Here is a 144,179-nt window from a genome sequence, read left to right as displayed (position 1 = left end):
ATTAAATCCCATAGCCTCATAGTTATGTGTGACTCATGTAATGCGTGAGTGAGCATGTGTACGTGAGTCCCTCTTCTTAGCTATAGTTACAAGACTTTTCTCATGAAATATAGTGGAATTTTACTTCATTCCCAGTAAATACAGTACCTGAGTGATAATGTGCATAAATAGTGCATTAAGTCACTATTAAGGTTTTTGTGTTGTTTCCATTAAAGGAGTAATGGTGAACTTCTAATGACCGTGTCCAACTGCGGGATGAGTAGGTTTATGGTGCACTGGGTGAAGAACTGGCTGAATTCTGGTCAGTATTTCTACCAATGGTGTGGATGCAGAAGCTGAATGCACCATTAGCAAGTTTGCTGACAATACTAAACTGGGAGGTGCTGTTGACTCTCTGAGGGGAGAAGATGCCTTGCAGAGGGATCTAGATAGATTAGAGCAGTGGGCTATGATTAATGGATGAAATTCTACAAGTTGGAATGCTGGATTCTGCACCTAGAATGGAATAATGCCAGGCACAAGTATAAACTGGGAGAGGAGAGGCTGGAGAGCAGCCCTGCGGAAAGGGACCTGGAGGTGCTGGTTGGCAGCAGGGTCAACAGGAGTCAGCAGCGGGCCCTGGCAGCCAAGAGGGCAAACTACATCAGGAGTGCAGAAAGTATAGTGTAACCAGTCCGAAGAGGTGATTATCCCACTGTATTTATTGTTGGTGCGGCCTCACCTTGAGTACAGTGTGCAGTTCTGGGACCACAATAAATCGGGGATGTGAAGGTCCTTGAATACATCTAGAGGGCAGCAACAAAGCTCACGAAAGGACTGGAGGGAATGTCCTATGAGGAGCAGTTAAGGACTGCTTGGGCTTGTATACTTGGAAGAAAAGGAGGCTGAAGGGTGACCTCATTATGCTCCGCAGCTTCCTGAGGAGGGGAAGTGGAGAAGGAGGTCCTGATCTCTTCTCCCTGGGATCCAGTGACAGGATGTATGGGAATGGTTCAAAGCTGTGCCGGGGAGGTTTAGACTGGACATTAGGAAGCATTTCTTTACTGAGAGGGTAAAACACTGGAAGAGGCTTCCTAAAGAGGTGGTTAATGCCCCAGGCCTCTCAGCGTTTAAGAGGCATTTGGGCAAAGCCCTTAATAATATTCTTTAACTTTTGGTCAGCCCTCAAGTGGTTAGGCAGTTGGACTAGATGATCCTTGTAGGTTCCTTCCAGCTGAAATAGTTCTGTTCTGTTCTAGTCTCACAAGAAATACCACAGAAAGGCTGTTGAAGACACTAAACACTGTATTTATGCATAATTTATTCTGTTTTATTCTTAAGCAACTGTAAAAACAACTGCATGATTAGAGCGTTAAATAAGAGATTTTTACAACCACTAGTAACAAATGTGTACTATACCTTCTGTTGTCGGAACTGCTGCTCACTGCAACCAGGTGCTGTGTTTTGGGTGTCCTTTGCCCAGCCAATAAAGACACACTCTGCTCAGCAGCCCCGGTGTGTACCCAGCAGGGAGTCTAGGAGCTGATCCGCTCGAAAAGGACCAATAGCCCCAGAGTGCCCTGGCCACAGCCAGTACCTGCTGCTTGCATCCCTGCAAGTGTTACAGGGCTTTCTGGCATGGAAGGAGAGCCCATATCCTGCTGAGCCCTGTGGCAAGGCTGTCTGATGGCTGAGCCAAGTCTCCAGTGCAACTGTTAGCTTACAGGGAGCCCATCTCCTGTCTTTTCCTGAAGGGCAGGGGGTGGCTGGGCACCATTTGGGCTTCTTTTCTTGCCTTCTGTTTTAGAAAAAGGGCAGGAGACCCTGCAGCAAGCTCCTGGGCTGCCCAAGTTGTCCTGACATACAGTGCGTGGGGTCTCAGCATCAACTCAGGACCACCTTCCTCAGGCCACCACCTTGTGAGAGGCCTTGATGCAGCCTGACGCCACGAGTTCGCACCAGCTCTGCCTGCAATACCAGCTTCCTGCAAGTGAGCCCTAAAAATACCAGTTGGGCACCTGACACCTGCCAGTTTCTTTGTAGTCAGAGGCCCCGCGACACTTGGTTTTATCTGTCCTTTCCCGCCCTGCAACAACCCCTCATTTCACTGACTCACCTGAGCATAAATAATGCCCAGGTAACGCAGCGTTCAGCAGGAAATCCTCACCTCTGCTGTGGCTGCCAAAAGGTGATGAGATACAGCTGTAGCCTTCAAGCGTGCACCAGGAAAAACACCTGGCTCACTTTTCAGCAAAGTGTTTAATAACATTTATTAATCCAAAACCACCACCGGGCTGGGATTATCATATTACTTCAGGGTGTCTACTTTTGTTTTCAGTAAGATAATCGATGGCTCAGGCTCGTTAATCTACAAAGAGAATTAGGACACTGTAATTGCACGGGCATGCTTGCAGAGGCCCAGATAGCTGCTTCTTCCTAATAAGCACAGTTTTGCTTGTCCCTTCCTCTTTTTTTCTTTTCTTTTTTTTTTTTTTTTAAGGACAAATTAAATAGATCAAATGAATAAATCAATGGCTAAATCTCCATCCCAGGAGAAGCAAGCATCTTTTCTGTATGCCTTGTTACAAGTAAGTTACTTTCTATGATTTTTTTTAAAAGCCCCATATCAATTTCCTTTTCCTGAAGTCAAAATGTTTAAACGTCAAAATGTTTAAAGAATATATTACCTTGGGCAAGCAAAAGAAAACTCATGATGAAATATGCATTTCAGCATTGCCTTTCAATCTAATCTAATGATCTGATCTAGTTCTCACATTTGTTATGAAACATACTGTTGAAAATAACAAATCCTACCTAAGGAGAGGAGAAAACTGTACTAGGAGATTTATTAGTAGCAGGGTTTCTCCTCTGCACACAAATTAGCACTCAGCCTTGGCTATTCCCCAACACAAAATAAATAATGTGAAGACCCTTTGCAACTAGAAGTGTACATCAGGAAAAAGTGATTATAACAAGACTTACTGTAACACACTGAGTGAAATAAGGCTGAAGGGCTATGTTGTTGGGTGCCTGCCTTATGCACTCGGGAGAAACAGGTTTTCCTCTTACAGGGCTAGAAGTCACCCACAGCAATATCCCCTAAGCTTTAGCCGGGGGAAGAGTGTGGCCCCCCTCCAACACTACTGCTGAGCTGGTAACACAAAAGGGGAGAAAGGAGAGATAGGAAAACAGTCCTTACTAGTGGGGAGGGAAATTCAGTAACAGAAAGCAAGCACTAAAAAATCTGATGTAGGTTTTCACTGCATCCCTTCAGATCACAGAGCACACTTTTCCCACCTCTTGCTCTGAGGTTTCTTTTTTCTCTGGTTTGTCATTGCCTTCATCACCACATTCGGCACAGAGGGAAGGTCAGATCCGAGGAGCTCACCTGCCCCTCAAGGGTACCACCACATCTGCCAGTCAGGACAGCTTTCCCTACCATTGCCTTCACATGAGCAAGAAAGTGAGCATTAGAAAAACAAATGCAATGCCAATCTCTTCACAAATAAACACTCATATCCCTCAAACATGTCTCTTTTATGCAAGACATGCTGTAACACCTTTGCAGAGGGTTTTGGCTGCAGGGTGCCAGAAGTGCTGCAGAGCTGCCATGGCCAGGCTTTCAGGGACAGCCCGCATCTGCAGCCTCTCCCCTAAGGGAGGAGAAACTGGTGCTGTGCCAGCGTGGGGAGACAACCTGCACGCACCCACATTAGCACTGCCTGATGTGCCATGGTCCCATGCACCACATGTTTAGGAACAACAGCTCTGGGAGCACAAGGAGTCCTCCAGACATGCTGGCACAGAGCTGAGGCCCCCCTCTACTGGGTCAGAAGAGGCCATGGAGCCAGCACAGCCATCACTGCTAAAAATTAACCTGGCTCAAACCCTTGATGTTTAAAATAAACTGTATTTATTAAAGAGAGTGAGCTTCATGTTCTCCAGCTCCCAAAAGAGTAACTGACCAGGTTTTAAGGAAACACTGTCCCAAAATCAGTGATAAAAGCTGCTAGTGGTAACCATACATGAGAAGGAGCTTGAGGAATCTATAAATGAGAATCCTTGAAAACAGGGGTGATGAGGTGTCAGAATTCCTAAAGAAAATTACCAAGGTGAGGGAAAAATGTTGGGAAGGCCTCAGCAGGAACCTCAGTCAGGGAAGTGCTCCAGACAAAACCAGGAAAGTCTGCCAGAGAGAGGGGTCACAAACATGGTGAGAGGAGAAAGGTGAGAGGAAACAGGTTGGTGCAGAGAATTAAGTCAATGATCAAGCATGGAAACATTACAAGATCTTCTGCCTAGGGACCCCAGCTTTGAGCTCCTGTAGATGTGGGTAGAAAGGATCCCTCTTTTCCAGTTGGGAGGGATGGTGTTGAGCTCTTCCATTCTCCAGGAGCATCCCTCCAGGGCTGGCAGATGAGCTGGGTGCTTCACACGATGCTTTTCAGCGTTCCTTTAGGCAGAGCAGTTTGTCAGCTGCAGGAGAAGAGGAGAGAACTCACATGCAGGGAAAGCTGCTCCCCTCATGGCTCCCACTCAGTAAGGAAAAGACAAACATATGGGAAGTCGCACAGGGTCACTAACTGAAATTACCAATTCGCACCTCCTGAGTGGTTGTGATTTCATCTATGGCAGTTTACTTGTGATTGATGGCTGTAAGTTTATTCATGGTAGTTAACCTACAGCCTTCCAGAACAAAAATCAGGCTCTGAGCACAGCACATTCCTAGCTCAGAGACTTGTGGCCTGAGGTATGTGACAAGTTCAGCACATCTGTGTTACACCTTAGCTTACCCACCAGGAACCTAAAAATCACTTCGGTTTTTTGCTCCCATGGGTCTGTTACTTTTGGGTGTGAGCCACGAGCTAGCTCAGAGCTGAGGGTTTTTTTACACCAGTGCTCCTCCAACATTCCTCAAACAAGAGAGTCTCCTTAGCAGGCTAACCTCATCTACAAATACGAGAATAATGTAAAACCAATAATGCTGAAAAGCAACCTGTAAACATCTGCATTTTTAAAGAGTTTGAGAAGGGTCATGGTAGTACAGAGGGTGTGCTCACATTCATGTTGAGTTCCCTCTTTTTTCCACAAGCTAAGACTTCTTCCCCTTTACTGTTTTCCTCTTGGTCAAAACACAGTTGCTGATTTTAGCATCTGTATATTTTGCTCTCTTGTACCAGGATAGATTGCACTGATCTTATTCCACCAAGGCAAAAGTACAGCCAAAGGTTGTTTGGCCCCAGGGACACATCCTTGTACAGTTGGATGCTGTGCAAAAGCTGCAAATGGCAGAGGACTCCGGCAGTATGCATGAATTGGCTCGCTCTCTTTTGGCAGAGATGCGGGAGCGCTGAGCAGATGCACATTTCCTTCCTCCATCAGCCAGTAACAGCTCATCTCTTTTATTGTCAGATGAACCTGGCGGTGAGCACAGGAGGGATAAACACAACAGCCTCTGCCTCACTGATCTCCCACCTAACCATGGGCAGGAAAGTCAGTCCTTTGCTGCTGGTAGCAGCTGAGTTTGCTCCAGCATCTCCATTCAGCTCAGTGTAGGAAGGGCTGCACGGAGCCCTGAGCCTGCCTGGGCTTGCCAGCGAGGCTGCTGCATAAGCACGGTGCGTGGCACCGCGCCGGGGCTGACTCGCTCGCAACTCCTGATGCCATTCCTCATCTCTGGCAGGATATGAAAAATGTGTCAAGCCTGGCGCACAATAGCCAGCATATTCCTTCAGGCTGGCTTTGGTGCCTTTGCCAGCCTGTTTCAGCTCGGGCAGTTACGATGTGTTTGAGACAGAAGAGTAAAACCCCACTGGTGAGGCTCCTCAGTAAACGATGACTTCAGTGGCTGTGTTGAATAACAAAACTCTTTTTTTCCTGTACAGCACCGAGCAGTGCCTTGAACGGAGGTTACCTTTATGATTCACAGCATGAATGAGCACTTAGTGGGTGCATACAAGAGCACTGTACGAATCAGGAAATGGCTCTTTCAGGCCTGCTTACAAAAGGAAGTGAGTCTGAAGCTTGCTAAGTTTACAGAAAGGACATTTGTGAACTTAATCTAGGGCAGGGGATGGGGGGAAGGGAAGAATCCCTTTTCTTTCACTGAGGTTTGATATGGGAACTGTGCATGTTTCTCTACGCAATTTTTAACAACAAAAAAAATAAAGGGGCTAAAACTGTGGTGGTGAGAGTTGTCTCCAGAGCTGCCTGCATACAGCCATGAAGACTCTTCTGCCTTTATGCCTCAGTGTCCAACCCATTGCTGGAAAAAGTAGAGCTTTTCTATGCCCCCGAGGTAAAGCTGCAAATTGGCACAGAGGGAACATCACCACACCCCTCTGCTCAGGGCATCTGTCCTTCCCACGGTCACAGCAGGCTCACAGGGAGCCGCAGCACTCCCAGCCAAGTGCTGGATGTGGCTCATTTTCAGTTCAAAGAAAGAGATTACTTCTTCAAAGGCACGGGTGCTGTGCCCTGGAGTTGAGCAAAGGTACTGCAGGTTTAGACTTGGAAGATTCAGATGCAGATGTAGGACACAGAACACAGCAGGATTTGAAAGATTTCCGTTGTGGGAGCTGGTATGGTCCTGTGGCCTTCACATCCTAACAGCCAAACAAGGAAGAAATTAGGTTCTCCTCCTGAGGTTATTCTTTCACCCAGGCACACAGTTGCTGAGCAAGTCCCTGCAGCGAGATGAGGTGCTTGCACGCAGCCCTCCAGCATCCAACTTGCCTGCCAGAACTGGATGTGGCCTACCTGACTGACTGGCTTTGCCTGTTAGTTGGTAGATTTAGACCTTTAAATAAAAAGTAAAAGGCCAGGAGTCAAGAGAGCCCAACAGCTCAGTCTGGGGCAGGCACTGTAGCTCCCTTTCCCATGCAGAAAGACATCTTTAGAGGAAGATGACTGGTAATGAGCTGAGAGAGATATCCTGAGCCCACCTTTGATTTCTCCAGCTTTCAACACCAGTGCAATGGCTACCAACACCACCAGCTTGAAAATGTGACCGTGACAGCATTCTCGTGGAATCCATGAACTTCAACACAAGATGAAAGTCCAGACCAGACTCCGGTCTTTAACCAGAGATAGCCAGTAATGAACTGCATTGACCAGAAACGAGAGAAAACACCACCACTGCATCAGTGTATCAACGTTGCTTAGGGAGAGACCTTGAGAAAGCTGTCAGCCCCACCCAATTTAAGAGCCGACCACAGTCAAAAAAACACCAGACTCAGCTAATGGTCCAGAGTTAAGAGGACAGGGGGTTGTTACGCAATTAGAAACATCTTCTGTTCTGTAAAACAACTTATCCTTTATAGTTAAGATATTATCATCAAAGGTTTTCCTTGTAAACAAGCAGCTTTTGTACCTGTGATAAACACCCAGCAGTGGGATGACCTAGCCAGCTGCCAGGCCATCCAGGTGCAATAGCTGACACTGCAGTAAGATGCTGCAACCAGTAGGGTCCAGCAGGAAGCGATGCAGGCTTCCCCAGCACGCCTGAGGAGCCAAAATGCTCTTTGTCAATAGCAGTTTATTATCATGAAACTGGCTTTCCAAGGAACTTGGGATCCATGGGAAGGTACAGAAATAACTTTTACAAAACTAAAAAAAAGGGGAAAGGAAACACATGCAGCAGGAGTTCGTATCTGTTCTGAGGCAAATGTGCTCACACTGAGATTTTTCCACCAGGGCTAATAAACAGAGCAGTAGCGAGCCCTTTCAACTCCCAGGGCATTCTGTTCTCTAGGTCTAAAATACGATTCCCTCGATATCAATCTTTCTCTTTACTGTACTGCAGCTATAGCTCTCTTTGAAGGTGACAGAGGCAATGAACAATGATCCAAACCATTCCATTTAGTAAGTCTGTGTCCAGGGCCTTCTGCAGTTAGAACAGAAATCTAAAGGTTTTTGCAATGAACATTTGTGCCAAAATACTGTGTTTTTACTCAAGGCTGCAAGATTGTGCATATTTACCTGTGCCAACAGGATTACTCCAGGTTGGTGATGCTCTTTCTAGCACAAGGGGAGGCTATGCTGTCCACTTAAGACAACTAACACAGGAACTGTCACTGCAGCACTGAGGGCTGCATAGGCCAACCTGATGATCTCAAGTTCTACAACTTTCACGTGCTACAGAGATTAAAGATCGTGTTTTCAAGAAAGAGCACTACAGCCTGGCCCCAACAGATCTGCTGACAGCTGCTATGGCCAAGGATGTTCAATGAGAACATGATTTCCTCAGCTGCAGACTCAAGTTACTAAGACAAAAGGCTTCGAGGGGAAGGATGACCAAACTGTTGACATGAACCTTGGGTGTGGAATACACTGGTTTTAGCTTATGTTGTAATACCCACAGGCGAAGTCTGGCAAAGAAGAACATGTGCACGCACAGATTAGTTCCATGCATCTGTGCCTCAGTGTACATACATACATGCACATTGGTCAACTGCTCTCCTGTTCCTCGTCAGAAAGCCTGTGCCAAGCGAGTTGAATGTTTATGATCTCTTTGCACTCTCACCAGCACGAAACTTTTGTTTCCCGTGCTCGTAAAAAACAGAAGACAAGGAAAGGACTTCAGTTAAGGCTATCTTGCTCACAGTTTGGAACCATCTCCTCACCATGTGTGCATGCAGGTGCTCGAAGGCAGTCATTTCCTGCTAGATAAAAGCATTCTGTTCTGATGTCAATCATTTGGGACATTTTCAAGCAGCACTGCAAACATGCAGTATGAAGATGTGATCAAGCAAAAAGCATTTAAGTCAAGTGATACTTATTTAACCCAGGATTTTTTTAAATAGATGTAAACAAAAACTAAAAGCCATGTTTTTTCAATGAGGATTAGCTAATGAAACAGACTGGACATGATAATTTTCACTTTGCTCTCCCAGGCAGCAAAAGGACACAGACCAGCTGACAACTGTATTAAAAACAAGAATGAGGAAAGCACACCTTGGTGGAGTTTAGGGGTGAAAATACCTGAATTACCAAGTAACCATGTTCTTAAATGCCAATGTGGCATATGCCAAATATTACTGAAAAGAAAAATACAAGCATCTAAAGCCTATTTTTAAGGGAAGAAACAAATCTATGCTTATATTGCAGGAGTGGTGTAACAGGAAAGTTAGAGCTATGACCACTATTTCCCAAGTTTCCTTTCCACTACTGACAAAAACACTACTTTGATCCTCCCAAGCCTGTTTGAACTATGTTGGTGAATTTAAAGTGAAAAACAAAAACACACACACCCCAAACCCCACATGAGAACTCTGCTCCCTTTGCTAAATCGACATCCACCTTTACCAGCCTAAAACAATCACAAAAACACACACTGAACGTGTTGGGAGATACTGTTCTTCTGCCTGAGGCAACCACACGCCTTATGCCTGTACTAAAAAAGAGTTGGCCTGCTTTATAATGGCCACACAGACTGGTATTTGCATTGCCAAGGTCTGGGGTTTTTCCTCTAAGACTGTGGCATATGCTCAGCTGGAATATCTAACCAACTAATTACAGAGATGTTTAAAAGCATTTTGAATCCAATCTATGTTGCATTTTCTTCCCTGTTCTTTTTAGAAAGCTAATGTCTTGAACAAGTACACATTTAATTCCATCCTTCCCCCATTCTTCATATTCTGATTAACTTAGGAACATTAAGACTCACCAACACAGCTTTAAATGCTCTGAGCTACTTGGATTACAGTAACTTGTGAAGCACCATGCCCCAGAAGAGACACACATGGAAATGGCAACAAATGATGAAAGGCTTTTATTGTGCAATGATTTCAAAATGCTGGAAATCCCTTTGTATTTCCCTTCGCTTCACTTTTTCCTCCCCTCCCTGGCTGAGAATAAGGAAACAGCCAAGTTATTCTATAGCTGGTTCCCACCACCATAACATTCTGGTTCCCACTGAGCTGTGCTTTCAAGCAGAAACAAGAACAAACATTTACAGCTCCATTCCCATCCATCTACTAGACAGGAAATCACAGATGCTTCATTATATACCTCCCGCTGGCACTGATGAGGTAGAAGATTTGTATAGAAAGGAGGGGGAGACTTGGACAAAACACAAGAGTCATTGTAATTGTCCTCATTCATATTAGCTAATGTCAGCCAAAACATCATGCTACTTTAAGCTTTTCCTCACTGTTAAAAAATACAGGCATTGTCAACAGCATCTCAAGAACCTTTCACAGACAGCCCAAAGGTCAACTATACGAACTGAAAATAGGAGGAGGGAAAAACACAGGATCATTTTGTGTAACTGAATTTTATTTTATATATAAATAACAACAAGAGGCTGGGGAATTTTGAGACTTGCTACTTGCAATGCTGACCCTGCAATGGGACAAGCATGGGCAGACGTAAGTCCCACTGCAGAACTGAGGACGAGGTCTCAAGACCGCCCCAAAATACATAGTGTCCTTTCAGTTTCCATACCAGAAGCCCAAGCAGCACACCGTCAGTCTTTCCTGAGGCAGAAGGCAGATTAGTCACATTCAAAATCAAAATGGATTCAGATGGTTTTCCTTTTTCTTGGGAAATGTTTGCTCAGATCTATATTTTTTACGTTCACCTATAGCCAAAGACAGAAGGGAAAGAGGGGAGGACGGAGAAAGCAGAGTTAAATATCATAGGCCTTTTCTTTCCATTGTTGAAGTGCAGTTAAAACTTTCTTCCTTTGATGTGGGAATTTGATCAAAATGTATTTGAGGAACATTCTCAATACCAATTTACTACTAGTAAAGATATTTAACTCCTCATATTACTGACATTAGAGCGCTAATGATTATGCCTGCTCTTGAGAATTTGATTCTGTAGTTGAACTGTACAGAAATACACAAGAGAGAACATTTTGCAGCAACAAAATACCAACTGGAATCTCACGTAACAAACCAACTTTCTCAAAAAGAATTCTTTTTAATTCCCATCAAATGCATTTTTTCCTAATCCGACTTTACTCTGGTGTAAACCTAGGGTATTTCAACTCAAAGAAATGGAATTACATAAACATGGAACCTGAGCAGGGTGAGAATGAGATATGCTATCTTCATGGAAAAACACAAAGCCGTACCACTCTTCAGCACAACAGCTGGATAAAATTAAAGCTTGCTTCTCTCCCACGATGGGATGTGGTTTGAGCTGTACTTTGCATATAATTACTGATGACAAACATGCTACAATAAAGGAGGTGCAATGCTGCTGGTTTTTGGAATGGAGAGATATGTTACTGTCTAACACACAGGGATTTTGTCCTTGGCTAACCATTTACAATTCAGAAACCCATGCTGTGGCAAATCATTGAGGAAAATGAGACTGTCTTCATTTTAGAAACCACATTCAGCCAGGAGTATTGCCAACAGTTGGAAATACAGTGAGACTTTCAGGACTGATCTCATTCAGAATAAACAAATGTGTCTTTTCCAAGATCACAGCAGCATTCTCCAACTTTTGGGATCATCCAAATCCAACAGAACATCTGGGTATGGAGTCAAATAACTGGATTTGATTTCAAGCAGAAGTAACAAACTGCCACCCCCGCAGAACAGCTGAAAACTGGTACTGAGCTGAACTCTGACTAGGTCAGAAATCCAGCAGTTCCAGTATGTACCACCTCCAGAAACAGCACGTGGGGGAGCAAGCACATTTCAAAACCAGCAGCAGACAGGTACTGTAAGCACCTGAGCAACAATCTTCACTCTTAAAAAAGCCCCAACAGACACGTGAACATCTGTGACAGCAGCTGTTAGTGAGGTTTTCCTCAAAACTTAACTTATGGTTACGGTTATATATATATATATGTGTGTGTGTGTGTGTGTGTGTGCGCGCGCGTGCGTGTGTATACATACAGAGAGAGAAAGCGCGAGCATATCTATGATTAAAATCCTGAAGACAAAGGATCTGGATAGCAACTTTAGTGTAAGTCTTTCTGACAGCTTTTGTTCCTGTTCTTCCACCACCCCACTTTTGCTTTAAGCAAAAAGTACTAACATCTCAAAAAGTGAATAAAGACCTAACTGAAATTATATTTACATAGTAAGAAATGCTAAAAGAAAATAAAAGCTATTTGCAGATTTGTTTATAATGAACCTTGATATTTCTAGTGTCCCACTTCAACAAAAGTTCAACTTTCCTGGCTTTTTATCATTTAGCAGCCATGTCCTAGTTCACAAGGAGCACAATATTTTAGTGAATTTAGAACAGCTTTTTCTTCTTCTTGGTTCTCCTGGGTACCTTTACTCAAAAAACCAAAAAAAACAACCAACCCCACTGTTACTCCTTTTTTAAATTCTTTTTTATTTTGTAAAATACTTGGAAAATGGGTGTTTTTAAAGACTTTACATTGGTATGTCTGAAGGAAAAACTAACAGGCTCAGTAAATCGGCCAGTCAGCATACCTTTGCCCTTGTGAGAATTAGCTATAGCAATTAACAATATATTAAGGGAAACACAACATTAGAAGCTACTTTTGCTTTTAACACTGACCGTGCAAGAGAGGAAGGCTGTTGCTCAGTAGATGTGTGCGTTCCATCACATCTGCAAACATTTGTGACTGGTGATGATGCATGGAAGAAAAAATTGGTGCAGTTTCCTAAATCAGGACTCTATTTACACAGTCAGCAGTTAGGAAAAACCAGGATTTTTCTGGTAAATGGAACACTGCATACAAAAATCATGAGGAGTCCCTGCAATGCTAGGAACTTTCTGGTGAAAAGTCAGTCTTTAATACAATGTAAAACAATACAGGGCAATGACGAGCGACTGGAAAACCTGTTCAGAAATGACATCCTTTACCAACTGATTTCAGAGCAGACATTATCTGCTTTTTTGTACTAAATGATGTCCAATTACATTATCATTAGTAATAATAAGCCTCAAGTATAAAGCAATTTTTGTCCTATCAAATTGAACCATCTTAAAGCTGAGAGGATGTTTTTGGGTTTGGTTTTCTTGCTTTTCCAAAACCAGTAACCACCACAGGACTTGCTTGAGTTTGAAAGCAGCCCAGTGGCTAAGTCAGGAGACTGTGCCTCAACTCGAGTTTCTGGCTTGGAGAACTGGGAAATGCTGCCTCCATTTCCTCCGTCGTTCATTCCCAACTGATGCAGCACATCTCATTGGGGAGGTGCATCAACATGAAAGGTCAAAGGCATGTTGCGGACTGACTGTTACAATCTGTAAGAGAAATGCTGTACACTGGCACTGATGAATCATTAGAGAAAATGTATCAGCAGGGAAGAGGTTTCTTTCCCCTCCTTCATACCTGCACAGGTGTGATGAAGGCAAAGAGGTTTCGGTATGGGAGGCAGAAATCAGAAAGAAATAAAAAACCTCAACAGACCAGAAAACAACCAACATTATGAACAAGGCCTTCCTAAATTAACTCGGAACCCTGGGAGGAGAGATATTTACTTGCTATGCTTTAAAATTGAAGAATTTACGTGGGTCAGATTTGCAAATCTTCAGTTTTTCCAGGTTATTTTGCCACGTACTATTACCGGTCTTTATCCTTTACCTGCTTGACACCAAGTGATCTGGTGTTCTACTTCTTGGCTCGCTCTTCATTTGAAGCAGCACGGATTTCCAGGGGCTTGTCACCATCTGCATCAGCCTTGAGGAGGGAAAAGTACACATAAAATTTAAATTGACGCAACCCACAATTAGTGTTTTTGCCAGAACAGAAACCCTCTTCAAAAGCTGAAACAAAAACTCCTTGCAAAGTCAAGTGGTTGATGAGACTAATTCAGTATAATATACTCAAATACAATCTTCTCCCAAACGGTTTCTAGATTTTAGTCTTCCTGTAGTTAGCTGAGCAATTAAAGCATCTGAAAGAACAAGTAGTTCAACAGAAATGTTTTAATTGACTCATTTTGCCTGCACGAATAACAGAGGATGAATTCCCACAGAGTAGCTGCTGTTTTGCATTCTCTGAATTCTGTTTGGATTTATACAATAGGTCTCTTTTAGTACGTATCCTTTGAGAGAGTGTTCTCACACTTTCCCCGAAATAAACGATAAAGTTGAAGAATGAAGAGAGGCTTGTTAGGGCATCTGGTCTATCTATTTGCCAAGTATGCTGTAATAAACAGGCATTGAATTATAGTTTAAGTAGATATCAATAAAAACATAATACTTAAAGGGCCACACATGGCTCGGAGACTGAAGCACATGATGCACAAGGCCAGGCTGAGAGATGGGGTCTGTTTAGCCTGGTGAAGACCAGACAAAGGGGGAGCCTAATTGCTATCCACAGTTCCTTAATGGGCATTTACATATGCAGAAGAGCTAGCCTGTTCTCAGAGGTTCACACCAAAATGACACAGAGCAAAACACACAGGAGCATGGCAAAGTTCTGTGAGATCTAAGGATCAAAAACATATAAATGTCTCACACTGCAGCAGGAGGACTGGAGGAGACTTTCCAGAGAACTTTTTGAATCTCCATCCTTGCAAATATTCAACACTTGACTGCACAAGGCCTAAGCCACCAAATCTAGCTTCTAAGCTGCCTCTGCTTTGAACAGGGGGGTTGGAGGGAGCGATCGGAGGTCGCACCCAGCCCCAATTATTCTTAAGTTTTACACATGAAAATTACATGGCATTTTCTTTTTATTCTAAAAGATATTTTTACCAATATGACTTAAATGTGATGTAAAATGTAACAAAAGAAGCCAGAAGAGACTGGAAAACAAACATTTCACAGGATGGGCGAGATGTATGTCCCAGCACGAAGTAAACACTATGAATAAAGCACCAAGTCTGTGAGACCTTACATATGCTGTGCTGGGGATATGGACTCAATACATCAAAATTCAGTTATGAAGACAATTCTTAGATCTCTATTTTAATATATGCCTGGCAAGACCTTCAAAAGATAATCCTTTTTAAAACCCCATTTTGTTCTGATCACTACCCTGGATATTTCATAGTATAGGAAATCACACCCACAAACTACACCCACTGCACAATAATGATCTACTCCGTAATTTTTCTGTACAGGAACATGTAAGTTATGACATTTTACTACAATTTATAGTGAATAATCTGACTCATGATGCCTCATTTTAAGGATTACTCAATCCTGAACAAATGAGCTAAAAATAAGTTGTTCACAGAGTTTTCTCTGTTTCTGCACTTGCTTGTCGTAACTTGTAAAAAGCAAACACCATCTAAGTAAGCTTCCTCCTCCCCCCTCCCATTTGACCTGAAAGAGGAAAAAGAACACCTAAACAACACACACAAACCTACAGGAAAACAGGGGTCTTGCTCAGTTCCTTTGTTTCTGTGAGCTCAGTAGATCTCATCACAGGGCTTGTCTCACTACAGCTACTAACCCCAAGTTATTTAACTGAAGCCACTGCTAAACTGCCATTCCTCATACAAACTCATTTACTGATTTAGCAATTAAGATGTTCTTTTGACGCCATCCACTGTATGTGCCCACTGTGTAAAGAGTGAGCATGAGTGAGACTGATGAAGCAGCAATATGGGTAGCCAGAAAAGGATGTCCTTTGAGCTGGCGTAGGAAATAAACACACCTAATTTTACAACAAAGTGTCAAAGTCCTCTAGCCGCACTCAGAACCAGATTGGAAGCAAAAAATGTGTTTAGATCAATGACCCAGAAGACAGACCTGCTCTGTGCCATGATGCCCTCTCTCTCATAATTAGAAGTAGGCACATATTCAAGACAGTTTTTTACGTTCTGGCTCCACACAACTGCTCCATAATGTGTCTGGGTGCCCAGAAGAGTCCACGCATCAGAGCTCCACCCCACAGCAGAAGGGGAAACATTTTGCATCATTATGCTTCTGACAGTTTGACAGGTGACTGGCAAGAAATTTCCATAACACATTCATTAGTAAAGTGCTCAACACATTGGGATTCCATAGGATTAAAAATTATGAAAATAAAATCATTAATTGAAACTTAATACGATATTTCAACTAAGGGGACTGTACGCAATGCTCTTTGTAAGGTTTCAGTACACTCCAACTTAGGTCACAGTATCTAACTGATACATTAAGACCTAAACTTTAAACAACAAACTTAAAAAGATCGCAATGATTTCTCTGAAAATTTTCCTTCCATACAGAGAAAAATGACCAAAACCAAGCCAGCCTAATGTCAGAAACCCCAAAGGCATGGCAGCTTTTTTCTCATATTACAGCCTAGCCAAGTACAGAAATTAGCTTGTGATGCTGCCTTTGAAAAAGTCTTGCAGATGGCCAGGCCCTTTTACACTAGCACCTAACCTTAGCAATTGTAACTCCAAAGGTAGGTATATGTCTCTCTCATGCTTACGGAAAACTCTTGCAAGGTAAAGTGGGCACCAGGAAATAACAACAGCTGCAAAAGAAAAACAAAGGCTCATCTAGGCTCACAGATTAATAGTTTACTTTTTCTTCTGTCCTCTTTTGTTTGCAATGTGTGCTTTGAATAAAGAGAACATCACTGGTTTTACCTTCTTCGTCCTCCCCCAGTGAATCAATAACAACTTATTTTTAGTTGAGCTTGAACTTGACTCTCTCAGAAATATGAAGTACTTTCAAAAACATTACTCAGAGTTGCCCTTAAAAAGTCCAACTCGTCTTTCCCACCTTTAACGTTTCAATTCACCACTGCCCAGAGCAAGGATCCAATCCAGGAGGAACAGTAATTTTTATGAGGTTTACTCTGTTGTTGTTTTTACTACCAAACAATAAAAGGAGAGCATATGACAGGGAACAGTACGCCAGAGGAGGTTTAGACTAGGTATTAGGAAAAATTTCATCATGGAAAGAGTGATCAGGTATTGGAGCAGGCTGTGCAGGGAAGTGGTGGAATCACTGTTCCTGGAAGTGTTCAAAAACTGTGTAGACGAGGCCCTCAGTGACATGGTTTAGTGGTGGTCTTGGCAGTCCTGCGGTAATGGTTGGATTTGATAGTCTTAAAGTATCTTTTCCAACCTAGTTGATTCTATCATTCTGTGATGACCAAACTTTTGCTTGCTTGTTCAGAAGCTACCAAAGACAAGTCCTACAAGCACTTGCTGTGGAAAGAAGCTTTCTCAGCTGCTTATGTTGTTTTTTAAAGGATGCTCAAAACACAAGTGACTTAAACGCAATTTAAGTTTGCTACAGTCACAGCCTATGACGCTGACAGTAAAGCTCCACTGACACCATAACTTTCACCAGAGCTTTCAAGTGGGAAAGTTCAGGTCCACAATTCCCCTGATGCTTGTTTTGAGCAAGTGCAGGAAACCAGCACCCAAAGCTGAGCAGTCTTTGTGCCTGGAAGCACTCTGTCACCAGCTAGCACTTAAGAAAATATCCAGACGTAGCCATATAGATAGATTGTTAATATTTATATCTTATGTGTGTGATAACTACATATATAGGTTATATATATAAAAAATATATTATTATTGGTAAGTCACAGATGGTTTCTATCGACAGACCAGGCAGGAATGAAAGCAAAGCAGTAAGCCACAAGAGTGTCTCTCAATCTCTGGAGCTGTTTAAACAATCAAATGACAGACAGCAGCGGGGGGAACCAAACCATAACCAAAACACAAACCCAACAGTTTCTGTAAGATCCTATTATTGCTTGGACTGAAGTGGGAAAGAGCACACACATGAAGAAAGGAAGAGGACCTGAAAAGGAGGGTGATTTTAGAGCTCTAGAGCTGTTCTGCTTTTCCACGTTTTGGTCACTTCAGTAAAAACAACGGGTACCCAGTTCAGTGTCAGGGGAACTGACAGAACACAGCATGGCTGAAAATACAGCACAAGTCTTTGAGTGGTATAAAGACAAAACAAAGTGAGAACTAACTGAAGAAAATCGTTTTTCCATGTGTTTCAGTACATATCAGCTTGTTGTCTGGAACAAAAACTGGGTTTACATGACTTGGTGACGTAACACATGGTCTTGTCACTTGAAGACGAAGTCATATTATAATGAGAGCTCACAACCCTCTAGAACAATGCAACAGCACGAATTACAGAAGCATCGAAACCAGAGGCAGAAGAGGAAGGGCAAAAAAGCTGCAAAAATATCAAGTGAGCTGACAAACAGGACCAGATCTGTCAGATATTTATATGTGGTATGTATGGCTCTGAAATACTGATCTTTAAGCAGTTCTCTGTAAATAAGTTGTTATCCTTTGTATAGAAAACTATAGCCCTTCAGTTTATACTGTTGCACAAAATCCTCAAGCTGCTATGGTTTGTCCATCCCTCCAATCTAAGGGCAGGTATTAAAGCTGACAAACTCAGCCAGTATTAAAGACAGATTGTGGAGGGGGGGGCAGAGGAGAAACTGCAATTTACTGGCCTAACAGTTCAGCTAGTTCAGCACTTTTGTAGGCACTAGAAGGCAAGTGTAGAAGAAATGTAGAAAAAGATCTCGCATGAATGATGATATTGGGCAGAGCAAAGGGACCAGTTACTCACACAGACTAGCTGAAGGCAGTGCAGGGCATTAGCCTTTGTAACTGCAAACCCCATTAATCAAAGTTTGATGTCACGTAAGGCTCCTCGGAAGGGTTTCAAACACATCATTCTAAAAGCTGCATAAAAGCATCAGCTGGTACGATTCTCTAAAAATTCTGCACATTAAGTTTAAGATAAACAAGGTTTGAGGGACACATCTTCCATTTCACTGTCACCTCCCCTGAAGATTTACAACCTGATAATATAAACATTAATACTAATTGCACTGATTTTTGTGTAATTACTTCTTGTGAGCAAAGATCACTCAAGCAAGCAAAACATTTTCAGAAGATAAAACCTTTCAAATATACCTGGCCTCCCAACAAGATCGTTACATTTCTACTTCTTCTCCCAAGTAGAGGAGAGGGTAGGAAAAAAGTTTTCCACTTTATATTGAGATAAAGTATACAGAAGCTGAATAACTACTCCTGTTGTCCCTTATTAGGAAAAGGTTTTATCCTTCTGGAAATAAAAGATGTGAACACTGATTTTTACTAATGGTACTTATGTAGTTTTAGCAGAGGGCTTTCATCCCAACATCCTGAAGAGCTGGCTCCTTCAACAAGCCAGCTGCAGGATACCAGAATGCTATATACTGTAAACAGCATATTCGAAACCTTATCAGACTGACTTGCTGCGTGGAGGGGCTCCAGCCACAGTGTTTCGAAATGCAGCAGCAGAAGGTCCTGGAATTCATCTTTCTTGGCAGAACTTCGATGTCAGTTGATGTGACCTCAACTTGGCACGGGTTTGTGTTTCATAAAACCTTCAGAATATTAATATACCACATCTATTTCAATGACAAATTGCTGCACAAACATGAAGTTATGCACAGCTGTGGTACCTATGACTATCAAATTATGAGCAATGTAACAAATTAACACAAGCCAAGAAGAGCCACCCATATCTTGCTTGACTATTTGCAAGAATCCTTTGTGTAGCAACAGGAAGATGATAATATGAATGTCACAAAAACAAAAAATAACAACTTTTGTTCTGGCATGGTTTCACCAAATGGGTTACATATGCTGTAACAACAACTCAAGAATAACATTTATATTTGCCTTCACTAGTTAGGGAATCTAGCTGCCTAGTACCACAATAAGAAATACACATACAAAACCAACTCAATTCTTCCACCAATTGGCTACCAAATTAAGACAGAAGTCCCAGAATCTATCTTAGAATGCTTTGCCGATTTTAGTACACAGTAGTTAGAAGTATTTCTTCTTCTTGACACTTCTGCTTCAGTAAAAGCTCCAATAAAATGCAACTTAAACAGAAATCCTTTTGCTGGAAAAGGCAATACTGATTTGGTAGCTCTAGCCATCTGTGTGAAAGAGAGAGTACTTTTTTGCACTAGTACAACCACACAGCATTAGAGACAGGCTCAAAGTTTTTCTAGGGTAGACTTCACCTCTCACATCTCATGTTAGGGACATACCAGTGCCTACATGTATAAAAAGAGGCAGAGGTTTTCATTATTAACTGTGACTGACTGCATCCTTACCGAACATCACATCTTTAAAAACCCCAAAACAATTAAACCAAAAGGAAAAAAAAAATACAAACTCACTCCTACACCCCCCCCCCAAAAAAAAAAAAGAATTCTCTACTACATATTTTATACTGCTTCACCAATGCAGACTGAAGGAAGTTTCAGAGCAGACTTCTTCTATTAGAGATATTTGTCAGTGCACATTCTAGTGATTTCTAAAGCACGTGACTTTTGACAACTGCTGTTCAGCTTCTCCAGACACTGGGGAGACAAAACCCTCTCTTTAATAACTTCAGAGGACAAACACAATGAGGCTGTAGGTTGTATGCTCCAGTGGTAAGGGATCACTGAACATCTGAAATTCAGGCAATTTCACCAAGTGCATAGAGCTTCTTCATCTGAGTCACTGGATATCCGTACTTTGCCTAATCCATCGAGTTAAACGGCACCAGTTAACAGTAACGATACCTGAACTTTAGGAGGAAACCATTCAATGGCATTTTGCTCCTTTGTGCAAGTATCATATTTTGGCAACTAAGGGGTGTGATTTAAAGATTCTGCAAGGAGGAAGAGAAAGAAGTCTGTTTACTTAGTGGTCTCTGCAATTTTGCCTGTCGTTTGTTTTTCTGCTGAGGTAGCAAGTGCTTGCATAAGCCTTACAATAAGATGAAAGCTTCAAAAGTTTTTGCCTTCCAATAACAACCATGTGTTTCCTTTTGAAAGCCTGGGACACAATAAAATAAAAAGCTCAGCTAATTTTTACTCATGCTGTCAGTTTGTCTTTCTGAAATATTTTAACGTTGCCTATTTTTTGTGATACTTTTTGGCAGCCTAGGTTTTAGGAAAGGTACAGTGCAATTAATTAACCTTTGTTTATTCAAACAGCTATACAAGTACAGTTACTGAAGCACCTAGGGCCAATATGGGATGAGTATTCACTGATGAAAGTGTCCACTCTCATAAAACTCAGCAACTGAGCTGAGCTTGTTTGGAACTAGTCCCACACCTAGACCTACCTAGGAAACTTGGTTCCATACCTTCAGTCTGTTCAAGTGCAACTGCCTCTCCAAAACAGATGTTTTGGATCTAGCTGCCTAAAGGCTAGATCCCCTTTATGTTTTAGGCCTGTGGGTTGAATACACCATGTTCTGGTCAGATATGACTTCTGGCTTACAAAAACACAGTGTGAACTACTATCAGTCATGAGTTATGGCTCCATCAGGAAGTCCACAGCAAAAGACTAAGACTTTCTGCTGGTTCAAAGTTGTTTTCAAATCTCCTGTTAGTTTTGCCATATTTAAAAAGCTGTCTGTACACAGTTCTGCACAACTGGCTCTAGGTGGCCCTGCATGAGGAGGGGGTTGGACCAGACGACCTCCACAAACCCCTTCCAATCTCAACCATTCTGTGGTTTTATGTAGGAATATATATATTATATCTTAAAAATCTAATATAAATTCTTAATATACACTGCTTTAACACACAAACATATAAGCAAGTAGCTTGATACCAATACAAACACTAACTCTAAACCACTTCATGTACACTGAATAATATTACTTAAATATAGTACAACTACTTTGTTGACTACAAATGAACTACGGAAAAGCACACTTGCTCTGAACCTAAATTCAGATTTAAAGTAACCAAAGGCACAGATGCCTTAAAATGGTAGTATTGTATAAGCATGGACCACAGGAGTGCTTGGAAAAAGTCTTCCCTTCTCTGGTAAAGTATGCAGGGAAATCCTACTGTACCACCGATGCTTTGTAGGGGGAATAATGAAAGCTGCTCTGTTCTAAAACTGAAAATAAGCATGCAGACATTCACTTAGTTGTGTTAACAATGTTCATTCAAAAATGCTGTTTTAAAGAAACCTCAGTGCTTGCCAAACTCTAGAAAACAAAGTCACAATGTTAGCATTTGCTCTGGCATCAGATGCAGGCATCTCTAAGGCAAGACATCAGTCTGCTTAGTATAACACAGAACAGTAATGCCAGACCAAAATAAAACAAAATCATGTATGTGAATGTTAACCCTACCCCTCACACAGTGTTTAACAACTGAAAATCTAGAAAGCAGAAACTTTCAGCAATGACTGTGCTTGGTACCTCTCACCAGGATGACTGGTTCAAGGCAGATTCAAAAGAAACTCGATTTTTATTGGCAGTCTTCTGGATAAGACCCAATTAAACCAAAGATTCCTAAAATACAGCTGTAAGTATTAGACCACACAGCTAGTTATCTATGACTAAATCCCTAATAACTGCATATCCCTATAAACTGCTAGGTTTATGACTAGATAGTAACGTTTAACAGAGCAGCACACAATCATATCATCATGCCAGAGCAAATATTCATGAACATTCAAAGGAAAAAACAAAAAGGGAATAAACTGGAAACAAGAGTCTATTTTCTCTTTTTCAAAGAACAGATACTCAATGAAAAACGAGAAAGTTATTTCAGATTTTATGATGGAGCTTGTTGTCAAATAACTTTTCTTTAAAAAGTTTGTGGGTTTTTTAATTCATCAAGACCCTCGGAGCCTGATCCCTCGCATTACAATTGCAATACTCCCAACTTTCGTATTAAACACTTAGTAGATCATACTAAAGAAAACTTCTGAACAGTGTATCTGAAAGTTAAACTTGAAATAAGCTTAATATTTTTCCACAGCTTAGGGAGAGAGAATGAAATCTGTGTTCAGAAATAAAAGCTGAATCAGGGTGGGAAAAACCCCACTATTGCTCAATATTCTGTTTGAAAATGCAACAAAATTCAGAAATTAAGTTCCTCAGACTTCTTACCTTAGCACTTTTTTCCCCAGATTTCTTCTTCTTAGGATTATCCTTCCAAAGAGATTCTACAGCAATATATCCCTGTAGACTCCAGTCATACAGCTGTGTACCAGCAACCTTTGAAATGAAAGATATCAGAAAGCATGAACTTAATAATCTGGGAAATACTACCTTGCTTCTTATTTAAGTGGACGAAGTCTCAAAACATAAGATTTTTAACACCCTCCTGTTCAAGCTCAAGGTGTACAGCATTAAAAAACATCTTGAAAACAAATGACACATGAGAAATAAGACAACCCAATTTGCTAAAAAACCTGTCTGAAGACTACATGAAAATATATGTGTATAAAAAAGGGCTGGAAAGATGCTATACAGAAAAAATTCTGGTCTTCTTAGTACTCGACATTCTACAGATTTAACATACACAAACTATTTCTTAATTTGACGATACTCATTTTAAAGACAAAAATGCCAAACCTGCTTATTTTGTTGCTATTTTGCAATTTCACATTTTCACCGCTTTGAGAGCACAGTGAGAGTACTCCTTTGTTTCTTTTCATTTACTATTTAGAACAAATTTGCTGATAGATGGCTGTAACGAGTAACAAGCTATCACCTTGCAAATCAGACGACAGCTAGGAAAAACGGTGTTTGCTACATTACACCAACAGGTAATTTTATGACAGGAAGAATCCCCAAGTCTAATAAAAGAGTATCTCCTATCTCTTACATGATAGGAGACTGTAATATTCACAGCATCCTTTAAAACTCAAGAGTGTCAGGTTCTTACAACTTCAGACTCAGGTCAGTACTCACTTTCATATCACTGCCAGTTTTATTTATAATAACAGCAAAAATGGAGAATTTGCCCAACTAGACAGCTATTAAACTAAAAACTTATAAAATCGAGAAACAAGAAGGTATCACCCTATCTTCCACAGCAGGCAAAGCTGGAAATCCAAGACTATGAGAACAGAGCAAGCATAAATGGTGTTTCTGAAACAGTTCCTGAATGAGGTTTTTAAATTTCTTCCAGTCTCCAACAATTCGCTGCTCAGAGATTTCCTGAGCCAGAGGTGATTTCTATGTGTATAACAATGCTGAGGAATCTCCCTCCTATGAACTTGTTGCACTTCCTCTTGAACCGCATGAAAAGTTTTAGATCCACAACATCCCGTGCCAAGTAGTTCACTGCTGGGCACACACGGACTGAAAAATAACCACAGTAAAGGGGGGGTTTGTCTGCAATATGACTGAGGACACAGCTAGCAACATAAAATGAGAAACACTTTTCAGTCCTGGTAGGTTTGTACTGCTTACACCACTGGTCACACTATCTTCCCAGATGAGTCACAGGCTCCTCTGACTCTCAGAACTAGTTTGAAGTATTGAAAAATACAGTTCAAGATAGACTATATGCAGCAAATTCAAGTCAACAGGAACATAGGCAGGAAATTTTTATAACCATCCAATGCGTTCTATGGAGCAGAATTACAGTTACCAATTCTTTATCTACATCGCATGCTGGGAAACCAAGAATCTGCTGGCTTTTCTACATTTATGTTGTTAACAGAGTAGTCATAGTGCAATTTCACTAGCACTCCATTCTGCAGTAAACATGGATCAAGTGAGCCCAACTCCTTCTTTCCAATGCTCAGTTCCCGTAATTATGTCATGCTTTCAGTTGTGCCAGTACAACCAACGTATGCCTCATGGACTGAAATGGGCAAGGGATGAGGTGTAGGTTCAAGAGACACAGAAGTAACTTTGTCTGTCAACACAGAAATAAACTTACGTATTAGGAAGCTTTTCTTTCTTTGAAGAAAAGGGTAAGCATAACACACATTACTTCAGGAAATTTGAGAAGTTCTAATAACAAGGAACAAAAATTAATTCTAATGATTAAAAGGCTGATGTAAGTAACATTACAATGGAAAGTTTTTTCCAGATGGAAGATAAGCCACAGTAGATACAAAAATATTTAAATGTATTATGATGAGCTGGAGAGCAATATAGCTCCAGAACGCTACTTAAAGTTCCACTGGAACACAATAAATTTCAGCATTAAATTCAGTTCCCTTACCACAAATACCATCTGACCACTTGTTCAACGTCAAACAACCGGAAGTAGTACCAGCAGCGAGGAAATAAATCCCTTACAAATTTGAGATTTATTAGAATGATTATTAAAGCAGAAAAAATGAAATAATTAGTCTGTACATTTCTTCCATCTCTAGTTAGACGAGCAGTGTCTTAAAACTACTACCAATTACGATCTCTGTTGCTGTAATTTCACTTACAACTCATTTTAATTGAAAGAAAAAGGTTTTCTTCCAGAGAGGCTCATCAAGTGTTGTACCTTAACTGCAAATATGTTTTACTGTGTTTATTTCCAGCTCTGCAATGGACAGTCTTTAATAAAAGGTCAGAAAGAAAACAACAAAACCAAAAACCACAAAAAAAGGAAAACAACAAAACCAAAACACATGAAAACTTTTAGTTTTCTAAAGTATGTTCAAAATTGAAAGTTTACAAAATGAAGCAGTGACGAAACACTCAGGTGTGGAAGGAAAAAGTACATAATATAGAGAATAAATTTAAAAAATTAAAGCTTAGTTCCAGAATATTTCCTATACTGTTCTATTAATTTGGCAAGTGAGCTTTGCACTGCAGGCATCCCTTTCTAGGCTTTCATTTTATGAAAGGCCTATGAAACATTACAAAATAATTACTAGAGAAGAAAGTGCTTCCAATTTCAGATTAAAGCATAAAAATTCTGGATAGTAAGATATGACATGCTGAAAACTTTGCTTTTTTAAAGAACAGTGTGAGAGCAATTAGAGGAACCCAAACAGGATCTAAGATACCACTCTCTCCACAGAAGCTTCCAAACTCTTACATCCAGTGTCCTAACCAAGTCAACAAAGCTAAACGTATTCCAATCAAGTTTCAGGCTCATGGTCTCATATGTTTTGTTACAGCCAGAGTAAGAACTGTGAATTAATCAAAGGGCAATCACGCACTTCAAAGTTTTCATAAAATAAACAAAGAATTGTGAAGCTGTTAGTAACAAATCCACAGTTAAGATTGAACTGAGCTTCTATAAAAACGGTAACATCAGTTTGAACAATCTTCAATCACTTCCCACTTCATTGTTCAGAAGGCAGCTAGAATTTTAATACACAGTTTCCAACAGAAATGTCTAAGCTTCTTCACTTTTGATGGTTCAGTTGGTTTTTTCCCCCTGCTACTTGCATAATTTTCACTCCCTGAGAACAAGGCAACAGAACTGTCTGTATTTAGAGCATCTGAATCCTGGAAGCACTAAAAAAAGATTTGATCGAAGATGAGGGTATCGCAGTGCTGGCAGAGTTCAAACACAGTGCTTTTGACTTTCCCTAAATCAATGACCTTTCAGTTTTCAAAGAACATCGTATGTTCTTGAGAATGTTGTATTCACATCCTGACACCTCAGTGTCATTCACAAGTCACCAATAACCGGATAGGCAATTTACCAAAGCCTGGAATATAAAGAATTTCTGACACGCTAAATTATGTGCACTGTGAGTGGTTAAAAACTGGATTTGAAAAAGAATGTGGTGGAGAACTGAGGAATTGCCAGCACAACTGAGTGTAGACAGCAAGGCACATGAACTGAGATCAGCAGGGGTTGTAAGCAAATTGCCTGGTCTTTTCGGTTCTTTCTTTCACAGGAAACCCACTTGAGCAACTGTAAGTCAATATGTTTCTCATGTGTGTGAAACAACAAATGCATAAACAGGAAAGGCATCCAATAAGCAGCAGAATCCTTACCCCATTCCAGAACATGCATGCTATCTTAAAACTCTATCCAATAAAAAAGCAGAAAACATCAACAACGTTTATCTCAAAATGTTGTTCCTATGATTTCTCTGTAGAGTGTCCCTCCCCTTTTTTTATTTCTTCCTTTCTTTCAGACCCTGCTGTCATTTGCTTTCAAGATATTTCAAGCTTCCTTACCACTGTAAGTAAACATGCAAACTGTACTTACTAAGCATATTTATGTTGATTTATAATTACTTGAGGTTAGAGATTCAGAAAGGAATCATGTTCCTCAAACTGAAGAAACTACTGCAGATGTTAGAAAAGTCACTGAAAGAAACAGAGCACCTGATCATCCTTCAGTCTAGACTGCATGTTCTTTGACAAAGTAACTATTGTCTTAAGTGCCAAGCACACTGATGTGGCTTTCAAAAATGGATTACCAGTTAATTGGAAGGTAGGAGGCAATAATCAAAGCAAAAAACACTTCTCCAAAAAAAGGTATCATCACTGACCTTTGCGATCGCAACCGCTTGCTGAGGGTAATACATGGAGGTACCAATACCCATGAGACCTGCGGGATACACTAGCTTCTTTATTTTTGAGCCTGTTTCATAACAAAAAAACCCAAAACATTGTTAGAGTATATGTTAACTAAGACAGCCAAATGGTCCTAACCTTTTATTTATAATCAAAACAATTTTATTAAATACAGTTTAGCATATTTTCTGCTCAGTGATACTGGTTTCTTAAGAAACATGATTACTCTGACAAGTAATTATTCTTTTAACCTGTATAAAAGAATAATTTTATTAACATCTTTCCATAGTGAAAAGTACCTTACAACTCTACTTAGTGAAAACATAATTTATTTCATACTGAATATCGAAGTAGAATACTAATTAATGTAGTAGAAGCCACACTGAAGAGATATTTAAGAGAATGATACCAACTGATACTCCTTTCTAAACTAAAAGGAAAAACTCAGGCAAAAAAAAGGTTAGGATACCATTCTTTGATATGTCAAGGAGAACAAGAGACATTCCAATACAAACTTGCTAAGTTATCTTGACTCACAAATACTGATTTTTCCACAACTGCTCTCATGAGTAATTTTTCTTGATTCACTACAGCAATTTGCAAAGCATTTGAAAGTACTTTTAAAGTACTTCCAATTACGCTATATGCCTATTGGTCAGTCCCCAACTACATTTGAACATAATTTGGAACATTTTAATCAATTTGAATTCTCTGTTCAATCATACAAGTGTAAAATAATTTAACTGCCTGGAAAGTTCATCCTCTTATTACAGCTGGGAACAGGTTGAATATCCTGGCTGGCCAGTAACAACATGCATCACTGAATCAGCTACAGGGCATGCTGCAGTTTATCCAGTCAGAAAGGAACATAGAAGGGAGCAGGAGAAGGAGAAAAGCAAATAGTACAGGAGAAAAGAGGTCATAGATCAGGAGTCAGGATGCAATGGTTCTGTTCCTCACAGAACAATCTGTTCTATATGTGAAGCCATATGCACATCTAATAAAGGAATAATGAATTCTGAAGAGGAGATGCATGTTAGAAATGTTTCCACTAATACATGCTCATGATGAGATGAGAAATTTAGCAATAAACAAGAGAGATTCACAAAGTGATGTTGCTAGTGTTGTGAAGAACGGGTTTGGTATCAATCAGCTATAAGAAAGCACATAAAAGGCAAGCTTCATTGCATCTTTACAACTAGGAAAATTACACTTTTGTTGTAGTTTCTGGGAATGAGTAAATCTTCCTTAGTGATAGCTTATCAGTGTGCCTACAGTATCACTTTCAGAATAAATATAACAGTTGAAGATATTAATGCCTACCAGCAGGCTGCTACCTGCTGGAGATGCCCATCAGAGGAAGTTTAATACTTGAAGTTTAGGAATACTCTCATATCTATTCCAGTACTACTCAACAAGGTGCTTCCTTCCTCCCCCAGTGTGACCTTTGATTTCCCATAACCTGCTCAAGTGACAACCAGTGGCGGTTGTAATGGATGCTCAAAGTGGACTTGAGGAAGACATAACAACACAACAGCCAAGCGCTAATTCAAGCAATGCACTCACTTAACTGCAGTGCTGGTCAATATCTGACTCACAACAAACCTGGAATAAACTAACTTCTGTAGTCAGTATGCAAATATGACTGAGTCAATCACAAGCAGAGAGCAGCCCAAGAGCCCTCTGAGCTCTGGGCACCAGCAGGTTGCATGACAGGATCTCCCCTCAAGGAGGGACACTTCTCAAGATTACGCCTGCTGCAGAGATCTTTAGTCCTCAATACTGAGGGATTCCTTGCCATAACAGGTCCTCGGTAAGTGACTAATAGCTCACTAAACTTTGTAAGCTTCACTAAGGTTACATTTTAGACTGATTTTACACATATAAACCTTTAGGCATACACCGTTGACCAAGTCAGGGACTAGGACTGGATCTACCTGCACTTCCTGACTCCTCTGAGTAGCAGGTTAGAAAGCAAAGGGGTCCTCTCTGAACCTTGTGACTCCATGCGGGGTCTCCCTGACACATCTGACTTACCCTGTCCTCTATGCAGTATACCTTGTAATCCAGCATACCTTATCATTCAATCTTGTTGAACCACTGTTGCATTTACTACCAAACTTTGTTAAATTGCTGTTTTATATCAATAAACACATTGCTGCCTCTGTCTAACAAGTGTGCATCACAAGGTTAGAACAAGTTATGTTCAATGTCATTTCAAACCAAGCTGGATGGCTGCACAACATCCATGTGACTGAACTCTGAATATCATACCTTCTACTTAGTGGGCAGCTGTATCTTCAAGCGTTATGGTTAGAGCTGGAAGATTTTATCTATACAATTTTTTCAGTGAGACCAAGGAGGGAAGATGATACTTGGTTCTAGTTTTCTATAGCGTCAAAATTTAGGGGCACTTTCTTCTATCATTTGGATACTCTCTGGAAATAGCAGTCAGTATTGTAAACCAGACAAAATATAGATATTTTATACTATATATATAAAATATATAACTAATATAATAATATATATAATTTTATATATATAATACCAGACAAAAAGTTTTAAAATTATTCTAAAAGATTCACAAATCAGACATTTGTACTATGAGAGATTTTTATTTTTATTAAACTTGGAACCCTCTAACCTTTCAGATCCAGACTCAAGACTGCACTCCACTTCCCCTCCTGTTTTGTTACAATTGGACAGGCTGTAAGCTGCTTTCATTCATGATCACGTAACTTAAGAAGCAGGTATTTGAAGAGAAAGAAGTTCAAATGTGTGAAGTTGGAGGCCTTGATTTTAATTTTTAAGAGAGTACTGCTTTCATCATCTTCACTGCAAGATTGAATATTTTGAGGGCATATATTTACAGAATGCTTTCTGTTTCTACATAGCCCAGCAGACACTTCAAGTTTGTTCAACATGTACAGGCCCCCAAAAAGCGTATTTTTATCCAAAGCAAGTCCCACTGGGATTCAAATTCTAGAATATGATAGTTCATTTTCTAAAAGTTTTCTTCTTGTGTTATTTCATTACACTGTATTAAGAATATCTCAATACAAATACAAAATGCTTTTCCACAATTAACATTTCTTAAAATAATATTCATTTCTATGAAACCATAAATGTATTCATTTCTTCAACCAGCCTAAAGAAGTTAACTGTATCACTTTTCTATAGCACAAAACGTGCACGTACTTACAGTACACTCAGTTCACAAGCATTTTTGCTGAATATCAACATCTGCAGCAGTTCTGTGCCTGGATAAACAATACTTTGAAGGAACTTGAATACACAACTAATTGTAAATGTATCATAGTTCAGAAACCTCTGTATTTTACCATAATTTATTCCTCTGTGGTCTGATGGTTATGACACACCTTTTACTTGAAGTTTCTTTATAATTGGAAGAACATTGTAGAAACATGCTTGTACAGTTAAGTCAGATCTCACAATTAAAAACTAGTATCCAAAACCCTGCAAATGAATTATTTATCCCAAATCAAAACATAAGCAGTTCAAAAGGTTCCCACTTACCTCTAGCAAGAAACAATCCAATAATTCCAGCAAAACCTATCACACCAAGCCTTGGATAAAATCCAGCAGGGGGGTTTTGGAGAAATTCATAGCCCTCTGAAAAGAAGACAGAATAAAGTGCTTTAATGTAATGTGAAAGTGGTTTTGTGATAAGGAATCATCAATACATGCTGGCAATTGTTACAAAACAAAGAGTTATCAAAACACGTTTAACTATGATGCACATTTTAGATTTACTGGCATAAAATTCAAAGCCTTTGAGATCTTTTCTAGTGACACATGAATGAAACTGAACATCGTATTGAATTTACCAATTGTCATAGAAGCCTTTGCTCCCGGGCCATCTCTTTTGTTTCGCTCTTTTGCAATTCAACTGTATCTTTTTCAAATTAGTGATTAAAAAAAACAACCTTCGCAAAATGGATTGGAATTAGTTTCAATAAAACACTGTACAAAAAACAAATCACAGAACAGAGAAAAGACATAGATAAACAAAGCTCACTCCAAGATGGGAGTCTGATGGGTGAATGGAAGGGTATGTAAAATCTTCTGTACAAAGGAGTTCAAAGGACTGAGACTCTTAAGTTTAAGGAAAAGAGGTGCAGTATCTGAAATGAGCTCTAGATAGCATGCAGGCTCAGTCCTGATAAGCCTAAGGATGACAATATGCTTCCAAAACAAGAAAAAAAAAAGATACAAATTATTTTGGATTAATTCAAAATTCTTCAGAGATCCAAGGAAGTAAACCAAACCAAAAAGGCTGAACGTTACAAATGAAAGACCTAATGCTTGTGACAAATAATAAACACCGAGGAAGTTTCGGTTCCTAGGCTGGGCCAAGCAAATATTACTGGCTGGGGATAAATGGTGAGGCTTTTTTCCCTCCTTTTCCTGCATATTAATCAACAGAGATGGAGGTCTCAGATTTTAATTTGTTAGAAATATAGTATTATGACCTACAAAAGAAATTTAAATGGATATACAGTGCAAATAGTCCTAAATGCATTAGAAATTGTATCTAGAATGATGTTTAGTGGAACTCCCTTTTAACAGAAGATACAGTACAGTCCTGCATTTTAAATTACTAATTAAGAAAACTAAACTGATTTACCTCTACCATGCTCAACAGCTTTTTCTAATTTGGGCATAGCTTGGGCATAAAGATCCTAAAAAAAGAGAAAACAACAGTAAATAGATACCAAATGAGTAAAATATTTACTACAGATTGTAACTGACCTGATGAATAGAGGGGGGAAAAAAAAAAAAAAAAAAAGAAAAAAAGAAAGTGTTGGGTCCCTAAAACAACTTCTTTTTATTCCCACTTCCACCCTTCACTTAGGGGGCTATGCCTGCTCAATGTTATGTATGGCATAACTTACAGCTTTTTCTCAAAGTAGTCTTTGGACACAGATGAAATATAATGTCTCAAAACACAGAAGTCAAACTCAATATTTCACCAAGCTCCTGATCAGGTAGCAGAAACTGAGGATTATCTCAGGTTTCTCAGTGGCGTAGAGAAAAACATCACAAAAATACTTGAGCTGATGCAAAGAAAGGCAGTACAACTCCTTCGGAGCGCTTCACAGGAGCACACAACTCATCCTGCAAGGTGAGAAATTCCACTTCCCAAGAGACTGGGCCAACAAAATCTTAGATCTAAAATCAAGATCTTAGGCCAACAAACCTGCATTTTTGAAGTGACTTGGTAAATAAGATGTCCGTACAATGTACAAAGTAAATCAAAGAGCACTGCATCAACCTGACAAACTAGTTCTAGATTTATTTCAGACTGAAAATATGCAGGAAGCGATAGAATTCACGTTGCCTTTTATCAAAGCAGGAAAAAAATAGTTCTCAAGAGCAGCAATGCTGCTAATTCTCATTATGCTGATAATCCTTCAGAGACAGTGTAAGACTGTGTCAATGGGGGAACAAATTCATAAACCTGTATGCCCAAAGCTAAAGCAGAGGATGATCTCACAACACCGTTTGAGCTGTATCTGTGCAGAAGTGAAAGCATTTGTTCAGGATACTGTGTGGGGACATCATCTGCAGAACTTTCATTTCCTCACTGGCCAGAGTGACTTGAAAAACCCAACTTGTTATGAGAAGAAAAAAGTTAGCATATGGCACAACACAACTCTAAATAGATGTTGGGCAATGAAAAAGGAACATGGTCTAAAGACCCCAGAAACTGAGTCTGGTGATCTGTCACAGCTCACACATAACTGGCTCATTTCTACATCTGCGTTTTGAACTGACTTTCCACTACAGTTAAGAGAGCAATTTTGAAAAAGTAAAATGGATGTACAAACGTAACCAATTTTATCCTCATTATCCTGGGTTATGTTTTTAATTTTAAAGACAACCAAGACACACCCGAAGTATTATTTTCTTTAACATAGCAGGGGGTGGGGCTGGTGTTAAACCAAAACTACCTCTGACTAGAGCTAAGCAAGAAAGATGACCCCAAACCCATAAAGTTTACATGCCTGCTTCATAAAATGAGTCAGTAAACCACTGCCAGGAAATGGTTTGTTGTGTGCGAGGCAGAAGAGCACATCTTATGTAAATGATCACCACACAGACAAAAAAATAAAGTGAATAAGAAGACAACAGGACAGCAAGAGACAAAGCACTGTTCAAGGCTTACCTGCAGCCAGTCCAACTGGGCAACTAACACCGACTCAGATTTCCTTCCCAGTTACAGCTAACGCAGGCAACCAAAGAGAGTCCATGCATTTAGGAGGTGAGAGCTCTAACTATTCTATGGAAAATCCCCCTTCCCTTTTCAAACTGAAGTTAGTGCTCCTGCTGGTGACACTTCAGAGACACATGGCTAGACTGAGTAACCCTGGGTATTTCTGGAAAAACGTTTCAGTACTGTTAGAAGTTAGTACAACACAGAGCCTTTCTGCTTTTCTAGGCAGAAAGGACACACTGATCTGAACAGCTTGGCTTTTTATGGAGAACTGGAAAACCAGCTTGCGGCTTAAGAAGACGACTCACAACAGCCAAAGTCCGAAGTAGAGAATCATATGAAGCCAAGAGGCAACCAGCAGTCAAGGATGCCCTTGTTTCAAAAGTAGGCCTCAATATTTGCTGGGTCAGCAAAGAAACAAGAAAGCCATCATGAGAGTCTGCAACGTAATAGCAGTAATTTAGACCTTAATTACAAAGATCTTGATTTTCCTCTATGCTCCAGAGACTATTTTAGTATTTGATGACTTTTAAGAATAAACATGGTACCTAATAAAATAGGTAAGAAAAGGATAAGGTCTAGGGGCTAGGTTTGCCACTACTAGTGACAGGGGATTTTCTCTCTTCCAGAGAGCCATATTGCTTCCTTGAACATTCCAGTTCAGCAAATACTGATTTATTTTCTGCAAAGTTGTCCTCACTGCAACTGTAACAAAACACAACTCAGTACTGCTGCTCCAAAACACACTGCTTGATAATTTAAGGCCTTCTCTTTGACCATGGAAAATGCAAATTTAATCACTCTCTTGTCTTCCTGAGTGACAGGCTAATACCTAATCCAGATATCCCTAGATATCTTTAAGCTTAAAGTTTATTTCAGACAACAATTCTAAGCTTTAGTTAATTTTCTTTTAATTCTTTTGGATACAAGATGCAAAAAGCACAGGTTTATTTCAGCAAATTAGTAGAAAAAACCAACTGGGTTAGCATGAGAGGGGCTAAATATTATGACCCAAACTCTGGAAATTTTTAAGTCATGCAGCATTTTGGAAAATTAATTCTGTCGCTAAGAGAAAAATAAATCTCAGCTCAACTCTTATCCTGAACTCAACCACTACCAGAAGTGATATAAACCCATTATACCTGACACCAGGCTGTATATGGCTCCATAACATGCCGTAAATGCGAAACCCCCTCTTCCAACTGGGTTTGTGGATTCTCCACATACTTAGTCTCACAAGCTGGAGAGGAGTAGAGTGACAGCTGTGAATATTAGCAAACAAGAGGTTAAAACCAAAGGTGTAATTGTATAAGTAGGTCTTCAGGGCACAAACAGTCTAACCAGAAAACACCTAACACAGTGCCTACTACATAAACAATGCACAATAAAAATTCGGGCACAGCTGTGAGACAACCATTATGAGCAAAGTTTAATTATACACTATGATGAAGATGACTTCTAACTGCTATGCAATTCATCCATAGCTGCTGTATGATCCAAGTCACAGGTTATAAATTAATATTAAACGAGTTTAATAAGAACACAAAACATAATTGTGAGAAATGCTTCTGGTCTTCATCAGCACTTCTGGGTTTCCAGTTAACGTGTGAAGTGTACTAGAAATCACAATCGATCATTTTCTATATTTGCACAAGCCATCATTAAAGAGTCTAAGTAGCTTCTAACACAGGTAACATCCGATACAAATTTGTCTGTTTGTTCCTGAGCAGAAAAATGGTATGACATCCTAATGTTGCAGTCACTAACCACATCAGCAACTGACAGCATTAATAGCACCACGGGGCTAAGCGAATAGGAGCTGTGACATCCACCCAAAGACCAATGGGCATCTTCACACAATAAATACTAAACCACCATATTTAGGGTTTAGCGTAACAACATATTTATTACAATTACCTAAATATATTTAAAACTGTATTGCATTTAAAAATAGACCGAAGTCTATACTGTTGAAGATGAGCAGCAAAGTTTAGATCAAATCAAAATCTGTTAAAATTCCTAGCAGTTTATCATAGAATGGTTTATGTTGGAAGGGACCTTAAAGCTCATGGGCAGGGGGACATCTTCCACTAGACCAAGCTGCTCGAAGCCCCATCCACAGCTTCTCTGGGCAGCCTGGTCCACCCTCATAGTAAAGAATTTTTTCCCAACATCTAATCTAAATCTCCTCTGTCAGCTTAAAGCCATTCCACCTTCTCCTGCCACTACATGCCCTTATTAAAAGGCCCTCTCCAGTTTTCTTGTAGGCCCTCTTTAGGTACTGGAAGGCTGCTATACTGATGTTTAGTATAAAAAGCTTGTATTTTATACCACATTTAGTAGTTTATTATAAACTGATGCTTACCCATATAGTTGCATCAAAGCGTAGCTAGCCCTCTTTTCAGGGTAAGTTGGAAAACAGCTGTATCTCTGTTGTAATTAAAATAGCTGCTAATCATAACAAAATATATGACAGAGAATTTGTCAAATAATTCCATAGCTCGTGCAGCTGGATTTCCCATACTTTGAACGACAGGCATTTTAATTCTCATTTCCCTAGGAAATCCGGTCATCCCTGGCAATTATAGTCACAATCAGTTTAACTCTGATCCTGTTACACAACATAATAGCCATGTCTGGCACGAGGACAGAAGCATCAGAGATAAGGAAATTCCCACACATTTTATGAAACTAGACAGCTGAGATCCAGACTAACATACTCTGTGAATGGTAAGAAAGGCAGCCAAAACTCCAGGGCTCGCACATTCTGCTTTGCTGAAGCTGACGGGCAAGCCAATTATTCAGTACATATGTAACTTGAAACTGTTGCCTCATTACTGACTCACGCCAGCGGTGGTGTAGGGCACGCGACAGCCCAAGCTGAGCTTACTTCACTGGGGTGAAGCCAGGAGACCGCTGCAGCTACTGATCCTGTCACATTATGCCACTGAACTGCCCATTCAGACACATCCAAAAGACCTGAGTGTACACTCAGTTTCACCTAGTTTCACTGCTCATGTAACAACACTTTAGCTTGGGTTGAAGTACTTACAGTTTTTAAACAACTGCTGACTCTCATAGATACAAAGCTGTATTTAGTCATGAACTACAATATTAATTGTATTTTTTACTGTTGGAGACTGTTCAAAGCCTATGCAACAATGCTGGTGAGTCTATAGTTTGACAGGGTGTTTTAAGAATATTTTTAGAAACAAAACCTTGTGATTTTCAGTTTTACAGGAGAATATATATGAAATTTTATTAGAATGTGCCAACAGTACTCGTAATAAAAAAATACATGGTGTTACCTGGATTTAAAAAAACAAAACAAAACAAACACACAACCAAAACCAAAAAAACCCCTGCGGATGTGAAATATGACCACAAGTAAATCTACAAACATCAAAAGGCAATTTCTGCATGAAGAACAGAGGTCTTTAGTGTAGAAAAATACCCTGCTCACAAACAAGCCTGATGCTATCAGAGAGGGCATCAAATGCAACCCTCAGGTAAAAGAAGCAAAACTATATTGACATCTCTGATACCAAAAACTGAGAAGCCGTTTTAAAGGCAAGAATACAAAAGGTGAAGAGATGCAGCCAAATGCTTTCACGCATCAAAATACAACGTCTTTCAGAACTCCACAGATATTTCCATAGAGACAGAAGAGCACTAGGGCTCTAACCACACTTACCTCCTCAATTTTCAGCAACTCCTTTTTGGAAGTCTCTTTCTCTGAAGAAGCAGCATAAATCTGGATAGAGAACAAGCTCAGGCTAACAGGGGTAGCCCCGAGCCGAATTACCTGGAAACATTACAGAAAGACATGTAAATAATTAAATTCAGACAAAATGGCAACATGTTTGAACACATCCATTTAGACAATGTTTATGTCCCCACATATGGTAATAAGTGATATATTAAGATGCTTAGGAGTTCAGAGAAAGGGGAGTTTGTGGTACACAATCTTAATGCCCTCAGGACACCCAAGTGATAACACCTAAATTGTTCGGATGGTATGTGGAAAAGCCTAAGGCTAAAGGAGACAGCAGATATAAAAGCTAATCTCATCAGTTTTCATCTCACAAAAACATCTTCTGTTTTGTCTCACTTGAAACAGGATTTTCATTAGCTTTCTCAGTACAGATACTAACAACATCATATTCATATTTTAAACAACTTTGTGAATGTCCATAGTTAGAACCCAGAAATTCAGCATCTAGATTTAGGGGGAAAAAAAAAAAATAAAAAATTACACCTACACTTGAAAGTATCAGAACATAATCACTGTTCTCTAGGAATTTTATGAATGTCTTCTACTTTTCTGTGAAAAAGATGAATTACAGTTCACCGTGACAGATGCTTCATTGGTTTTTAATACAACAGATTCAATGCAGTTACACAACACAGCCAGCACGAGTGGATATCATTCTTCCGACACTCAGGGCTTACACTAAAATGTATTTCTTAACAGGGTAGACTGCTTTAACTGAAAAAACAAAAGATAAAAATCTTAGTTGTGTAGCGAATCAAGAATGCACAGAAAGCATCTTCCAACACACACACATCCTTATTAACAGCAGCATTTAACTCAAGAAACAGCAGTTCAAATGGGAAACCTTTCAATGTCCCATTTCTGTTACTGCTCAGACAAAAGCGTGTGGAGTCACAACAGCCTGTGTTCTGTTGTATCAGGTTACAGCATGAGTATCCGACATCAGATCTACAGGATACAGCACGAGATCTAACAGCCCGTGGCCACCAAAGCAGAGCAGCGTGGCTGTGCTGGCGGCATCGGTTCCCAGAAGTCCTGCTGCTCACCTTGCCCTAGCTCTGGTGGCCGGACGCTTCCACCGCGAGGCAGTTCACCTCGCCACTTTGGCAAAAGATTAATCCTGAAAGAGAAGCAGAGAACTTTCTGCGGGCTTAGTAATTGAACCCACCCATGAAAGAGGCTGACAAGCACCAGAGGAACCGTGCGGCCAGGGAAGAGGGGATGAAAAAGGAGAAGGCAGCAAGCCCTCTTCCTTTTCAGAAATAGTAAGGGTACATTACATTGACCTAGCTGCTTGTGAAACTGAAGCCTTGGTCAAACCAATACATTTTTCATGCTGTTATGACGGTAACTGACCTATCCACAGGACAATTACTCATAAACTTAGTTTCTGTCCACTGCAGAACTGTTACAAAATAGCTTTGAAGTTATCCAGACTACATGCTTATTCTGTACAGGTCAGCACTTGCAGCTTAAATTTCTTCCACTGCTTTGCAGATGGAATATTTATTAAACACAACCAAGAGACTCCTCAAACTCAAAATTAGACTATACAGTTGTCAGACTTCTTGAAAATGTTCATTTATGTGTAGAGAAACAGCACACAAGAACTAGGTCATAGGGTTGCTTTTCAGAAAGACATAAGGAATCTGATGGATCAGAAGGTACAGAAAAACTTGCTTAAAATTGAAGTTTTTCCTTATTTGAATTTATGGACTCATTATTACAGCACTATAATGAAACACCACAATGACAGGATCAGCTGTTCCACAGCCAAGGAAAGACACAAATGATCTTTAATAGTGTTTGCTTAAACAAAGACTTTTCACATACTTTCATTACCAAGATAAAAACATGAACACCACTAACCATTAAGAGCTGTAGAATCTATTTCCTCAATCTTTCCTTTTTTTCCAGTGCAAAACTGAAAAGGCAGAAATCTAAATGCATTTTCATTCTGAAAAATATTTTCAAACACTGTAAATGGTGCTAAATGTCACCAGCAGAAATAGTAAATCCAAATGCTTTAAATATTTGAGATATTTACATAAAGATGCAAACAGCAGAGCTTAAGAACAGAAGCACCTTGATTTCACAAACATATCAGTGATCACAGAACAACTTGGACTGAAAACATCAACTGTTCATATTACCAAAACACTGAAGCACAGACATTTTCCCAAGGTTCCACATTTACACTTTAAACAAAAGGAAATTAACCACCAAAAGTGCAAGATGAATCTCTCCTTAATGTGCTGTTTAAGCTATGCTGCACTGGTCCACTGCACCAGCTAAGTTAAGGACAGATACAACCAGTACAAAGGCACTGTATAAACACACATACTGAAAGGTTTATTTGGTATGAAAGATTAACCATTTTACTTTTCGTTTCCAAAAGTCACTTTAGGATCTCATTTCTTAATTCCATCTTAACCATGCATTACTAAACCCACTGGTTCAGTAAAACAGCTTGATTGAGTCTGCCTGTCTTACAGCTGTTCAGCTGTGCCAAAAAAGCAGAGCCGACTTTCCTTTCTCTAGGCAATACTCTGCATTTACTTTAAGTAAAATAAAGATACTGAATTCCTTTCTCTAGTTGAAGAATTCACCTTTATCTGTAGACACCAGATCACTTGTAAGCAAAATCTGCCTGAAAGTTGGGGAGAAGACTATCATATTTCATCTTCTATTGTCTTGCTTCACTGTCTTTCTCAAAGTTCTTGTTTCTTAACTAAAAAATGCCTCTAGGAAGAATAAATCCTGTATTAGTTCTTAATACGGACAGGGGAATGGAGAGCTAAAGATTAACCAGAACTTGTCTTTTTCCCTCTTGCCTGTGGCTTCTCAGTTCACTTGTTACCGTTACTGTAACCCTGTCAAAACCAGGGAAAGGAGGAACAAAAGGAAAAAAATCCCTAATCATACTTTTGTGAAGGCTGATATTTGCCCTAATGGATGAAGCTGCTTCATTTTTCTCTTTTTCTATTCTTCCTCCCATCTCTCAACCCCAACTAAAACAACAAAAACCCAGACTCCTGATCCCTCCTGTTCCCTTAAGGACAGATATCAAGGACAACAATCCTCCTTCCCCTTTTGCTCTAGAAGCAAAAAATTAGGTTGGTCTGAAGCACTGAAATCTGCTTAACCTCAATGGCTGTATAAAAGCAGTAATATTATACACAGTACCCAAACCTACAGGTCCACACATAACCCCTTTAATGACAATTCAGTATTGCCTATGGAATTATCAACGAGACTGAGATAAAATCCTTACATAAAGATTTCAGCATTGTCCCAACATTAATATATACATTAAAAAAGTTGTGACAAAAGACTGCTCAATATCAGTATATTGATATATTACCAATGTTTGACCAAAAAAACCCAAAAAACAAAAAAGAGAAGAAATTTCGAGAATCAAGTGTCACCAGTTCCAGTTTGACTGAAACACACACCTTGCTTTTACACTGAAGGGAGATCTGGGGCTGTTCTTATCAGAGACAAAGACTTTTGAGACAATTATCTGACTTAAACCCAGGGCGGCCACCTCGCTCCTTTCCACAGATGTAGCTGACAACCCGCGCACGCTAAAGAGAGACTGAAGCCCGTCACAACTGTACAAATCCAGCACCATTAACTCACAGCTCCGTGCCGCCGCACCCGAGCAGTAACTTTGAGTAACCACATGTGGTCCCCACGTGTGCCTTTCTGTGCAACACGGACAGGGCACGCAGTTTTAAAACGTTAGAACGAGGGGCTGTGTAGCTGCTACATGAGTAAATCCGACCGCTTGTGGGAGATACACACAGGACTCCCGGGGCACGGCCGCCGCCTGACAGCAAGGATTTTAGGACGGCTTTAGCTGGAACGCGAAACCACTCGCTGGTAACACCACCAAGGCTCTTCGTTACCGCGCGTCGCCAACCGAGCGACAACAACCCGCCTCAAAGCGGGCGGCGGGAGGAACTGGGGTCCCTCCGGGCCGGAGCCCCCCCACCCCGGATGCCGCCTCAGCGCGGGAGCTCCGGCCGCGCCCCCGGCCCGCCCCCTGCCGGCCTCGCCTCGCCTCGCCTCGCCTCGCCCCGCCAGGCAAGGCCGCCTCCAGAGCCGCGGCCTGTCGGCACTGCCGCTACCCCGCCGCTGCGCGGCAACCGGCGCGTCCCGCCGCAAGGCCCCGGCCCGGGGCGGCGGCGAGGCCTGAACGGAGAGGCCGCCGCTTGCCTCGGCCGGGGCGGGAGGGCCAGCAACGGAGGGGGGCGGCGGAGGAACAGGCGGGAACGCCAAGGGCCGAGAGGGCGGGCAACGGCTTCCTCACCTTGAACATGGCGGCGCCAAGCGGGCGGTGAGCACCAGCCGCGTCGCGGGGCTATGACGCCAGAAAAAGCAGCCCGCTGGGGAGGCGGGGCCGCTTGAATGAGACCGCACGGCCCGCGCGGCCCCGCCCACCGGCGGCACGGTAACCTGGCAACACTGCGGGGGCGGGGCCACACGGCGCGGGAAAGCCGCGCCCCTCCGCGCGGGCAGCGGCGGCGGCCGGGGAGCGGGGAGCGGGGAGCGGGGCGGCGAGGGCCGTGCGGGGCCGGTACAAGGGTGATCGTTATAAGGGGCTTCGGGAGAAGAGAAGGCCCCGGGGAGACCTTGGAGCAGCTTCCAGTGCCTAAAGGGGGCTGTGTTAGGCGGGTCTAACAAGGAGGAATTGGTCCGTGGTGGCCCATCCCGATAGTCTACAATGTGTGCGCGCGGCAAAGAGCCAGCGAGGCCACCCCTCCTGGTGCAGGCTGGCCCCTGCGCCAGGCTGAGTCTGCGCCTTCGAACAGACACAAGCGCAGGGTTTGGGAGAGATCGGGGAGGTGGATCCAACCACCACTGAGGGCGACGTTACCTCCGCGGGGACGACCGCTAAAGTAGCGCCTGCCACCCCATCTCTTCACGATGCACCCTGGAGCTGGCCTCTTGGTCACTGGACAAGTGCGTGGGTCAGTAAGAATCTGTGCCTAACCTAGTTTTTGGTAGCCTTTAGTTATCTTTAGCTTGTTTTATCTCTGGATTTTATATCTATTTTAGATCTTGTAATAAACTTTTTAGCAGTTTGGGGGGTGTGTGTGTGTGGCTTACGTTCCTTCTCCACCTGGAATCCTTCGATCCCTGGACCATGATTTTGGCGACGAGGATGGGATTCCGCTTCTGAGGAGGCAGGCGCAGCCGGGTTTGGTGAATAGCGGGGCCGCGTAGCAGGGTGCGCAGAGACCGGGTTACGCTACTGTCGTACGAGCGTTTGTCTGTCCGAGGTTGCGTAACCCTGTCTAAGAAAATGAGTCCGGCAGCGCCCCCTGCCGCCCCGCCGGCGGAGCGGCCGGGTGGGAACCGGAACCCTGGAGTGCTTTGTGGGAGAGGTGGGAAACCTGTACCCGAGTGGGTCTAGAGCCCGGGAATGAGCAGAGTCCCACGGATTTATTGAAATATTGGGGACAATTCGTAGAGCTGCCCCAGACGAAAACTAAGGAGAGATTACAGCATGCTGGACGCTTGGGGGGCAGACTCCTTAAGGCCTTTAAGATCATTTGGTTTACACAATCAAGCGTTAGAAGAAAAGATAGGACAATTAGAAAGAGAACTGCAGGCAGAAAGGGCCAAAAGCATTATGCAGTAACAAGCTTTAGTGGCTGCCAGCCAGGTGGGGGCACGGTGGCAGGAAAAATTGGAAAAATTAGCTGCCTCCTATACGGTACAGGCAGCGCGACACCAAAGAAGGTGTCCCAAGAAACTTGATGACCCTGGACCACGAGTACGCAGTGTCATCACCCAGCCAGACTGGGATCCAGAAACGTGGGATGGAAATATCTGGAGCTCCTCAGAGAATGAGGAGGAGGAGAAGGACTCAGAGCAGGGTATTGAATCGGCTCCGGCTGCTCCGGTGGTTAAGAGCAAAGGAGCCCTGAACCCCCTCTCGGGGCGGTGGGCAAGGGCAGCTGTTATGGAGGATTTTTCACCAGAAAATGTTAAAAACCTACTGGCCAAGTATAGTCAGCGGCCGGGTGAACAACTACAATAGTGGCTAGTACGCCTGATGGAGGAGGGTGCGGAGAGTGTCTTGCTGGGCAGTGTGGATGCCCCCCATTTTAATGGATTGTCCAAGGATCCATATGTGCAGCAGGCATTATGAGCATTACCAGAGGGGACGAATGTCCCTCTCATTACTGTGATAGCCTATGGGCTGAATCAACACTATAAGTCTCATGGTGCTTGGCCCCCCATTTCCAGTCAATGGGTAACATTAGCACAAGCAAAGACCTTGTTAAAATGAGAAGGGATGAAGATGGCAACGCAACGAGGGGACCCAGGCAGGTATTTGGCTGAGACATTTACGGTTTCAGTTCGCAACCTTTTACTGGAAGGGTGCCCAGCAGCCTGGAAAGCGTATTTGATCCCAGTATTCATGACGGCAGAGGGGTTAACTATCAGTGATATGATAGAGAAGCTAGGGCAACGGGGTGAATTGCCTGGACTAGAAAAGCCAGGTGGGCTTCCAAGATCAGACTTCTCTCGACCAAGGGGGCAGGGAGGGGACAGGGGGAATCGGGTGAGCGTGCTCGTTTGTTCCACCAACTCCTCCAAGATGGCGTTCCAAAAAAGGACATCGACAGGCAACCGATTAGCGTGTTGTGTCGTATGGCGAAAGAAAAGGGGCATAACATTTTTGTGTTTTATTCCCTGCAGACTTTTAGCCTGGACTGTGATACAGCCTCGAACCAATGTATGGATCCCCCTCGCCAATCTCACCCACCATGACACTCTCTGTTTAAGTACCGCAACACCGTCGAATCCGTTTTCAACATGTCTAGTGGGTGTTCCCTTGCCGACAGAACAACTCCAGAACGTTGTTAATACTTCCCTCTAAGGAGCACGCTCCCCACACACCCCCCACACCCCACCACTCCCCACACACACACTCCCCCGCCACGCGGTGCCACGGCACCCGGAACCCGTGGCGGCGCAGCGCGGCGGGCTGGCATCAGGCCGGGCTGGCGCTGCCCGCATACGCTGAAGTTGGCAACCGGGTAAAAATTGGAAATTGAATACTCCCAAGAAAGTGTAACTGACTCGACGCAAATCGATGGCACCATCATGACTGTCACTGCCCCTCATGGCCACAAGTGGGTCATGCCAGTAAAATGCCTCCATGAGAGCAAAACACTTAATAGATCTGAATTAGGGGGGTGTGGGGGGTGTGGGTTATGTTCTTTCTCCACCCGGAATCCTTCGATCCCTGGAACAGGGGCATACAAGAAATCTGAAGAGGGGCTTTTGACAAGGGCATGTAGGGACAGGACAAGGGGAGATGGCTTTAAACTGAAAGAGGGGAGATTAAATTAGACATAGGAAGTTCTTCCCTGTGAGGGTGCTGAGGCCCTGCCACAGGTTGCCCAGCGAAGCTGTGGCTGCCCCATCCCTGGCAGTGCTCAAGGCCAGGCTGGACACAGGGGCTTTGAGCAACCTGATCTAGTGGAAGGTGTCCCTGCCCATGGCAGGGGGTTGGAACTGGATGAGCTTTAAGTTCCCTTCCAACAGAAACCATTCTATGATGTTCAGATACTCAGAGATGTCTCAGTGCCAGTAGAATTTGTATGGGGCTAGAGCACGGAGACCAAGGTGGGGTTCCCCGCCTTTCTAATCTCAAAATATTCAATTAAAAAAACCCACAATACTCTTTTTTTCCTGTGTCTCAACACTACCTGGTCTCTGCAGCTGAGGATGTGGCATCTCCCAGCTCACTGCTGGGAGTGAGGGTGCTGTGCCTGTGCCTGTGCTGTCTGGCTTGTTACGTGGTGGTAGAAGAGCATCAGAAATAACAAGTACTAAATTCCCATCAGATAAAACAAACCAAAGCAATACTCCATTTTGATTTAAACCCTGGGAAATCTGTTCTCATGCTGCCAGTTAATAAACTGCTGCTTTGTTTCTCCAGATTTGCTGGTCAGGAGTTTCCACCTTTCACTGTGTTTAAGATCTTCCTCAGCACCCAGGGCCAAGGCAGCAAATGCGGAAAAAGAATAGTAAGCCCATCAAATAAAGTGAATTAATTCATCTTCATGTGTCATCACTTTCTGATCAGTTACTGAGATCTTTCTTTTTAACATTGTTAAAGATATCCTCATACTTAATTCTTGGTCATGTTACACTGCATTTCAAATGCAAACAAGTGCCTTGCTTTTGCTGAATAATGTTAATTTTTCAGTAGCAGTGAAAAAAATTACCTTGAAGCTTAATACACAGATACTTGAAAGCATGAGTCTGTATTCTCTATTCAGATGAACTGCTGCATGTGGAAAATGCAGGTTCCATTGGCTGTGCCATACACTTGACACCCCAGTTCTGCTGGGGGGCCACTCCATTAGGAGTTGGGCTGAACAGGCGATTCAGGCTGCCCAACTTCTGAAATCTCACAACCTTTAGAAACCAAACCTCTGCTGCCTCAGGATGAACTGGACGTTGGCTCCACCAGTGGGTTCATGGCACCTGAATTCTGCTTTGAAGCACACTCTCACCTCCTCGCTAGCACCAAGAGAGAAGCCTACACTCCTGATTTAGACACATAAGAACACCAAGAGAATAATATGGATCCTCTATTTATGATTTTTTTCAGGTCCCAAAAATATTACAGTAATTTAAAACAGTTTATACTGATTTTAGACTACGAAGCACAGCATACTATTAGCCCTGGAAAATGATATAAAAAAGAATTTTTACATAAAAGGTAAAGCACCTGAAGAAAATGGTAGCAAATAGTTCATCGGAAAGGGTATTGTAGAAAGACAGACGAGGTATGCACCCTCTTACCATCTTAAATTTTCCTTGTGATGATAATTTCTGTTGTTTCCTCTTAAAGAAAATTCCTACATTTCTTTATTGCAGTCTCTTTATAGACCTGATAGAACCAGTATTAACAGGAACAAGTATTTTCCAGACTAATGGGGATGTTCAACCATCGCATTGCAGAATTGGGCAATGCTTCTCAACAAGCTGTCTGTAAAATCAGCAAACAAATAATCCACTTGTTTGCTGGCACAGTGGATTATTGTCAGGAGCAATCTGAGATGAAATAAGACAACTTGAGGTTTGTGCCTTTGCTTTTTAAAGGTTTATTGCATTTTCCTGCTGTATTTCACAGGCAGCAGCTGATGCTTGCAAGTTAATGGAATATCAGAAATACCATGAACAAATGGCACCAGCCAAGCTTCAGTACCCAAACTACAGGATAACAGATGATAACGATATTTTATGACGAATTTGGTTATGAAGATTCCCTCTTCAGGAAGGAATATTTATATCTAAAATGCACATAAGTGACCGATGGGTGAAGAATGCTAATGGGCCTCTTTCTCCACTGCATTATGCTTTGCACAGTCAGCTATATCCATGGAAAATAAGCAGCCACTGTGCAGCAAATGTTTGTAGAAAGCCGATTTTGCAGTATTTTATGGCAGTTTTGAGAGAGTGGGGAGAGTGACCACATAGTTTGCAAAGCAGTCACATTTTGTGATACATGTTATTCATCCTCAAGGAGTTAGAGAAAGAACATTTTCAAAGCTCAAAATGACAGGAGAAGCAACAAGAGGAGTGACGGCACTGAGGTGAATAATGCTGCCTGCTCTGGTTAGTTCTCAACCCACAGTGAAGTCCCAGGCTGTGGTTGGAACCGGCTGTTTCCCAGTTTTACAGAGGAGAGATCTAAGAATATTTCAAATGCATTCTCTTTTTAAGTTTGGTATATCAACAGTAAAGAAAATTCCAATTGTTTATGGACATACAATGGTGCATATATTATGAATACGTATTTTTGTGATCAGTTTATATTTGGTGACTGCACAATTATTGATACAATTATGTAACACAGATGTAAATATCTGAAGAACAGATGGTTGTTTTTGTTGGTTTTTTTTTTTTTTTAACCAATTTTATCTGCTCCAGCATCTTCAGTGCAAGTTTTTTTCTTCAATGTGGAAGTTAATCTTCAAAGTGATTGATCTGACTGATTAAAAGAATGGGAAAACCTTTATAGAGAAGAACAATACAAATATATTTGCTTTCTTGTAGATGTATTGTTCTCTTACAGCCTACGAGTAATCTGGTTGAAAGCCCTGCGTACTTTGGTGGCAGGAATAACTGCTGGAGAAGGTTGCCTCTGCAAAATTTCCCTGGGACCACAATAATACATGCCATAGTGGATTACGCACACTCCAAAACATCGTCAGACAGGCTTAAAAAGGAGCTGAAGTTTCTGCTGCTGAGGCCACAGCATCAAGAGCTTTGGCATTATCCACTCCCTGCTGTTTCTAATGTAAGAACCTATACCAAGTTTCAGCTTTAGTTTGCACGCCAGTGTTTTTCCCTTTCCTTGGTAATTGGCTTTTCTACATACTCGTGAAATAAATATTTCCATTAGAAAGAGGCAGCTCAGAGAAGCTTGAAAATGTTGCCACAGTTCATAAACTATGTCAGCCCAGGCAGAAATACAATTTAAGAACCTTGATCTCTAATCCTTTGGCTTAGCCATTACAGTCTGAGCTTTCACAGTGTTGTATTAGATTGCTTATTTACAGTTTAGGGTATTTTGTGAGGAAAATAAGAACAGTCCTTTATGAGTAATACAATGACAGTTACTTGCCACACATTTGTAGGTACAGTAGGAAAAAAAGGTATTTGTTGCACATTCCTGTTAACACATGAGTTTGTAACATCTGCCCATTAAATATCCATGCTCTTACCCACTCACACTGATCATTGGAAAACGCTACAATTCTGAAAGGCTGCATTATTTTCATGTTCTCCTTCATGATAAACTTGCTGTATATTAAAAAAAAAAAACAAAAAACAAACAACAAAACCCAACATGTTTTGTCCATGCACCTTTTATTCACTTATATGAATTTTTAAATACCAGGACTTGCCACTACAGTTTTGTCAGCCTGTTTGGAATTTATTTTTGAGGTCTTTATAAAATAAACTGCTTTTCTGCCTCTTGGAGGGTTTTGTGATGTGTTTTAAGTTAAAAGAATGCTGTTTGGCAGACCTCTCCAAGTTCTTTTGAAAATACGTAGCTAATAGAAAATACACAACCACAAGGGCTTGGGTAAACTCAACTTTCAGTTGTTAAGCAGCTTCATCTACCACTGTGAGCCTGGCTTGCTAAATGCTCTGCACAAAGCACAGCTGGAAGTGACAGGCAGGTATACAGCTTTCCTAGGTTGGTGTCCAAAGCACACAATCCGTATCTCATGTTCCTGTCACTTTTTGCATGTATTTGTTAAACAGCTAATTCAACTGGCTTCTAAAGGGTTTGTGATGATGGAACTTTCCCAGTGCCTTTATGAAGGGAGTGTAGTTCACATTCATAACAATACTCTCTCATTCTTTCTACTTTATTCACTTTGTAACTTCAAAAAACAAAGAGGAGGAGAGGAGTTTGAACAGATTTTTGTATTTGTCAATACTGTTTTATTTGGAGTGAAACTTACCTTCTGCTTTTGCTTTTCATACTTAAGATGGGTCATTCTTCAGCATTTGTCAGAGGTGCTATTTTGGCAGCTATGAGGTCTGAAGTCATACAGTCAGAAAACAAACTGAATGTTAAGGACAGATGCCATTGCAGAGCTCTTTGTGCTTTCCCACTGACCTACCTTTAACTGCAGCAAAGGTGTTACTGCATTCACATCTGGGATAAACCAGTACTTGAATTTCAGTGCATGCTGTCTCATCAGCTTTGTCATGTTCTGACAGCATTCAAAATATACTCAGTGCTTTCCACATAAGGATCCTCTATTCTAAGACAAGGGACAAGTAGAAAAGAGAAACATATCATGCAAAAACCCACTGTAATCCAGCTACATATAGTTTCACTTTTGATATCGCCATGGTTAAACACACAAACGTTCGTTCCTTGACTTCTCACTGCAGCCATCAGTAGCTCTAGGTCCACATTTGTCAATCACTCTCTTCCAGCGCTGACAAGTATTTTTTCTGTTAACAAGTTGTCGATACTACCAACAGAGGTGTCAGCGAATGTGCCGTGTAGCATCTAACGCACAGATGTATGCTACCAGTAGAAGTGAGAACACTAAACACCTTTTTGGTGCTCTTAAGAACCCATCACAACAAAGCGCGACTCCTTTCAAAATTCAGATGCATCTCGGATTTCAGTTGAGCTGGATACATTTTGGAAATTAACTGAGGCTAAAAGGGGAAAAGTCTTGCATCAGTTGCCGGAACGTCAAATCTTTTTACCTTAAAAATTACTTTCACAGTAATCCTTGATTTCTTAGCAAGATGATGTGAATATCTTTACCTCATTTGCCTATAAGTGTACTGACACCAGTATCTTCACAAATACCTATGTTAGATGTAGTACCTTATTTACCTGAAGGACAGTTTCTAGGTCTACCAAATAATTTCTAATTAAAGGCATTCATTCCTTCTTTTACTGTGCTGTCTCTTTAGTAATTAACAGTGACATGCTGAGCTTACTTTGTTACTTATAACTCACTTTTAGGATGATCATTTTTGAAGGGTTTTGATTTCTATTTTACTTTTTACCAGAGCACATGATGTAGTTCTCCAGTGAATAAGTAAAATGTATTATATGCTTACTATATATACATATACCATTACATGCTTATTAGTCTATTACTGGGAGTCATTAATTTTTGCTGTTAGGAAATTGCATTTTAATGTTTCTAACAGTATCCACACACACTTGAAAGAGAGGAGTTACAGTGAGGTCCATGAGACTTAACACACACACAGATCAGTTGGAGAATGCAGCATGTACTGCTACTTGCTGTGTGACATCTTGCATGATACAAGCTATTGAGAAATAGGCAGAGATTTGGGTACTTGAGCAGTGAAGCCTACGCTTACGTTGTTAGTTAATTCTTGCCTTAAGCCCTGACTTACTTCCTCGTTAAGCCCCTAGGCTGGGTCTTGAAGCCTTACAGGGTCTGAGAGACCAGAAGAGCTTAAGATGGTTCTGCAGGGGTTTGTTGCGCAGCTTGAACAAGAAGGGACACAGGACAGAGCAGCACATGAAGAACCATTGTGATTTCTTCTTCACTGATGCTGCCACCATCATTTGATGTAATAGGAGAAGAGTATAAGGGAAAAACCTTTATTATTCTATTTCTAGAAGGCACAATTTGGTTTCATGGCTTTATTTGTTCAGTCTAGAGTAACACCCTTTTGGAGAGGAAAAGTCTGTATTTGGCTTCTAAAAAAGAAAAATTCTGAAATCTTCATTTTACTCTTACTGGCCCACTACAGCATCCATGCATCCAGCATGTTGTTCTTCTCAAGATCAATAGAAGCTAGCAAAAACTAAGAAGGCATATTAGATTGAGAGAGAATGAGAGGTATGAAGCAAAACTGGAAGCAAGATGCCCTTTTCAGGATATAATCCTGTGTTTCTGTGGAGAATACTCATTAGCCAGGAAGTCTACTACACTTGCTCTTTGGTGCTGTGGCGTATGTTCACGCTGGTTTTGCACCTTTCCATTCCTTTGCCTCACATTCATCAAAAACCATCACATCTGGTACCTTCATCTACTGCTTCCATTCTGGGAGCATGTTCCACAAAGGAATAACACCCGACCTTACACATGCTTAATCCTGAGTGGAAACTCTAGGACATGTTCCAGGAGCCTTTCAAAATCACTAATGAAAACTGTCGCTTCCCCCAGTGATCCCTTCCATGTTTAACATGTGTTATCACCTCTGACTTCTCATAATATGAAGGCATTTATGCTTTTGCCCCCACGCCCTATAGAGGAGGGCAATGGCTGTCACAGTTGCAGTTCATGGAGTAGGAGCTGAAGGGGCACAGTGTAGTAGCACACCGACTGACACCCTCTTTACTTTTAGCTGTTTCTCACTGGCACAGCATTTGAAACTATCTCTTCAGTCTCATAAATTAGGACAATACGGTGCCGGCACAGGTGAAAACCAATACTTCAGCTTGCTTTGGCAGTTTTATAGGTGTCACGTTTCTCAAGTGTGTCTGAATAGGTTCTTAGCCCTGTGTGTGTGTAACAATGCATGGTATTATACACGTACAGAAACTGGATGTTACAAATGGGAGCCACTTCACTGAACATCAAGGGATGGCAATTTTCATGAATTTAAAAGCCTGAGGGACCAATGTATTGCTACAGAAGAATGGGAATGTGAAGCAGGTAAATTGTATGCCTGGTCCCAGGCATTGTCTCTGGAGGATATTGGACCATTTCTATCCACAGCAGACACACAGATCTTCAAAAGTTACTGGAAAACCACTAATCCTTCTAGTCACTTGAATGCATTCTGTCTTGCTTTGAACGAGGCTGCAAATCTGAAAGCAGGGCTTCCTACACCGGTTTGTCAAGTTTAGCAAAACATACATTTGTGTAATTAGTTTTTACCATGGGAAAAAATAAAATCTCCACCCTGCAAAGCTAGGACAAAACTAAAACTGAGCAACTGCCATCATTTTGTAAGGTTCGTAACTTCTGCAGGGTACAGCTGGTTGATTATTTGGGTGTTAGCAATTTTGTACTGAGACTTCTTTGGCTGGAGTATTCAGTTTGTTTAACTCACGCAGAGGTCAGCCTCACTCTTCCTGTTCTCAGAGAACATTACTGAGCCAAAATCCAGCTCTTTCAGAAACCACTAAAACATTTCCAATAAGGTTGCTAATTGGATCAGCTCCCAACTTCAAGACCATGAAAAGTCATTAAATTAAAAGCTGTATTTCAGCTAATCATCATAACTTTTTTTTTTTTCCTGATTACATAATTCTTTTCAGTGTTTTGGATAATCTGTCAGGAGAAACAGTGCAGGAAAAAAACTATCACTTGACAGTAACTCTTCCTAATTGCAACAAAAGAATTGAGAATCAGGAGAATAAATACACATAAAAAGGTGGTTTTGCACTCTGAAATGTCTTCTTCTGAAACTTTAATTTCTAACACTTTAGGTTTCATTAAACAGTACTCAAGGCCAGGCTGGACAGGGCCCTGGGAAACATGGTCTAGTGTGAGGCATACCTGCCCCATGCAGGCGTTCCAGCCCCTGCAAGGGGGGCTGGAGCTAGATAATATTAAGATGATATTAAGGTCCTTTCCAACTCAACCATTCTATGATTCATTATAAGAAGTTAAAATAAGTTCTTGGTATCAAGTTGCCACCTATGTTAGATTTAAAAAAAAAAAAAAGTCCTTGCAGAACTACGTCCCGGATGCAAGTAATTACCATACTATCAGCAGGAGGAAATAGAGAAAGCCTGTGTGACACGAGGCAAATCCCACGGAACATTCTCAGCCGACCAAGGACACCCAAGTGACTAGGTCTCCATCCTGGGAATAAATTAGCCAAGAGGACTTTCAGAGAGGTGCAAGATGACAGCAGAGTAATTTTTTGCTTTCCAGGAGTGAAAATGAAGGCCATCACTACACCAAGATAGGGGAAAATGCTTAGGCCATGCCTTACATTGACACCAGTGTCATCACCACAAGCACAATCCCATGCATTTTGTATGTCTTTGGTAACCTGGGGAGGTAATCACAGGAGGAATACACCTTGGACTTGAGACTGTGGAAGTCTTTTGACAGAGAAGGGCCGGTAAAGTCAGAAAGTCTCAACAGTAGAACTCAAATACACATAAACAGACCCATAATATGCACAATCCACCACAGGAGGTAAAGATTCCCACACAGAAATAAAATGGTTGGTGTTAATTCAAACTTGTGAGATGAGCCACATGACAAAAAAAAGCAAACAAACCAATGCTTAGGACACACTGAAATGGGTGTGGGAAAGGACGCTGCCAGCTTGGGCCAAAGTCAGATGTCTGGTAAAATCAGTGTGATAAAAGTGTTAACCATTAAAGCCATCCATCTCATTAGAAAACAAGTATTTTTTTTCAGCACCACTTACTGAGCAACATTTATCCGTAACACAGAGTGACAATACAGCTACCGAGAGCAACATCGCCAGGAGACACATTTGACAGACATCAGTTGCATGGCAAAAGGAGTATTTTAGTTCTTCAAGTAGTACAATCTAGAAGGCTTGGCACTCAGCATGTGATGCTTCATGCTGGCATTCACTCCAATGGACAGATGAGTGAAAAAGAGTCACTGGGTACTTAAACAGAGATCATGATGCAGTTTATTTTCACCTGTAAACATCACCTAAAGTACCAGTCAGTGCAACTAAAGCATCAAATGTAAGAGTAGAAACTGTTAATGGAAACAAAAATTAAAGCTGTCTTTACACACATTCCCAACCCTTTCTCTTGAAAGAACAATTTTGCACATGCCAAGAAAGTTGCCTTGGACAAGGCAGCACTCTGATTAAACAGTAACATTGAAACACCAGAAAGAGTTGGCAGGGCTGAAAGCTGGGTGGGGATCACATGTCCGCAAGCATGGCATGAACCCTAAAGGTACACAACTAAGACAAAACCTGTGCAATACCGAAAGCAACAGTTTTCCTTTATGTATTATGAAGCTGATGGAATCAGAGGAAAAACAAAACAAAAACCCCTAAACCCAATCTATCTAATGTGTAACAAAGGGGGAACATCTACTAAAATGAAGAATTTCAAGTCAACAAGGGTGGATAACTTATAGGAAAGAATCTGGAAAGAATTAACTGAAAAAAAAAAATCCTTTTCCAAACTAACATTAATTTCACATCACACAAAACAAGTGAACACAGATGACTGAACTACTGCCAAAAAATAAGGCCACATACTCCCAAAAAAGTGAAAAATTTGGTATGAGCAACAGTGAACTATAATGTGAGAGCTCTCCTTAGTGAAATAATGGAACTATTACTGGAGATTCATAATCAACTACAGAGGTTGGCCAGTGTAGGGCTGTGGAAGAAAGGTATTGCCAAAAATACAACCTGACTCACAGAGAAGGGAAATTAAAAAGGTGAAATAAAATAATTGTAAATAACACTAACAGCATGAAAAGACTGTCTTTCTTTGGATCCTTCTAATACATTTGGTCTCCTTTTGAACCAAAAACTGGCGACACATCACAGTTAAAAGAGGCCCTTCCTCCCATGACACATCCCACTGAGACCAGCACAAATTCATTCGCAGCATTCGCCCACTGAACAGTACTACCTACTGTAGCATGAAGTCAAGTTACCAAAGAGGGAGGGGGGAAAAAGGTTATGTCATGCAAATAAAGTTTTAAGTATTAAAATACAACTAAAATGCTATTTGAGAACTCAGGGCTTTGATCTGACAGCAAGGAAGTGGTTGAAAAACAGTGGCAGAGAAAGTGTGGCAATGGACTGACAAGGAAGGCTTTCATGAGACTGAGAAAATGAGATCATAACCTCCTATTTTACCTGCTTCCCCCACCCACTTCTTCTTGGTCTTGAATGTTGTTCTAATCTGACACTTTAATCCTGAAATGAAGTTTCCCCTTGCTGTTATGGGAAATACTAAGCAGCACAACTTGGGACTTCTGGCACTCTGAGGTCCACGCGTGTGATGAACGCAGGGTGCCTCAGAGCCCTCGATTCCACGCACTTGACAGCAGGGTACAGTCTCTTCTCCTGGCTGCTGGCTAACACCAAGGGCTGGCTTCGGCTTTCAGTCTTACAGTTTAAATTTATGCCTTGTCACTCAGATATAAACAGAACAATGAAGTCAACTCCAAACATTATTTCAAGCTTGAAATGCAGAGTAGACACATGAATGCAGTGTAATAATTAAAACTGGGAGGATTGTAAAATACAGCCAAAGATAAAAGCTTGATGCTATATAAAGACATCCAACTTTTTTGTCGGGTTAACTTTAACACAACACTATGAATTATAGTGACACAACATTTTTGCAGAGTTGCTTAACTGAGTAAACTCTGAAGTCCTGCAGAAAGTAACCCAGGTCCACTACACTTTCAGTATTACAAAAGCTTACACGACAGTGTTTAAAGATTAAAAATATTTTATTTACACTTTCTTTTATACACATTTTATACAGTTTTTCAGTTTGAAACCCGAACAGAGCGCATATGCAAGTCTGAGCATACTGTCTCCACAGCTAGGGAAAATTACTTTTTGCCAAGAAAAGACAAGAAAAAAGGCTTTAAAACAGTTAAAAAGAGGCAATTCTTAAATTATTCAGAGAAGTTTATAGCAGCCCTGGGGTAATCATTAGACAATTAATCCAAATGTACATATGAGGTCATATATATATTTTTAATTTTCTATAGGAAAAGTATTTCCAATTGCTAAACACAAACACAGTACAGTCTGAAAATAACTTTTCCCATTAACTTATCAAATACTTATCAAATACATTCTTTGCAATGCAAACAATCTGATATTGTACACTGGACTCAAGTGGGATACTATAGTGGAATTGCAAACTCCAGCATATAATAATTTATTTTAAAAAGATCTACAAAAATAACAATATATAGGGAAAAATTTTTAAAATAAAAACATAGCTCACTCTTCCCTTCACCTGTTCCCAGAACTGACATAAAAGTTAGGTGGGTCCCACTGAGGTAATAAAAGCCCCCTAAGAATAGCTAACTTTACAGTCCTACATAACACTTTATTTTCTAGACTTACAATAAGGTTTTCGACCAGAGCCATAAATAAAAACTACCATCTGCAAATAGAAGTGGTCTTCCCCCAGCTACCAACTTAATATTACTCCAAAGGTATTTGAAATTCAGCTTTAAAAGTTATTTTTAAAAGACTATATAAACATCATTTGAAATTTGGGAAGTGGAAAAAAAATAACAGAGGGAAATCACGGAAAGCATGCTCAAAACCAGCCAGTTTTTCTGCCACCTGTCACATACAACTACGTTTTATGAAGTTTACCCACACAAACTGGAATTTTAAAGTTTCTCACCAACTTTCAAAAATAGAATACAGATGTGAAAGTAGTCATTAGTATTCATTTTAAGCAGCTTCAGACTGGTTTACAAACATTAAATCTGAAAATGTTAGCTACAGGACACTGACAAGCTTTGTTTTAAATAGATGACAGGTTTTCCAGTTATATTCTTTCCCACTCTCCTTCAGCGAGCCCTGCCACATATGATGGACCATGCTTAGTCATGCAACTTCACCAGCTACATATTTATTAATGGAAGAAGAGCAGGACAGATGTTTTCTTGGATGCCCCCAACCTCATAAACACTTAAGCACAGGTTTAATAACATTTGCACTTTTAAGTTTTCTTATAAGTACCTTACAATTTTCTGTTCTCTTTGTATTGGACTGTTCACATCTGTGAAGTACGCATTTGAAGTGTTAAAAGAATCAGGGTCTCGATTCACTATTTTATTTTTTTAAAGGAAAAAGATATTTAAAAGGCAAAATACCTCTACGAATGTGACTACTTCTAAAAAGACTTTGTCACATAAATGCCGACACAGCTTGAAGTTCATTCTTAAAAAGCTGTTACCATCTCCCCATAATGCTTTTGTTGAAGAACGGACATAATGAGTAAAGCAATGCTGTTTTAACTGATTTGAATTTGTACCTGCTGAATTTTATCCTTTGCTTCCTGAGCATCAAGTGAAGCTTCGTTCCTGATGCAAGTAGTTAGCATATTATGAGCACGAAAAAACACATCACTTGGGTTTGTAAGGCAGGAGATCCTCAAGAAAAAATGGCTGCAAATCTCAGAAACCAGAGAAATATTATAGTCACAAACCCTTACAGCTAGTTGTAACAGGACTGCTATCATACTGCAGGAAGTAGGGCATCCACACTTCAAAAGTAAGTAACATACTAAAGCAGCATATCACATGCTACCACTCACCCCCCTTGCTAGCAGTCCTTTCTGAAATAGCAGCCTTTGTAAAATCAAGTACTGCCTTCTTCCAGCTGAATCAATGGGGAAAAAAAATTCAGAAGGGTTTTTTTTGCCACCTAGTACCTCCCACTAGTACCAACACTTTGTGAGGAAAAATGAGCTATTTCTGAAATTTGAACAAAATTATCTGCCCCCCAAGAGCAGACATAGCAGAATGCTGAATGGGAACTGGCAGTGTCCAACCCCTTTATAGGAGCACTGTACTTTTTGCCCATTCTTGCTCATCTGAAAACAAGTATCCTCTGGAGCTACTTACTAAATTAAAATTGGAAGCTGATACATTTTTGCTGTAAATATGAAAACCAAACCAAAACAAAAAAACCTCACCCCCAAACTTGGAGTGTAACTCACTATGTCCACCTTTTTAAGAAAAGGCAAGAACACTTACTGTCATGTGTTAAATATTACATATGTAGTGAGATCAGATTTGCTGGTATCCCATTATGACTGGGGTAGGAACAGAAGAATCCTCCCCAACTTAATAATCAAAGATCGTAACTTACCTTTTCCTTGACAAAGGAGAGGCATTTAAATGTTTTTAAAATCCACTGTAATCTGATCATAATGCTCAAAATCTGATAGTAACAGGCAATTCTTATTAGCCAGCTTAGTTTTGTTTTTAATTAAACACTGAATTATCTGGAGCTAAATACTAAAAGTGAACACAAACAGAAACTTTACATTAAAAAAAAAAATCCCTCTGATATATAAAGTAACAAAAATAACTGCCTCAAAAGTTCCACTGCCATCGAAAAGAGAACGTAAGCTAATTTTACATTTCATGTTTGAAACAATAAAAGCATGGTAGAAATGTAAATTAAAACATTCTCTCATACCCCTACAAATTCTAAACCAAAGAAAATTCCAAGCATTCCTAATGCTGGAAAGGTTACAGCCAGCTTCTCAATGGCAACACAACTTCAGGGGAGCTGAAATCAAGAGTTCAAGTTAGAATTTCACAGAATAATTACTATTACAATTCTGAACAAGATCTTTCAGAACTGGACACCTGAAGATAAATACAAACTTAAAACCATAGCACCTCAAAATGATCTGGTTCTTTATATTTCAAGTGTTAATACTCACCAATGACTTCACTGCCAGTTGCTTAGCATACAGAACTTCAGAAGGTGCTTAAATGCAGACTCAAAACCATAACTTAATACACCCCCATCCTTACCATTATTTTTAATAAAGTCTTGGCCATGTCCTTCTACTACACCTGAATCATGGAAGACCAGATATCCAGAACCATGTCCACTCCCCAGACCGGCCCCAGATAAAAGCGAAGTACTCCATATATACATAACTCATCTATGAAAGCCCACACAGGCAGGATTAGCTTTTGCTGCCTCATAAAACTTACTGAGAAATGAGCTGGTGACAGAGAGAATAAAAACAATTTTAAAACCTTGGTTTTTTCCTTGTGCCCCAATATTCCATGAACTATGTACAGTAGAATGTTTTTACTTGTACACAGCCAGCACCTACTGGAGTCAGTTCATCTCTGCACCCATGTAGGTGAAGAACACACAAAGTCTCACAGTGAAACTGAGGTTTTCGTGTAAGCCGCACTGGCTTTAAGTTAAGCTATTAAAGTAAGAAAGTAAATTAGATTTATAATTCAGTAAACTGCAATTTAATTAAAAGAGACTTAAATTTAACCACAAACTAGTCTGAATCAGAGTATCAGTATTTGGTCCAGTCACTACTGATGAAACTATGCTGGCATACATTCTCTCTTTCTGTTAAACATACTGAAAGAAAATACTGTATCAATAAATCATTTCTAATTAAAAAAAAAATAAAAATTAAAAATTATCTGTTGACTTGCCATATAGCTCCAAATCCTCACATCTCGACCCAGAACATAATTACTACAAAAACATCAAAGTACAAGAATGAAGAATTTTACACATCGTTTTAATGTCTATTGAATATTTCAAACTTACTTTAGGCAGGTAGGTGTTATTTTTAACATAAGAAATACAGGGTGATTTTGGTCCCTTTGTAAGTGCATTCTTTTGAACTCCCTGAGTACTGTACATTCCTTTTCTACAGTGATTTCTGACTGGAAGATGCTGAATAAAGTGGTCTTCATCACTGCATATAAAGTAAAGTCTATTGCTTCATGTGAAACACAGTGGCATAAGATTTTACAACATACGCAGGTGCGTGTTTCAGCATCATTTTGTCCCTACACATCTGAACTAAGTGCTCAAGTTAGTTGAACTTCTCCAAATCTTTCCGTTAGATTCCAGAAGTGGCTAATTTCACATCATTTAAAATAAACAGAATGTAATTACAGGTAATTCTTACCAATCTACTGTCAGTAATATCTGCAAGTTGACACAAACAAAGGAGTTATTCAAAGCCCTTCTGGATGGACCACACATCTTGATTCAGGCACTCTGAGGTCAGTAGCTATAGCTATGTAGGTTTTTTGTAAAAGAAACAGAAATGGTACTAACCATCCAACCACCTAACTCCACATTTTCAAAACACAGTAGTTCATAGCCGTTAATAATTATAATAATAATATTATTTAAAAAAAAAAAGGATTATACCACTTCAATAGGAGTTCAAAGTATTCCTATTGAAGTATGACTACAAGGAAAGTACTGAGAATAAACTGTAGTACATCCAGTTCTGAAAACAACTGTGGGTCGAAGCAGTGCTGAGCATTTGCTTATTGACATTTTCCATTTTCATAAAAAAAGAAAACTGGGCAGCACATTCAAACATAAAAGAAACTCAGGTAAGATGTGTTTTCTTTTTAAAAAATAATTTATAAAATAGCAAATTATTGACAGTTCATTATGAGCATTGATATAAAGAGTTTAAAGTTACTGAATCAATCAGTATATATTAAAGACAAGATACTTTGAAACCAAATGAGGCCTCCAGTTACTTAAGAACTTTGAATTATTTAGCTCATTAAAGGATAGCACTATACCTTAAATTCAACAATATGGCTGGATCTGTGCACTAGTTCAAATATAATATTGTAACTGCACATAAAAAGATGTATTTATATATAGTTTTTACAGAGTATGCATATGTGTGTATATATTCTTTACTCACCAACAAACGTAATGCAGACAATAGAAGGCAGCATAGAAATAGTGGTATGAATATAAAAATGTTTTGTTTTCAATTTAGTAGAAAATGTGTAATATGAATTTTGGCAGACTTATTGGTACTTCTATACAAAACCAGGAAAAAGGTTCATGCAAAGGGTTTAAGATTATTCTTCAACATATACAAGGGAAAACAAAAACACCTAACAGATTTGAGAATACTTTGCAATTCATGGGAAAAGCATCCAGAAGACAACATAAAAACACAGAAATGGTTTAATTTTGCTATTTTATACTTGGTTGTACCCTCATACAGATAATGAGTTCTATTTTGATGCTCAATAAAATTAAAATAAAGCCTTTCTCTTTCTTCCACAAATATTTTGTTAAACTCAACTGGTTTCAGAAGCGTAATGGTGTAATGGTCATTTAAAAAAAAAAAAAAAAAAGGAAGAAAGTCTTATGGACATGTTACAAAAAAAATAAGCACACTCAAAAATATATTTTTCTTTCCCCTACTTACAATTATGTTTGTTAAAAAAACAAAGCTTTTACAATATCAGACCAACTATCAGCTTTTCTAATAAACTTGGTAAGTAAACTCCCTGTACATCCTAAATGCTCTTAAGCATTTAGCAGTTGTTCTTATACACAAGATAATGTCTCTGATGGAATTCAACTGGTTTGTATTTTTTGACAAATAGGTACAGCTTTTTGTATTTCGCTGGGTTGTTCTTTCTGGTTTAGCTGCAACGTCTAACATGCTCCAACACATATTCAGGAAAGTGCAAGCTGCAGACTTGTAAGCCATCCAGCTTGCACGGCATCCTCGGATATTCATCTTCTTTCCATTTGTTTTCCTCTGGATCAAAAGTGAGAATTGAATCACTGTAATGACCATTGTAACAAAGGCCTCCAAGAACCATTATCTGTTTGTCCAGAACAGCTACACCATGACCACTCCTACCAATTGGCATAGAAGCCAGTATAGTCCATTGATCAGTATCTGGGTCATAGACCTCTGTGGAAGGACATCCTTGAGATTCAAAGGAGGCCCTTAGGATCACACAGACACCACCAAAGACATAAAGCTTACCATTATAAGAAATCATTTTGTGAAAGCATCTTGCATAATTCATTTTGCATTTGTTCTCCCAACAGTTAGTGACCACTTGAGTTCTCCTTGTCCGCTGCTCTACTGTCCCTTCTTTACTGGGATCAAACACACACACTTGCTTAGAAGTTGAAGATGATGTAATTCCACCAGTGATATACAACTTGTTACCAAGAACCGTCCCTTCATGTCCGTATTTATTGACTGGATAGGGATCCACAAATTCCCATTTATCTTCAGTAATATCATACCGTTCTGTTGAGTAAAAGGTTTCATCCCTGGTTCTCCCAGCCACTGCATAAACATACCTCCCAATAACTCCAACAGCAAACTCAGAACGTGGAATGGACATGTCTGCCATTCGTAACCAAGTGTTCTGTCTTGGGTCATATCTAAACACTTTGGACGAAGCATGAAACTCACCATCTGGCCCCAGTTCTTCCCCACCTAACAGGAACACAAAGTTATTCACAATGGCAAGGCAGTCTGGTCGTAAAGGTACTTGAGGACCCTCTAGTTCCCACCAGACCCTTGGTTTGTGCAAGAGAAGAATTTTGCTGTTTACCATACTGTGTCCTATCATTCCTCTAAATACTGCAGTCTGGGGTTTGGCAGAACGAATTTTGTTCGATTTCATTTCCATCAAAGGCTGTTGGTGAACGCTATGAAAGTAATTCATGGCTTGGTCAACCTCATGTCGCAGCTGTCGGGAGTATCGATAAAACTCTGATGTTTTTACCTATGAATACATTTAAAAGATATTAAAATTCTGACCAAGAGAAACAATCCAGAAAACCTAAATGACTATGTGTCATTAGAAGATTATTTTACTTAGTTTCATTCAGGCAATCTTGACAGCAATTGCATTTGTGCATGAAAGCTTAAGCTAATGTACTGTTACCCAAAATCCAGAAGGCAATTTAGTGATTAAGAGCAGTGACTAACATTTTCAGCAGAATACTCACACACAGAATTTAAGCTGGAATTAGGCACAACTGAAATCCCCAAGCCTAAAAATCATTATTCCTTCTCTCCCAAAAAGCCTCAGTTCATCTTCTGCTTAATCCACGAAGCACCTAAATTAAGAATGCACTATTCGTTTCATGTTGAAAAACATTCTACACAGCCATTCTGTGTTTACCAGGGTCTATCCTTGTCAAGTTTTTGCTGAATTCTCGCAACCAAGCCCAAGCAGGTATTCCCAAATGGTAGGCTCTGCTCACAGGGCTATTTAACTGGGGTTGGAAGGGAAGGCAACCAAACCCCCTCCTTCAGAACACGACTGCACTAACCACTCGTCATGATGGTTACATTACAGTTCCCCTCTATGAGTCTCCACATTAACAAATGCCTTTAACACAAGAGGAAAACATCTCAACCTATAACCCTTTGCTTGTGCGTTTATTTGGTAAACTCGTGGACGTAGGTTTGAACTTCCTCTTCCTAGGCAAGAGTTACCACCTTTGAATTACCAGACAGCAGTGAAGTGCCATCCCAATCTGAAAAGAGCTACCCCTGCACCGCTTCACTGGAGTTGGGAGCGGGTGCAAGATTCTAAGAATTTACCTTTACAGGACCCTTCCTATTATCTAAGTCAATTTAAGCTCCCAAAACTGGTCCTGAGACAATTCCAAAACACATCCCTGTTTTGAACATTTTAACTAATCTAGCTCCAGACAGCCCTCAGGCCACCATGTGCTTCTCTTCAAAGAGGCTTCACTCCTCTTCTTCTCTTCACTCCTCTTCACAGTCTGGTCTAACACAACATTCCAAATTACACATCTAAATTAAATAAAACCCCACTAGATACAGCCAAATCCACAAATCCTCTATCAGATTTGATCCTAAGTCCCTATTTCTTTCACATAAAACTGGATTGCTTTCACACACTCCAAATGCCTTTAGTTCCTACAAGCTCCAAAAAGACAAGCAATGCTCTGAAAAAAAATGTACGGCCGCTCTGAAATCTCAAAGCGACCACAAGATAACACCAGCAGCTACTATTATTCAGTATCTGTTCCCCCACCTCCTCCTATTCCCTGTCCCAAGTGACAAAAGCCTGTACCACCACTTAGCTAAGGGGTGGTGGTACAAGTTTTCATGTATCTGAAAAGCGACTGGGAAATAAATGTTCCTTTATACCTTGTGAATGCAGTAGTTGCTTATTCCATGAATACATACTACTAAAATGTTGTTAACTTTGTGTTAATCCTTTCTCTTCCTTGTACAGTAATGAAGACATTCTGCTGTAAGATACACATTTCTTTAAACTTTTTGAACCATTATTATTGGACATGATTTGCACAGACTGAGATTGTTTTATACACCAGATTTTCAAAACCCCTGAATACTAACCTACTGTTGTGAAGCGCTGTATAGCTCAAGAGTTAGAGCAATTTGATGGTTTTATTTACAATTTTTCTTTCCCTCACTTCATTTTGACAAGTTCAACTTATCTTTGCTTGGAAAAAGAAGATGGTCACATGCAGATTGCAAATATTATTCTCGGGGTAATATCCAACTTCTTTCTACTGTATTTATGGGGGTGATTATGGAGCAAAAAGGTTTACTTAGGTATAGTGCTTATAAAACACCCACAGTAAGCCCAGCTTTTGTGGGGAATAACAGATCTATTTTCTTATTACATATAAAGAATATATCATAAAAATACAGGAGACCTGCTCATATGGCATTTGTTCTAATAAACCATATAGCTTGCCTGACTGAAAAGATAACTTCCAGGAAACATGCTGGGGGAGAGGTAGCGGGGAAAACCACAGCACAGAAAAATGGTAAAATACAGAGAGCTTTAAAGGGTAAAAAAGTAAAAAATGACACAGGAAATTAAAATAACAAAGACTCGTGGGTGGGTTACTTTACCCTTAAAAGTAATTTTCAAATTCTAAACCAGCACGACTATTTCACGCACTCCCAAACTGGAGCTATCATTTTCGGAATTAAAGAAAAAAGATTAAAGAATTTTTGTTCCACCTATATGCATTTCAAATTTTCTTGGATGATTATGGAAGACAACAGGATCAACACGCTTACAACGTGAAGCATGCCAGCAAAGCCTGGCAGAGATAGAAAATGTATTTTCTTCCCCCCTCAACATTTACAACTGTCTTTAGATCTAGCAATTGAAATGCCAGCCAGAAACTGGAATTAAAATTAAGCCTTATATAACCTCATCACTCTACTCCTTCCCGTAGCCTAAATCTCACCCCATGAGAGTATGCAAAAGCAAACAAGGATTATCCCTAATTCCAGAGAGAGAATCTCAAGACCAGGGAATCAACCTATTAGTACTTTAGTACTACTTCTCTTGACAGAGCACTGAAATGAAAGCAAAGCCTCGATCTCACCTTAAACCAGAAAGATATCAAGAAGCAAATACTACTACCAGTTATAAACAACTCTTTCAGACTGATGTTCTTGGGGAAGCTATCTACAAGCATAATCTTGAAGAGATGAACATGAAAATATATAAGCACTAGCAATTCTTACAATATTCGGGGGAAAAAAAAAAAGAGAAAAAAAACCCCAAAACCAAAAAAATCACAAAATAGAGGGATATACTACCTAAATTCTGGTAAGAAAAGGTAGTACTAGGATTCTTCGACTTCTCTGTTGAGGAAAAATACCACTATTTCTAAACTTCAGCTTTCCCCAGCACAACCTCTGCCATACAGGAGCAGTATCTCTCCGAAGGCTCAAACGATGGTCTAAGATGACTGTTAGGATATGCCTATATGAAAGTACAGACTGTTCACGCCTGCTTGATGCAAATGAAGACAAAGCAAATGTAGGTCAGTTTGCCCACTTACATATTCAGATGCTGTCTGTGTGAAATCAGAATTATTTTAAAGTCCTATTCAGCCCTTAGTAAGGAAAACCCTCCACCTACACTTCTGAATAATTTTACAATGCTTTTAATTACTTGTGAGTACAATCAAAAAAGAGAAGCATTAAAATTTAGGTGTTTAGGTATTAAAACACAACTGTGAATTGCGCATACATTTTAGTTTTAGCAGATTAAAGAACATGGCCTTTAGCAAGCCTTTTGTGGGAACTGCTGTCTGACACCCAAAATAGACTGAAGGAACTCCTTCAACATTCAAAATTAGGCTTCTGCCATTACCCAAAAGTGGCAAGGAGGAGTTGATCAACAACTAAGTGCTTACCAACAGACTCATTTTCCTGTTAAGCTCAAATGGAGAAGGGAGAAGCTCTAGAAGGAAAACGCCCCTAATTACCAACATACTCAATTAGAGAGAACGCTCACAGGTTTCTGCAAAGCATCCAAACCAGATGGAGATGTACGCTAACTGTGATGAACCCTGAGGTAAAACAAATGGGCATTCTTAAGAGTACATCGTCAACTCTGAATTGACTAAAAAAATATAAATGCATTTCCAAAGTCTAAAAAAACCCTGTTTTTTATCTTGCTGAAGGGTATCAAAGAAAATTTAAGTTGGATTTCCTTACCAAACCCAATCTTACAGTAAAAAGGAATATAATCCAAACACTAAAGATTTGCTCATGTGATTTTTTTACATTCTGTCTAATTCTTTCTCTTCAGTTTTCTGGACAAAAACTTCTTACAGAGGTTCTGCTGGGATGCAGCACTAATGTAAGAGCTCCCCAAAGAACTCTAATGAGAACTACCTCATTGCATCACCTAACAGTTACAATGGTTCAGTTGGACTTTTAGCTACACAGGCAGGGAACAGCATAAAATCAAAGGTGTCATTCCATAAAAAAAAAGAAGAAAATGATTAAAATCATCCACTACTCACCCCTCTCTGTACTCACCCTCTGGGAGTCAATACCAAACCCATCAAAACTTCACCAAAATCACCACCATCCCTCTAGCCATAGTAAATTGGAGCTTGAGTGCATTTTGAATCAGTGAAACACTCAGTAAAACCTGCTAGCTTTCCAAATTAATGCCCCTATTAATCATTACCTGGTTTTCTGCCATATTGCAATGCATGCTTTTCTAGTTGAGCAGCTATGCAAGTTTCAGAATTTTCCATTTATATTTTATGAAAAAGCAAAAAATGTAAGCCATTAGTTTCTAATTTGAAAAGTGATCCCCACAAAAGAGTAGATGCAGCCCTTGTTATGTTCATCACCCAAAAAAACCAAACCCAATTAAGCAAATTTATAAGCTGCAGGAAAAACAATGAAATGCAAGGCAAATGTTCTGTAACACCAATTTGACTTCAGGATTTGGCCTTTTTTTTTTTTTTTTTAATACAACTCTATACAGCTATTGCCCTATTTGTGTTTTTCTTAGTTGGGCTTTTTGGAAAAAGCTTTCAAAACCTAACAAAAGGCTACTTTTGAAATGACCAAACTAAATATCTATTAGTTGTACACCTGGCAACTAAATCTTAACATGTTATTATATGGGGTAGATATTAGTTTGGTTCCTTCTGTAGAACTGCTAAAAAAACCCCACATAAAAATATGGATGGCTCATAATGTGGCTCCATCATTACTAGCCACATAAGCAGAGAACTATTTCAAAGGCTATAAAATCGTGTTTACTTAAGTCTTCTACAACTGCCATTCTGAATGTGTAAGTGATGCAACTCAAACTCAACTACTAGGAATACAGAAGCTATGCTACACCTTTTCAATGAATAAAGAGGGCACCTGTATCAGGCTTCTGGAGAGCATACTCTTCTTTTTACTTGAAAACAAATTATATTTTACTAGAGATTAAGCTGAACTAAAACTAAAGATCCATCAATCCTACTAAGTAGGATCTTTACTGCTTTCACATCTACTTATCTCTGACCATATTCTAAGCACAATTATAAGCCTGTCAACAAAAGTTATCAAAATGTTAATCAATCACCGAGTGGATCATCGAGTCTAACTGTTAATCCAACACTGCCAAGTCCACCACTAAACCATGTCCCTAAATGCCACATCTACATGTCTTTTCATGACATGGTTGCCTCCAGTAAAAGAGAGATGAACTCAATGATCTAGGAAAAATGCCTTCTATGTCCAACCTTCCTGAAGACTTACGGAGCCATGGATATGTTTCAAATAAAGTGGAAAATAATATGTTTTCAAATAAAGTGGATAGTGCAACTTGTGCTTCTCCCCATACACTTTGTTTTCTAACTATTCCCCATATCCTTACTTCATTAATATTTACATTTTTCTGCATACATCTACACCTATTTTAAGGGCTGAGGAACAAAAGGAGTATCTACTCATACTTCAAAAGCAGTTTTTCCAGGACAGTTTAGAGTAAGCAAACAGGCTGCACCTTCACTTGCGCACTTCAAATGCACATCAGGCATAGAGTCACTCATTTCATTTTTAAAAGGACAAGCCATTCGACTCAGATTGTAAATCTCTTCAGAAAAAGGATGTAAGAAAGAGTGGCTTAAGAGGCCAAAAGTATCCTTACTGTGACTTGCAAAGTTACATGTAAGTTATTTATATACTACACTGACAGGCATGTTAGTAATGCATATTAGAAAGATTACATAAGCGTACATATGACAAGGCAGCCAGTGTATAGCACATACAGAGTTTGCTGAACCATTAAGAATCAACCTCAGCTTGTATTTGGTACATTCACGCAGGCATTTAGTATGTGCTGACTTCAGGAAAAGGGTAAATTCTGCTTGTAGATCTCAAAAAAAAAACCACCCCCCCCCAAAAAAAAAGAAGGCAGCAGTTTTACCAATATTCTCCCCCTTCTACACAGAGCAGAGCTCTCCTTAGGTAACTTCCAGAACAGTTAAAAAAAAAAAAAGAGTGTAGTTTGTATTTTGATGTTGGCTCCAACTGCAGTTGTCCTCTGTCACTTGTCTTGCTGGATTACTCAATGCTCTCTAGCCAGGACAAAACACAAATGCGCTCCTAGCTGCAGCAACAAATGACATACATACTTAGCTGCGCTTCCCTCTGCTGAGTTGCCCCACTCCAGAATCTGCACTGGCTTCTCTCTGCTCCCACATAAAATTAATGGGAAGGGTATCCACAGATAAAGCTTTTATATGCGGGTATATAAACCAGGATGCTGAAAACGACTTCTCTCCTTAAGTTGTATCTATCTGGCCATTTGGTAGCTGTCAGCGTAAAACACAAGAAGCACTCTATGCAGGATTTATACCACCGATAACCAAAATCAACTCCAGAAGTTACACCTAAATATAACGCTGAAGACCAACGTGTACTTTTCACTTGTGCTTACAGAAATTTAACTGAAGACAGCTTGATGCTTGAACTTGGATCCCAAAAACACAAAGAGCTGAAGCAGACTCTTTCACGCGAGTCTTACCCTGTTAGACTGACCTTAAGGATACTTTATGAATCCTATCAGTTTTCTTACTGAAGGGCTTAAATGTTGTAATAATAAGGTAAAAACATTTTTAAAAACAAGACACTACACAGCATCTTGCAGAGCTCAGCTCTTGCTAGTCGGAAATCTCTTAAACCAATATAAACATTACATTACTGTTCTAAAACATGTTTAGGTATTTATTTCATTATTTGTCTATCGGCTAATATAGAATCGTAAATCTATTTTATGTATTATTATTTCCTCTACTCAATTCACATACAAAAAAAACAAGCCAAAATATAAAACCTCACTTGTTTCTGAAGTAATTAGTAGCTTTTACAATTTAAAATACAAATAAGTGTAAGCCTTATAACTAAAATGATCCAGAAGCCCTTGATTGACCAAGAACAATACAACCTTATCTGTATACTTACTAGATACCAAAATAAAAATATACAGGAAATTAATTTGTAAGAAGCCCAACAAAAACATAGGGTCTTAAATCCTATTAATTCACTGAGAAATTAAAACTACACAAGTTAAAAGTTGTATCTTATCACACAAAATTAACATTGCTAAGACAAACAGCAGAGTTTAAGTAATTCCTAACCTGAATACCTTGTTACTAGCCTGCAAGAGAGCTGCTTACAAAGTTTTGTAATTCTCTACTGTTGACAAATACTCAGAGTCTCAGCAACAGAAAACAACTTTTTTTGTGTGTGTCTATTCTTCAACAGAAGAGTAGAAAAGAAAGTTCTCTTTTAACCTCTCGATACATACAATGATCAGGTGAATTTTAGATCACCTGTTACAAAGATTCCTCTAGTATTTAAAATAAATCATTACATTTCACACAGTCAATAATTTTTGATTGTATTATGTGCCTTGTGTAGCGCCAAATGTATGTGAAACTGCAGGATCAGGGCTTACTTTCAACTGCTGTTTAACAACAGCACAAGCACTGAAGACACAACACTAACACTACCCTTCAGATTTAACTGCACATTCTAGTTTTCACTTGTAAATAAGAAATATCTGTACTTAAAACACATAAAATCTACAATTGCTATGTTTTGATTATAAGTTATCATGCCATACACCCTACATACTGTATGCAGCTCTAAAATCTTTGGAAAGCAAGAAACAACTTGTGGAAAACAGTAAGAATGACTGAAATAAAACTTGTATCAATACAAGTGATCTTATTTTAAAATGTCCTTTCCATATGCACTCACTTTAAAACATGTATTGTAAACCTACCTGTTCTCCAGTCACTGTACATACTATTGTCTAATAATCAGATGACAATACTTTCAAATGTTTGTCTTCTACTGGTTTATTAGAAAAATAAATGCTATCTTTTTATTCCTCCTAATAGGTTTGGGAATCTTACCTATTTAATGGCATGCTGCCCTAGCTAAATGATGAATCCTGTCTATTGCTTTTCAAATGCACCAACCTTCTCAAAAACACTGGATGGTGTCATCAAACAAAACCTGATGTTCTGAATGATGGTGTCCGTATGCCTCCAGCGTCTTCTATCATGGCGTAGCCAGGCCTGAACAGCTTCATACAGCTCTATCTCTGGAAACCTGCTCAGATGATCATTATCCAAGTAAGACATGAGCTTCTCAAAGCTCAGATATGAAAGGAAGTCAGGTCTGGACATGAGTGGCACAAAATTCTCTAGCAGGAAGGAGTCCAATTTTTCCCTGACTCCTTCGATGTTTACACCAAAATCATCCAGAAGTCTCATAATTTCTGCACAGTTTTCTAAGCAGATTTTAGCTAAGAGAAAAGAGCAGCAAAATTTTACCACCTCTATAAGCTGGACATACATGGCAGCCTGAAGGATTTCATGAACAGTGTTCATACTCAGTTCAATAGTTCCATAGTACATGAATTGGAGGACATGACTGAAGCCTGTAGCTGTCAGACCTTTCAAATGGATTTTGTCCTGATCTCGTTCTCGCATATCAGCTGTGAACATAATCCTGAAGTAATCACTCTGGGTGGCAAGCAGTGCTTTATGGGCCTGAAATTGGTGGTCTTCAATGACAAGTGTGACATCAAGAAGCAATCCCTCCTCATACAGTGCTCTGAATCCAGCAGAGACACTGGTGTCATGGATGGAGGAGCTAAACCCTTCCACGTCCCCTGCCATGAATCACCTGGGGGGAAGAAAAAATAAATAAATAAAAATAAAAATAAATTGTTATTTCTAGTAACACATCACAAGCCCTTCCTGACCAGATAAATCCTGAGATAGCTCATTAAGACTTGAAAGTCTTCACCATTCTTTTTGTTTTCTCTTCAACTGAAAAAAATCAACTTAAGAAACAAAACACAAACTTTAAATATTTCTCCCCCCCCCGCCCCCCAATATTTTCATTTTAAAGAAAGGGTAATGAACAAAAACAACTATGTGGTACTGCCAAAATTATTCCACACTCCAAGCTACTTAGTGGCCAGATAAGGAATAGGAAATGCTAAAAAGGTTGTCATAGGTTTTTCCTTCTCTCCCCCTCAATCTTTCTAAAGAATTTCTCTCAGGGGTGCAATAAAACACCTACTCTTGAATATCAAAGGTTTCAGAAAGGAAGATGAACTTCCTTAACTTTGGAAACAAGCTCGAGTAGATCTGTACAATGTATAACCTAAGAAAAATCTAGTATCTTTAAAAATTTATATCATTTTACTAAAAAAGTTATTTCTAGGAAACTGAACATTTTCAGGGATACTATTTAAGTTTGTGTGTTTCACTTCTACAACAACATAATCGTCATCCTGTTCTTCCCTTAACCCCTGTTTCTTACCACAGGGATTTTTAGGTGACGAGATTTATAAAGAGCAAAATACTAAAGCAACAGGAAGCACTGACAAGAATAGGTCACAATAAATAATATTCTGTATACTGGGTTATTGAAACTTAATTGCTTATAAAGCACTTGCACATTTGCAGATGCAGTGTTACTTACGTGCAAGCTACAGTCAAACTGTAAATAAGCCAGAAAAAAAAAAAAAAAAAGGCTAGCAAGATCCTAGCCTGTTAAAGGAAGATAAATATTCAACAAAAATCCCTATAAACAAACTATTCCAAATCCATGAATTTCTCATAATGTTGCTCAACTGCCTTGGGTTTAGGTAGGGTGAAGTTGCACAAAGCAACTTGAACCAGTCCGACAATTTATCACTAGTCAAAGAGCAACAGCACACTCCATTCTCCCACTCTCTCCTCATCGTGGGGTCTGAGCTCCTGCAGCCTTACTCTGAGGTATTTCTGGGGTTTGCTTGACTGCTTCAGAACGCCAAATCAACTCATAAACCTGATAGAAAACTAAACCAAGGGCAGGGAAGGGGGAGGAGAGGGAGATGACAATGATGACATAGGACACAAACACCACCAACCACCCAGCACACACAAAACCTCAAAAACACAGAGCTTTCTGCTTATCAGTGAGCAGACTTCTGACTTGACACTGAGGGGGGGTGGCACAAGAGCCAACCTGATGCAGAGGGCAGGATATCACATTTGAGCAGGAACAGGGAAAAAGAGTAACATCTTTCCCTTTTGGCATTAATCAGCTACTAGAAATTGGTTCAGCCATTTTGGTTCCAATTTATCTCACCTTAAATTACAGCGCAACATTCACTCATTTGTGCATTTAACCCTGAATTTCCTATAACAAAGTTAATAATGCTTTAGTACTGGTAACCTATATGAAAAAGCAGAATAATACCAACATATTTTAAAAAACGATGATTTTCAAGGTTACAGAACTTTACAGCAGTATATGGACCCAGAACTGACTCGAGGTTGGCCCCGGTTTCACAACTTCAGAGAGCAGTTACCACCCACTTCCTCAAGTACCACATCCTAACTGCAGCCATTGTAACTTGAATGTATTTTATTAGACTCCATCAATGGATAATCATCTCCTCTCCTTAATTCATCAGCATACATCCTGGAAAACGAAACTGGAGATGCTTTTTGTCCATGTAAAAATAAAATGGTGAGTAGGTGTTTGTAGCCACACCTCATGGAATCAGCACCGCTCCCACACTGTGGAAACCTGCTGACAGGTTCTGTGCACAATAGAGTAAATGCTGGGAGTGTTCATGACAATTAAGGCCTTATGTTAAATTCAAAATTCCTGAAAGTAAGAGCAGCAGCAAGAGAACAAAGCTGACAATGCAATCACTTTCTTGCCAGTATCCATGATAGCACACTCCTCTCAATGTCACTGAAGACAAAGAGAAAACTCAAGCTGCTCTGGAGCTTCATATTTTGAGTCCCCTATTCCTGAACACAGCACAGGCCTACCAGAAAGAAAAATTCCCATCAAATATTCTTCTTAGTTGTTGCCAATTCTTGCACAAAAGCAGACGAGGAAAGAATTACTTTACTAACAACCACCTCAAAAAGAAGCAACAAACTGAAGAGTAAGCATAAAGCCTGGCTTTATAGAATTTTGTCTTCTAATTAGATTTCCAGTATCAAATGAAAAGATAAACACCAGCTTTTTTTCTTCTTTCACCAGAGCATTTGTAACTCCTCCCCTCCTGCCCCGAGTTCTCTGATGTTTAATCACAGCTGAGATCACATTTCAGTCTTTCCTATTTAACAGATTTAATGGTCACTTGCCTTTAAGTGGGCCACCCGTTTTCATAAAATATATGGCACCCTGAAACTATCACGTCTCAATTTTGTTTGTAATCTGTCAAGAGGTTCAAACATGACTAAGGTTCTCAGGCAGTGCAACCGTCTAAGTCACATTTCCTTAGGAGATGAACTAAAACATAGGGCTCAGCTTCAAATCCAAGATCAATGGAAAAAAAAGGGACAGGACAGTTGGAATTTACAAATGTGAGATGTGAACAGAAAACACAGCAATATTGAGGGAAAAACATCAGAAATGAAGCAACATTCTTCAGGTGACTGAAACAACATATATTAATCTGAAAATAATGGGATCTCCCACCACACAGGCTAATGCAGGCAGCAATCTCATGGAAGGGATTTCTTCAAAACAGTTCATACATTACTGTGTACGTGAACAAGATAGCACCACACCAGTAAGTTCCAAACACATCTAGGGTCTTTCCCCTTAATTTGAGAAAGATAATTACATTATAGGTACTCTGCAAATAAAAGGTAAGACATTAACTTTTATATAGGACAGCTTTAAAAGTCCTCTTTCACCACCTTCAAAGAAGCAAAAAGGAAAAGTTGGCCAGTGGAAGTAAGCAGGGACAAATGGTAGAGGGTAAATGCATCAAATCCAGAGAAGCATCTCCAGTGTTTCTTTTAAGGATCAAACCAAATAAATACACAAAACCCTAAGACCAGCGACAGAGAGTCCTGGGTAACTGACTTTAGGTGGCGCTGCTGAGCATGGGGAGTGGACCAGATGACCTCCAGAGGTCCCTTCCAGCCTCAGCTAGACTGTGACTCTGTGATCACATGTGCTTTTACATAGAAACTGCACTCATTGTTCGGTTATTTTTTCCAACCATCCTTTTAATTCTGATTAAATAGAAATAAGACATACACAGGCAAAAAAAACCAAACATCAAATAAAAGCTACTACCCCTCAAATTTTAAATTATCAAAAAATAAGGTAGTAAGAATCACCAAAAAACATGAATCTGTAAAAATATATTAAAATCAGAAGTCAGCTGCAAAACACTACAATGATGACGAAGTGGTCAACACTGAATTTCTTATTTTTAAATGTTTTAAAATGTTTTCAATGTTTTAAAACACGTGGGGGTTTAAGTCCTTCTTTTCACATCCCTGCTTGTATTATTTTTAGAAAATCTACGGTTTTCAATCTCTAAATATTTTTCCTCCCAAACATCAGACAGCATTTAATGGATTATTTAAGTAGACACAAAACCAGTATGATTTCTTCATAACATCATCTAGACACTTCCAAATTCTGAGTGAAAAGCTAAAGACTACTTGTCTTCCTATATTAAACAAAAAGAGTAAATACTCTTTTTTTCTGGCATAAAGCCATATGCAGTATCAGCAGATATATTTTTCTTTACAACACAAAAATGCATTGGCCAGTGCAAATACACAAGGGGGTTAAACAAGATAGAAACTGGGAAACTAGACAGTCAGATGCATATTATGATGAACTGCTAAAAATCTTCATTTCTACAGCTAATAACCTCAGCCAAAAGCAAATAGCAATGTGGTAGTTCAAATATTAAAAAAGCAATACAAAATACTCTCAAACGAAGTCATTTTTCTAAAGCATAGCTATGCCATTCCTCCCACACACACACTTGCAATCTTAGATGTAATTCTATGCACTATTCAAATGCTGCAGCTTATTTCCCAGAGGACAGTAACGTAACCATTTTTTTTCATATTTTCAATAAAAATGCAAAATTCAGTTAGATTTTCTTCACACATGCAAATCACAACAGCACACTTAATCCTCAGGAAGATACGTAGCCTACAGTGGTCTATAAGAAAACTGGAACAAAAAAATCCAATGTATAAACAATAAGGGGGGGGATGTAAGTTGACGTTCTGCATTGTTCTGCGCATATTAGAGCTGATCAGTATAATGCAGCACAGGAAGTAAGATTCTCTGCTGAAAAGCAAAAAAAGAAATACGCTTAACCTCACTGGCTTTTCCTGACATTTTCTCCTCTTTTAGCATATAATGCATTACAGAGTCTACTCCTCTGTGCTGTAAAAGCACTTACTTGGAACACTGATTTCTCATCTTTATTCTGCAGCTGTAATAGAAGTCTGAAAACCCTGTTCCAGACTGCTTTTTCTTGCTAAACAAGGAGAACCTTTTTTCCTCAGGGTGTCTGAGGCTCTTAGTCACAAGCAGAAGAAATGGAATCTAAATGCAAAGAAGGAAGTTACGGAATACCCACTTTTTGCTTATGCCAAAAAGATTTAAAAATCTATCCAAAAGCAGTACTTCTTGAAAAAGTGCCATTTAAATAAGTGTGTTTATGCAATATGTAAGCTTATATGCACTTTCTAGGCATAGAAATGTATTGTTCTAGAAAGTATTGACGTTACCAACTCTAATACACCAGCTGGAAGGCAGATTTCTGTTTTCCTTTACTGCTGTTCCTTAATAACTCATTTGAGATGCTGAGACAGAACTAGCAAGTTCCTTTGTTTACAGATCATGAAGTACTTATTCATTCTACCTTCCTTATAGAAATTCTGAAAAAGCACTTATGTGAACACAGCTCAATTTATTATGTGAATTCACATAATAAAACATTGTATTTACAAGTTGCACAAAAGGATATTTCACCAGATATACAGAACCATACCCTGGTTACACACAGTAATAAAATAGAGCTTAAAATCCAATAATCTGTTCCATCTATCCCATTCCTTTCATCCATCAAATGCATGCATTTAAATGCAAATTTAAAAGCCATTACATATGCTTTATTTAGGGAGGTGCATAGCAAAGACTGCTTAGAGCAGAATTCTTCAACCCTCATTTGTTAAAACAAACACCTTCCTGCACAAATAGGACTCTTCTCCATAGTCAATGCTATAGACGTATAAAAACACAATACACACAGGCATTTGAACATACAAGGAAAACATTCACAACTGCACATAGCCATCACTAAAAACAGGGCCTTTGAATGCAGTGGACTGCAATGAGAATGCAGTGAGTGTATAAATATACATTTACACAGTATAAATACTTTATCCCCCAAATTAAGCCTTTGTTTACACAGTTTGACACTAAAACTATTCAACCTTTCCCAAACCACCACTTTTTATCATAATTGCCCACTAACAGCAGCAGAAGGAATGATGTAAAAGTAAGACAGATCAATAACCAGTGTGATATCAAAACTTTCCATCGCTACAAAAATTACAAATGTAGGAAACAAAGAAACACATCAAGCTTGTATGCGTTTTATCTAAAATCCTTCAGAATGAACATGCTATGTTTAAGAAACAATTTATCTTAAACACATTGGTAGGTTCACCCTAAAGACTTCACCCAATCCGTGCTGAGAATTCAAAAAACATTGGATTACTTTGGAAGTGAGTAGTTAGGAGCTTACTGATCGCTGACAATAAGAGGAACCAGACTGCCAGAAGCTGAAATTAAAACTTGGGTAGTCCTGAAAACTGTCCACACTACATGAAGAACTTCTTAGGGCATGCATGAGAGCTCCTCTTACAATCTCTACCCATGTTGCTATCTCTGAGCAATCTGCATCAGTTTGTAAGAACAGCGGCACTTCCGTAATACATCAGCCATCTCTGAGGTCATCTTGGTTAGGCTAGAAGCATTATCAGAACTAGTTATAACCCAACATACTAAAACTCTGTATGGATTGTGCCTCGGCTCCGTATGGTTACATGTCATTCTAAGCATGCCAAACCCCTGCTGAGTAGTCCTTAGCTATTCTCCACAAAGAACAATACTAGGAGAGAGTGTTTTGTTCTGTTTTCTTTTCGAGAAATGTCTAACTCAAGCAGATGTGTTGGTGCTCTCATGTGCAAGTATTCATAACAGATAGGTTTCTCAGGTCACATTACACTGTGTTCCTAAAAACTTATCCTATAACCCAATTTAGCCTTTCTGCACAGACGGATCCAAATGTTACAAGCACACACACAAAAGATTAGAACCATTTTGTTTTAGAATACTGTTAAAAATTATAGTTTTCACATATGTTCAATATAGACAAATACTAATCAATTATATGTTAGAACTCTCCATTTTATGACATGAGCCTCCAGAGAATAAAATATGCTCCCCAGCTTAAACCAAGCTTTAGGATGACTATCAAAAGGATTCTGATGAAAGTACATGCATTTTAAGACTGCCAGACGTATGCATCAGATGTAGTTACTTGACCAGTTTAACTTCACCTAACTGAATCTGAACTCAGCTTCTGTCTCATGAATTAATATCAATGAGATATACATTGGTTTCTCATCAGATCAGCGCATTATGCAGATGATGTGACTACATTTCATAGACATTAAAACAGTTTAAACCATTTGGCTAAAAGCTCATTGCATCATTACACCTGTACAGAAAAGCACGCTCCTGAACGTAGAGCAAGCTCAGCTCAATGCTCTTCCAATTACAGTTACCAGAACAGGTCCCAGGATAAAACATTTTTAATATATCCATAAGAATGAGCATTGTCTTTAACTAGAGAAACTTTTATCACTAATACCCAAGAGTTAAACGGTATTAGTGTTGAAAACTACAGGTTTGCCACTGCTCGCGAAGTGGACAGGCCCGCTCTATCCTGAGTGCCAACACTCCTTTTATATATATTTGTGGTTTCTATAACGATTAACTTTTCCAAATGTAAGAAAAATAATAAAGAGTGATATTCTCAATGTGAAGATATTTATTAATAAAATCATGGTGTATTTTATATAGAAAAGTAGCAACTTAAGTAGCAAAAATCTTAGTAGCAAAAATCTAATCCTATAGCTTTGGACTCTCATAATGTAAATTTTTAGCATAATAAAAAAGTAATGAGCTACAAGTAGTATTTAAACTCTATTAGTAAAAATAACTAAATTAATTGAACCACCCCTTACAATTGTATTTTTGTTATTATCTGTGTATTTATTGCTAACTTAATTAATACTTTTAGCATCTTCTGCAAAAATGAAATTAGTGAGATTGTGCCTTTTGTTCAGGACACAGCTTTTGACCTCATTGCCAAATGTCAACCTCATTTATCAGAAAGAGAGAAATCTCAAACTTACTAAATTTCTACTGGTTTCCCACAAATTGGCAGCTAGATAAATGAAAAAGATCCAGTGTCTCCAATGCAAGCTCAACAGTTATCTGTTCTACTTTGCTTGCTGAAAGGCAAATCAACACACATGTAGATCCAAACCAGCCATAGGGTATAATTAAGGAAAGTGAAAAGAGATGAGTGACAGTGGGAAAGTTTATAGGACATGTGGTAGAAATTAAACTCCTTGGTTAGGTGTTGGAAAATAGCAGAAAGGCTGTTGGCATGTGGTGGTATGCTGAGGGAATCTGAGTGTGAACTGGGGCAATGGTGGTGAAAGAGCTGGGTTATTATCTTAGGGACCGTATACACAACAAAGAAGTCAACAGAAGCCAAACTTCAGTAGTTCTGCCCTTTTATCCAGTAACAGCTTTATGGTTCCCCTATTCTTCTTCTAAAGGACAGGGAAAAAAAACAACCAAACAGCAGAAAAACCCCAAGAACTTTACATATTTAAGCGACATTTAAGTATTTCCCAAATAAGTCAAAGCTCCAGTACCAACCCTGGGCAGCAGTCTTGCTCGTTCAGCTCACAGATACTTTCTTCTCCCTCAGTGCTGCTGATCGCGAAATAGCCATTTTCGGGGTACAAACTCAGATGACCTACTTCAGCTTATCGGCTTGACACGTTCTGCACCAGTCTGCTGTGAGCGAAAGCTCACAGGCCGAGCCCCCCAACGAAGTAGGCAGGCGGGCTCCGAGTTAGAGACGTGCCGCCGCAGCAGCCCGCGGCGCCCGGCTCGGGGCTGGGCCGCCCCTCAGAGGCCGCCCGGCGGGCGCGCAATGCTTTCACGGCGCCCGCCCGCTCGGCACCGCGCGGCGCGGCCATGCCCGCCGTCCCGCTACACCCTGCCTCCCTCCGCCACCCCCGGCGCCCGCGGGCACCTGGCCCGCCACCTCTGCCCGCCGCGGCCGGCGCAGTCCGGGGAGGAGGGTCCCCGAAGGCCAGGAAGGGGCCTGGGCCGCCCCCGGTAGGGCAGGCAGCGGCGGGAGGGCCGCGGAGAGCTCGGCGGCGGCTTCACCTACCTCTCGGCAGCGGCGGCGCTGAAGACGCGGCTCTTCCCGCTGTACCGGCGGAGAGGGGGACCTCTGTGTAACATAAAGCCGGGGGCGGCGGCGGCGGAGGGAGGCGCCGGGGGACTGAAGAGAGGGGCAATGGCTGAGGCAAAGCCGGGAGGAGGAGGAGGAGGCGGAGGAAGGGGGGATCCTGGGCTCCCTCCTCCCTACGGTCCGCGCTCAGGAGGAGGTGGGGAGCCGCCCCCCGCCGCGCCGTGCCGCACCGCCCGGGCACCGTCGCTCCTGCCTGGCCTAGCCCCCGGGGTCCCCGCCGCTCCCGCCCGCCCCCCGCGGCTCACACTTGTTTACCTTCTGCGCTGCCTAGCACGGCCGCAGGCGCCATCTTCCCCCGCGACAGGCACCCCGCGCCGGCCGTCACTTCCGCCGCCACCTGCGGGCCCGGCGGAGGAGAGGGGTGTGCGCCCTGGGCGGCGAACGGCCACCGCCGCGCTCCCGCCTCAGGCGGCCCGGCCCGGCCCGGCGGCCAATCCCCGCCCCGCGGCGTGCCCTGTCCCACCGGCACCTCCCTGCCCCGTGCAGAGCCAGGCGCCGGGCCGGCTCTGCCGCCGCCGGGAGACCGGGTACGCCCCGCGGAGAGGAGTCCCTTACCGAAGGCTTAGCGGGGACCGCACACTGCGGGGGCTTGGGCAAGCGGCACCAGCAAGCATCGTCTGCATGTGGCTCGCAAGGACGCTCAGCCGCGGCCGTCCGCCCTTGGCGGCTCGAGGTTATGGGGTTTTCTTCCACCCCTCAACCCTCAGGCCGAGTCCCGCCGCAAACAACGGCCCCTTTCCGCAAGGCTCTCAGTTTTCCCGGGCAGAAGCCCCGCGGGGCTGGTAGGGTTGCAACGCACCCCGGGAAACAGCCGCCCCTGCGAGGAGCCCGCTGAGCGCCTGCCCTGACGGTGGGCGAGCCGCAGGTGCTACCGGCCGTTCCCGGCTCCCTGCTGGCACCAGGCAGGCAGCCTTGCCAGCCGGCGTGGGAACCAGGTCACCCTGGGGCGAGCCCAAGGGGCCAGGGCCGCCAGCCACCACAGGCGCTCAGCATAGGTGCCCTTGAGCAACAAACTGCACGGAGGTCGTGGGGAACTGCAGCCCAGCCTGGGGTGAACAGAGCTTTGCCTTGGCACAAACATCACCTCCTTGCTTTATCTTGCCTTTGCCTGGCAAATTCCAACTTTATTGAGGTGAACTAAATTACATGGACCTTCGGTTTGCTACTGTCACCCCGACAACACTCGCTACCTTACTACGTACCTCCCCGTCACCTCCTATGTCACTTGCTGCTTTAAATAGCAGACCACGGGCTGCCATCTCCTCCCTGTTTATTGCTGTTCCCATCTCCTTCACTGCCTATTTTCAGTCTCTCATTACCACCCCCACCCCATTCTCGGTTTGTAAAACAAGAGCATGCCTCCTCTATAGCTGCCACCCCCAAGCTGAGTGTCCTTCCCACCTTCCACAGCTCCACACAAAGAACCAGCCATCCCACGCACTGCTTCACAAAAGACTTCCCACTGCTATTCCCACTCTCCTCAACTGCCCTCCTACCGCTCCCTCACCACCTACTTACTCCACACTACAATCAGCTTGCTCCCATTCACTCCTTCATCAGAGCGGCCTGACCGCTCTCTGCTCAGCACACTTCATACTACTCCATCTCATCTGCTTATTCAGACAGTACGTTTTCCCCATCTCCCCAGTCACTGTTTTAAAACCTGTTACTTGTGCACTTACGATGAAACAACCAACCTTTAAGTACAGTCTGTGCCAAGACAGCTACCATTCCTGTTGCCTAACTCTCAAAGGAAAGACATTCTCTCCCGTATTCATAAGGTATGTCTTCTGCCACACCAAGCATACAGCCATTCACAACTCGTACTTCAGCAAAGAAAAACTGGAGTAGAAAGGAAGTTTGTCATGCACAGAAATGATATGACCAAACCTTTGTGCATCCTCCTGCCCTCTTCAGACTTTTGACTTTCCTAGGTCAGAGAGGATGGGAAAAGCTAAGTGGGACCATGTTGGTTTTACCTGACTGTCATTTTGCTGTTTGCAGTTCGTGGCAAGCTGGGGCTTAAGATGATCTTCAGGTTTCTCCTACACGCTTCCACAGAAGACGACCTCAAACCTAGCAAAAAACAAAACCAAAAAAACCCAAAACAACAGCTTTGACATACTTATTCTCAACATTTAAAAGCACAAAACACTTCAGCCCTCCTCTCCTTCACATTGGACAATTTGCCTCTACCAAAAAAATCAAAATATGTTAATAATGCCTCAATTATAGTCTCCCAAATAAAAATGTGAGACTGTTAAATGTGGTACCTCAACAATGACCAGCAGTATCAACATTATCTTAGTTAATATTAATTTGCATAGAGATTTGGGCTGACCCCTCTGATTTAGGCAACTGTACTAAGTAGCTCCCACTGGTTTAATTGAGAGTATTGTAAGGGAAAAAATCCTGATGCAAGATTTTCAGTTATATTAATACACTATTTACCATTTCAGTAATTTTATTTTTTCTTTAATTTATTATATATGTATGAAATATACTTGATAACTCCTAGAAATATTTTTCCTGCTGTAGTTGGGGTTGTTTGGCTTGGAGAAGAGAAGGCTCTGGAGAGACCTTAAAGCAGGTGCCAGTGCCTAAAGGGGCTACAAGAAATCTGGAGAGGGACTTTTGACAAGGGCATGTAAATATAGGACAAGGGGGAATAGCTTTAAACTGAAAGAAGGGAGATTTAGATTAGATATTGGGGAAAAAATTCTTTAGTGTGAGAGTGTTGAGACATCCCTGGCAGTGTTCAAGGCCAAGTTGGACGGGGCTTTGAGCAACCTAGTCTAATGGAAGGTGTTCCTGCCCATCGCAGTGGGGTTGGAACTAGGTCATCTTTAAAGTCCCTTCCAACCCAAACCAGCCTGTGATTCTATGAAATAATAAAATATTTGCAGTCTTTATAGATTTTTCTGGGTTTTCTTCATATTACAAGTATTTCCAAAAACAGTGAAACAAGGTAATGACACCATTTCAGAACATGCAAAATGTATCATCTCATTGTTAAAATAGAAGCAACAGTTTGTGTACTTTTTTTTCTTTTTCAGATTCCTGACAGGGTTCTTGGCAAGTATTAAATCCTTTCTGAAGGCTGCTGCAAATGTGACAAAAAACTGTTTCCATAATTTTACACTGCACTGCATTATTGCATAATTTAAATGCCTAAGTAACTACATAGTCTAGTATTTTCAGTTCATTTTCATAAAAGAATGATTATGTATGCCTGGACGACGAGGCAACTACAACAAAGTATTGCATCATGTTCCCACTATACTTGTGTATCTCGGTCATAAGCTTCTACTGTCTTTCCCAGAAGTGAGATATTTTACACAGACCAAAAACATCACGTGCCCCAATGAAAGATTAGATACAAAAATTTATTTTCCAGGCCAATGCACAGAACTATTGGGTTGCAAGACAAAATGCATTTTGTCATTGGCAACACCATTGTGCACACTGTGAGGTTTCGTACCACGCGTTCATATTAATTTCTTCAAAACAAGAATGCTGGCAATGTGCTGTATCCAGCAGAACCCACTCCTAACTCGTCTCAGGGAAGAATGGAAATAGTAGTATTTGCAAAAGTGGGAGGCTACACGCATTGTTAAACCAGGCATACCAGTTTCACACAGATTTCTATCACCACATTTCAATCACGTGGCTGTCTGCTGCAAACCTGTTTTTTTGACCCAAGCAGTTAGCCAGGCAAAAACCTAACAACCGTCATGTTTTCGAGCAGGCAAAGCCACTGTTGATGAATGTGCATCTATTTCATATAACTGGTTAGTTACATTGAAACCTGTTTCTCTGATGATGGAAGAAATCTTATTAGTAGCAACATTCTCTATGTTTTTAAGAAGTTTCCAGGAAGAAGTCAATTCAATTTCCCTCGGGGAAGGGTTGTAAATTGGGCCTCTAAGCTGGGTCTCATTAATGGATCAGGGATTTTATTCAATTTTTAAAGCAGTTCTATATTGTATCCAAGACTGAAAACAGCATGCATGTGATGGGGTTTTAAGCTGTTTGGTACAGCAGACTGTAGCTGTTCATTCCTTGGGGCACTCTTGTATCCCTGTGGTCTCCCTAACACTAAGCACTCAGCCTCCAAAGGACAGTAACAAGAGAAAGGTTGAAATCCAAAATGTTACCAGGCTGATGGCCAGCAGAGATCACTAACGTATGCAGAGTAACATTCTACTGTTTAAAAAGGTAAGTGGATCACACACCAGACATGCTCATTTCCAGTACATACAAGCACATCGTGTTTGAATTTTACCACCAGGCTCCTTTCTGCTTCACACCCACTCACTGTCCCAAACAAACCTACACGGACACGCTGTTAGACATTCACCAGCACCATGAATTTCTTCTTTTTTGGCCTTTTAACCCAGCGCGGTCCCCATCCCGACCACCCTGCCGAAGCACCGGCAGTACGTTACACAGGCAGCACACACAGCACTAACAGAGGGTAACCCCGGGCCCATCGCAGACAAAAAACCACCCCGTTTCCCCAGAAACGCGCGGATGCCGCAGGCGCTCGATGCACCCCCTCACCGCCCGCCTCCCCCCCCCCCCGGCCGTTACCCGCCAGCACGCGCATGACGCCTTCCCGCCGCGCCGCCGCCGCGGACCCGCCCCGCGCACGCGCACCCGCGCGCTCCCCTGGCGGCGCCGGCGCACGCGGAGCGGCACCTGCGGCAGGCCCGGTTGCATCACCCGGCTTGAGGGCGACGGGGGTCCTTTCGCGGGCCTGCCCCGTGCCGCGCCTGAGCCGCTGCCGCTCCCCCGCGGGGCTGGTGGCGGCCCCGCGCCGCTCAGCGCGGCCGATCCCGAAGCTGGGCGTCTGCCCACCGCGGCCGGCGGGTACCGGGCCGAGCGGCGGCGGCGGCGGGGCCACGCGGAGCCGGGGGTCAGGCGGCCGCATAGGCCGCCTAGCTTCCTCTTCGTGCCAAGATGGCGGGGGACGAGGCGGGAGTGACTCTGGGGCAGCCGCACCTCAGCCGGCAGGACCTCGCCACCTTGGTGAGACCCGCCCGCGGGACCGCGGCAGGGGGCCGGGGGGCGGCGGATGCGGTCAGGGGGGCCGGGGCGGGCCGCTGGGGCGTGGGGGCGCTGGGAGGCGGAGGGGAACCGTGCCTCCCTCCGGGCCCCGCTGCGGCCGGTGAGGGCTGAGGAGGGGCGGAATGCAGGGGTCTTGGGGACGAGGAAGGCGCGTTGCCGTACGGCGGGGCTGCGGGAAGGGGTAGGTGAGAGTAGGCACGGAGCAGAGCGGCGGCGGCGGGAGCAGGTTGAGCTGGTCGCAGCGGGTTTGTGTTGGCAGGATGAGGCTTTCGCTTGCTGGTGGGGCGAGCTCCGGGCTCGGCGGGCTGGCGTGCCGGCCGTGCGGGTGAAGCTGTAGTGGCACAGCCGTGGAGACGTGCAGTTTCCTCCTTGTGAGCGTGGTCCTGCTGAGGGGGATTAAAGGCTCTTCTCTCCCCGAAGTAGAACCATAAATTGGAGTTCTGATTCCCCAGCGGGCTAGATGGGTTGGTTGCCAGCCCTGTCTTGGTCGATCTACCAAGAAAATTATCTTGACTGTCAAGAAAATCGGTTGCAGCAGTCTCTTGCTGTGGTGGTCTTGCCTGGACTGTCTCGCTTATTACACATATATGCAGACAAAACCAGTCGAAAATCCTCTTGCTGCCTCCCTGGTGTTAAGCAAGTTAGAAAAGCTTACTCATCTTTACAGTGGTAATGTTTGATAATCTTGGGGCTTGACCACAGGAATTCTTTTTGCGTTAGAGCTAAGCATGTTGATACTCTTTAGTGAAGCACGTTAGTAATTTCAGAATGTTTCTTTACTTCCTTTCGTTGTTGACCATGGCATTTGCCAGTCAGAAAGAGCACGGCTAGGCCTAGTTGGGAGCTCAGTAGGAATTACCTTTAAGGCTTGTTCTGTGTTTTTTCACTTGGCCCTTGAATGCGTACAGTTGACTGGAGCTTATAGCTGAACTTAGCCTTACATCTCTCTTGAGGAGAAAACTGCATGCGTGCATAATTGTGTGCACCAGGAACGACTCTCTTGATGACAGGATTTTGCATCATGCTTACGTGCTTGTCAGCCCACTAGCTGGTGCCATCTGCAGGTCATGTTCCCATCACTGGTTTCAGTGCGTGTAAACTTTCGTTTAAGTTAAATATACAGGAAATACAAATTTAATTGCCTGTGTTACATGGACAAATCTTGTTTTGTGTGGAACGTGAACATTATATTCATGTAACACTTGAGAATAGACTGAGTGAGCTAACATTTTCACCCAGATGTGTTTGTTTGATTGTTATGCACAGGACCTGCTTGTGACATTGTAAACAGTATGTGAATTAATGTGAATTACTCTGTGTGGGGTTATTTGTATCTTTGCAAATATTTCTGTCCTGTCCTGCACTGAGGACTCCTTTGGCATTGTGAATCTTTGCTTGAACTGAGTACCTCATTCATATGAATTCAGTGCAGGATGGAAATTAACTGTAAAGAGTTCCAAAATAGTACCGAAGAACATTTAAGTGGCTTTCCACTTTTGTCCAATGTTTGGACAAACAGCTTAAAAAAAAAGCCCTAAACCAACTCTTTCAGAGTTGTCTTTTTAACTATACGGAATGTATTCGCAAGTGTTTCATTTGCCAAGTGCTACCAGTAGGTTCATGCAACAGGCTATTGAGGAAAGCAGAACTTTTGGGGTCGTTTTTTGCATGTTTGAGCTTCTTGTTTACTTCCATCTTCAACACCTTGCAGCCTATACCAACTTAGAGCCAGAATTTTGATTTGCAACCTGTACTGATTTACAGTCAGGATTTTGTTCATCTTTTGTTCCTATTTCACATACTTAACAGACTGGAATGCATATTTAGAATTATTTTAATGAGCTTGGTTGGATTTTGCTGAATAGAACTACTGAGTAATTGTTAAGAAAGTACAGAGAGTACTTTCTAAACATTTAGATACAAGACGAATAAATTCTAAAATCTCCCTCACACAGGATGTTACCAAGTTGACGCCTCTTTCACCAGAAGTCATCAGCAGGCAAGCAACAATTAATATAGGTAAAAACAAACTTCTAAAAAAGAGGGGTGCATTAATGTGACTCTTTCTAGTGCTAGTGCAGTAGCATATGGTACCTATTTGAGAACCCTTTTTAGACACTTTTACTGAATCAGACTAGTGGGTTTATTATAAGTTTTACCAAGGTGCAGGAAGAGACTTGTTCAAACCCTTTTAACTTGAAAAGCACCGATTTTACTTTAAGAACCTTGTTGAATGAAGTGGGGAATAGTTGCTAAAGCAAAGTTTATTTTACCTTAAAATTAAGCACTGAAATGAGTTTCATGAAAATGCAAAGACCTGTCCACTGAAGGCTCAATTTAGGCTCTTGTTTCTTGAAACAAAAATTATTATGAAACCCATACATGCTTCTGATGGGAGCTCTGGCTACAGAGTTTGGGGTAATTATGTGTTGATAGTAATGGAACATTACTCAAAATTAAATTAGGGTTTATTGACAGACATTTGCTTTTACTACATAGGTACAATTGGTCATGTAGCCCATGGGAAGTCAACAGTAGTCAAAGCTATATCTGGAGTTCATACTGTCAGATTTAAAAATGAACTGGAAAGAAATATCACAATCAAGCTGGGCTATGCTAATGCAAAGGTGAGTCATTACTAAAATCTAGCAAATATGTTGCTAATATATTTCAAGGTGGCTGTAAGCTTGCAGGTAGCTAAAACTTCACGAATTAAACTTTTTCTCAATTGTTAACAATTGCTTACAGATTTACAAGCTGGATGACCCAAGCTGTTCCCGGCCAGAGTGTTACCGATCCTGTGGAAGCAGCACCCCAGATGAGTTCCCTACAGATATTCCTGGCACCAAAGGGAACTTTAAATTGGTCAGGTAACTGCTGTAAAACGTATGGTATAAATTGTGTTTACTGCCTTTTGCATAACTGAAAATAGGCAGGATTGAGCGGAAAGCTGAATGAGTTGTTAGGGCAGACCACATGTTCTTAGCGGCTGGGCACCCCTCATTAAGGTATCACCTGAATTCCTGTGGTTTTATTACTTGCAATGCGTAGTCCATGGTAGAGCACAACTGTGTCTTCTGTCCTCAGGCATCTTCAGGACTCTGAAGTCAAATTTTTCTGCAGTTAATATAAGTACATTTTAAAGCCACTAAGTTGAGAACTAATATGGACTTCACAAATGCATCCTTTAAATTTCTTTCTGGAGGGTGACCTTTGATAAACTTTTTCTTCCTAGAGGCAGAAAAGTTTTCAAAGTTCTTAATGAATGTATGAAATCTCGATGCTCAATGTGAGATCAGGCCTCTAACTTTACTTAGTTCATTTCTAGTAATGCATAGCATGGTCATTATAAACATAGTAACCACAACAGCTGTTACATGGGTCTTTACAATGGTCACTCAAATGAGAGCAACCATTTGATCTCAAACAGTCACAAAGACTGTTGTATGACAAGGTTCCTATGCTTATGTATAAAATATACACAGTGCTGTAATCAAGTATTTCCTTCCTTTCCTGAGATTCCCAGTAGAGCACTTGTTCTAACAATAACTTCTGTTGGAGAGTGACAGTCATGCAGCCATTGTTAAATTGTTGGCTAAAAGCTTTGGATTTATTTGCTTATAGTAGAGGCAGCAAATTAGTCACTTGTTTTTTGGTGGCATGCTACCAGGAAGCAAGGATTCTTCACTGAATAGGTTCAAGCAAGATGTTGTGGTTTAACCCCAGCTGGCAAATAAGTACCACACAGCTGCTTCCTCAGCCTGCCCCCGCCACCCAGGGGGACAGGGAGGAAAATGGGAAAAAAAAAATAAAACCTGTCGGCTGGGATAAGAACAGTTTAATAATTAAAAGTACAATATGTTACTACTAATAATAATAATGATGAAAAGGGAAATAACAAGAGGAGAGAGAGAAAACAAAACAGAAAACCCAAACAAAGAAAAAACTCCCATCAAAACCAAAACCCCATCAAACTCAAGTGATGCACAGTACAATTGCTCACCACCCGCCGACCGATACCCAGCCTGACCCAAGCAGTGATCTGGGTCTTCCGGGTAACTCCCCCCGGTTTATATACTGGGCGTGACGTGCTGTGGTATGGAATACCCCTTTGGCTAGTTTGGGTCAGGTGTCCTGTCTCTGCTTCCTCCCGGCTTCCCCTCCTCCCTGGCAGAGCATGAGACTGAAAAGTCCTTGATTGGGGTAAGCATTACTTAGCAACAACTAAAAGATCGGTGTGTTATCAGCATTGTTCTCAGACTAAAGCCAAAACACAGCACTGCACCAGCTACTAGAAGGAAAAATAACTATCCCAGCTGAAACCAGAACACAAGGATGTAGCGAATTAACTATTATGGTCTGCACAATAAAATCATACAGATTGTACTAAAAGGTGTAACATTGTCTCCGTAGATAAGTCTTTAAAGTGAAGTGTAATTATAACTGTGTAATTAAAGGTGCGTAATTTTCTAAAATAGGAGAACAGGAGATGTCTTTTTTTAAGAGGAATCTTGTGTGGTGTGTTTGGGGTTTTTTGGGTTGGTTTGGTTGGGGTTTTTTTGTTCTGGTGCATTTAAATCTAGTTAATTTACAAGTAAATTCATGAGATATTGAAGCAGTATCTAATATGGTTATATGGGTATCAAATCTTAAAACTCAGAAAAACTATTCAGTAGCCATTCAGTAATGTTTGTGGTTTTTTAGAACTTTTATGGAAATACTTTCAAGATATTACTTCTCGGCATGTTTTGGAATGTTTGTTTATCTATTTAAAGATGCTTTCTAACTTTCGTGTCTGCCTAGCTGCTCACATAAATCAGCCATAGAAATTGTTGATAATTGTCTTCCGGATTTCTTCTTAACCTCCTTCTGCAACAGGCATGTCTCTTTCGTGGATTGTCCTGGCCATGATATTTTGATGGCTACCATGTTGAACGGTGCAGCAGTAATGGATGCAGCTTTACTGTTGATAGGTAATGATTGCTACACAAAAGCAGAGCTCTGTTTTGTTAATATCGTAAAGCAACATTATATGGGTTTTAAAGTTTAGTGGGGTGGGTGAGCAATTAAAACAAGCGAATGCTTTTGAGATGTGTTTAAGAAAATAAAGTGATGCTACGGTGAAAATGAACCCTAACAAACTGGGTTTTAAAAAAAACATTGCTATACATACTCATTAGTCTGGTAGCTGGCCAAACTAATGGAAGATTAGTTAGGTAAGAGGAAACCTTATAGTTGTATAGTGCTGTAAAATTTATATTATTTGACTGAAATAGATTAGCTATAGGTACATTTTGAGTTTCTCTGAAGGGTCAGTTAGCTTTAAATATGTGTGTAGCCTCTGTCATTCAGGAGAGTCCACGAGCATCCACACAGACAGTAAAGTCAGATGAGTATGGGCAAAATTGAAGTACAAGAGATTTATCTTGATTCAGACATTTTTTGTTCTGATTTGCAACCAACAGGAATTGCGTAAATTCCTTTTTTTTGTATGTCTGTAGAACATACTACGTGTTCTATAGACATACAAGTGTTCTGTAACAGAACATACATATTAGTACTCTGCAATGATAAATAGTAATTACTTTACCTAGATAGGGCATGTCAACAAAGAAGAAAAACAGCTTCAGTTTAAATAGTCTGAGACAGGTGATGAGCTGTCATTCCTTCTGCCTGTTTAGGTCTAGAAAGTATGTTAGACCAATCTTCAAGTGAGATTAACCACCATAATGGCACGAGGCCAAAGTTGGCTTCTTGAATGGCTGACATCCAAACCGTGCTGATAGCTACCCTGTTCGCATACTTGATATATTTATTGTGTGTTACAGAGTTTGGGGATCTTGGCATTTTTATGGCCTTAGTGATAAGAAAATGCCATAGAATTTTAAGAAAAGGTAGACTGTCCATTATGCTACAGTCAGTACCGAGACGTCTGAAGACCTAAAGGATGTAATAAGTCGAATAGACACAAGTTAGCTGTCAGTATCTTTGGAAATTTTAGATGTGTGTTTCTACTGGGAGCAAGTAGAAGGAGGGAACCCCTGAGGCAACCTCTCATCTGTCATAGATTGTGTGGATGCTACAGCCAGCAGTTCTTGGGAAGAGTAGGTGCTTGCTAACTTGAATGCTTCACGTGTAGCTTACTGAGAGGTGACTAAGAGAGTTGTCTTTTATAAAAATACAATGGAAAGTGGATGTCCTAACTGTGGGAGTTTTGTCTATCTTTATAGTTTCTATACTGCAGTCACTTTTCTTCTTTCAGCTGGTAATGAGTCATGCCCTCAACCCCAGACCTCAGAACATCTAGCTGCTATAGAAATCATGAAACTGAAACACATTTTGATTCTACAGAATAAGATTGATTTGGTGAAGGAGAGCCAGGCTAAAGAACAGTATGAACAGATTCTTGCATTTGTACAAGGTAAGTTTTCAACAGCAGAAATACAGTTAGTGGTGGAAATTCTTCAGTGCTGGGACATGGACATAGTGGTTTTCCATTTGTTTATAGAAAAGGTTCTCTTCCTTAGATAATGCTGGTGTACATTGTCTGTTCATCTAAAAAATAGACCACTAGAGTTGCGCTTCTTGCCTCTTTCAGACTGCTTACATACAATAGTGTTAAGGCTATTGGTCAAACCTCTTTATCTAAAACTAATAGCAATAGCTCTTTTCTAGTAGCTTTTACTGAATCTTGGTATTACTTCTCCTCGGCTTGTTTCTTTGGTAGAGGTTGTACTGTGATTTTACTGCAGAACAGAAGAGAATGAAGCAGCACTTAACTAGGGCACCTTGTAGGTATAAATGTGTTCATTTCTTTTATCTAATCACAAAAGATTGGTCTTTCATCTCTTTCTGTAAGTCCAGCACACAAAGTGTTATCCTACTCTATAAAGTTCCACGTTCTGCTCAACTTTAGTTTAGTGCTCTGAGTGTCATCTTTCCCAGGAGCTTCCACTGTTTTCCCTGCTTATCTGCTTTAGCCGAGTTATGTGAAAAGCTGAGAGCTAAATTGTCAGCATCAGAAGTTGTCAGTGGGTCTTGTGGAGGTAATTTTTTAGGTTTGTTTGTTATTTGTAGTTCAGAATTGTTGCCATGCATAAGCTGTTCATAACAGCTATGTCAGAGTGGCTTAATGGGTAAATTTGGAGTTTGAGAATCTGCGTTATCACCAAAAAAAAAAGATAATTAAAACTAATAATATTTAACAAGCCTTGATAACTAAATGCATCCTTCCATAAAATTATAATTTTTCTAAAATATATATTTGTATTGGAAAACTTAGAAAGCACGTATCATTAAATTGATTGATAGTTTAGTTTGTCAGAATAAAATTTGACTGTAAAATTAATACTGCTGTATCAAATACTGAGATGTCTGATTTCTCTGAGGAAGTTACCTTAAGAAAATTTCAGATCTCAATGTAGGAAGTGAATTCTCCCTCAGAGCAGAAGATTACCTTGCACAATGTTCAGTGTTTAGAGAGCAATTGTAAAGTTCTTCAGTTCCTAAAGCACCATAAGGGTTGATTCAGAATGCCTCAAAAAGTAGGTCTGGCTGGTTTGAACTAAAATGTTGAAGGGAAAGATAAGTGCTCTGATACTTACTGCTTTGGGAAATACACATGAAGTGTGCATTGAAATTCATTAGTATTTTTATCAATGACAGAGCACTTGGTCATGTTACTGTAAACGCTATATTAAGGCTTGATGGTGAACTTTATTTTGATTCAGGTACAGTTGCAGAAGGAGCTCCAATAATTCCAATCTCAGCACAGTTGAAATACAACATTGAGGTAGTTTGTGAGTATATAGTGAAGAAAATCCCAGTCCCTCTGCGAGACTTCACATCTGAACCAAGGCTTATTGGTATGTAGATGCTTAGGTCTGGCCTTTTGTGGCTAACCGTTTCCTACAGGTATCTAAATTTAAACCAGCATGAGCTGAATGCGCTAAAAAGAGGTAGGTTTAAAAGGAGTATTTAGTGTGCTCCTGTTTTAAAACTTGCATATTTTCTGAGAGCTGTATTGTTTGTTCATAGTTAACTGCTATAGCTCAATCTGTTTGAGGTAACTGCTGCATTTTCTATGTGTATGACAGCACTAAAATGCAATAAGGATGAGAAATTTATCTGTCTTAAAACATTCCTTTAGTTGCTGTGAACTTAAATTTGATTTAACAAAGTACTGAAAAACTGCTGAATGTGAAAATTAAATTATTTCCATGAAAAACTTATAGGTAGCCTGCTTAGATTTTGCGTGTTAATCTCCCATCTCATAATTGTCAGTCTTGGTTCTTGTCCAGCATATATGAAATTCGATTCCACTACGATGAAGCCATTTTTATGCTCTTTTTTCCACATAAAACATGGGAGACCTACAAAACATGCTAAGAATGCAGAAAAATCAGCCACATTAAAACAAGGTTACAATATTCACATTTAACATCGTGAATATTGAAGGAGTTTTGTAATACCATTTATCATTGCTTTCTTTTTCAGATCTTTAACTTAATTTCTGCTATGCAGAAACAGTTATTTAAAACATTTATGTATATGAACAGTTGTTTGGTTTTTTTGAGAAGAAAATCAACTATATACTTAAAAATTGGGAGTAAAATATTAATCGTATTTTAGTGTTCTTCCTGAATTACATTTTTGTAATATTTATGAGTATGTGTATACCTTCATTAGAATAGGGAAGCAAAGTTGCTAAAGACACTCATTCTTTAAGAAACTGATCTCGAGTATAAACCTGGTCTATGCTTTTCAGTAATTAGGTCTTTTGATGTCAACAAGCCTGGCTGTGAAGTTGACGACCTTAAGGGAGGTGTAGCTGGTGGCAGTATTCTAAAGGGTGTTCTAAAGGTAACCTTTTCCCTTTCTTGTCTGGAGATTTATATTGATAATGAGTACAAAACGAATCTATGTAATTGATTTTATTTAAAAAAGACACGGAATACAGTCAGGTGGCACTTACTCTTTCTGTATGTGCCCCTTTTTTGCTTTCCTGGTTTACACTGCTTTTTTTTTTTTTTTTTTAAATATATTGTTGTTACTGCAGCCTTTTGCTAACAATGATACTGATTTCATTGCTTACAAAAATTGAGAGTGCCTTTTTTTTTTTTCTCCCTGTCCTACCACTTTTATTTGCTGAATTACAGGGGGAAAGGGAGAGCAAAAAGTACCTTGGAAGTACTTTAAAAGTACCTTGGAAGTACTTTAAAAGTACCTTGGAAGCATGTGTGGGTTCCCACACGTCCCACTTCCTCATTTAAGTATTCTGTTTATTTTAAAATTTTTACTTTGCTTGTGGGATATTGTCAGTAGATGGAAGCTTTAAAAGTTGCTCTGCTGGACTGGAAAGCAAACCACACCTTGGAACATTTATGCAACCTGTATTTTCTTTGTCTTGTGGTTTATTAATGCTGATCAATTACACCAGTCGAATTAACTCATTTTTTCTCAATGCTGTAACATTTCTAAATGACATGTTATTTAAGAAAAATCTAAAATTAAAATATTGGCATTATTGCTGTTTAAAGATCCTTTGCTCAAGAAGTTCTACAAATTATACTGAAAAGAAAATTGATTGTTATATTGGCTGTGAGCTACAGAGCTTTCAGTATTGTTTGGTTTGCAGTAAACAGTGCAACAGAAGTCCTAGAAGTTCTGCAGTGGCCCAGAACCAAGGACTTGTATAAGTAGTGGATCTTGGGATAAGTAGGTCTTGTCTGTGACTAGTAGTTAGCTTTATGTTCCTGTGAAATCACAAGTTAATCACCTTTTCATTTTCATAATTAGGTGGGCCAGGAAATTGAGGTCCGGCCTGGTATTGTATCCAAGGACAGTGAAGGAAAACTCATGTGCAAGCCAATCTTTTCCAAAATTGTGTCACTCTTTGCTGAACACAATGATCTACAATATGCTGCTCCAGGAGGTCTTATAGGTGAGAATATTCTCTTGTGAGAAGTATTATTTCTTCATCCTTATGAAGTGAAAACATTTGTTTCATTTAACAATTCCAGTGTAGTAAACAAAAAGGCTATGAGGAATTTCAAGTAACTCATGTATAGAGGGAGGCACAGCATGGGTGTGAAAATCAGATATTTAATAAATAAATAATTTTCCTGAATGTCAGTGGCCAACGCAGATCAACTTGCACTGTTAATTGTACCAGCTTTAACAGTAGAATATTTCTTCATCTGTTTAGACAGAGCTTGCAGTCTTGCTGACGTTCTGAAAGTGCTGTTCCAAGTAGTAGGGAATTCCCAGTACCTTCTCAGTTTGTTGTTTTCACATCTCCTTCAAGTCACTGTGACAGCTACCTTTCAGTTACTCCTTGTGATCTTCCTTGTTGTGTTGTAGGTGTTGGAACTAAGATTGATCCAACTTTGTGTCGGGCTGACCGAATGGTAGGTCAGGTCCTTGGTGCCGTTGGAGCGCTGCCAGAAATATTTACAGAGCTAGAGATTTCCTATTTCTTGCTGAGACGACTATTAGGTGTGCGCACTGAAGGAGACAAGAAAGCTGCAAAGGTCTGTACCCCTTTTTCTGGGTTTGAGGGTTTTTTTTCTGCTTTCCAAGTTTCATTAGGTTATAGATTATTTTGGTCTTATGCAGTAGTTTTGTCTCCCTGTTCATGTATGTTTGTCATTAAATTTACCTGGTTATTTAGTATTACAGAAGAATGCTTTTCAGATGAGTAGGAATTCATATCAGAGTACTTTTAAGTAGCGTAAAGTATTTATGTGTCCTGAAGTTAGGTATGCTATGAAACATACTGGTGGTTGTTTTCCTTTGCTATCAGCCTACTTGTTTGTGCAATAGTTTTGTACAGGTACTGATCTACTTCCTAGTTACATGCTTTTTGTAGATTCTCTCTGTGAAGAACTTTTTAAAGATAAGTATTTTTGAAATGCTATTGTTGAAAAGAAACTGAACTTGATGTATGGCAGAGTCTTGTGTTCCATGGTCTATTTTACACAAATCAGACTAAAATATCATAGTTTTCCTCATTAGCATTAAAATCTGTAAACTGTTTCATGCAACAGTAAGTGCTTCAGCGCTCTCTTTATCCTGTGAAATTAACTCTTTTTTTGAGAAATCATTTTGATGGAAGTAGGCATAAGGGAAATGAGAATATCCACGTAATTTGAAAGAATGGTATCATGTTCCAATTTGTAGCAATATCTGAGACTGTTTACACTTTAGTGTAGTATGTGCAATCATCAGGATGTTTTATAGAAAACGTAGAGAAATGCCAAGAAAGCGTATCATACCAGGAACTTGCAGTACTACCTACACAATGTATTTATGTATTTGTCCTTTCACATATAAACTTTATCCACTGACTCTCTGCGTGGTTTGAGTGTGTATATATTTACAGTTGTTACAAAAAAAGTTGTATCTTTTTTTTTTGGTAGCAGGTAGGTAAGAGAAGATACTCAATATTGTCTGTGGTATTTTTTTTTTAATAAAAAAATAAAGTAAAGCTTATGTTTCAGAGTTTTGTATGTCTGCCTTCAGGTGCAAAAATTATCGAAGAATGAAGTTTTAATGGTAAACATAGGATCCTTGTCTACTGGAGGGAGAGTCAGTGCAGTAAAGGCTGATTTGGGGAAGATCGTGCTAACTAACCCAGTATGCACAGAAGTGGGAGAAAAAATTGCCCTGAGTCGAAGAGTTGAGAAACACTGGCGGTAAGTTGGTGCTAAATAGGTAGAACACATGGCTGTATTATTGTTAACAAAAAAATACATGGATCTGATTTTCTTCTAGAATAGGTAAGTGTATGTCTGTGTTAAAAACTCCTCTGGATTTTCTAAGACATGGATGCCATTATTATAGAATGCTTAATATCATTATTAGCCTCTTTTTTTTTTAAAGCAGCATTATAATTGGGTAGATACCTACAGATGAGGAAACAGCTGAGGTTTGTGGTTTGTTGCTCCAGCTGTAAATTGAGCTAACAGTAGACAATCTTGGGCCAGCAGTTTGGAAATTCTAATAATGTTAAGCCAAAGCCTGTCTTTATACACACGCAAGTCAATGCTGTGCTGCCTGTGGAGCTGTATGTGACTTCTAGCACAACCTTGCAGTAGTACCAGGGGAACAGAGGAGGGACATTCTACGGTTTAAGTATTTTATGTACTATGAGCAGAGAGGAAAGAAAGAAGTATCAACTGGATTAGCCCATTCTCATTACAAATATAGAACAAGTGCACAGAAGCATCTGGAGGCTGAAAATCATGCGCAGAATTGGTTCATGATTCATTCTGACTTAGGCCCATACTTCTTTTTAGATGATTATGCATACTGTACCTGTTAATTGTTCCATAAGACTACATGAGTATCATAAGAACATATTGGTATTTAGATTTGTTGACCCTGCACAGCTCCTGCAGTGTAAGGGAACACAGCCATTTTTATAAGAAGTCTGCACTGTATGAAAAAAACAAGCTTTAAACATGAGATGCATATTTCTTTTTCAGATCAACAAGAAAGCATAGATTGGAACTTAGTGCTTGCTGTCAGAGCTAGCTGACAAATTAAGGAAGAGATTATTCCTTGACAAAAACAAGAAAAAAGATAGCATGTCTTGAATAGGAGAAAAGAAAAATAGACAGGACCCAATTCAAGTCAGGGAAAACAGAAGGAAATGGAGAAACTATTTATATTGGAAATCATGCTTTGCCTTTTTTTTTTTTTTTTTTTTTAAGCTATAGACTGGTAGCCTTTCCAAAGTTGAATGTGGGTTTTGTTGCTTCTGAAGATTACTTTCCACTTGAAAAACATGACCAAATTTTGCCAAAAAGCTCACTTGTTTCTAGCTTATGCGTTGGACAAGTAGTGGCAGCCTGTTATAAAGACCCTGTTATTAAAAAGTTACCTTCTATGCTGAAGTTTGAGAAAAGGGAAACAAGGCAAACTGGGAAGACCAGCATAATAAAATCCAATTGAAGTAAAGATAATGTACAGTTGGTACTGTGAAAAGGAAGCTGTAGCCTGAGGCAATGGAGTACTGAAAACATGGAAGACTGCGAGAAAGCAACAGACGAAAAGGAGGTATAAATTAGAGAATGAGTATATAGAGGGATAGAGATTAAACAACAAGTGGCCAAGCAAACAGGATACACTAGTGATTCCAAGGAACAGTAAATTCAAAGGTGGACTAGTTATAACCTATGGATATGGTCCTAAAAAGTGGGCAGTGCTGGGCTAATACACTTTATTTCCTTTTCTGGTGTCCAGAGACCTGCTCTGCTGCTTAGCAAATTAGATCAAGATGCACATGTGGTTTCTGCGTATCTCCTTGCTAGAAACTGGGAATGTTTTACAGACAGTTGTATCGATAACATGGGCTGCCTGCTGGCTGTGGAAATGGACATCATTTATTTAAAAAAGCTTATTTTTCTGAGGTAACAGCTGCCTATAACAGGGGCCTTAATTTTAACAACTGTAAATAGTAGAACTTACCCAAGAGTTGAGTTACCTTTATAGGTTTCATGTTCATTGAGAGTTAGAGCTCTGTAATTTTGCTGTCACCTTGTCTGAATTTTAATATTTTCATTTCATGTTGAACTTAATGCAGCACTTCAGGCATAGGTGAAAGGAGATCAAGCTGTGAACAGATTTGCAGTCCACCAGTACATCATGTTGCAACACTGTCAGATTTTTAGTTTATTGTTCAAAGGTACATCCTTTGATGGTTACAAAACCATACAAATGTTCTCTGTCCCTCATCCTTTTTTATTCTGTGTTTCCAGCAACCAGTCTTAAGTCTTGTAGGATGTTTTGAGTGGGAGACAAGTGGAGAAAATTCAGATTGTGAGAACTGAAGGGATAAGAATGACAGAAGGATGTTGATTTATTCAGGATATTTCTGAGTACTATTGAAAGTAATATAAACTGTTTTTCTTTTTTCAGTTTAATTGGTTGGGGTCAAATCAGAAGAGGAGTGACAATCAAGCCAACTGTTGATGATGACTGAAGAACAAAAGAGTGTGCTTCATTTTTAAAGATGAAGTGCCTATTTCTATTTTGGAGGGGGTATATTTTCACAGTGGAATTGGAAGCTGTGCAAACAGTATCTTTGAGTTGTATGGCTGTCCTTGTAAGTTTTATTGAATTTTACCCTCTTACTAAAATACTAGTCACTATCACCATTAAAAAGTGTAAAAGAATTGGCGTAGAAGTGGGTTTAACTATCCACATCTTGGTAGAAAATAATTGTACATGTCTCATGGCATGTCTAATTTATGTTATTTTGTTTCAGACATACCTGTTTAATATCAGTCAAGCCAACCCCAGTGTAACACACAAACCATAAATCTGGTATTGAAATAAAATATTGCTTATTTTCATTAATACTATTTTTCTGAGTAACAAAAGACTGCAGTGATTGTTCAACCAGTGCAAGCATTAAAAGCAAAAACCCAAACTCTTCTTGAAGACTAGTACCCTTTCTGCACAATGTCTTGTTTTGTTTAGACAACTGTTTACAGCAAGATCTTCCTTCATTTTTATCATCCTGACTTCAGGATTCTAGCTGTATTACACTTTGCAGTTAGGATGGCAATCCTAACTTTGACTTTAATTTGACTTTAATTTGTCATTTCCAATATTACAAGGAGTTTTGGATAAACCCCTGAAGAAAAACAACAAGTAAACTGGATCTGAACTGGCAGCACTGGTTTTGACCTTGTCTTAAAAGGGATTTGTGAAAAAAAAAGTGATTAATTTGAAACATGGCTGTTAGTCATCATGAAACTTTGTACGGATGACCTGGGAGCTGTTTGTAAAGTGGGAGTAAACCAATTATTTCAAATTGAGCAAATTTTAGCTGTGATCTTAAGCTATAAAGTATGTGTAGAAGGGAATGATTTGGGGGAGGGAGAGGTGTGGAATTCAGAATGAGATGAGGAAAAGGCATAAAGCCACTTTTGCTTAGCTAGCATGAATCACACTCCTTAGGAGAAAATATAATGGAATAAACTTACTGTAGGATGCTAATACTTTCATCCATTTAGATTTAACTTCTTCATTTGTACTAGTACACATAGTTCTAGGTATTTTATATACTAGGCTATTTAATAAGTCATGTTACTTTCCATATTTTTATACAAAGTACTGTGTTTATTTTCAAAGCCTGGTTTCAGGTGTATTTAATATTGTCAAGGGCACTCTAAAGGTAAATACTATTTCATCAAAAAGTACTTTGATGAAGTGGCTTGAGTTTTGTTCCTGATTTTGCATTGGTTTTGGGGTTCCCTTACTCCATTTACATTCCTGTATTCAGTTTCTCCATTTGTAAAGTACTTCTACCTCACATGGCGTTGAGAGTAAATACATTAATTTTTGTGTAATGCTTCTCTTTTTTAGAAGAGAGTTAGCTATAGTTCTTCCTAATTCTCCTAGTGCTTGACCAGTATACAGTCATGAATGTGTCTGTTTCAAAGACTGCATCTTCCATGCTTTGGAAACTCATTTCTGTAACTCTGAGTTCTAGGAACTTGGATACCACCTTATGTTAGTTTGGGAGCATGCGGATGAGCACAAAAGAGAAAGTCACCTGCTGCAGAGTGCTAGGATGACACCGCCACCACCATGGTGAAGTCTAGTCCAGAGTTCTTCCTAAATGCACTGAATGTGTGGAACGTTCAGCAGTACAGAAATGCTGAACTGCTTCCGAGAAACTGGTTAAGCACCCACAAGTGTTTTTAGGCATCCAGATAATCTGGAGATTGGGCTTTGATCTCTTGATCTGCAATTTAAAAAATAGAAGTGCCATAGTCTTTCCAAAACACTTCACGTACTCCTTCACTTGGATAGGCAATAAATGCAAAGTACTAGTATTATCATCCTAGGATTAGTAGCCAGCCTTCATTCTTCCAGCTAAATAGCCCTAGGTCATTACTTAATTTAGGTCTAAAACGTGATTTGATACTGCTGTAGTTGATACCAGGTTTATTAGGTAGGTACATGTTACCAGTAATGTTAAGATATGCTTTATGGAATTGTAGAATCAACTAGGTTGGAAAAGACCTTTAAAATCATCCCAAGTCCAACCATTACCCCAGGACTGCCAAGTCCACCACTAAACCATGTCACTGAGGGCCTCATCCACAGAGTTTTTGAACACTTCCAAGGATGGTCATTCCACCATTTCCCTGCACAGCCAGTTCCAATGCCTGACCACCCTTTCGGTTGAAGAAATTTTTCCTAGTCTCTAAGCTTTTCCCAGGACAGCTTGAGGCTGTTTCCTCTTGTCCTATCACTTGTTACTTGGGAAGAGTAACCAGCCACCTCCTCTCTCCATCCTCCTTTCAGGCAGTTGTAGAGAGTGATGAAGTCCCCCCTGAGCCTTCCCTTCTCCAGGCTAAACACCCCCAGTTCCCTCAGCCATTCCTCCTAAGACTTATTCTCCAGACCCTTCACCAGCTTCGTTGCCCTTCTCTGGACCCGCTCCAACACCTTAATCTCTCTCGTAATGAGGGGCCCTCATTATGAAAATGTCTTGTTCCCTCCTAAATATTAAGTACTATTTTGGTTTTCTGATGGTGTGTGCAGGAACTGGCAGGAACTACAGAGAGAAGAGAGGCAATGAAGTGCCAGGATAGCGAATTTTGCCTCTGGCCCCTTCTTGCATCAGCCTGCTTTCACAGCAGCTCTTCCAGGGCAGGGCTAGGATTTTTTTAGCAGCCCCCTCCCAAGGCAGTTTCTTATATTCTGTTTTCTCTTTCCTTCCAGTGGTAGACTTGGGTTTGTTATTTGTGCATGTATGCTGTGTCATGCAGAAGAGTCGCCTAAGAGTGGCATGGTTGTTAACTGAAGTGCGTCTGGCCCAAAGTCTGTTCCTGATCCTTCCCAAGAAAAGAAGGGAGGTTAGGAGCATGTCTGAGGTGACAGCTATGGTTTCCATATGACAAAAGCGGTGTGCTGTATATCCTATCACGCTGTGGTAAGGGAGTGCGGGAGCAAGTGAAGTGCAAAGTTCTTTTTTGCCACCAAAATGTTAGATTTCCTCTAACTGGAAAGCTTTGACTCTGCTGGCATGGATAAGGAATAATGGGAATGTGTTGAGACTTCAGTGAACACATGAAGCACATGACTGCAGCATCAGAGAGCCAAGTACGAACAGTGTAAGTGTAAATGTATTATGTGCTGATGTGTCTGTATCCACCCGCAATGCATTCACTAAAACGAAAGAGATGCCATGTAAAAGTAGGGGAGTTGAAAATCACTCGGATTTTCTTGAAAAATACTAACAGATAACTCGTGAGCTCTCTCCCTTTACTGAGGATTTGCTTCAGTGACGATTTTATTTTTTAACCCTTCATAGGTCAAATTTAGCTACCTGAACATAGGTGCACAGCTGCAATTCAATGGCTTGGCTCGGCAGGGCACACGTGTGTGTCATTGGCAGCTATTGCACTTGCCACGTTCTGGAGCAGTAGTTGGACAGAGCAGGGCACCGCAGGTGGCACCGATACCTGCACTTGGGTGACTGAATCTCTTCCAGTAATCTGTCAGAACTTGGTAGTTGGTTTTAGGAGGGTGTCAGTACAGGGGTACCTCTTCCCCATGAGGAGGGAAGTTTATTGCCTCAATAAATACTTTGCAGATTTCTGGTATCTAAGAAACCTCCCAGACCAGCGTAAGCTAACTGTGCTACTACAAGTTTTGGTTTGTTTTATCAACCTGTGACTAGTTCTGTATTAAAACTAGGAAGAGAGACTGGCTGGCTGTCATTCCAGGGAGCTCTTGTTGCTTAGCTCAAACTAAACAAGCTATTTGAGAAGCTGAGTTCTCCATGTCACAAATGTCACAAATACTGTACTGCCCTGCAAACCACTCACAGTTACAGTTCTGGTTGGTTACCTAGTTTAAGAAATTAGATTCTAAGTTTGTGCTCTTAAGAAACAAAGGTGAACAAAACTGCAACTAGTTCTTCACTTCAGCTTTTTGCAAGTGCCCATGGGGTGGCTATTGCATTGCTTGATTTTAGGCATGGAAACGAGGGTATTCTCAAGAAAAGTGGATGCTAGTTTCCCATTGTTTCTGATGGAACTCAAGGCAAGTTTAAAACTGAATAGAAACTATGGGAGGAAGGAGTGGTTCCTCTCCGAGGCCCATGTGCAACCCTGACCTAAAGCAGCTCCCCAGCGTTACGCTGCGTATCCCAGCCTTCGTGGCTAGAGATTGTCCAAAAGCAGTTCTTCCACTGAAAATAGTCCTCTGGGGTGTTTATTAATGTTCCTGCTTCCCATCCAGATGAGTGTGAAAACCATTTATTAATGGAGCAAACCATTTTTTAAGAGAACAGAAATGCCCTATTGCAGGTATCAAAGGTCACACACCTCATTCGCGGCATGGACTCGCACCTCTCTTCCACCTCAAAGATAAAAAGTCTCAAAAGGATGGGTAGGCTTAGACTCACGAAAATGTAGGATGCTGTTTTATTTTCTTGCATTGCACATCTCAAAAAAGAGGGTTTAGGAAAAGTTTATTTGTAATCATACTTATGAAGGCAAAAAGACATTGCTGCTTTAGCCGCCTTGGCTCTTAACATGCAGGACTAGTTCTTAAAAGTAGACATTTAAGCTCTACGTAACCACCAGAGCCCTGTGGTTATATACTGATGCATTAAGTTTGTTGTTGTAAGACTTAACATACCTAATGGTGGAGCAGGAAGCTATTGAGGTGAGAGGGCTTTTTCATAGCCATTTTTTCAGTGCTGACTGTATTACAGGGAACTCCTTTAAACAAGCCAGAATAAAAGGTAGTGGGGAGAATGAGGGCGATCAGTAGTTCTGCTAGTTCAACAGTAGTTCCATTACTCCTGTCTCAACCTGTTTTCCTGGTCGAGGCACCGAGTGGTTTTGAACAGCGTAGCAGGGAAGGAAGCTTGATCTATCATATGGTGTTTGGTACTGGCTCAAGTTGAACTGAAGCATTGTTAAGAGATACAATGCTGACTAGAGATGTTGCTGTGCCAGGCTGCTTTAGTTCAATATATAAGAAGGCAGCATGATGTCATGCGTCATGCTGCTTTAAAACAAATAAGTAGGTATCTTGTGCAATGGTACAAAGTTAAGGTGCTGTGTCAGTAATTATTTCCAAGACTTTGGTATGCCTTTGGGAAATGCCATTTCTAGCCAAATCTCACTTTCTGTTCAGAAGGGGTGAAGCATGAATTTTCCATTAACGTGATGTTGTTCTAGTACATACAAAATGCAAAAGCATTTTAAAACCGTGGTTTTACTGCATTAGTTTTGTAGCGCTTTCGAAAGCGCTTCCTTCTAGCTCACTGCTGGAAAATGAGTTTCTGCTGTTTTTCCATGCTGAGTCATCTTGGTGATAGCCTTAGTATTGCTAAAGTGAAAGGTTTAAACTTCTGCCCCAGCCCTGTTCACATGCCAGCCTCCCATGCATGCTTCCGCCAGAGCAGCGTCCCTGCTGTTCTGGGTCACTTCTTGCTGCAAGGCTGGGGCTGAACGCTTGCAAAGTTTCAAACACCCTTAATAATAACAACAACAACAACAACAACACAGTAATGATGCATAGCACGGACTGCTGGTTTCCAGACCCTGTCACCTCCTGACCATACGATGGCGCCTGCGCATGCATGATCTATTCGGTTGCCTTACTGAAATCACGGGACGCTACTTGTCATTCATCAGTTCTTCCACTGCCCTAGTTATTTTGGCACAACTGGCTTAATAGCTGGTGTTCACTTACCAGAATGCTCAAATTACGAATGAGCTCTGGCTTTGTGTTGCTTCTCCTGTTTCTGTAAGGCTACATCAATATCTGCACACCCGATTTCCCGTATGTCTCCAGTCCATCCTATTTGCATAGTAAAAGTGCTTGTTTCACACCTTTCCACACTAAACCTAGGTAGAATAAACATTTTTACAGAGGTTTCTGTATGTAGTGAATAACGTATCAGCTGTGACAGTCAAAAACTATATATAAAGTGATGCAAGTACGTAAATAAGTTCTCCTCCTTTCTTTACCTTGAAAGGATTAAAACCAAAACAAAAACCCAAACAAGTGTCCTAACAAGGCAATGTGCAACAAAGAAGGAATCACAATAAATTTTGGTGTCAAGGAACAAGCATCCTGTCAAAGGAATTACCTCAAATATTTAGACAAATACATACCCTTCAGTGTCTTTTATAAAATACAAGGAACTAGAACACCGTGATCAAGCAGGAATGAAAACTGTTGAAATATTTTAGTTGAAATAATGTTAATATATATGACATTTACTTGAGGAAGGCTTCATTAAGAAATGGCATGGTATGCATTTATAAAACACCTGCTTTTCAGTTGAAGCAGTTGTTTTCTCAAGCCTAGTATACTTTAAAAAAAATATTTTAGTACATTTGAAAAAAATCCTAAGATTTACAAGTTAAGTCTCAAGTTCCACAATCCTTAGGATTCAAATGAATTGGGGCACCACCTCTTATTTATCTTTATTGCATCTCTGTGGACATTTGTACAGAAATCTAACATACCAGACAGGCTTTGTTAGGTTATTTAGAAAGCCCCTTCCCCTGCCAAACATTACACAATTCTATGTTTAATTAGTTCCATTTATATAGTTTATGATGAAGACCTGAAAAGCATTTTCTCATGCAAGTGTGCCTTAAGGTTCTCTGATTCATTCTTCCTGTTTTTTCTTAATCATTTATTTGACTATGTAATCTATTATGAATTTCAAAATATTTCATTTTTAATGTAGTCCTAAGCACTACACATACAGAATTAAGTCACAGCTTTTGCAAGTTTTCTTGAAAGCAGCTTTTTTTTCACATGGGTGACTCGCACTGGGCATTCTTTTGTACTTTTTCCTGGCTACAGCCAAAATGCTGTTGATAACAGAGTTTAGCAACAAGTATTTTTCTTCCTTTAAATTGTTTCCCATTTATTCCTTTGGCAGTAATTGTATACAACTTACTCCTTTATAAATCTAACATGGAGCTATGCTTCCCACCAAAAATAGGTATGAGAGTGTGAATAGTCCTTCCACAGCAACCTCAAGCATTCATGGATTCTCCACATGGTTTTGGCTTCTTGCCTCTTGCCTAGTTGTTTGGCAACATGCGAGTTAAACATGCTGAGCCAGCGAGCACCCGCACAGCCCTGCAAACCATGTACCTGTACACTTTAAGCACACTAATTGTCCTGTTAGCACCAGCAGGACCACTATGCGCTTAAAGGTGAGCTTATGCTTTAAGTGTTTTGGAAACTCTGTTCTTAAATTACTTCCATTTTCCTGAAGGTCCAATTCTTCCTTTACATTGTTTGCTACCTCACGCTGTTCCTTATTCCACCAATCAGTACGTTCACACTGGAAATTTGGTTTTTTTCAGTTAAAACTTAACGTTTGTCTTTGAAAGGATTTTGAGCTTAATGGGAAGGTCTGTTTTGACACGTAACATCACAGAAGAGTGGACTCTTGGTACTTACCAGTGCAAAATGGCAGCTTACGCACTGTTGAAAAGTGGTTCCATGTATAAGCAGATCACAAACTCCTATCAATTTAAGTAGAGCACAGACTCCACTCCTCAAGTCAGGCGAGGACAGGGAGAGAGGAGGAGCTTTTTCAGAGAACCCTTTCCTTTTAGAAGTTTAATCTGTGCTCTGCTTCTTACTTTTGCTGCATTCTTGCTTTGAATCCCGTTGGGCCAACCCTGTATGACTTGCATTTTCATGTAAAGATTAGAAAAGAGATTGCTCGATTCTGTGCCAGAGGAACTAAATTTTCAGTTTTATGTAGGATCTTTCACCTGAGGATCTCAAAGTAGGCTTAAGGCTCACTCAGAGTGCAGTTAATGTAGCTATCAGAGTTTTGCTGGAAAGAGAGGAAGTAACACGGCTTAGAACCAACAAACAAGGGTTGGTATTGGGACCAGCACTGTTCAACATCTTTGTCAGTGACATGGACAGTGGGATTGAGCGCACCTTCAGCAAGTTTTCTGACGACACCAAGCTGTGTGGTGCAGTCTATCCGCTGGAGGGAAGGGATGCCATCCAGAGGGACCTTGACACGCCTGAGAGATGGGCGGACCAGCGTGAACCTCATGAAGTTCAACAAGGCCAAGCGCAATCTCAAGCTCAAATACAGCGTGGGTGGAGAATGGCTTGACAGCAGCCCTGAGGAGAAGGACTTGGAGGTGTTCATCAATGAGAAGCTCACTATGAGCCAGCAGAGTGCACTCGCAGCCCAGAAAGCCAACTGTATGCTGGGCTGCATCAAAAGGAGCGTGACCAACAGGTCAAAGGAGGTGATCCTGCCCCTCTACTCTGCTCCCATGAGACCCCACTTGGCGTATTGTGTACAGTTCTGGGGCCCCCAACACAAGAGGGGCGTGGACCTGTTGGAGCAAGTCCAGAGGAGGCCACGAAGATGATCCAAGAGCTGGAGCACCTCTCCTATGAAGACAGGCTGAGAGCTGGGCTTGTTGAGCCTGGAGAAGAGAAGGCTCCAGGGAGACCCTAGAGCAGCTTCCAGTGCCTAAAGGGGGCCTGCAAGAAATCTGGAGAGGGGCTTTTGACAAGGGCATGTAGTGACAGGACAAGGGGGAATGGCTTTAAACTGAAAGAGGGGAGATTAAATTAGACATTAGGAAGAAGTTCTTCACTATGAGGGTGGTGAGGCCCTGGCACAGGTTGCCCAGAGAAGCTGTGGCTGCCCCATCCCTGCAGTGTTCAAGGCCAGGTTGGATGGGGCTTCGAGCAACCTGATCTAGTGTGAGGTGCCCCTGCCCACAGCAGGGGGTTGGAACTGGATGAGCTTTAAGGTCCCTTCCAACTCAAACCATTCTATGATTCTATAAAATACAATCCTAAAAAACTGTTGTCTTTACTCCTTTACTCTAGCAGCAAATTTTGTTCCTATTAAAGTCTTACTGCAAACAAGGTTTGTCCCTCAATGTAATGGTTGGTTTTGTAATGCCCTGCTCTCTTGTTACGTATTAGAGAAGTAGGGAGGGGCTGTGCTATTTCAAAATACATTGCTTTCGTAGCCACTGAAGCAGATGGCCCTCAGGGCCATCTACGACTTCATTAACCAAGAAGAGAAAATAGAAGTACTTTTCAATGATTTGAATGTTCTCTAGCCTTTCTTTTGCAAGATCTGTGAGTGCTGACTTCCACCAACGTATTGAGTTGAATATTTACTAGCCCTCTTACCATTATTACATGTACTCACCAAGAACTCTGGATGCAGTATCTTTGATTCATGGACATATAAGGCAAATGAAATGTGAGCTTACAGAGTTATAGGGTAAATCTTAGATTGTTGGGGTTTTTTTACCTCCCTTCCCCCCAAAACCAATGAGTTTAAACTAAGAGGATGTTATTTGAAATGGCAGAATAAATAATTAACCTCCATATCCCATTAAAAATTCCTTTAAGCTTGCAGTTAATAAGGAAGCACTAGAAAGAAAATGGCCTGTGAAACCCTATTTTTAACAACTAAGAACTCTAGTGAGTATTTGCAAACCAAGGTGTTTAAAAGATTTTAATGCAGCCATATAACTTGTCAGTTCTCCATTCTCCATAGAATGCCAGGAAGCCCTGCTCAACACAAGGACCACACTGATGTTTAAATATAAGATCTTTTTTCATTTTTTTCTTTTCAATTTGGAAAAAAAAAAAAAAAAAAAAATATCAAAGTTTGGGGGGGGCTATTTTAACAAGGGCAAATAATCTGCATTTTGATCTCAGGCAGCTGACAAAACTGTCTGGAATCTTCCCAAAAACATCAGTTTGAGGCCAACACCCCTTACAGAAAATTTCAGACTTGGGAAAGCTGGCAAAGTTTTGTGAGCAACTAAAACCTGTGTAATGTGAAATGTCAGCTTCCAAATGAGTGACACTACACTGCACGTTGCTAATACTTCTAAATAGAGAGGTTATCAGAGAGAGGTCACAGCTGTAGAGATTTCATATTTGCCTTACATTTTCACCCATTTAAACCTACTGGGTCAGTACAAACCTCTCGACTTCATAGAACACTACCATAAGAAAGACTGTAAATATCTGGACCCTCTTGTGATCTTTCTTTCCAACTATCTTGCACAGCACAGCACAGGCAGACCAAACACAAGACCTTTGCTTTCCTCCTTTGGGTCCAAACAGCCAGGGGTTTCTTACATTGGACACAGTTCTCAAAGATGAATGATGATATTTGCATAAAAACCATGTCAGTTGGTTGTCAGCCTGATATATCTGAACACATTTTTAAATTACTCTTTCTTTATAAGTGGGAAGCATTGGAAGGTCTAAATCTGAATTCATTGTTCAGTCCCCAAGCAACACTGACAAGATATTCTCAGATCACGTTTCACTGTTCAGCTGTGTATTTCCCACTCCTTTGCTATTCAATATCCTAACCTTATCATGATGAACTTCCTCCAAATGGACACATCGCCACGCTTCTTTCATAGATTTTCCTCTGATACCTTATATTTCAGCATTACACAGATCTCACCAACATCTACATTGGGACTTTGGAAAATTATGTTTTATAATGCTATGAAAATGTTCTTTGAAAGACTTTTGGTTTACCTGATAAGCATTTTAATGGCAATTTCTGAAAAGGAATTACGTGTACTAATACAGGTCAATCTTTGTTTCATTACTTCATCATTGCAACTAGTTTTCTCATCAAAAAGAAAGTATTTCTTACAGCTTCGCTCACCTTCCTTTGCTCTTGAGCCAAGCATTTTGGCTGCCTGTGTGCATGGGCAGTTCAGTGAGCATCACAACTTTGGCTGTCAAAATCTGTCCTAGATTTGGAGACTGGTAATACAACCATGCTGCTGAATAAAACAGAAGAGCATTTCTGATCTTAGAGGTGATTATCAAGCTATACCATGGGGTGGCTCAGTATCCCTGAGTGCATATGGCACTTTAGTCCCCGAGCCTCATGGGTTGAAGCGAGTTGGTGGTTTTGCATTGCATGTGTTGGTATGGGCTGAAATGTGCCTGTCCCAGGGGCTAAGTCGCAGCCCATTCTTCACGCAGTGTTTCCAGGTCCTGCATGGAAACCCTTGAGACCATCTACCCTGGGACACTTTTGGAGAACGACCAAGTGGTTGCTGGGGCATAATGAAGGGCTGGTGACAGCAAGTTGGTGGCAATATTCTCTTGTGGTAGTGATAAAAAGACCCGTTCCTGAAGCAGTCAGCAAAGAAAAACAGGAATAGGGTCTTGGTTGCCTGTAGAAGGCTTGCCAGTATTTAGAAATATCAATCCTGTAATATCAGAGACTGGAGAGAAGGGAGAAACAGGCACCGCTGTCTGAGTGCAAGCATGGACACTAGAGGACCCTACAGAATTAAGTGTCTCCAGAGGTTTGTATTAATAATTACATTAGTTTAACTTAAAAATGCAAATCAGCACCTTGACAATTCTTTAGAAATTATGAGCAGCCCTATGGGGACTACAGAAAGGGACAAGAAGATTTTGCTGTCTACTACACTGCAACCAGGTCTGGGCATGTCTTGACACAGCAAAAGGAATGATTTGAAACTGTTCTTAAATAGAAAGCATAGAACACTAAAAATACGACTTCAAGAAATCATATTCTCCTAGATACCTGTACTTCCTTCCACTTCTGAACAGGCAGGGGAAGATTGCCACAGATGGCCTAATATGAATCTCTCTATGGTGTAAGCCACTAAATTTCACTCACCCCTTTTTGAACAAAGGGACCTTGACCCAGGCAAAAATGCCAGCAAGCCATCCAATCTTGAGCTGAAGGCATCAACGGGAGGAGAATCCATCCTGTCCCTTCTGTTTTGCTTGTGGTTGATGGCCTTTTACCATTTAGAAAGTCAAGTCTACATTTTTAAATTGAATCCATCTTCTTTAAACTTCAGCTATCAATTTCAGTTATGTCTTTCTCAAGACTAAAGTGCACACATCTAAGATTTATGTATCTCTCTTTTTTATTCCTATCATTATTAAACAGCTAGACCTTGAAAGCCTCTGAATCCTTTCATGATTCTTTGTGGTCTCTCCAGTTTTGGGTCTATTTAAAAAAAGAGGACTCAGCAGATATAAACTCACCTTATTTCTACTACCTACTCTACTGTTAGCATCCCCAAACAGCACTAGTCCTTTTCGTCCCACATGTATAATAGAATCTTTTTGAGGTGGCTTGTGATTGTGTCCCTTTGATCTTTTCTAAAATCTTGGCTTTCCAGGAGTCATTAATACCTTCTAGGTATACAATTTGCATTCATTAATCCTAGATGCATAATTTTGCATTTGGACACATAAAGATATAACTTAAGTGGTTCCATTTACAAAATAATCCAGTCTGTGTGATTGTTCTGCATTACTGTCTTTTCCTCATCATCCACGTATACTCACTCCAGGGTCTTTCTCACAGCCACAAATAAAATCAGTGGCAATGGATGCTTCCAAACCACGATGGAAATGTTGGACTGTAACTAAGGCTCCACCTCTGTGAACAATCCAACAGTTTATTTTTGTAATGTTACTTATTTCTTTGGATCTCTCAGTCCCTCAGCTTTTAAGCTATTTAGCATATTGTACTGAAACCAAGTGAGACTTGGCGTGTGCAGTATGAAGCACCCTACCAACATCTACTGCATCAACACAATTTTGTGCCGAAACCTTTCACCTAGTCAAGTAATGAAGCTCGGTGTGTTTGCCAAGATCTCTTTTCCTTAAGCCACACATACAGGTATTAGTTATATTCCTGCCCTTTTACTTTTTATCAAAGAAATCCATGTTTCCTTTTCCCTTATTTTGCTGAGGACTGATTTTAACATGACAGGCTGGCTTATTAGTACCTGACTCATCCCGCTCAGACAAACGGGAACTGTCCCTGATATCACCCTTTCTGAAACGGCTCAAGCCTTCTGAGATTTACATTTATTACTGTAAATGGACCAGCCACCTTCTCTGCTGACAAAGGCAGGCAGGAGTGCATTTTGAGGCATATATAACTCTACATTTCTCCTGTACTTGTAATTCTCACTAGGCATTTTCTACTGATTACTGTCCACTAACAGCTCAAGAGGTCTAACAGACTTTTGGTCTGACAGTCTTTCCTTTGTTACATTTATTTTTAAGACTCCAGGGTTAGGACTCTGGACCTGCAGACTAAATAGTATCAATAGAATGACTGCTTATCCCTCATACTTCCTTTACTTTGGGACACAACCTTGCAGAGTTGCTTGTAGACTGAAAACCACTTTATTCAGTCTTCATGAACTACAGACATACTTTGCTGGTTTTGTCACACGAAAAACAGAAACTTACTCCACCACCCCTTTTTCATCTGATGGAAATATACATTGGCTAAAATCTGTTGTTGCTAACAAACTACAAAGCTCTTTGTCTGCTCAATCCTTGTCTGTTGTATCCTTGTGACACAAGCAGTATGAAAACAAGAATACTAAATACTCAGGTGTTTGGTTTCTTTAGAAATCCATTTTTTTAAAATGCATGTAGTCTTTGATTCATATCACGGGTTGCTTCAATGAATAGCTGAGAATTTACTAGAAGAGGTAATTCACTTTTCCTGGGCATCAGAAGTGTTTTACTGCATAGTAGTATTAAAAGCACTGCCTCAAAAGCACATGTGCAAGGTTTTGTATTTAACTACCCCAAACTGTTTCTTGTGTAGTTAATTTCAAAGGTGGACCACAGCCAGCTAAAATTAAAAGATGTTTTTTTCCCCTGACTCTTCTTTCCACTAAGTCATCAGCTACTACAGTTGGGAAATAAACCTTTTTACCACTGTTACAAGCATTTAGTTATTCCTTTTTAATCAACTGACTGCAGGTAAGCATTGGTGTATGCGCAATATTACGAACAACTAAAATAGAAGTTATGTAAGACTTTAGTTCCTTGGGTAAGATGACAGTACTTTCTTTTTATAGACAAATTTCAAATAGAAGCTAGAAGACAGAAAAATTATTCGTAGAATTTCCATGAAAATATATTAACAGAAGACTATTCTGCAAGAAATAAGAACAACCCCACCACTTTCTTGCCTACTCAGCCTCTAATTTCCCTCTGTCACTGTGGCTGCATAGGAAAAATACGAACAGATCCCTTCAGCAGGCTCAGTATTTTTACTGTACAGTGAAGTAACCTTGATTCAACTCAAAATGACCACTCATCACTAGTCAACAGGTTCATCAAGGTTGAAAAATTGCTACTGTTAAAGGAAACACGATAATGAACTGGATGATAACTCAGTTCATTGTAAATCAAGAAGCAAATACATCTTTACCTGAATGCCTTCAAACCAGTCAACGCAAAGTTGATGACCCTTAACTCAGCATATCATAACCCAGGGCTGTTAGCAATAGAGGACCAAAAGCCTGAGAAATCTGGCAGGGTTACTGGTGTTTGCTAAGCATGCTGCCAATACCTGGAAAGGGATATAAACAAGACACAAGACAAACAGGAAGGAACTGTGACTGAAAATGGGTCTTTACTAATTTTTACCATTTATTCACACGTAAATTATCAGAGAGATGGATCAAACATTACCAGCACTACTGAATTACAGCCATGCCAATTTTTGATGACTTGAAGGACAAACTGTTTATAAGATTACCTACATGGAACCTGGTCATAACATTGTAATAGCCAATGTGATAATTAAGTGTCCAAGTAAGAAATTACCAGCACGTAGCTTCAGAACTAACTTCATGCTAAGTACGTGTATAATTTGAAGAGGACATCTGGCAAAAGCCACCAGCTTCATTTGCTTTTGTGAGGGCAAGTCAGCTACAGCATGGTACCTACTGCTGGGTGACAGTAAAACAAGCTCTAGGGAAGAATACAGAGAAACATTGGATCACAGGTAAAATCAGAATCAGAAGATAGGGGCTCTGTTCCCAGGACTGTGGGAACAGATAAGTCACTAACAACTGAGCTATGAACTTGTATATACAAGTACATTCTGTCTCTGACCCAACCCAATCACTATCGTTTACAAGGTACTTTTACTATGTGCCTACTCCACTCCAAAAAATGCAAACTACAAAAACATCTGTGCAAATAAGTTATGCTATACTGCTACAAAATGGTGCAAGCATACCTATTGTATCTGCAGTTTTCAAATGCATTCTGGCCTTTGGACTCCTCCATTAGCTGCGAGAGCAGAAAAGGCTGTGAACATCAGTTGTAAACATGGGTTCCCTTCTGGCAGCTCCACTGATGGGAGTTACCCTGTTCCTGACCATACCAGGCTGTTTGTGGCCTACTGGAAACCACAGTGGCTGGGGACAACATATAGGTGATGGCTACATGAGGACAAAAATGTCTCTCCAATGATTCCCAAGCTGCTGGTATCTGGCTCCTGAGTAGTAAAGAACAAGGGGTAAAGGTGAAATGGTTATATATAGACAGGGGAATGGCCAGCCAGTCAAGAAACAAGAGATTCACATCTTCACAAACTATCCAGCCATCTGCCTTTTAATGCTATCACAGCTTTTTTGAGGTCTTCCCCTGCAATGAAAAAACAACTGGATATGCTGAATCTTTGAGGGTAACGTGCCCTGTATTCGGGACTTCCACTCCCTATGCGAATGACAGACTGATTAAGATGTCCTTTGAATCAAAGACCTTACAGGATATCCTTCTGTTCGTTACAATCTAGGCACTTTACATTTGTTGGAAAAACTGGCTTAAAAATCATAGAATCATTGAAGTTGGAAGGCGCCTCTGCAGACTGTCTAGTCCAACCCTCCTGCTCAGAACAGGGTCACCTACAGCAGGTTGCTCAAGGCTCTGTCCAGTTGGGTTCTTAGTATTTCCAAAGACAGAGACTTCACAATCTCTCTGGGAAACTTGTTCCACTGTTTGAACAAATGCAGTCTTTTCTCCTTACATTTAAACTGAATTTCCCATGTTTGTGCCATCACCTCTTCTCCTTTCGCTCAACACTACTGAGAAGAACCTGTCCCTGCCATTTTTATTTCCCTCATCCCATGTCTATACACACGGATAAATCCCCCTGAGCTTTCTCTTCTCCAGCTGGACTGAGCAGTCCCAGCTCTCCCTGCCTCTCCCTGTACATCGGATGCTCCAGCCCCTTAACGATTTTAATGACCTAGCTCCTACAAAAGCATTCTATAATACAGACACTCAGAGACAGGTTCCAACCAAGGATCTCAACAATGAATAAATAAAACCAATGTACAGTTTGACCATATTTTTACTTCTCTATATTAGACCTACCTCGCTGTTGATTACAAATCTACCATCATCTTTCTCTGCTCTCGTTCCTCTGGCTTCCTCCATCCTAACAAGAACGTTTACTTAAGCCTATTTTACATTAATATCACATGTACGGTCAAGCTCAGCAATTCTTTTTAAGGTAAATATTTTAGGACACCCTTCTGCAATACAGATCTAAGCTGACTCTACAGAAGTTTAAGTAAAACTCCATGGAATTAAATAAAAGGAATTAATTTTTGAAGTAGCATGGTTCCTCTTTCATTCTCATATTATGGTTAAAATCCGCATAGTGCAGGCAGGGTGTATGTTTACCGTATGCTATACTGAAATAAACAACAAGCACGGCCCAAATTCCATATTAAGCCTGCGTGTTAAGATAGAGAAGTCCAGTGCCTAAAATTAAAGCTGAGTCAAGGCTGAACCCAAAGGCTCATTCGCAACATAAACACTGCACGTATGCTGTTCTGGGCCAGATAAGTCACATTTGCATCATTTGATAAGTGCAACAGCCAATTTCCTTCCAGTTTGCTTAAATGGCAATAACAGGAGGCGAAGCAGCCTCCTCGAGCCCTGACCCCACAATTACGCAAGAACTCCAACCAAACTGAATGTACCTCCTCATGCCCATGAGGTCACTTACTCATGGTACGTGATTTCTGATGCCTCAGAAACTTTACGATGCATCTTTCATGGACGAACAGCAATTCTTTTCTTTAAAAAAATGAAATAAATAAAATTAACTTTCACGACAAGGACGAGAAGAAACCGTTAGCCAGGACTTTGGTTTTGAAGTCACGTTATCCCCAGTTTTCTCCTGTCCACAGAAGGCGATCCCCCCTCTCCCGCCCCAGTACTGCTGTTCCCGGCGGATACAGGAGTGCCAGGTGCCCTGGGGAGCGCGGTCCCGACACGCGTGGAGGGGCCGCCTCCCGCCTGGAAACCCAGGGCTCCGGCTGCGCCCGCCGCCGGCACCGAGCCCGCCCGCCCCATCGCCGTTCTCCTTCCCAGTAATTCCCACCGGTAGCCGCGCCCCACGCAGGGGTGACCCGAGGCCACGCAAACCCCGGCCCAAGGCCCGAGTCCGCCCCAGTGCGGCGCTTCCGCACCCTAAAATTCCACCCGTCGCCCCCCGGCGCGCAGACGCGCGTTAAACACCGCGGCCGGGGAAAGCGCGGAGCCCGCCGGCCCAAACCCCCGCGCCGGGGCCGCGCTGGGCCGCAGGCCTGGCGCCGCGGTATGGCGGCCGCGGGAGGTGGCAGGCGGGGGAGGCTCGCCCGGGCGGCGCCAGCATGGAGGGGCCGGGAGGGGAGGGGGGTCCCCGGGGCAGCCGCTCCGTTTCGGGGGCGCACGCCGAGCCCCGAGCGGCGCTTCGCGGCCGAGCTGCGGCGGAGGCGGCGGCAGGAGGAGCCGCAGGGAGCCGAGCGCCGCCGCGCCTCCCCACCCCCCCCCTCGCCGCCGCCGCCGCCACCACCCGTACCCGCGCCGGCTCGCCTCGGCCGGCAGCGGCCCCCGTCCGACGGCCCCGGCCCCGGCGGGCGGCTGGCCCGAGGCAGCGAGCAGCGGCCGCAGCGCGCTCCCTTCCGCCTTTTCCTGGGTCTCTCTCGGGCAGTGACGTGACGTGCTGACGGCGGGCCCGGCCCGGGGAGCTTGGCCGCTTCCACTCAGCTCCGAGCTCGGCCCCTCCCTCCCCTCCCGCCCGCCCGCCCCGCCGCAGCCGCCGCCGCCGCCGCCGCGCTCGGCCCAGTCGCGCTGAGAGAGGCCGCGCCGAGGCGAGCGCCGCCGCCCGCCACCCGCACGGTAAGCAGCCCCGGGGCTGGGCCCCGCCGCCCGGCCCGGCCCGGGCCTTCCCCTGCCCGCACCAGGCCGCAGCGCAGGCCCCGAGGAGGCCGCAGCTAGGCCGCGCCAGGGCTCCGGCAAAAGAGCGGGCCGCAGGGCCCGGGTCGGCGGGTTCCGCGCTCCTAGCGCGGTCCTGGGCAGCGGGAAGGGCGGCGTGAGGGGAGCGGAAGCAGAGGGGGGTGGTTGCGGGCCCAGGGGGAGGCGGGCGAGGTCGGTGCCAGGCCCCGGGCCCGGCCGAGGGGGGTTCGGAGAGTGTCTGGAGGAGGAGACAAAATGGCGGCGCGCGGGGGGGGGGAGGCGGAGGGCGCCGGGCGCCATCTTGAATTAATCGCTCGCCATAGCCCGTGCCTCGGCGCAGGCCGGGCCGGGCCGGAGGGGGGAGCCCCTGGCCCCGCTCATCGCAGTGCCGGGCCGCAGGCTCCGGAGAGGGAGAGCCCGTAGCCTCCCCACCCCCGCTTCTCCCTCCTCTCCCCCGCCTCTCCCTCCTCCCCGCCTCGGCGCCTGCCAGCCAGCGAGTCGCAGGGGAGCTTGGCGTTTTCCGGCCCGTGGCGGCTTCCTGTACGGCCGTGCCAGGGCTGACAGCCGTGCCCCGTCCTGCCGCGGCGCCCGGCGCGCCGTCCCCGTGATGTCCTCCCGGCCGCCTGGGGGTTCGGCGGGCACGGTCGGAGGTTCGTCCTCAGCCTCGGCGGGGAGCCGGGTGTGGAGGCGCGGGCCCCCCTTGGGTTCCCCCTTGGTGCCGGCTTCTTCTCCTGTTTATCCCCTCTCCTGCAGAGGCCCCCAGCTGAGTGGAAAGTAGTTTCAAAGGGACGCCCGAGACTGGTTATTTCCCTAATCTAGGTTTCGTTAAGAAGTAGCTCAGGTGTCATCTGACGCACAACATCCCTATGAAATTTGGAGAAAACCTATTTCTTTAACCAGTCTGTGCAAATTCCCACACCGCTGAACTACAACAAAGAGGAAAAGACTTGAGATTTTTTTACAAAATCGCAGTGAAAACAGCAGTATTGATTATCCTGCCAAAACTGAGGGAGATGCGTCAAGAAATAAACAGCTAAATGATTACACTGTCACATTTGTAACATCGTTTTTATTCTTCCATTTGTTCACCTCATAATAAGGGGGGTTATTTCCAAGACAAGAATTAGGTAATACAGGAGTATAATTTTTTTAACCTTTCATGTGTGTGTGATTGAAAGCGTGTGTGTACATGGCATTCTACATAAGTGGGTCATGTAGGGAGAGTTGTGACACTGCAGCAGTGGCATAGGCTGAACCCACAGTTGTCTCATAACTGCAGCTAAGCTTCGGGTAGCGCAGGGCTCTAACCCAATTGGGACATGCAAGACATGCTGCAATTTTTAATGGGAGGTAGCAAGGCAGGATGGGAGCTTGGTTATGGTCGTACACTAAGTCATCCCAGCGTAGGGAGGGATTGGGGCTTGGACATGAGGAATTTTTGCTGGTTTTGCCTTGATTTTTCTGGAAAGTTTTTCTGTGTTGGAATTTGGTTTATGCCTTTACCACAAATAAACAGATGTACTGTTCTTTCCTTAAGAGTAAGCAAAGTAGGCAAAGGGCTGTCTTATGTATCTCTTTTTCATAAAGGTGGCTTTTCTGAAGTTTTCCCCTTTTTTTCCTTTTTTCTCTCTTTCTTTTTTTTTTTGGTGAGAGCAGAGAAACTGTCAGTTTCTGAAGCATGTTCCTTTCTTCTAAGGAACTCTATTTTTAAAGTTGCTCTCTCTTTAAAACGTGACAGCTCGTCTATTTCTTTTTGTTTCATCTCTATTACCTTGCTAGGCCTATTGAGTCAAGGATCTGTAATGTGGCAAGACTAGTGCACTGCCTGTGTTGCTTCTCTTGACTGATTGTACTCAAGATTTACAGAAAATACCTGCTTTTATTTTTGAAGGTTATTTTATTACTAATAGCTTATTACCATTTCTTCCATTTCATTTTCTATATGTCCTTTCACTTGAAAATACTGCCTTGACTTTCATAAACCCAAACCCAGCAAAGTCTCTGGAGAAATAGGTAAAAATCAATTTGTAAGAACTAACTTTACAAATGGAATTGGGTGTATTTCAGAGTTGTGTTAATTCTCGATCCAGGTGAAGCTGGCATAGACCCAAGCCAAGTGAAACATGTAGATATTTAGGTTTTTCAGAGGTGTAAAACCTGGATTTAGGTGCCTCATCTTTTTCTGAAGTAGTAGCAGAAAAGCAGTTCCCGAATTACTGAGATTTGAACAATGAGACACGTAGGTTTGGGCTTTGAGAAGAGCTAAGTGTAGGGTCATAGCTGAGCACCCGCTTCCTCTCTGGCCACCACCTCTCTCTTGAGAGTTAAGTTCCCAAACCGGAAGTGAAAATTGGTTCTATCCACTTCAGTGCCAAAACCTCTTCCTGAGGTAAGTGTCAGCAGGAATATTCTGAAGGAACTGAGGACAGTTTCTGTCTGTCTTGGAATCTTGCAGGAAAATGAACTGCTGGAATTGCTTTTTAGCCTTGTGGTACCACAGAGCTCAGGGTGCTTGCTAAGGAATTTGAAGGTGTTCAGTGTGGTGCTTGCAACAAGGAGCTCTGGTATTCCTTGTGTTGCAGAACAGTGCCCCCATCACGGAGCTGCCCGTTGGTACAGAACCGTGTGGCTATACCTCCCTTCGTGTGGCTGAATCTTGGGCCCCAGTGCTGGCCCACTGCTCAGAAGAGCAAGCAGGAAGAAACAGTGGTTTCTCATCTACTGGTTAGAATGCTGAAACCCTGAAACGATTTCAGGACATTTTTAGGGATTGGGTTTTTTTCCCTGTCCATGGACAAATGCCTTGATGTCTTTTTGGACTGCAGATTTTGATTTAGGCACCCTTACTACTATAGATAGTTCAGTTAAATCCTGTTTTAAATGTCTGCATCCTCTTCTGGTCCTCTTTCTGCAGCAAATTTCCGTGGCGGGTGAGGTCTGTGCCCTAGTGACGTAGTGGAGCACTTTTAAAGTTTTTATGGTCCTGCACAGGGGCAAGAATTTGTGTACTTGAATTTGTTGGCTGGGTCTGGGTGCAGAAGCACATTATGGGAAACCTTATTTAGGAAGAGACTCATGTGGGGTTCTTTTTCTTTGGAAGAAGTGCCAAGGTTTAAATCTCTGGCCTTTTTTTAAACTCTTGTCTTGAAAACCCATGTGCCAAGGAAACTTCTTCAGTTTGTGAAAAACCTGAGCCCTTGTTTTGCAGAATGTTATGTCCCTGTAGGTGTGAAGATCTTGCCAATATGGAAGAGGCCACACTTAAACAGAGGAAGTGGTTGAAGGTCTCCTGGGCTGTCACTGCTCGTGGCAATGTCTTTATGAAGCTGCACTGCTGTGAACACTACAGAGACTTGTTGGGTTTAGCATCTGTTGCCTGGAATCTGGGCAGCAATGAGATGGTGTCAATGTGCATAGGAGCTGGGGAGTAGTGATGGCAGCCTCTGGGTCTCAAGGGTGAAGAGGATTGGCAGGACGATGAAGGAGAACCTCAGTCAGAGAGACAGTGAGGAATCCAGGGAGAGGATAGAGAAAGTATGTGCATGAATCATAAGAAGTAGGAATTTGTGGTGGAGTGATGGTCAGGTGAGTGATGAAAGCAGGAAGTGGAGAAAACACATGCCAGTTCTTCCAGTAGCTAGTGGTGAACTGACACTTCAAGATAGTTGGGTGCCAGCTGATCAGAGTCTAGTACGTATGATAATACAGTCCTCAAAAGCACAGGCAGAAAGAGCATCTTGACTTTGCCCAAAGAGCTGGACAGCGAGTGCCATCTTCTTACATGTGTGTTGCTTGAGGAAAAAGGCAATTTATTTCTGCCAACCCTTAATCCTCCCTGCCTCCTCCCAAAAAAATCTCAGGATTACTGGTACAATCTTTGCTACAAATTGATGAGTAGCAAAGTTTTGCGTGAATGATGGGAGTGTGCTGGAGTTACAAGTTGGAGAGATGAAATGAGCGGGTGAGGAGGTCATGAACATAATGTAGGTACAGGCACCCAAGAAGTTGGAGAAGAAGCAACAGAAAAGAAGAAACTAAATGTGGAAGACAACACAGAAAAGATGGGAAGATGAATAGGAAAGACATTTGTAATAGACTGGATAGGTTTGCACTGAATAGATGGAAATAAACCAATTTGGGTATGAATAATTCTTGCTTAAATATGAAACCTTGTTACCTGTTCTTGTTTCTGTGTCATGGCAGAAGTTGATTGATCAGTCAAGCTATGTCTTGCACCCGAGGCTGAGAAATGCTTTTCTTCTGCTCTTGATTCTGAAAAAGCATCTGGGTGAAGAGCTGTTCCTGTTAATAGCGGGTGTTTCTGATAGAAATGCTTGACAATCAGAATAATTGTGAGGTGATTTATATCCATCTGGGCACAACAATGATCTGTTGGCGCAGATGTCTTTAAAACAGAGGCCTTCCTCAGAAGCATCACACAAATACGTGACTCCTTGGATAATTATTAGATTGTTACTGCTTTTCTTCCAGTTCAATTTCTGGCTGTATTTCTCCCTCAACTTGTAAAAATGCATTTTCTGATACATAAATTATGTGGTTAGCTGCAGAGAGTTTGAGCTAGAAAAATGGTGAAGTCTAGAAAATGCTTGCTACAGATTATGGTTGTAGGTTTGTGGCTTTGAGTAGCTGTTAATTTTTTTCTTTTGTAGAGCAGTTTTCCCCATGAAGACTTAATTAACGTAAATGTTAGTTGATGTCATTTGGAAAGGTTATGACTCTTACGGAAACATTGGGCAGAATCTTAAAGTTTTCTCTACAGCTTTTGTATAAGTATCACAAGAATGGGGAGATTTGTGTCTGTCACTGTGAAAAATGTTTGGAGGAAGGAAAATCACATCTTCCACTTGTACATCTTCTGTTGCCTCTTGCCGGTTCTGCATCTAGGAAGCTAGCTGGATGAAGGGCAAGAGAGTAGTACAAGTTGGTCTTAGATCATATTTTACCCAGTTAGGTTTGCCTCATCCTAATTATAATGCACATATGTAAGGAGCAAAATTGAGATTGCACTTTCAGATTTTTGTAAGTATTTCAACTTTGTGGTTGTGTTTGTTTCTTTTGTAAAGAAGATGGAAATCTTAAGTTGTTATTATCCATTGCAGAAATGTTGTCATTTGGTAGAATATGACATTCAGTAAGTTTTGAGAACCGGTGATATTTTTTAATACAAAAGCAAATAGGTACTTCGTCTTGGGGCAGGAGTTTTTAAAGTATTCACATATTAGGGGTTTGAAAACATACAATGTTTTGTTTTGGAAGCAGTTTACATTGGTTATTTCAATTCCTGAAGTGACATAAGAGTAACCTCCTCCTGGTCACCTGAGTATGAGCACAGGGGACATCAGAAGCGCTGTGCATTTCAGTTTATTAGCTGTCTGCCTTTAACTTACCTTATTAAGCCTTACTGATTTGACAACACTCTATTCCTCATCATCCAAAAGGCTTGAGTGTGAACTTGTCTAGGTTTTGATTAATTTTTTTTCTAAGATTATAGGGAAATCATATTTTCATACCCCTTTATTAGCTGCTTCTCTTGTTTGTGGGGTTTTGAGAAATGGACCTATGGTGTTCTAGAGTACTATTTCTGGAACCCGAACAGAAGTACCCTAAGTGAAACCTGGTTCATCTTAAAGTCAAGAGGCGTTATCTGTTCACTTCCATGGGCCCAAAATTTCTGCTTTTCAGTGCACAGGCAGAAGCAACCTTCAAAGCGTAATACAAGTTAAATAACCTTTCTTCTTTACCTTCTACAGACACTGTGACTGATGAGAGTTAAAGGCCATGGATGAAGATGGGCTTGAATTGCAGCCACATGAGCCAAACGCATTTTTTGATCCAACAGGTCTGTCAGGAGATAATATGTTGATGAGAGTGCTGACATTAGATGCAATTGACTGTCATTTATTTTGTCTTTGCTTGGAAGTGCTGTGCTGCATCAGTGCTTTTGTATAGAGTAGTTGCTTTTGATTTTTTGTTTGCTTTTATTACTCAAAGCAATATGAAGGAGCTACTGTTCTGTCAAGTAATGGTTGGTTGGGTGTTGGGGAAGAGTCTTAAAAATTGGTAATCTTTTCTAGGAGAAAATGCTGATCTTAGTTATGTTAGCATCTACTGAGGACTGACTTTGTCAGCTCCCCATATATCTGTTTACCTTAAATGCTCAAAGGCTATTAACGCCTGTTTTACTAAATTACAGTGTAGTGTAAAATAGAAGGTATTTCAGTTATTAACCACCTCATCTGAGTTAGTTTTACAATTTAACTGCTGTTTTAATTATGTTTTTCAGGAGCTGATGCAGCACATATGGATGGAGATCAGATTGTTGTGGAAGTACAGGAGACAGTATTTGTTTCAGATGTAGTCGACTCGGATATAACCGTGCATAATTTTGTTCCTGATGATCCAGATTCTGTAGTAATCCAAGACGTCATTGAGGATGTTGTTATCGAGGATGTTCAGTGCCCAGATATTATGGAGGAGCCAGATGTATCTGAAACTGTCATTATTCCTGAACAAGTGCTGGACACAGACGTAGCTGAAGAGGTTTCTTTGGCTCATTGCACTGTCCCAGACGATGTTTTAGCTTCCGACATAACAGCAGAAGCAATGTCTATACCAGAACATGTACTGACAAGTGAGTCAATGCATGTACCTGAAGTTGGACATGTAGAACATGTAGTTCATGATAATGTTGAAGAAGCGGATATTGTCACTGATAGTCTGGGAACAGATGTTGTTTCTGAGGAAGTTTTGGTGGCAGACTGTGCATCGGAGGCAGTGATTGATGCCAACGGAATCCCTGTGGAACATCAAGATGAGAAGGGCAACTGTGAAGATTACCTTATGATTTCCTGTAAGTGTCTGGGTAAAGCCATCAAAATTCTTATGGTGTGGGCATTGGGTAGTCCTTGAAATGTCTGAGGGAGGGCTTACAATAGATTTTCTGTATTATTTAATGAAATGCAGATCTCACAAATGTACTCAGATAGAGGTATTTTCAGGAACATGTACGAACTAGAAATCTGGTGAAGCTAATGGAGAGGAATACAGGCAAATGTATGTCTAAGTTGTTTCTGTAGCATTTTATAGTGTACAAAGAAAAGAGTAAGAATTTGAGTAAACTAAATGCCATATACTTAGTAAGTACTGAAAGAAAATAAATGTGGCAATGGTTGAAAACGCACGTATGTGCAGGTTACTAAGATTACTTCCAAGACATTAAGAAAATAAAAGAAAAAATAATGGAAAAGGGAAAGTAAAAAACCCTATTCTTTGGAAGTCCAAGTGATAATTTGTTATCTTTGTCTTGTTTTTTGCTAAGCCCCCACCCTTTCCACCCCATTTACAGTTAGATACAGGCAACAATATGGTTTTCTTTGCTGTTAGGATGTGTTTTGTTCTCTTGGTTAAACAAAGGAGGGGGGTATGCTGCTAACAAAAAGAGTAGCTATTGCTGCTCATAGCTGTGAAGCAACTGTGAATATCTTAATCTCCCTTAGGAACAGTGGCACAATCCATTTCAAAAGACTTAAACTAGAGGGTGGAGAAAAGTAGAGCGTATCATCAGCCCTTTTTCTACTGAGGATATCCATTTATGTGAACTAGAGCTTACTTTATCTTACTTATAATGATTACTCAGTGTAGCACTTAGAAACATGAGTGTCACTGCTGAACATTTGTTTGTCATAGAAGTAGAAAAGCCTTGTTAGGCTGGTTTCTTTAATTGCCATTTCAGGCACTTCAGAGGCAGTGTTGAATGCCTCCATTGATGAGGTATACTTCATGCTCTGCTTCAGTTACCGGGTTTTTTTCTTTTTTTTTTTTCCCCCGCTTTTGTTTTTTTGGTTTTTTTTTTGTTTTTTACCTTTGGACACTTTTTTGAAATGTATAATAACTTGTTTTAATTTTATATTCTGTACTTACGGATTTTAATGTTGCTTCTCCTTACCTAGGATCACTGCATTTCTTAATTTATCATCTCTTGAGTTCCTTGAGTAACCTTGTGCAGCCATGTTTTGAGTTTATATGAGGTACAGTTGATTCTCTATTATCTGGGAAAACAATTAAATGGGATAATGCAAAATATGGATAACACAAAATATTGTAAAATTAAGCTGCAAGATCATACTGAGGTGAAATAGGTCAGGGATGCTCTCTCTGAAATAGTATTTATCCAAACTAATAAGTGTACTCTGTACAGTATAGTACAGATACAACTTTCTCATTCTGGACCCGAGTTAGATCAGATGAAAGCAGCTCAAATGCTTCTGCAGCATAGTTAGGCAACAAAGTGGGTAATCCACCTATGCATAATTGAGGCCTGACTGTGTAAAGGCTCTGGTGGTGATCCTTACCTGTTTCTTATGCCTAACCGTAGCTTTCTAAGATGCTGTTGCTCCTGTCTCTCTGCTCACCCTCTCCCTGCAGGCTATCATCCTGCAGCATGGGCAGCCTCTGGGGCCGCTGTCATAGGAACACTTTGCAAATACTGTCTGTGTAAATTCAAGTGAGAGGGTTGGGTAGATACGTGTCCCATTCAACCATTGCCAGTGGCTGAATGAGAGCAGAATGTCTTGGCAGATGCCATATTGCATGGTCCTTAAAATACCCACCCAGCTGGGAAGTCGTCTTAGATGTACCGGTTGTCAACAGGTGGTAACTGGCAAAAAACACAGGAATTTAATTGTTCAGTTGTGCTGGGATATTCTCTGTTTTCAGCCACGTATGTCTGCAGTTTCATAAATGGCTCTTGATAGTCTTGCAGTGTGCTTTGTTTAGATCCAGAACCTTAAGTAAGGCAGCGTTTAAAACAGTCATTATGCTACAAAACATGCATCCTTTTTATTTGTGTTCAAAATATTAAGTATGCTCTAAAATTAATTTTAAAGGGAAGTTCCCTATTACCACCTACTGTGTTTAAAGCCAACATAACAAGTTCTTCTGGTTGTGAAGTTAGAGTCTAGTGCTTTTCCGTCAAGTAAAGACTATCTTGCCAAATATGTATGGAAAACATTATTTGAATTAATTTCCATGGGGTTTTTTGCATCGGCAGTGTATGTGCTTATTGATCTGTTGACTGTCTCAGTTCTTCAGCTGAACTTAGTATTAGGTGGCTTTTTAAAAGGCAGTAACGTCAGCCAAGTTTTTGAATTTTTTCATCCTAACCTGTAAATTCCTGATTCTGGCAAACCTCCTGGAACTGCTGGGGCAGATGTTGGAATATAATCGTGTCTGCTATTACAGTAGCCAAATGTAGCTGCTTTCCAGATCTGGGAGCTAGACTCTGTTCTTCAGGATGCTTTTGTTTGTCTTCTTTTAGCCTAGTCACTTGCAAAGCAGGGAATGACACTTTGTGCTCTCTCTGTCAGAGGTTTCACAGTCTGTATTTTTCAGTGGAAGTTACTGGCAAAATCTTTTTGCTGTCTTCTTATCTTGTGGCTCTCTTCATGCATTTCCATTTTTGTTCCTAAAGAACTGAGTCTACATAGATTTTCTTAAAATAAGATGATTTTCTTAGCTTTATCCTGAAAATAGCTGTTTCGAAATGACTAATGTGTGTGTACTGTGTAAATGTTCTGTTTCTACCTTCTTTCTTGGTTAGGCTGGTTTGTCTTTTCAAAGAGTACGGTCCCTGTGGGTTTCATTCTGTGACTTTGCTTCAATAAACTCAGTATTTTAATATTTCTTTTCCAGTTGAGATTTAATTTAGCTTCTGCATTGATATGCCTTTGGTTTTTTCATTTCCAAGATGATGTTTCTTGGCACAGCTTATCACTTGCCTTTTGATGTACTCACCTTTTTTCTTAGATACTTAATCTGCCCTCAAGCTTCATTTGTGGTCCACAGTAGACTTGAGGCACTTACGGCAGGGCAGAATCAGACAGTCATTCAACAAAGAATGCAAACTGCCACTAGTTAGTAGCTTGAAAAGGATATGAGGAGATTTCATAAATCAGGTTTTCTTCCACATGTGCTATAACAAGCCAGTTCATGAGTTTGGAAAGAGTAAATTGCATTCTGGCTCACACTGGTACTAATTACTTGGTAGAAAATTGTAAGGCTTGGAAATCTTTTCTCTGTGAAACAATGAGATAAGCTAGTCTTTGTCAAAACAACAGGAAAAAAACCCAAAACTGCATTTACTAACCAATGAGAGTAGTGTATTAAACCTGGCTATAAGATGGAAATGAAGATTTTTGCTTGCCTGGTTTTATGCAATGTGGCGAAAACTTGTTCTGTAAGACAAAAAGTTGTACTCTGATATACTCATATTTAATTACAGTAAAAATAATGAGGCACAAAGGTGGTTGGACAAGGGGAGTCTGGAGAGAAGGAAGGGTAGCTCCACAAAGTCTAAGCTGCAGTTTTAGGAAGTTATATGATGTTTGCAAATATAGGGGCTCTGTTAGGTCCATCCATATATCCTTACTTTGCTCTGAGTTAGACGTGTCTTTTGGTTGTTGTATATGAATTAACACTTTTGATTACAGGAGTTAGAACCCAGGGTACTCAGAGAACAATGACTACATCTCTTCATAGGTTTAGGTGAAACCTATCGCTTCTCATCCTTGTTGGATGTTTAATTTGAAAGCAGTGGATCTGATCAACAAAGCTATGAAGTTCATGCCTTCATTAGGACTTCTAGTCAAGAAAACAAAATGCTTTTATTTGCTTATTTAGCATAAATAAGTACTTCCCTCTTTTTCCCTGGAGGTTCTTAAAAATGCGGGAAATCACGTTTTTGTTTCTGTGAGGTAGAACTTGCTGCCAGGCTTCTGCCTGACCACTGGAATGGTACCAACAGTTGTCATAGCCAAGGCTGCTGGAGAGGTGATGGAGATGAGAGTGCCCTTGGGCTGAGTCTGCCTCACGGCTTAGTCTGATTTGTGTGCGGGAAGAGAAAGACAAGCATTAGGTACTCAGGAAGTTCTCCTCTCCTAGATTCCTGCCCTGAGGGGAGCTTCAGAGGCATAGGCTATACTGTTGCTGATGTGTAATGGCAATGGCATTGAAATCAAAACAGAACAGGTTTCTTTTTTCGCACAAGCTAGGAAGTCTGCTTTACTGTTTAAGAAATAACTGGATGGTAAAAATAACTTCTTTAGTAGACTAGGAATTCTTGCTATCAAGTGAAGTACAAGTAAAATGTTTCTGTCACAGATGACTGAATAAAGTCTGTCTGGGGAATGCAGCATGCTTTTAATCTATTTTGGAGGAAACAGAATAGTTAGCAGTGACTTTTTCATTAAGAATGGTTGGATAGGGTTGTTTATTTTGTAAGCAGGCGAGAATCCCATGACATGCGTTTTTTTAGCAGCGAAGAGAATCGCTTGGGAATGTAAAGGCTGACAAAATAGATGATTCCCATCTAATTGCTCCATAGACAGATTTTAAGATCTGTTAAACTGATGTAGAGCCAGACTTTTTCTTAGAATGTTTGTAAGAACTGTTTTGGGGTGTTACTTAGCAGTGAACAGTCTCTAATTGAAAAAGATTGGAGGTTTCTCAGTGCTTAAGTGAATTTTAACTTTTACAATCCTTTTATTTTCCTCATTAATCCCATATAGAGGAGAAATGGTAGGAAAGAATAAAGGTAAAAGCTTATGGAAACCATTAAAAAAATACAGTTACTGGTATTTGCATTTCTCTAGTGAGAAGTAAAAGACTGCAAGGCTTACAAAGTCTGTATCTGCTGAGCCATTAAATATTGAATATAAAAAACTGATAACAGCTTATTGGGAAATGATATGTATCATGGTTAAACAAAACATTTACCATTTAAGCAAATGCAGTACGCAGGATCTTGGGCTGGCCTTTGTGCTTCTATGTGGGGAAACTGGCCTCAGCTGGGTTTTAAACATGGTTTTGATTATCAATGCACAGGAGCTTGTTTCTGTCCCAGAAATGCCACTGGACGTATTTTAATAGGAGGGTAAAGATACAGGAGATAATTATTCATTGGACATTATAGTTTATGAAATTGGATGATTATTTTAATTATATGTAATGTTTTCTAGGAGATAGAACGCATATTGCTCTGTTAATGTTGCCTGCCTCTTTTATGTCTTTGCTTTACTCTTTGTTCCTCTTTTTCTATCTCTTGGTGTCTTTTTGTTGATTTCCTTGTAATATAAATGATAACTAGACAGGCTTTAAGTATGCCATGTCTTTCATGTTGTGTGACACCTTTCGCATCTGTTTGTGTTTTTAATAAAATTCAAGCATTATCTTTATATGGAAGCAATTACTGCAGCATTGGAAAAGCACATACGGTTTTTAGTTGTTTATTGCGGCTCATAGTGTGCAAAGAGCAAGCTGCTCTAATCAGTGAAGCCTGTGCAGAATGGCAGCAAACCAAGCATAGAATGCATTCTTGGAGTTTACATAAAATAACATTGTGTCTAATAAATTTTTTCTCTTTTTGCTTTAACTTGGAGAATTAGTCTGAACGTACTAGTTTACTGAAGTAAAGCTACCAGCTAGTAGAGGGGAAAAATATCATACACTTAAAGCTCTGAGTGTTCAGTTTGTATCTAATTGAATGGAGGCACAAGGTATGGCAGCACTGGAATAATGCTAGCTTGAACTTTTTTCTAGCATGTGACTTGTGATTAGTTTAGTAACTGCCCGGTGTCTCTACTTGAAAGGAAGTGTCTCTTAAAAGCTTAAGTAATACTTTTAAGTAAGTTTAACTAGTACTTTTGAGTATTTTTGTGTTTGTTTCTGTAATTTCAAAGAGGAACAATGTGAGAAAAGATCAGTCATGCATGGTGTTTGTGGGATCCCTTGATGGGCTGTGAATGCAAATGAAAAATTCAAACATCATCAGAGTTCCACCTTCAAACATTGATCATTCAAGTATTCATGAATATCATTTTCCTTGATTGTGAGACTGAGATCTGTGGAGAATGCAGAAACACAGGGAAAGTGTTAAATAGAAATCAAATTTCATAAGTGCTGCCAGAGCATCATCAGTGAATCAGTATAGGTAAAAGCTTATGTAGCCATAGGACAAAATACCATAGAAATGGTACTTTGTGTGATAGATAACCATTCTCTTTCACCTTGTTTGTCTCTTCTGATATTTACCTTTTTTCCTACCTTTTTTCTTTCCCCCTTTTCTTCCTGTTACCTGTTTACTACTATACTGCAAATACTATTACTTTTCAAACACTTCAGAGACTTCAGTTTTTCAAGGGTGAATTTTTTTCCTTTTGGATGAGAAATGTTGGCCTAATATTCTTGCACATCAGTTTCCTTACAATTTAATGGTGCTGATAAAGAATATTTAAACCAGTCATTACATTTTTAAACCACCATTGAATAGAGAGGGAAATCAGGGATAAATAAACTCTAAATTGTGTAATGATTTTTTTTTTTTTTTTTTTTTTTATTTTGTAATGTTGTTTAAAAGGTGCCTTTCAACCTTGGAGAACTTATTTCAAAGAGTAAATGGAGCATATTTTTAAGATTAGAATTCTGTTGTGTGAATGTTATCAATAGATACTTCCATACATACATGGAAGTAAAAACCCCTGTTTTGGGTAAAAGAACCCAGCCTGTTTCACATGGTACGTGTAGGTTTGTTTTCTCTCTGGCTGCTTCAGCTATAATTTTCCTTCCTTGAGTATGTTCCAGCATCAGTTGAGCTTGGTGGCAGACTTCCCCTTTGGCTTCAGCGATGTAAAATCAGTCTATGCTGATTTGAAAGCCTTCCAAGTACACGTGTGTGACACTGGCAACAGCCAAGTTAAAGGAGGACAACTACATAAATCTAGTGTAGGAACGAAAGCAAGCTTTCCTTTTGTCAGTGTTCCAGTGGCGTTTGGTGTTTCATGCATATGCCTGAGAATTTATGAGAGTCTGTTCAGTAACTGAATATACATACTATGGAGTGATGTTAACATGGTTCAAAAGAACATCTTAAGGTTTTTACTTTTGAAATGCTTTGGGGTTTCAGCTACAAGATGTTATGTTGTCCCATGACACAAAGTAATTTTTTAGACATCTTACTGCCTTAAACATTCTGTACAGTGACCATTGATCCTGAACTTGGCATAAGAGATTTTGGTGGTTTTTCTGCTGCTCTTTTGGTGAGGAGAGAGAGACTAATTTGTTTCAATGCTTCGTAATTTAATGTTATTCTTTTTTTTTTTTTTGGTGGGTAATGATGCCCAATTGAGAAATTGTACTTAAATAGTGTTGTGTTTGGTGCATGAGACAGAACACATGCTAATTGATCTAATTTAAAGGCCAATTTATTGACTTAATGGCAGGAAAAGAACAGTAATAACATTTTGAGCTTCTTTCTTTTAAGTAGATCTTCAATGGAAGAGTTGCAGTTACGGAGTAGTAAAGCTATGATATAGTTTCGAGGGTAATGAGTGCCAGTAAAACGAGCATACTTATAACAACATATTTTGTATGTTCTAAGCATAGTAGTTAAAAATTCTACAGTATTTATGGGACAGAGCTTGCACTTCCTTTAGCATAAATGTCATGTCTTGTCATGAATTGAAGTTATGCATGGTTCTGAGGGAGCTGTCAGCCTCCAAAAGTGGCTTTATGCACAATAAAGTCACAAATTGCAGAAGTATGTCATCATGTTAAAATTCTTAAATAATCTCAACACTTGAGAAACTTCTGGGGCTTCTGAAATTGAGAGACTCTCTGAAGGTCTTGAGATGCTGGATTTTATTTTTGTGAATGCGTATTTGGTAATCTTTAAAACCCATGCTTGGTAGAGTAACATGGAGAGCGTGTGCATGTGTCTCCGTCTTAAAAAGCAGAAATGGGTTCTCATAAAGCTGGCTGTTAGCCATGTTTATGTGGGAGGCCTGGGCAAGTTACGGCAATTCAAACTGAAGCATCGTGTCGGGGCACTTCTGAAAGCAAAGAGAATAAAATCGGAGATGATAGTAAGGAGACTGTATGGGGCTACCTCTGTGTTGAGCGGGCGAGAAGAGTGAAGGAGTTTCTTCCTGTAGTATTCACTTAGGTGTCTTCTCTAGTCAGCTGAAGAAGCATCAATAACACTGCCTTGCAAGGAACCAGGTCTGGCTGGCAGCAGTAGTACTGCTGGCATTAGAGACAGAATTGAGCAACAGTTAATGCTTTTGGAAAAAAAAAAAATCAAAACAGTTAATAGCTTATTAGTTGTGAAGGAGAAAGCAATTAAAACTGAGAATAAGTGAAATTATGCCACAGAGTAAGTACAAACATGCAGTTTCTTTCTACCACCACCTTGCTGCAGATCACTGTTTCCCTATTAGCTTTGCCTGGTGTGGTGTTCATGCTCCTAGTCATATCACTGCAGCACTCTGTACTTCCCCCTTAATTAGAAAATATGGCTTGCATTTATTTTTGTATTTATTGTCATTGTTTTCAAGGATATGAAAAAATATTTATGGGTAGGTTTTTTATCACAACGTTTTAATCTTAAACTGCTTCCAAATTTGAGTAGTAAAGTCTTTCATCTATGTCTGTCTGTATATGACTGGATAATTGTAATAACTTGTTTTTGTAGTGGATGATGCTGGTAAGATAGAACACGAAGGTTCTGCTGAAATTACCATGGAAGCAGAGTCAGAAAGTGGCTCTTGTAAAGTGGATGGCATATGTCCAGAAGTCATCAAGGTCTATATATTCAAAGCAGATCCTGGAGAAGATGATTTAGGTAAAATATGCTCATTTTGGAATACTCTAACTGACATTTTAAATTTTGCATTATTAGAGGCTGTAGTTTCTCTCAAGTCATTCGTAAAGAGCTCTAGATCTAATGTTAAAGAGTGGCAAACTTTAAATTTTCTGTGGTTTAGTGTAGAATTTGAGCAGCGTGTCTTTAAAATATTTTGCTCTGGTCTTCCTAATTAGGGGGCACAGTAGACATTGTGGAGAGCGAGCCAGAGAATGACCACGCAGTTGGATTACTTGATCAAAATAGCAGTATTCGAATTCCGAGGGAGAAAATGGTTTACATGACTGTAAATGATTCTCAGCATGAAGATGAAGACCTAAGTAAGTAGGTGGCTTTCATCTGGGAGCAGGGATTTTCACTTTCAGCAGTGCAGTGTTCCTATTAATTTTTTCTTGACTTCTTTTTCTCTTAGATGTTGCAGAAATAGCTGATGAGGTTTATATGGAAGTGATTGTAGGAGAGGAGGATGCAGCAGTGGCCCACGAACAGCAAATTGATGACACTGAAATTAAAACTTTCATGCCTATAGCTTGGGCAGCAGCTTATGGTAGGTAACACTCAAAGAATTCTTCCTGGGGACATTGTCTATGGCAAAATGTTGGGAATTATTATTTGGAGGGTAGTGGAGCATTTGTGCTTTTGTGTTTGTTTTTAAAATTTTAGTTTAAGAATGGTTTTTTGGCATAATGAGCCTTAAGATAAGGAGAAAGAAGTTACAAGGCAGGCTTCTTTTTACTCCTATTTTAACAGGCATTTTCCTTCATACTTTCATGGGAGGAAGTACACGAGCTTTCAGCTGAAAAATTGCATCTCAAGTACATCTGTCTTTCACAGTTTTAAGACAGAGTAAGAGCTGGCTTGGGAATAGAGCTGAATATTTTTATTTGGGGAAAAAAAAAGCACAGATGGAAATATGTAAGAACCAGGTTAACAGTGAAAAGCAACACTGACCTCTAGCTTGATTGAAGTGCTTTCTAGAAGGAACATATAAATATGTGATTTTACTAATGGAAATAATTAATTGATTCAAAAAAAGAAACTGGAGGGAGACATCTTAAAATTTTAACAGAACCTTGATAATATTTCCAGCATGCAGAACCCTTTTTTTTTTTTTTTTTTGATTGTTAGTATCTGAGCACCAACTGGTGCACAAACCTGATTTCCAAAACTTGCATAAGCTGGCAACTGAAAGCTCATGCTAGAAATGTTTCCATATTGCCCCTTTCTCGTTCTAAACAAAGTAGAAGAAATAGTGGAGTAGAGGACAAAACTTACTGTACATCTGCACAATGTGTGTTGTGGTGATGGTGCCAGCAGCCGAATGACAGGGAAGTGCTGAGAATGCGATGAGGGCTGGAAGCAGGGACAAGGGAAGGGAGGGCAAGATTTCAGGGAGCAGCGTGTGTTAAAAGTTGTTTAGGATGGTAGTGCACCCAGAGCCTTATCTTTGGCCATACACTGGTGAGCGCAGTTTCAGTGGAGAGGACGGGACAAGCCAGGTGGAGTGGGAATTAAAAATTAAACTAGGTGAACTTGGAACAACAGCAGTAGACTGAACATTCAGTGATTTTGGAGAAGGAGTAGCAGAGTGTATTAAGAACAGAGAGATGGAAAGGAGAATTGAAGAATGTGGGAAAGAGTGGAGTGAATTGTCAGCAGTAAGCAAGGTGAGAAGTGGTGGGAAGGGGAGAAACAATGAAGCATGAAGAGTTCTCAGAACTCCTTTTCAGTTTAAGAGGGTTTAAGAGCTGATATCAGTGGCATCTTAAAATATTAAATTTGTTCTATTGCTGTCTTGTAGCAAAGCCCAGTGCCACTGTGCTTTATATTACAGCAAGTTTTCGTGATTTTATTCTAGTATCAGAAAATATTTGGGGCCTGTTTTGTATTATGCTCTAGAAGGACTTTTCATGCACCTGTGGCAATCTATATTTTGTACACGTGAAATGGGTATTTGCTTTTCAGCGTTTGTCACTTGCTGCATTTGCTGTTCTAACACTTGAGCTAGCATATAGATCAGAATCCTCAGGATCTGCTCGTGCCTTTTTCTGGCTGTGAGTCTTCTTACATTAATCATGAATATTAATTCTCAGCACTTTACAGAGGGAACAGCTGTTAAGCATCTTGCACTTTCTTCCACTTCAATCTTCCTGTCTTATTTGTGTGCTTTACTTTCACCAGGAACTGTTGCCTTTTATTGATTAAGTAAATACTTAACCACAAAATTTGTTGTTAAAATTTACTTATGCCCTTAAATCACCAATGTTGAACTGATTACCAATAAATACCTTCCCGAATGTATAGATATATTTACTTGTAATTTTCATGTTTGTTCTACATCCAGTGATACCATTTGTGTATTAAACAGGAAACTCTATGAGGCAAAGATTGTTTCCTTGTTTCTGTTACACAAAACCGAGCATGCTCTTTGTTCGCAGTAGAAAGAATTTGTAAGTGTTAGAGCATCAGGTGTGTGAATAGTAAGTAGAGTGTTTTGTGGGCAAGTTTATGGGCTGTTCAGAATAATTCATTGATCTCTGTTCCAGTTCTGGTACTTAGTGTGTGAGAAACCAGTCAGGTAAATTCAGATTTAAATTCCAGAAGTGAATGAGAGCTCACACATGAACGTATTTCAGGACTGAGAGGAAAATTTGGCACAGTAAATATTGTGACATGCTATTGTCTACTGTTGTTAAACATTTGGGGCATAATTAGCAACCAGAGAAATGCAAAAAATGCTTCATTTAAAGGAGGACTCATTGTGAAATGGAAACCCATGGATTCCTGTAAATTGTGTACTCCTGTAAAATCAGATTAACAAAGGTTCATAATACCAAAGGCAATTCAGAAGTTACATACAGAGAAGTTTTGCAGCTCATCCTGTACGTTATAATGGTTTGTTTAAATGTCCAGATAATAGTTTTATCATTTCTTTTATTACCACTGTAGAGTTTGTTGCTCGTATAATTTGTAGAGTGATGATGGTAGGTAACTTTTTAACTTATTTTATTAGGTAATAGTAATGATGGCATTGAAAGTCGGAATGGCACTGCAAGTGCTCTTTTGCACATAGATGAGTCCGCTGGACTTGGGAGACTGGCTAAGCAAAAACCAAAGAAAAAAAGGAGACCTGAGTCTAGGCAGTATCAAACAGGTGAGTAGCGGGTGAATCCTGTACTCTCATTCCTCTAGGCACTTATCCATAAACAGATGTCCTTTACTGATGGTATGTGCAGTGTCTTGTAAAAACCAGTGATTATTTGGGGAATTCCATGATTCTGTGATTCTGTGAATTATTTTGTTGACATCACCTGTGCATCGTGAGTGTGTATTTTATTTTGAAGGTTTTAAATACATGGTTGGTTTGGATTGTGGGGGTGTTTTAAAGGAAACCATCTCTGACATAGGGAAGAATCAGTATTGTAGCAAAAGGTTAAAAACCTGTATACTTAACTTGCCACACCAGTTTTAATGTTTAATGTAAGTTTTTCAAAGATGATGTTAGATAAATGGTGTTTTGTAGTAGTGCTTTTAAAAACCCTTTTTGTCTTTATTGAAAGCACAGAGAACAATGCATTTCTTTGTATCAGCTCAATAAGTAACTGGAGGATCTGAACATTATATGTTTCATTCGGTAGTATACTTTTATACAGTTTCCTCTTTTAGTTGTGAAATAACTTGCCTTGATGTTCACGCCAATGTTCTTACTTGCATCTGTAAGAACAGATGCGCTGCTTTGGCATTATTTTGTGTTGCTGTTACTTTGTTACTGTCTGAATGATTTATTTGGTTGATAAAGTTGAAAAAGCACACAACTGCTTTCTTTAGTAGCCTTACCTTAAGTGATACTAAAAGTTTCTTTCCAAATTGTGACTTAACTGTAGGAGTTCTGTTTTGTTTAGCACTGAATCAATAAACCAGGCAAATTTTAATCTTAAAGTTTGCTTTTTCTATTTCCAGCTACCTAGTCAGTTCTCCTTCTGAAACATTTTTGGAAAAGAGAGCTTTATAGCGTGCCTAGACAAATTCAGGGTAAACAAGTCAGGCTGATGGATGAGTGCAAATAAGTTCCAAAGCTTTGAGGCATCCGTATGTGAAATGTGTTCTCATTGATTGCTGCTTGATACCTCTTCAGATTGTAACTGTGACAGATGGCACAAGAAGGAGGTGTCAGTGTGGGGACATGTGAGTTGTAGTCAGCGGTAGGTGATTAAACTGCCAGATTAAACTTTATCTACAGATTCGTGAAAGTCAAGGAAGATCATGGGCTGCGCCTGCTATGTAATAGTTTAACAAGCTGGCCGCTGTTCTTTGCACCAGCGTTTGTTTCTGCATGTATTTAGCGTGTGAACTGGGTCAGAATTATTCTAAGTAGAATTTCTTGAGGTGAAGACCAGCTGGGTGATGTTTGGTTGTCTCAGTCAAAAAAACATTATTTCTTTTCTCCCGATAATAAGACCAAATGGAAGTAGTAATTCCCTCAATTTTTTATACCTAACCCAGTAACAGGCTGGTTTATTATATAGTAAGGTGTATGTGTCTGACCTTATTTAACAGTTCAGCTTGTTGTAAAGGTTGAAATAAGACATGTATTGAAGTGTAATATTGTTGTATAATATTACTGAAGGGGTTTTTGTTGTTTTTCAGCAATAATTATTGGCCCTGATGGTCACCCGCTGACAGTCTACCCCTGCATGATTTGTGGCAAGAAATTTAAATCGAGAGGTTTCTTGAAAAGGCACATGAAAAACCACCCAGAGCACCTTCTTACTAAGAAGAAATACAGATGCACAGACTGTGATTACACTACGAATAAAAAAATAAGTTTACATAACCACTTGGAGAGTCATAAGCTGACCAACAAAACGGAGAAGCTTATTGAGTGCGATGAGTGTGGGAAGAGCTTCTCCCATGCAGGAACTTTATTTACTCACAAGATGGTGCACAGGGACAAAGGAGTTAATAAAATGCACAAGTGCAAATTCTGCGATTATGAGACAGCAGAACAAGGGTTGCTGAGTCACCACCTTTTAGCTGTCCACAGCAAGAACTTTCCTCACATTTGCGTGGAGTGTGGCAAAGGATTTCGCCACCCGTCGGAGCTCAAGAAGCACATGCGGATCCACACTGGTGAGAAGCCATACCAGTGCCAATATTGTGAATACCGGTCTGCCGACTCTTCTAACTTGAAAACTCACGTAAAGACTAAACACAGTAAGGAAACGCCGTTCAAGTGCGATATTTGTTTCCAGACTTTTTCAGATACCAAAGAGCTACAGCAACATACGCTTATGCATCAAGAAAGTAAAACACATCAGTGTTTGCATTGCGACCATAAGAGCTCAAACTCGAGTGATCTGAAACGACACATCATTTCAGTCCACACGAAAGACTATCCTCACAAGTGTGATATGTGTGACAAAGGCTTTCATAGGCCTTCAGAACTGAAAAAACACGTGGCGGCTCACAAGGGTAAAAAATTGCACCAATGCAGACATTGTGACTTTAAGATTGCAGATCCGTTCATTCTGAGTCGCCACATACTCTCAGTTCACACAAAAGATCTTCCATTCAGGTGCAAGAGATGTAGGAAGGGCTTTAGGCAACAAAACGAGCTGAAAAAACACATGAAAACACACAGTGGTAGGAAAGTTTATCAATGTGAGTACTGTGAGTATAGCACTACAGACGCCTCAGGCTTCAAACGGCATGTTATTTCCATTCATACAAAAGACTACCCTCACCGGTGTGAGTATTGCAAGAAAGGTTTCCGAAGGCCTTCAGAGAAGAACCAGCACATTATGCGGCATCATAAAGATGTTGGGCTGCCTTAAAGTCTCTTCCACAGACTTCCGGCTGGAATTATAAAGGAATTTTTGCCTTTCAGGCAGTTTAGCTTATTTTAAAGCCAATCACCTGCGATCACCCACACACAAAAAACGACAAAAAAAAACATACTGTGCATTTGATTTGTTGCTGTATAAAAATAGGATTATTGCTTCTAGTTGACTTTTATACCTTTTGTTCAATAGCGTGTTCTGAATTCTCTTCAGTTTGTTTAATAAATGAAGAAAAGATGGCAACAATAAAAGTTGCATTTAATAAAGTAAACCCCGTCTCTTACTGAATTTTTCAACCTTAATAGTTTATTTAAGTCTATTTATCTTACTGACCTCGTTGATACTCACAGTGTCCATGTTAATGCAGTTTTGTCATGAATTTTAAAAAGATGAATTGTCAGAGGTGTGTATAAAATGGGGAATTGTGATGTCAAAGTCACTAGGGTCCAACCCGATTGTTCTGTTTCGACTATACAGACTCTGTGGCAGGTTAACTGTTTTCCATTTGAGGAGTTACACATCTCACTTTACTGCAGAAAACCACCCTGCGTTTTAATTCAGGTTTCCGAGAGAAAACTTTTTAAAAAATGGTTTGGGGCATTTGTTATCTTTCTTTGGTGAATTTAAAGCGTGCGCAAATATTACATTTATTGTTCTGTGCTTCTTTGTCTTTGAAAGGTTTTGTGTGTTACAAATGAGTTGGATTTCTTTCAATTTACTGTTGTCTTAATGTTGGAAAGGTAAAATACCATTGTTCCGTTTGCAGAGTTAATAGATCACAACTGTCTGTACGTGCCGGTAAACGTACCTCAAACATAATGTTTTTATGTATTCTGGTATTTCTTTGAAAGATCAGTTTGTGGTTCAAGTCACATTTTTGTTGTGAGTTGGTTTAGAATAAAATTTAAGACCAAGAGGTGCCTCAGTTTTGGAAATGAGATATTTACAGTGCGAGCTTCAGAGGGGGATGGAGTGGAGCAGATGCTTTCAGAAGGGGTAGAGATGTTTTAACGTAGATATCCTTAATAAGTAACTTATGATAGTAACAGAACTGTTTGTAAATTGAATGTTTTTCCTGAGCCATTAGCAGCCATGTTAAGCTGCTGTTTATTAATTAGTACAGTATCCAGAATTAACCCAGTTCTTTTAATCTGTTTATAAACAGCTTGGAGAACATTACAATTATTATATGCAATTTTGCCACCTGAAGACTATTATAAAGTAGCACCGTATCATTTGCTAATTGCAGCATAAGTGTACCACGCATAAAGTCGCGTACCTTAACAACAACCGCAGAGTGAAAACCCAATTTACTTACATGCCAGGGTTTAGGACCCAGCCCTGCTCCTCTTGCTCAAATTCCTGCTGAAGTCACTGGCTGAGGGTGGATGGCAGAACTCAGACCCAGCTGCCTGCCACATTAGGGTAGATTTGTAACCAACAATTCTCTAATGGAGAGGGTTCAGAGCCTGGCCCAGTGCTGACTGTTGTTGGTAGGCAGGTAACCTTGTTGAAATCAAACTAATTTTAGTGACGATTCCAGGTTTGGGGTGATCAAGGGACAAAGGTCTCTTTTCAGATGTATCTTGTCAGCCTTTTGTACTTTGTTTTGGTACCAAGCCCTGCTCCTACTGCTCAGCCCCCTTTCTGTTTCACTGTAAACTGAAACACTTGTGTTTAGTTTGCAGTCGGGAGAGTCGAATGCCATGTCACTACCTTTACTGTGTAATGTGGTTTTTTTTCTTCTGATGCCTGCTTGGCAGTGCCCCCCGGCTTGTCCAACGTGCTCTTGTGTAACACTGCTACTAGCGGGCCGTGAGTCTTCCGTCTGTAATACCTAGGTGTGCTGCACTGTGCCTTCCTTGAAATCCCGGTGGAGTCAGTGGGTTTCACACATGGCTGTAGCTGTCTCTCTCTTGCCTACTGATGCCAAATTAGATGCTGTAAAACCAGTAGAGATTTTCCATTCGCCTCTTTGCAAAGTACCCTCCTGCGACTTCCCCCCTTCTCCCCACCTCCTAAGTTCAAGCGTTTTTCTAACTGGAAACCTGAAAAGTGTGCAAAATCTGTGTAAGTTCCCATAGCATCGCCAAGGATTTTAGCCATTTTGAACTTTATTTTTTTAAATAAGCTGAAAGACAAAGAACACAATTTTACACATTTGCTTTCTCTTACGTAGCCTGGAATCATACACACTTTTTTTTTTGTTGTTGTTTCTTAAAGCACAATGTCGGAACTTTTTTTTTCTTTTTTTCTCCTTTTTTTTTTAAGGGTTTGGTCAAGTGGTTTTTGTAAAATGTATTTGTCTGTATAAAGAGAAGATGAATTATAGTTATTGTTAATGTACTGACATTAGTTACAGGTTAGTTTTAATTCTTAAATAATTTGCTTAGCAAATGCTATAAAATGGATGTTTCAGTTTAATGTTTAAAAAAGGTACAGATTTTTACAAGGACATAATATAAATTATTGTTCTGTAGAAAATACCCTGTTAAATATTGTATACGTCCTGCCCTCTGTACACTTTGTAAAAAAGACAAAAGGAAAAAACAAAATACATAGAATCATATAGGGATGTGTGACATTATTGTAATTGTGTACTTGATAATAACGTGAAAAAATAAAATTCAAAATATTTTCCTTTTAATGAACGTTCTGTCTATTTGATGCCAGTTCCGAGCCCAGGCGTTGTTCTGAGGGACGCAGTCATCCACAGCTCTGGTGCACCTCAGCTTGTTTTGCTGCTCCCCCTTTTCCACCTCATTTTGTGTAGTACTGGGGTGATTCAATCCCTCATTTGGTTGAAATGTACCTTTATGAGGCAGCCTGCAGAAGTGAACAGCAGGGTGACAGGTGTTCAAACTCGGTTTTAATGCCTCGTTTTGTATTAAAGGGTTTATGTCTATATACCTTTAATGTTTTTCAGCAAGGTGGTTGCCTGCCAAGAGCTACTACGCTGTCCCCAAATGCCCCCACGTGACCTCGAGTCAAACGAGGTGTGCTGCTGTCCTTGTAACTGAATAAAATGTGTTTCTTGGTGCCTCTTTCGGTGTGTGAGCCCCCACTGGTGCTGCCACTGCCCTTGGGGCTCGGATCCTGCTGGGATGGGTCTCTGCCCATCCTCGCGCCCTGCCTCAGCTCCTCCACTGGAGCTGCAGGGCTGGCACTGGCTAGTGGTGGGGACGGAGCGGGCTTGTGGCTGTTTTTCCCGCTGCTCTGTGAGTGCTTCAAGCCAGCTGAATTAAACTGCACGTGTAGGAACCATGTTGGTTCACTCAGCACAGCCTGTGTGTGACCGCACGTCAACCTGTGGCCCCCACTAACGTGGTGGCAGAAGCGCTGTTGGGTGCTGCTGCCCTCTGTACCTGCCTCAGAAGGGAGGAGGTGGAAGGTGGACGTGGCTGTCTGCTGGCACAGGTGCCTTCAGGGTGTTTAGTCCAGTTTGCTCTCACTGGATACCTTCAGGAAATGCTGACTCATTCACTCCTCATCTTGCTTCATCCTGCAGCCAGGCTGGCAGTGGGCAACGCTTTGTAGTAAGAAGCTGCCAGGTCACGTTGCCAGCATCTGCTTTTGATTTGATATGTTTTCTCCATCTACCTGATGTTCCTCAACCATGCATCATCAAAGTGTACATCGAGTACCAGAGACATCTGGGGCACTGGAGAATAAATACACCCATTCCTGGCTGCTGTGAGGAAGAGCCAAGGGCAGTTACCTCTTCTAGCTCAGCAGACTAGCAAATCCCACCCACCCTTTTGATCTACCCTCACTTCCTCTTGGATTTCCTTAGCTGTGAAAACGTTACTGCTTCACTGCCAGGCTGTGCTGAACGCTCCTTGGCTTGCCTGGGTGCCTGTAGCCCACACCAATGATGTTCCCCTTGCTGGGATACAGCGGCAAAGGCACCAGACGCCTGGATGCCAACCTAAGAGCTATTTGACAGCCTTATTTGCAAGCCAGAAGGCTGTGTCACTAATTAGGAGAAGCAGCAGCTGGCTAACACCTCACTGCAACGAGCTGGTTTATTAAAGGTAGTAATTAAAATCACATAATATATCATTAATAGGAAACACAATTAATACGTCAAGAATTATGACGGGTAGAAAACTGACGAAGGAGTGGCTAGCTGGAACCTATAAACAGGTCAGCAGAGTGGTCAGAGCAGAGGAGTAGTTGTTAATACACATAAAGGCAGGCATGCCAAAAATCTTTCATTAGGTGGAGAAGTTTGAAGGACGGGTTGGTTCTTTTGGTTTCCTTGATATACTGATGCAGAAAAGGCAAGTGTTTTGATGTTTTTTGTCTTTTCTAAAAGTAGCAAAAGTATCAAGTGAGGCTGGGGATGTTTTTTTCCGGACCTGTGGCAATCGAGAATGCTATTAATTTCTATAGGCAATGAGCACTTAAAAAACTGCCAGCACAGGTGGTTCAGAGCCCATGTACCATACGGACATGTAATATTTACTGGACTCCCACAGAAACTCCACAAATCTGGAAAAATGTTACTCTTCTGTGGAAAACAAAACTTAGCGGCTCATCTGGGCACAAGCCCAGGCGAAACGGTAGGATAAAGAATTGCTGCAATTAGGACTAAGAACCTGAAGGGAACACAGAAAGAGATGAACACAACAAGCGCATCTTATGTTACAGACACAGGGCACACATTTGTGCCCTAGATTTGATCAAGCTCATTGCACACCCTGGTAGCTCAGAGCCCATATGCTGAGTTGCCGACGGTGTGAAAGCACAACCCCAGCACCCAAGCCCCATGTACCCAGCACACCTGCTTGCCCCTGCTCTGCTTCTCGCCTTCCTTACTGCTGTGGTTTATCCCTTGATTGAGGCTGACTTCAACCAGCTCCACTGTGGAGCCAAGGGTGGGGTGTCACCAGCTTCGGGTGACTCCCACTGTGGTGCTTGTCTCCGCTTGCCTCCCCGCTGGGGGATGCCATCCCACCACGCCGGTGTCCCTGTGCTGGCCAGGGGCTGAGGTGCCTGACTGAGCATCCTGGAGTCTGTTTTGAGAAGCCGAGTGTTTCCTGCTTGCATCCAATGGACAAGATGAGTTCTTCAAAACAAATATGGATGAAAAGACATTTTTGTGACAAGAAAATGGTGATCACGCAGACCTGATTTTTCTCTTGTGTTGGCATGACTCAAGGGTTTTGTTAAGGTTGATGCTATAAAGTTAGCTTTAAGAGACTGGGACATGTTTTGTCTGACACAGCCTGGGGAAAACAAGGAATGCCAGGATTGTATCCATTTGAAAGGATGAATCATAACTAACAAGCACGCACAGGTACAGAAGCTGGGATGTTACAGCAGGTCAAATGACTTGCAGAAGCAGAGAGCTCTAAGTACTTGAAACTAAGAAAATTAATATATACTCTGTAGTATACTTATATACTGTACTTTTTAATGTAATTATGGTATCACTAATACCATTTTGCCTATCTGTCGTGGACCTAATAAGAAAGTACTTTAGTTTCCTTACTTGTTAGGCCTTTTTGCTAGGAAGCCTCTGCCAATGAGCAGTGTGAACTCTCCGTAGGCAGCCGGAGCAATTCTAACACTTGACCAGAGCCACTGAGCTCCTTCGCAGCAGTACCCAAAGCTGTTGCTTCATTGGAGAGTTGACCAGCATCTCAATAAACTTAACACAGGTGCAGGAAAAAACCCTTAACACATCCCTATATTGCCATACAACAGAACTGTCTACATACACCTTGCAAAAAGACACCAGCAAGCCAGAGTGGTGATACTGTACTTGAAGGACCATCCCCGGCTTCTCAGGGAGGAGAAGGACTTGATTTATCATCTCTGTTCAAATAAATACAGGTGGGAAAAGGTAGGAGATGTGTCTCAGAACATACACCCACCCATGAAATACATCAGTGCTTGACAGGTAAAAGTATTTGGCAAGTGATGTCTGTCCAGTACGTCACAGGTCTCCCTTAAAAGAAAACTAAAGTAACTTGATCTTGACTCTGAAACTTGAAAACAATTCCAGATTGCAGAGAAGCCTGTTAGAGTTGAGCTTCAA

At 40.8% G+C, this 144,179-nt stretch overlaps 5 protein-coding genes and 3 long non-coding RNA genes across 21 annotated transcripts in view; 4 read left to right on the top strand and 4 right to left on the bottom strand.

Annotated features, from left to right (window-relative positions):
- The window catches only part of APOO (apolipoprotein O), a 45,443-nt gene extending 3,899 nt beyond the window's left edge, over window positions 1-41,544 (bottom strand). Inside the window, exons 1-10 of one of the 6 annotated variants that reach the window (XR_003989257.1) lie at window positions 41,425-41,544; window positions 37,029-37,139; window positions 34,477-34,596; window positions 31,745-31,799; window positions 30,634-30,729; window positions 30,299-30,356; window positions 27,072-27,163; window positions 22,765-22,872; window positions 13,502-13,597; window positions 9,729-10,561 (exon numbers count right to left, since the gene is read on the bottom strand). Coding sequence is in view for 4 of the 6 variants with exons in the window: in XM_030470860.1 (XP_030326720.1) it covers window positions 13,529-13,597; window positions 22,765-22,872; window positions 27,072-27,163; window positions 30,634-30,729; window positions 31,745-31,799; window positions 34,477-34,596; window positions 37,029-37,139; window positions 41,425-41,433 (660 nt within the window). In the remaining 2 variants the exon portion in view is untranslated. Of the gene's footprint in view, window positions 1-9,728; window positions 13,162-13,496; window positions 13,598-22,764; window positions 22,873-27,071; window positions 27,164-30,298; window positions 30,357-30,633; window positions 30,730-31,744; window positions 31,800-34,476; window positions 34,597-37,028; window positions 37,140-38,978; window positions 40,450-41,424 lie in introns of those variants that run through there. The other 5 variants (XR_003989256.1, XM_030470846.1, XM_030470837.1 and 2 more) reach the window with 5 other exon arrangements.
- Window positions 41,545-55,086: 13,542 nt separating this feature from the next.
- On the bottom strand, window positions 55,087-84,050 carry KLHL15 (kelch like family member 15). Of its 5 annotated transcripts, none has more exons than XM_030470786.1 (5): window positions 79,664-79,800; window positions 79,325-79,438; window positions 71,004-71,166; window positions 69,969-70,680; window positions 55,087-61,930 (listed from the first exon to the last, which is right to left on the bottom strand). In XM_030470786.1, exons 4-5 carry the CDS (start codon window positions 70,671-70,673, stop codon window positions 60,821-60,823), a joined length of 1,815 nt encoding a protein of 604 aa, XP_030326646.1. In that variant the 5' UTR covers window positions 70,674-70,680; window positions 71,004-71,166; window positions 79,325-79,438; window positions 79,664-79,800; the 3' UTR covers window positions 55,087-60,820. The 5 variants fall into 5 exon arrangements, with proteins under 5 accessions (XP_030326646.1, XP_030326663.1, XP_030326671.1 ...); XM_030470803.1 differs by having other exon boundaries at window positions 71,083-71,166; XM_030470811.1 differs by lacking the exons at window positions 71,004-71,166; window positions 79,325-79,438; window positions 79,664-79,800 and adding exons at window positions 81,388-81,484; window positions 84,002-84,050.
- LOC115603911 (proline-rich protein HaeIII subfamily 1-like) lies at window positions 79,454-80,194 on the top strand. Its single transcript, XM_030476390.1, has one exon. The coding sequence runs from the start codon at window positions 79,454-79,456 to the stop codon at window positions 80,192-80,194; it is 741 nt and encodes a 246-aa protein (XP_030332250.1).
- EIF2S3 (eukaryotic translation initiation factor 2 subunit gamma) lies at window positions 84,032-99,187 on the top strand. Its single transcript, XM_030470825.1, has 12 exons — window positions 84,032-84,439; window positions 86,434-86,497; window positions 86,978-87,105; window positions 87,227-87,348; window positions 89,357-89,451; window positions 90,741-90,899; window positions 92,209-92,343; window positions 93,246-93,340; window positions 94,277-94,421; window positions 94,841-95,010; window positions 96,002-96,174; window positions 98,402-99,187. The coding sequence occupies exons 1-12, from the start codon at window positions 84,371-84,373 to the stop codon at window positions 98,463-98,465; spliced, it is 1,419 nt and encodes a 472-aa protein (XP_030326685.1). The 5' UTR covers window positions 84,032-84,370; the 3' UTR covers window positions 98,466-99,187.
- Window positions 96,181-97,526, top strand: LOC115601201. Its single transcript, XR_003989258.1, has 2 exons — window positions 96,181-96,613; window positions 96,649-97,526. It is a non-coding gene; the product is annotated as an uncharacterized LOC115601201 (long non-coding RNA).
- An 8,676-nt stretch (window positions 99,188-107,863) lies between the features above and the next one.
- On the bottom strand, window positions 107,864-114,717 carry LOC115601152. The gene is made up of 2 exons (XR_003989251.1): window positions 112,767-114,717; window positions 107,864-109,666 (listed from the first exon to the last, which is right to left on the bottom strand). It is a non-coding gene; the product is annotated as an uncharacterized LOC115601152 (long non-coding RNA).
- Window positions 114,718-115,085: 368 nt separating this feature from the next.
- Window positions 115,086-116,362, bottom strand: LOC115601154. Its single transcript, XR_003989252.1, has 2 exons — window positions 116,202-116,362; window positions 115,086-115,435 (listed from the first exon to the last, which is right to left on the bottom strand). It is a non-coding gene; the product is annotated as an uncharacterized LOC115601154 (long non-coding RNA).
- A 16-nt stretch (window positions 116,363-116,378) lies between these two features.
- On the top strand, window positions 116,379-139,222 carry ZFX (zinc finger protein X-linked). 5 transcript variants are annotated; one of them, XM_030470706.1, is made up of 8 exons: window positions 116,379-116,521; window positions 122,350-122,438; window positions 122,883-123,449; window positions 132,123-132,272; window positions 132,470-132,613; window positions 132,706-132,840; window positions 135,307-135,447; window positions 136,941-139,047. In XM_030470706.1, exons 2-8 carry the CDS (start codon window positions 122,378-122,380, stop codon window positions 138,125-138,127), a joined length of 2,385 nt encoding a protein of 794 aa, XP_030326566.1. In that variant the 5' UTR covers window positions 116,379-116,521; window positions 122,350-122,377; the 3' UTR covers window positions 138,128-139,047. The 5 variants fall into 5 exon arrangements, with proteins under 5 accessions (XP_030326566.1, XP_030326584.1, XP_030326575.1 ...); XM_030470715.1 differs by lacking the exon at window positions 116,379-116,521 and adding an exon at window positions 117,214-117,705; XM_030470742.1 differs by lacking the exons at window positions 116,379-116,521; window positions 122,350-122,438 and adding an exon at window positions 124,549-124,626 and having other exon boundaries at window positions 123,372-123,449; window positions 136,941-139,222.
- Window positions 139,223-144,179: the final 4,957 nt, after the last annotated feature.

The sequence above is a fragment of the Strigops habroptila genome, chromosome 2 (genome assembly GCF_004027225.2).
Source record: "Strigops habroptila isolate Jane chromosome 2, bStrHab1.2.pri, whole genome shotgun sequence".
Taxonomy (NCBI): domain Eukaryota; kingdom Metazoa; phylum Chordata; class Aves; order Psittaciformes; family Psittacidae; genus Strigops; species Strigops habroptila.
This window is presented reverse-complemented; position numbering and strand designations above follow the sequence as displayed.

Bases quoted from the DNA above. Each gene is read 5' to 3' on its own strand.
- EIF2S3 (XM_030470825.1), top strand. From the start codon at position 84,371: ATGGCGGGGGACGAGGCGGGAGTGACTCTGGGGCAGCCGCACCTCAGC. The intron at 90,900-92,208 runs GTAAGTTTTCAA...ATTTTGATTCAG, and splicing joins GATTCTTGCATTTGTACAAG to GTACAGTTGCAGAAGGAGCT. The intron at 93,341-94,276 runs GTAACCTTTTCC...TTTCATAATTAG, and splicing joins TTCTAAAGGGTGTTCTAAAG to GTGGGCCAGGAAATTGAGGT.
- KLHL15 (XM_030470811.1), bottom strand. From the start codon at position 70,673: ATGGCAGGGGACGTGGAAGGGTTTAGCTCCTCCATCCATGACACCAGT. The intron at 61,931-69,968 runs GTTGGTGCATTT...ATGTATTCATAG, and splicing joins CATCCAGTGTTTTTGAGAAG to GTAAAAACATCAGAGTTTTA.
- LOC115603911 (XM_030476390.1), top strand. From the start codon at position 79,454: ATGGCTGAGGCAAAGCCGGGAGGAGGAGGAGGAGGCGGAGGAAGGGGG.
- ZFX (XM_030470706.1), top strand. From the start codon at position 122,378: ATGGATGAAGATGGGCTTGAATTGCAGCCACATGAGCCAAACGCATTT. The intron at 132,273-132,469 runs GTAAAATATGCT...CTTCCTAATTAG, and splicing joins TCCTGGAGAAGATGATTTAG to GGGGCACAGTAGACATTGTG. The intron at 132,841-135,306 runs GTAGGTAACACT...TTATTTTATTAG, and splicing joins AGCTTGGGCAGCAGCTTATG to GTAATAGTAATGATGGCATT.